Genomic DNA, 144,179 nt, shown 5'->3' on the forward strand with positions numbered 1-144,179 from the left:
AATTTCATCTACTACAAAATTTCATATAAACCCCCAGCATATATCCAAGTAATTTAACCAATACGAAATAGTAGGTGCTACATACTCAATATACACTATATAACTAATTATATGGTATATTAATGTCATACACATTATTCATATACTATATCTTATATTTCATTATAAAAATTATCTGAAACCTAAAAAACGAGCTTAAAAGATAACTGAAAATTTGGAACCGATTAAATAAAAATTGCTTTTTAAACTAACCGAAAGAAAGATTTTTTTTTTTGTTTTTTTATAATTTGGCATAAAAGGACATTGTAAGTACTCCATATTTGATATTATAAATTGAAGTATTAAAAAAAAAACAAGTAGCTTATTTCTCATATGCTTCGCTTATTTTGGTAAATAATTTATCCACTAAATACTTACAACAAAAAAAAATGAAATTTTGATTAGATAAATTTAAGCTTATTTTTTTCGAAACAGAGCCTAAATATGAGATTTTTAATTTCATGATCTCTTGACCTTTATAATATCAAATTAATTTCTTTTTGATAGTTTTTTTTACCCATGTTTACTCACTTTTGAACCTATTGTTAGGAGTTAATCTCATGTTCCATTTTTAATTTTATAAACTTGAATAATAAAATAAATCGGTATTTGTTCAGAATAAATATTAGCAATGAGACTTTGTAACACAAAGTACGTATATATCATAATCATGAGAAAGAGAATAAATAAGCAATTGGTTCAAAATAAATAGCATTTCATATAAGAAAATTGTTAACTCTACAATAAAAAAAAAAACTTGATCAAAAGAAAAATCTATCACAATTGTCCAATTATATCTCTTTTGTCTTGGATGCAGCGAATATAAAGAAAGTTTCAGATTCAAACTGAATTTTAAATCATGTCAACCATGGGACATGGGTAAATAAATATCAGAAATATTTGAAAACTATAGAATAAGCGAGAATATAACATTTATATGGAACGAACTATTTTAAGATCTACACAAGTTGATCTATGGCTTTGAAAATTTTTACTTGTGACAACTAAGGGCGTGTAATTTTTCTAACTAATAATATAGGTATGAGAAAGCCTACATTCGTCCTGTCCCCTCGCCTGTATGACATCCTTGCTTTTAGGAGTCGTTTTTTTTTTCCTATTATTCGAGACTTGGTAGAGTATTTTAGTCCCGTTAGACTTTAGGAGCAAAATTCATTATCTTTTAGGAATTTCACACTAAATGTACATCATCCTCTTCCCAATGATCCTATGTATTGTTTTTGCAGAGTCGTCAATACATTAGGTTGACATCATTTCTGACATATTAATGGTCAAAGTTATAAACGATGTTTTACCCTTGAGAAGTAATGAGAAAGATGTTTATTAAGAAGTGAAGGGAGTATAGATGATGAATTTTTTAACAGTGCTCATAATGGTATGTTCTACCAAGTGTGGTATGTCGGTTATGTTGTTGAGGAACATCAACTCCGTAAGAGGACTATCTAAAGAGAAATTGTCTTATTATCAATCGCCTTGGAAAATCCGAAATAGAAAGGAAGATAATTACGGGTTCCAAAGTTGGCAAAAGGTACTGAACCGAGCATAAGAATGACTTCCTCGGATACAAAGATTCCTTTCGTTCTTAAGCAGAGACAATATACATTGAGGTTATGCTTCGCTAGACAATAAACAAGAGTCAGGGACAATCACTTAATCATGTTGGAATTTATGTGCTGAAACCAGTTTTTAGTAATGACCACCTTTACGTAGAAGCGTCAAGAGCAAAGTCATCCAAGGGATTAAGGTTCTCATCGTGATAGAGACCAAATGTATCAAGGCCAAACGAAAGACATTATTTACAAAGAAATTTTCACAAATTTATCAAATTATGTATCGTATTATATATTTTGCATGAAGCTTTTAAGGACAAGTAATCTTAATTGTAAATAGTCAAAGACTATTTCTATTAAAAATCAATGACGCGTGAGATTATAAGAATAATAACTCTACAATCCAATTATATCTGTGAATGTTATACAACTGATATAGTCAATACCAAATGCCAACATTTTTGTTGCGTTTTTGTGAGGGGAACTGATGATTAATCTCTCCTCATCTAAATCAACTCCCGAATTTTTGTTTGCTTTCATTTCCAGCATGGTTTGACTTTTTATTAAATTTAATAGTTTTGTATTACCAGACCATGGTAACTTAAATAAACGTTTCAGCGTTGCCATAAAATACTAACTTTGTAACTCAACGATTTTAAATGATGTCATAAAACTAATAAATGATGTTGTCCCGTGCATTCTATACAATAGAATCACATATATTTTTGATTGTTATTTAGAGACTAATCAGTTTGGATTTGATGTTGCGAGAAGTTTATAAGGAGCAAATACTCTTAATTATAAATATATATAATCAAGGTAAAATTATGTTTAAGAGATCTAACATTTTCTTTGAACACACTATATATAATTATGATAATTGTTGTTTTACGTAACAACATTCAGTTTTACGTAGTTGTTGTAGGTTAAATAATTTACAAGACTCATAAAGGTCTGTCTCCGTTATTAAGGATTCATTTTGGTGAGCTGCACCATATTTACAAAGAAAGCGTTTTTTATTGAATTAAAAACCAATTTGTGTTTGCAACAATGAAAAAGCAAAGTACATATTATAAATAAATCACTTGATGTTATAAGTACTATTAAATGTCAAATTTTTACAGTAAAAGCACTAATAATTCTTCAATTGTTAAGGAGCCAACCCATCACCAACGGATCTTTGAGGAGCAAATCAAGGCAACAATTCTTTATTGCCTAGTTTACATATTTTCTAGCTGTTGAGATTTATATTTACCATATTTGCTCATGTCTTTTCTCTTATAAATAGCAATTAGATCATTGTAATCAACACAAGTTTTCATAATCAATCAATATCAATTCATATTATTACCATATTCTATATGAAATATCAATATCAAAGTTTATTATGGTATCAGTAGATTAGTTTTTCTTTATCATATCTTTCCTCTGCATTTTTTTTTATTTTTCAAAACACCATCATCATGCCTGGCAACGAAATTCTCAATCCTCCGGATTCAAACACATCGAACGCACCACACTTCACGTATGTTCAAGTTGAAAATCCAGGAGCCAACATCACTCAAACCATTTTCAATGGCAACAACTATGACGAATGGTCCCGGGATTTTCATCTCGCTTTGGTAGCAAAAGGCAAGGAGGGTTTTGTTGATGTCACAGTCACGAAACCCACGACTGGTAATATCGATTCCTGGCGGTCACAAAATGCTCTTGTGACGGCCTGGATTTTTAATTCCATCGATTATTCTTTACGAAACTCTATATCTCGTCGTCCCGATGCTAAACAGGTATGGCTTGATATTCGTTCTAGATTTTTTCAAAATAACGATGCTCGTATTTTTCGTCTTCAAGCCGATCTTATGGCTTGTCGACAACAATCAAACGAATCTATAATGAATTATTATGGCCGCCTTGTTAAGCTTTGGGATGATTTACAGGAAGCCGACCCTTTGGCTTCGTGTCCTTGTAATCCGTGCACCTGCACGTGGGTCTCGATTATTGATGAGCGTAGGGAGAGACAAAGGGTTCGGGAATTTCTTATGGGATTAGATGATAAGTATGATAATGCTCGTTCCCAACTCCTTGCTATCTCCCCTTTACCCAATCTTAATATTATTTACAATTGCTTGTTGCAAGAAGAAAGCATGAGAGCGTTTAACACCAAAATCACTGCACAGCCCGAGACAATGGCATATGCTGCTCGGGTTCAGTCACATCACCGCAAACAAGGGGAGGGCGTGACACCAAAGGACCACGACAACCTGACCCCAATGACCCTAGACCATGGTGTATTGCATGCCTTCGTCACGGCCATCTTTATACTAGTTGCTTTCGCTATACCGGAAAGTGGCCTGATTATTGGGGCGATAGGCCAAGAGATCGTATATACATCAACGAAAAGATATGACATGAATTGTAGTGCCCGATGTTGAGGGGCGTGCCAGGTATGAGCAGCTAAAGAAGGGTGGTGCCGGCTCTTCCTCAAATCAGAGTAGCGGGCAGAGCAGCGGGCCTCGTATTAACATGATTGCAGGTACATCAGATGACAGTTGAACTTCAGGAAAGCTTGACGATCTTAATAGCCTATCTCCTAGTGCACTGAAAGATGTTCACATGCTACTTCAATCACGCAAGAGCAGCGGCTCCATAGAACATTTGAATGGTAATTCTATTTTTAATTTTACTTGGATAATTGATACCGGTGCAACCCATCATATGTCGGGTTGTCGAAATTGTTTCATCAATTTACATACTATCCCACCTTTGTCCATGGGATTACTTAATGGCGATCTTACTATCGCTTCTCATATGGGTGATGTTCCTTTATCTTCCTCCTTAATTTTACGCAATGTATATTATGCGGATAAATTGAATTGTAATCTTATTTCCATCTCACAATTATTAGCTGATGAATCCATTATAATTCAATTTTCTCATAATATATGTTTAATACAGGACCGTTCCTCGAGGATGACGATTGGAGCCGGTGAGCAAGTGAATGGCTTATATTACCTATCTGGTGTCCGTCATGAAACTCCTCGTATCCATACCATAAGCACATCGCAGCAACATGAGATTTGGCATAGGAGGTTGGGGCATCCCTCTTCTTCCGTTTTGAAATTTCTACCTTTTAACAATAATTGTGCTAAAACAATTTTTTCTAGCACTACATGTGATATTTGTTTAACAGCAAAACAAACCCGTTCCTCTTTTAATTTAAGTTTGAATAATGCGGACAATATTTTCGATTTAATACATTGTGACCTATGGGGTTCTTACGCTACTAATGCTTCTTGTGGCTCTCAATATTTTTTAACTATTGATGCGTGCCATTTATATGATGTTTTACATCTCTTTTTACACGCATTTCAGAGCTCAATTGTGCCATATATGCCCATATTTCTCTATTTTCCTCTACTTTCGTGCTTTTATACTTTATTGCAGAAATGTGGAGAATTTAGCGGGAAATCAAGCCAAATCTGTTCCCGAGTAATCTGCATTGCAAATGACGTAAAGGAACTGCTTAAGGAACAAGCTTGGTGCGCGATCCAAGGGCTAAAGGACAAGTCCACGAGTTAAAAGAAGTCAAGCAAAATAGCTTTTAGTCGACCGACCAGCTTATTCAATCGATCGACCAAGGCTCGGTTAAGCTACTGTTTGCTGACATTCAGTCGATCGACCAGCCTCTTCAGTCGATCGACCAGATTTCGATTCCAGACGAGATTTAGAAAGCCCGTGAAGTTTTAGGTTTTGGAATAGGTTGTTGCGTTAGTTCCTATATAACGTAACAGCAGCATATCGGAATTATCATCAGAGAATACATTAAGTTTCAGATCACAATAGTTTTAGATTATTTTCCGAGTAATTAGGGTTTGATATATCGACTTTTGCATTGGAATTTCTGCTCTTTCGTTCTTAATCTTTTCTCTTGAATTTCGGTATCTCTTCTGCCCTAGTATTCAGTTTATTATTTATTGCTTTTATTATTAGTATAGAATTGATAGTTAGCATTCCCAAGCCAATTATCGCTTCATCGTTGTTGTTATTTATCTTAAGTATGAATTCCGTAATAGTCATAAGTTTTATTGTTGTTTTTACCTTCGCCATGAGTAGCTAAATAGCTTGTGCTAGGATGTAGGCGATTTATGGCTAGGCGGCAATAGGTTAGACACGGACTGAACCCGCGTGTCAGTCGATCGACTGACATAGTTGGTCGATCGACTGACCTTGTAAGGTTACCCTCGTTTTAATTGCTTTTAAACTTGTATTTAACGAATCGAATGCATGCGACCAGTTAGATACCTCTTTTGTGACTGACCCATTAGACCGAAAGGTAGGGTAGGTTGCTTGACCGTCAATTAATTCGACTAAACCGTGCTAAGATCGAAAGATAGGTATAGTTTAGGCCATTAGTCGCTTTTCAGAACGAAAGTTAGTATTAGTGACATTAGGGACCTTTAGCGAGATCGAGAGATGCTAATTGTTAGGAGTGGACCGAGAGGACCTCTTATTTCCCGCCTTACTTGTGTTTATTTAGCATCGACCTAGTTTGATGCCGCCGAAAGCCGTAATGACCCGAATATCCTAGTACCTTTCTTTTATCTGTTTAAATCGTATTTTTAGTTTATTATCTTTGTTTGCTTTAGACTTAGACCAACTCAATTCAACCCCCATAATAGTTACCTTAGACTGATCATAGAACAACTAGAATTTACAACTGCCTCCTTGTGGATCGACCCTGTTACCACTAGCCTAGGTTAGTCTTAATAGGAGTTTATAAATTTTATCTTTGGTACTCACAACGACGGGTATCAAATTTTGGCGCCGTTGCCGGGGAGGCAATAGTCCTAATTTTAGTTGGTTTTATTTTTAGTCTTTCTTAGTTTAAGGGACTTCTGTTCCTTAAACTTTTCTTATATTCCTTGTGTAGTTTCTTCTTATGCGCAGGTCACAGGGTGGAGAATTATTACCATTTGACTCTGAGATAGAGAAATCTTTGCGCGGGTTGAGACGAGCACGAAGGATATTGTCGACAGAGGAAGAGCTGAGTACTCTGTCAAGCTATCTCGAGCACGATCTGTTTGAAGAAGACCAACAGTCTTCACCCACCTCTTCGGCTGAAACAGTTACCTCTCCAGAAATCTCAGTCATGGCCGAGGAAGCAAGTATAGCTAGTTTTTCGGAGCCAACAGCCGCCGACTTGTACAAAGGGTTCGAATTACCAGGAGAAGCCAGGAAATTCGAACCAAAGCCTGCCTTCATTACTATGGTCGAGAGAAACCAGTTTGGGGAGCCGCAAATGAAGATGCTAAACACATGGAGACTTTCATTGACATCTGCAGCGCTATTCCCCCTCCAATTTGGCGTGACCCAGGATCAAATCAAGGAGACCATGTTCATCTTTTCCCTTCGTGATGCCGCAAGGGAGTGGTATAGGGATTTGGACAAGACCGTTCGGAGATCACCGATTGGAATACACCGGCATTGGCGTTCTACAAGAAGTACTTCTCGCTTCAAGGACGATCGCCATTAGAGCTCAAATTACGGGCTTTAAACAAGGGCCGGATGAGAATTTCCACGAGGCGTGGGTCCGATTCAAGAAGTTGGTGCGGACCATACCGCATCATGGGATTGCAAAGTGGAGTCTCAGGCAATCATTTCTACAATGGGTTGTACGACGATCGAGGGCCATTTTGGATCTTTGCGCCCAATGGAAGATTTGCTGAAAATTTAGGAGCAACCAAGGGGTGGAAGATCATTGATGATCTCGCTACCCACAAGGCCGAGTATGGGAATTCGAGAGGGAACCAGAGGAGAGCTGCTGAATCTTCCTCTGTTGCTCCACTTGAGGCTCTTACTGCAAGATTTGACAAGTATGAGCTAGGAGGAGCATCTAAAGGTGGGATATACCAGGTCAATGCTGTGTCAGACGGTCCCTTCGTCTGTGAAAGATGTGGAGTTGAGGGCCATGTCTCAAAGAATTGCCCTAGTCCCTTTGAATCCTGTGCTGCCTTTCAACACTATAGGCAGAACAACTCCTACTACGAGCCACCACATCCGAACTTGAGTTGGAGGAGCCAGAATGTCCAAAACCCAACTCAACCTCCGCCACAGCAGCAGCCGTATGTTCCGCCTCATCAAAAGCAACAGCAGTACCAGAAGCCTCCTTATGTGCCGCAAAGAAAGAACAATCACAAAATTTCGAGTTTTCCGAGCTCAAGAATCTCGCTAAAGGAGTCCCAAGCAAGAGAAGCCGGGATGAAGCTATTAGAGAGCCAAATCGCTCAATTGGCTAGTAAGAATAACACTCGAGCTCCCGGGCACTTACCCACTCAACCCGAACAAAAGGAGACCCTAAATGCCATCACATTGCGGAGCGGGTCCACCCTTGACGGTCCTGCTTTGATTGAGCATGCTGTTGGGAAAGATGAGCCAGAAACAAGCAAAGAGAAAGCTTCAACGAACAAATCAAAGAAAAAGGAGTCTGCCAGGAATTTCATCGATCGATCGATATCCCTAGTCGATCGATCGAAACACGGGTTCCGTGGAGCTTCGAATCGTGCAAACCATCCCGATCGATCGAGGGGGTGGTCGATCGACCACTATCATCGCTGATATTGAAGAGTCTCGTCCTTTAATGCCAAATAATTTGCGAGACCACTTGTTTCGGGTACCACGATCCGAAGGTTTTAAAGCGGAACCGAGTCTTTGATGGGTCGATCCGCTACGAAGTTCGACCCAATGACGGTTAATGGGTCTCATTTGAGACGGTCCGAGGAGGGGTCCAGCTTCAACAAAGAGAAGGTGACGGACTTTCACCAAAGTCCAGGACGCGGCGCGCGCATTAGAGGAGAGGGCTAAGGTGCTCCTTACGGCCCCATATCCGGAGAGACTCGTGCCAACCAAGGAACGGGTATCCTTCAAGTAAATTTGAGAAAGTTATTCGTAGCTTAAATGTTCGGGTACCCTTTCTTGAGTTAGTTAACCAAGTGCCGGCGTACACTAAGTTTATGAAACAGATTATTGTCAAAGAAAAAATCACTTGAACAAGTTCATACTGTTGCATTAACTAAAGAGTCTTGCTCTTACTTGTCTCACACTGCGCCCCATAAGTTAGAAGACCCGGCGCTTTTTCCGTCCTTGTAGCATAGGTACCTTTTCTATCGAAAAGGCTTTATGTGATCTAGGAGCTAGCATAAGTGTCATGCCCTTAAGCCTAGCTAGGAAGCTTAAACTGACCAGGTTTGCGATTGCGAGATGACATTCAGATGGTCGACCGATCCGCGGTCGAGCCCATAGGAGTCCTAGAGGACATACCCGTCCAAATAGGGAAGTTTTTCTTCCCGGTTGACTTTGTTGTCCTTGACATGCCTGAGGATGACCATATACCCATCATTTTGGGTAGACCATTTCGCACACCGCCGGTGCGGTCATCGACGTCGGTAAAGGTACCTTGACTTTCAAAGTGGGAAAGCACTCCCTGTTTTTGCCCCCGGTAGGCTAAGAAAAAGGATCCCATGTGGCTGTCACCGTAACACGGTTTCGAAAAGAAATCGTACTTTGTGCTTCCCGAATCGATCGTTCCTATTACTACTATTCAGTATTAACCCCTCCGCCCCAGATTGGGAGCGAAAAGGAGGAAGAATTTGTTGTTTTAGATAATGCAGGAGCTGGTTTGGGAAGGAAGAGCGCCGGATGCTCAGTGCGACAAAACCCATCATTCAAAGAGGAGGTCTTGGATGCCTAAGTTATGGGACTGACGAGGAAGTGGAAGATGAGCCCGTCAAGGTGAAATGGGCAGATTTGGAGTCCGACGATTCCGAGGAAGTCCTTGATTGGGGAGATGACGAAGCTGATCAGCTGATTTCCCCGACCGTTGAAGCTAAGAAGGGTGCAACTGATAATATGAGCACCATTGAGGCTACCTCTAGTAGCCAGAAGCCGACGAAGTGGGCCATACCATGGTCCTTTTTGATCAACTATTAGTTGATCAATTTTCGTTATAAACTTCATTTTACTGCTTTCGAACTACTTTTTTTTTTATTGCTTTTGTGCGCGCGAAAACATCGCTTTTATTTCGTTTGATTAGGATTTTAAGTACTTTAGACTTTGCTTTGGGTTTTGCGCAATTTTGGGCGCGTACTATTGTGTTTTTTGCAGGTATTTAGAGCTTATTAGCTCAAATCATTGAGCAACTACGAAGAAATAAAACACTGCAGCAGAGTTTTCAGTCTATCGACTGGTATCCTTGGTCGATCGATCGGGTTGCATGGGTTACAGAGCCTTCGTTCACGACCATCCGGTCGATCGACCGTCCCCTTTAGGTCGATCGATCGCGCCGGGCCGATACATTCTTTCACGACCTCTCCCCTGCTGTGTTTGGTCGATATGCGGACTTAAGGGAGTTTTCTACTCCACTTTATTTTCCGTCGAATTGTCTATTTCTTCTTTTGTCTCATTTATGCACAATTTTTACGTTCCAAAATTGCTTTCTTCCGTCTTATGCGTGGTTTTGATTATTTTTCGTGCACTCTTGTTTAGCATCACTGCTGGCCTGAAACCTCCTAGCTCACGCAGTTTGGGAGGTTTCCTTTGTGCGCTTAAAGTCTTGTGAGTTCCCAAGTCTTTACTTTACGTCTTTGTTCTTATTTCCCTTTTTCTCGCAAACTCCCGTTTTCCATTTTTCTTCATTACATGATTTTGCACAATGGGGACATTGTGCGATTTGGTTTGGGGAAGGGTTTTGCGTCGCATATCATTTGCTTGCATTCACGTTTACATTCTGTTTTGCATTGTTCATTTCACATATATACAAAAATCAAAAAAAAAAAATTGAATAATTTCAAAAAAATTCCATAAAATGCACGTTTATTTTAGCATATAGGTCGAGTCGGAACGGTAGTATTTCTATGATGATTTAGCATTTGCATCTGTTTTGCCTGAGCCTTGCTTGACTTACATGTTATTAGTAGAATCGTTAGTGCATATCTACGAGTTTTCGTTAAATTATTTTTTCGAGCCTGAGACTTGACTTTAATAATTGGCAAGCTACATCATATATTCTGAGTTTTTAGAGCTTATAACTGGTGACATTCATGACCAGTTCATCTAGGAATGTGAGTAGTACTCCTTATGAGACATGTTTCCTTAATTTGCATAATTATGAATTTGATCTACTTAATACCTGTATGCATTCGGTTTGTGGTTAGTTGACACATGTGGTAGAGGTCCCCTTTTCTCATTTTACCCATAAGCTCCACATCTGCCAAAAATACCCCTTTTTGTCCTATTTACTACATACTACACATAGCCTGCCTTTGTCAAGCTAGTAGCTTAGTTTTTGGGATTGTTACGCGTTTTTGGTAGCAGTTGCTCATGTTTGAGATATTGTTGGGAAGATGAAAAGATGGAAAGAAAAGAAAGAAAGAAAAGAAAAAAAAAGAAATGAAAATGAAAATAAGAAAAAAAAAAAAAAAGAAGAGTTTCTGTACTGTTCAACGCAGTCGATCGACTGCTCATTCAGGTCGATCGACTGACGTGCGTGAAATAAGAAAAAGAAAGAGAAAAATCAATTCGCATACTTTATCCTGTATCTTTTGGCGATTTTTGCTCCCATGTTTCATTTATTTCTTATGGGGAGTTTTATTGATTTGATAGTTTGGAGATTGTGAGTTCTGTGCTCGTTATAGCACCGTTTCGTTCGATATTGAGCAAGAAGTTGGATGTTGTTACTTTGGTTCCGTTTTGGTACTAGCTTGATCACCTGTACCTCCACTTTACCATAAAATGTTTTGCCTCTTCTTACCCATACCTCACATTTCCATAATTATACCTCGGCATGTGTCAATGGTCATCTGTTTGGTTGGGATGCGTATGTACGGTCATAGAGGTCGTCTTCATAATTTATTGCTGGCATGTCTTCATAGGTCGTAGTTAGGTGAGAGTCACTACAAAATTAATTCTTTCTATCTTACAAATATATCACCCGTGCTTAATTGAGTGATTTGAGCGACCCGCGAGAGTCCAATTTGATAAGTCTCTATAGTCAACAGTTAATAGATTTTTGACGACTTTGTAATTCGTTTGCATGATTCACATTACTAGTTGATTGTTGGTTGTGCATTAAATTGGTTCAGGCCCTACGCTTTGCGTTTCGCTCGAGTTTGAACTCGTTCCATTAGGTCATTAGATCGAGTCTAGTTCTTGCTTGGGGACAAGCAAGGTTTGGTTTGGGGAGATTTGATGCGTGCCATTTATATGATGTTTTACATCTCTTTTTACACGCATTTCAGAGCTCAATTGTGCCATATATGCCCATATTTCTCTATTTTCCTCTACTTTCGTGCTTTTATACTTTATTGCATAAATGTGGAGAATTTAGCGGGAAATCAAGCCAAATCTGTTCCCGAGTAATCTGCATTGCAAATGACGTAAAGGAACCGCTTAAGGAACAAGCTTGGTGCGCGATCCAAGGGCTAAAGGACAAATCCACGAGTTAAAAGAAGTCAAAGCCAGCTTAGCTTAGCCGATCAACCGACCAGCTTATTCATGATCGATCGACCAAGGCTCGGTTTCTTAAGCTACTGTTTGTCGACATTCGATCGATCGACCACCTCTTCATCGATCGACCGATTTCGATTCCAGACGAGATTTAGAAAGCCCGTGAAGTTTTAGGTTTTGGAATAGGTTGTTGCGTTAGTTCCTATATAACGTAACAGCAGCAATATCGGAATTATCATCAGAGAATACATTAAGTTTCAGATCACAATAGTTTTAGATTATTTTCCGAGTAATTAGGGTTTGATATATCGACTTTTGCATTGGAATTTCTGCTCTTTCGTTCTTAATCTTTTCTCTTGAATTTCGGTATCTCTTCCGCCTAGTATTCAGTTTATTATTTATTGCTTTTATTATTAGTATAGAATTGATAGTTAGCATTCCCAAGCCAATTATCGCTTCATCGTTGTTGTTATTTATCTTAAGTATGAATTCCGTAATAGTCATAAGTTTTATTGTTGTTTTTACCTTCGCCATGAGTAGCTAAATAGCTTGTGCTAGGATGTAGGCGATTTATGGCTAGGCGGCAATAGGTTAGACACGGATGAACCAGCGTGTCGTCGATCGATCGACATAGTTGGTCGATCGATCGACCTTGTAAGGTTACCCTCGTTTTAATTGCTTTTAAACTTGTATTTAACGAATCGAATGCATGCGACCAGTTAGATACCTCTTTTGTGACTGACCCATTAGACCGAAAGGTAGGGTAGGTTGCTTGACCGTCAATTAATTCGACTAAACTGTGCTAAGATCGAAAGATAGGTATAGTTTAGGCCATTAGTCGCCAGACGAAAGTTAGTATTAGTGACATTAGGGACCTTTAGCGAGATCGAGAGATGCTAATTGTTAGGAGTGGACCGAGAGGACCTCTTATTTCCCGCCTTACTTGTGTTTATTTCAGACCGACCTAGTTTCTTTGCCGCCGAAGTCGTAATGACCCGAATATCCTAGTACCTTTCTTTTATCTGTTTAAATCGTATTTTTAGTTTATTATCTTTGTTTGCTTTAGACTTAGACCAACTCAATTCAACCCCCATAATAGTTACCTTAGACTGATCATAGAACAACTAGAATTTACAACTGCCTCCTTGTGGATCGACCCTGTTACCACTAGCCTAGGTTAGTCTTAATAGGAGTTTATAAATTTTATCTTTGGTACTCACAACGACGGGTATCAACTATCGTAGACGATTTTTCACGCTCTACTTGGGTTTTTCTTTTAAAAAGGAAAAGTGATACTCAACAAACTCTCTTACATTTCTTTTCCATGATTGAACGACAATTTAATAAGAAAATTAAAATTTTACAAAGTGATAACGGTATCGAATTTACAAACTTAGCAACATTTTTCTTTGAAAACGGAATTATTTTTCAAACTTCTCAAGTCGACACTCCACAACAAAATGGTCGAGTTGAACGAAAACACCGTCATATTCTTAATGTGGCGCGTGCTCTTTTATTTCAAGCTTCATTACCAATTTCTTTTTGGGGAGAATGCATTTTAACCGTTGTCTATCTCATTAATAGAACTCCCACCATCAAACATAAAGGAAAAACCCCTTACGAAATGTTATATAAGAAACCACCACCCATGACCCATTTACGCGTTTTGGGGTGCCTATGTTATGCACGTAACATTAATCGATCCAAGGACAAATTCGCACCCCGTAGTACCAAATGTATTTTCATAGGTTACCCATTTGGCAAAAAGGGTTGGAGGGTATACGATATAGAAGCTCAAACATATTTTTCTTCAAGAGACGTCTTTATCGAACATACTTTTCCATATTCAACAAATCCCATTTCAAAAACAATACCCTCCATCGAAACCATACCCGACACTCCCCTTGATGATGCAATTTCCGTCCTCTGTACTCCATCGCCCTCCTCTTCTACCCCGGACACCTCTCCTGATCAGCCACCCACAATCCCTGCCACACCGGTTACACCCTCGTCCTCACCAACTCTCGAACCAACTGAAACCACTATCCATACCACGCCCGCCACACACCTTCCTCCTACGTCCGACACCCCACCAAACAGCAATGACTCTACTCCACAACCAAACAACGACCCACCTCCACAACCAAACATGGGCAAAGGACAACGACCTAAATTTCCCAACTCCCGTCTCAATGACTATGACCTGCCACCTCGACATCCATCCACTCACATGCTCACGGCTCCGTCATCACCCGAGACAAGGTATCCTCTATCTCATTTTATTTCTTATGACAAATTTTCTACTAAACATAAATGTTTCCTAGCGGCCGTGACTAAAAATCACGAGCCTAGCACATTTCGTGAAGCTATGCAGGTTACTCAATGGCGGGATGCTATGAAAGTTGAAGTCGATGCACTTGAACGAAATCGAACCTGGACACTCGAAGATCTCCCACCAAACAAGAAAGCAATTGGCTCCAAATGGGTATATCGAATTAAATATCATGCAGACGGCTCCATCGAGCGCTACAAAGCTCGACTTGTCGTTATGGGTAATCGTCAAGTTGAAGGGGTTGATTTTAATGAGACTTTTGCCCCCACCGCAAAAATGGTCACGGTTCGAACCTTACTCGCCATCGCTGCTGCCAAAGGGTGGACTCTTCACCAAATGGATGTTCACAACGCATTCCTCCATGGCGATCTCGACGAAGAGGTATACATGAAACCTCCTCCCGGTTTTTCTGATGACACCAAAGGCAAAGTATGTCGTCTTCGAAAGTCTTTATATGGTCTTAAACAAGCTCCCCGTTGTTGGTATGCCAAACTTGCTTCCGCTCTTAAAAACTATGGTTTTACCCAATGCCCATACGACCATTCCCTTTTTTCTATTAATAAATCCGACAATGAACTTCACGTACTCGTATATGTTGACGATTTGGTCATTTGTGGTAACAATACTACTACAATTGAAAATTTCAAGACCTATTTAAGCAAGTGTTTTCATATGAAGGATTTAGGAATTTTAAAGTATTTTTTGGGGTTAGAAATTGCTAGAAGCAAAGACGGTATTTTTCTTTCTCAACGAAAATACACCCTAGACATACTCGACGAAACAGGCCTGCTTGGGTCTAAACCAGCCCCGATCCCAATGGAACCTAACCATCGCCTTAGCCTATCCACTTCTCCGCTCCTTATTGACCCACAACCATATCGAAGACTAGTGGGTCGTCTTGTTTACCTCCTTACAACCCCTCCCGAACTAACATACGATGTCCATATTTTAGCCCAATTCATGCAAAGTCCACGTACCGATCATTGGAATGCCGCTCTTCAAGTAGTCCGTTACCTAAAGAATAAACCAGGGCAAGGTCTCTTATACTCAACCGACAACATCTTGACCCTTAATGGATATTGTGATGCGGACTACGCAAGCTGTCCGCTAAGTCGACGTTCCCTATCCGCATACGTAATGTTCCTTGGTAATGCCCCTATCACATGGAAAACTAAGAAACAAACAACTGTCTCCAAGTCATCAGCCGAGTCGGAATACCGCGCCATTTCCTACGCCGTTTCAGAGCTAAAATGGCTAAAGGGACTTCTCTTATTCTTGAAAATATATCATGATCAACCAATCGACTTATTATGTGACAATCAATCTGCCCTCTACATTGCTCAAAACCCGGTCTTTCACGAGAGAACGAAGCATATTGAAATTGATTGCCATTTTATTCGAGACGAGATTCTCAAAGGAACTATCAAACCCAGCTATGTTCACACCAAAGAACAATTGGCCGATATCTTTACTAAAGCTCTTGGTAGAATTCCGTTCACCGAGTTACTCTCTAAGTTGGGCGTTTCGAGTCTTCACGTGCCAACTTGAGGGGGGATGTTAAGGAGCCAACCCATCACCAACGGATCTTTGAGGAGCAAATCAAGGCAACAATTCTTTATTGCCTAGTTTACATATTTTCTAGCTGTTGAGATTTATATTTACCATATTTGCTCATGTCTTTTCTCTTATAAATAGCAATTAGATCATTGTAATCAATACAAGTTTTCATAATCAATCAATATCAATTCATATTATTACCATATTCTATATGAAATATCAATATCAAAGTTTATTATCAATCAACTATACCAACCATGAATTTTTTTTTCATCAATAATTCAACATAGTTAGACTTTTTTTGTTAACTTAAGAATATATATTTTTACAGATAATTCTAATAGGAGCCCCGTGCATCACACGGGCTTTCCAACTAGTTTAATAATATGAATAGACAACTCAAAAGCAACCAACAAGGCAACAAGGCTAACAACAATAAAGGACAATCAAGTATACACGACTTTCGGACAAATATTAAGCCAACACAATTCATTGTTTGTTTACCAGATAAGGTTATCGTTTGTAAGAAATACACAAATTCTCATTTGTGAGATGTGACGGACAAAATCCGTCACTTTAAAAGAGACGTGAGACAAAAGGGCAAGTGGGGGAGGGCGGGTGGGGAAGGGTTGTGAGATGTCTCTTTGAAGAGACCGTCACAACTCACAACTCACAAACAAGACTCTTTGTAAGAAATAATCAAACGAAATAATGGGGAGTTAAATAGTAGCAAGGGGTCTTAGCCAAGATACTAAATTGCAAGAAGTCACTAATTAAGGAGCGAGCAATGAAGTCACTAATTTTGCTACCTAAAATTTCGTTTCTGACTATGCCCACGTTACGACTGAGACCACTCTACGAGCTATTAAGGAGCGAGCAATGAAGTTGCTAATTAAAACTGACTTGCACCAATATTTACAGAATTGGTAGCCCACCAAAACAGTGGAGGAATCATGGACATAATCTACTAGAAACATTGTAAAAATTAAAGGAATTGGATGAATAATTTATGTCTGCCAAGTGCAATAATTTTAACATCTGTTTTAATGAACGAGGGAAGGGGTGCATATGAGTTTATGACATTCGAGTTTCGACGCAATAATCAGATCATTTACATGGGTGATTAGTCCAAGTACTAAGATTGGGAGCTGTAACATTACACAAGTGAAGATTACACCATCATCGAATGCTGCAGTGAAGTTCAAAGGGATACTGTTAAAATAACAAACTAAGGCCCAATTTCTTGGACTGAAATTGTTCGAATTGAACTGAATTTAATGGAGCTAAATTGGGCTTAACTTAATGTAACTGAACTAATCTGATCTGATAATAATAGTAATAGTAGTAGTGGTGATAGTAGTGGTGGTAGTAATAGTAGCAGCAGCCGCAGCAACAACAACAACAACAATAATAAAAGATTATAATAATAATAGGGTTTTAGGCATAGGATAATAAACCAAAAATAGAAAGTATTAAATGATATTTTCATGGGAAATTGTGATATCTCATCACTTTTAATTTTCTTCACAAAAAATATATTTAATACTTTCCTATTTTAGCTTCTAGAAAAACCGATAATAATAATAAGGCTAAATTGATAACTTATACCTACTATAACATCATTTTTTAAACTTTATACCTAAGATAACTTTTTTTCAAAACTTATACCTAAATTCATAATTTTTTTTATACTTAAATACCAAATTGTAACTCCGGCAAGAAAAATGACCATATTAGCAAAATTCAATTTTTAATTATAAAATATGTTGTTATCTTCCCAAATTGCCCCTACCCATCTTTAACCAATACTGGTTCAAACCCAACACCAACATTATCAATTTATCACCGCTAAACGCCATCAACACAATACACCACCACCACCATTACCCAACCAGTACCGACTCCACCTAAAACCACCACCAACACGGCCTAACTTGCACTATCACCACCTAACTACACCACCACCGACATCCGTTTACACCATCACCAACACAACATGATCTGAGTCCACCGCTCAATACTAACGCAGTAACGCCATCACAAGCAATGCCTAAAACAACCACCACAAGCACCGCCCAACACTTCCAAATCTGACCGACCATTTACAATCCCACTACGAAACCCATCAGCATACGCCTCAATTGGATTGGTGGAGAGGGATAAGACACAATGGCGGCACCGACGTGCGAGCATATGTTCTGGTGGCTGTGTTGCACCATGGTAATTGATGCGTTCAGGGTCGTGCGTGGAGATGCGTATGAGATTGGTATTTGGTCGAGAAGTGGTTGTTAGAGGCGGCTGAGTAAGTGGCGACGCAGAACCGCAAATGGGGATCGATTCTAGATTGGGGCCGAGGGGCAGGGGAAAGGCGTCCATGACGGTGTGGCAGGGAGGTCATCGACAAGGGTTCCTATGTGGTGGTGGGTGTTATGGTGGGTGGTGGTGGTGGTGGTGGTGGTGGTTGTTGTTGTGAGTTTGATGGTTTCATTTGGTGGGATGTTGTTGGTTTTGAAGGGTGGAGAATGGGTTGTGTTAAAGGGCAAGGGTATAACGGTCACTTTGTTATTTTTTTAGCCGGAAATGCAACTTGGTATTAAGTATAAAAGAAATTATGAATTTAGGTATAAGTTTTGAAAAAACGTTATCTTAGGTTTAAAGTTTAAAAAATGATGTTATAGTAGGTATAAGTTATCAATTACGTTCAGTCAAACGTTTTTAACCAGATAAATTGACCGGCTATATCTAATGGCTATGAGTTCATAAAGTAATGATTTTTTCGTTTCAAATTGATTGTCTTTACGAGATCTTTATTTTGAAAAAAAAAAAAAAAGTGTCATTTTCGAGTTCGTGACCAAGAATTATAGACAATCAAAGATTTTTAACTCAAAAGAAGGGGTACCCCATACAATATGAAAAAACATAAGGGGTATCATGTAGAATATCCCAAAATATAATACGAGTAATAAGTTAATAAATATATATACTAAATATAAATCACAAATTCTCATTGAAGACATGACATATCCGTCACAAGCTGAAGACGGATACCATTTTATCTCACAATGTACCCACTTTTTCTCTCTCTGCAACACTATTCATGTGGTCCCCTTTCTCCACTAACCCATTTTGTTACCATTTTATCTCACAAAATATCCGTCACAAATGGTAACCCGTCACAAGGGAGACCAATTGAATATAAATAGGGTTATTTAATATAAATACTCTGAACTATGAGTGGTCTTCTCAAAATACCAATTTTAACTCAAAATAAACCTAACTTTTGTATATCCTCTCTCAAAATAGAATCAGATGACGACTACTTGTTTAATAGGTCATTGTTATCTTTATCCTTTTTTTTTTTTTAAGTTATCTTTATTCTTTTAAATAATAAAATACTATGTGAATACTTGAGATAAAATCAAGTAGAACCCAACCTCACAAAGTCACAATATAGCCCCCACCGCACATAATCCCACCCATCACCACCACCTACCTCCTCGTTTTCCGACCATCGAAGGTCAGCCCTAATTCCGAATTCCATCAGGCGCGAAGATACGAACTGAACTTAAAACTTAATAGAGCTGAATCAAACTGAACTAGCTGAACTGAATTTATAAGAATTAAAATTAAATTCAAAGGAACATGGCCTAAACCTTATCAAACGCACCAACAAGAATTCCACCATCTAAATCTAAATATCCATGACTCGATTACACCCTTTGAAGGACATCATTTAAGCATCGAAACCAAGAGAAAAAACAGCACTCAAGGATTGAAAATCCAACGGATAGAACCTACATACAACTGTACAAGTAGTAAAATACCCCAACTGATCCAGCAAAACCACTTTCTTCAAATTTGCATTGAAATTCCTAGTCCGTCACCTTATCACCTCTGAGGGACCTTCTTAGGCTTCTTTGAATGTGAGTGTGACTGATAAGAACTCTGATAGCCTTTTTCTTCATATTTTGGTGTGTGGAGGTGAAGGGTTGCTTTAGGACCTAGTTTTACAAGGCGCCAAGTACACCGAAGCAGTGAAGGCATGTGATGACGTGATGTAAGACAAAGGTGCCTGCCTCATAGACACGATCCACACACTGTTTCTGCAACCATTCTTATATTCAACATAGATTTTGTGCAACAACAGCTTTTTTGGGTCTTAAATAGAACTAACATCCTACGGAGAAAAAGTTAGGGATAATTTTACAAGAAAAATTATCATTGATTGAGAGTACAAGAAAAATAAATATGAAAATTGCATAAGGTAAAGGGTTGGGACTTGGGAGTTCACAGAAATTTTACACACTTTTAAGAAATGCAATCTAGATCTCTAGAGCTTCATTGAGAAAGATCAATTGTTCTCTTGTTCCATTCCATTCCATTCCATAATGAACTCTATCGTACATACGATTTACATTGATTGAGATCATTTATCATTGCCAATAAATAACTTACCGTATATAACATTCTAAAACGGATTGATAAAATAGAAGTTCAGCAAGATAAAATAAAAAGTTAGGAATACGTAACTTATTCGTGTATAACATTCTACAGTTACAAAGGATTACATATAATAACTACCAGTAGAATGACCAAAATAGAAAGAACATCAGAGTATAAAATAGATCAACACTGTTAAAAATAAACTAACACGGTTAAAACAGTGGTACATCATAATAAAAATAGCTGAAAATATGAAATTATGGAAGGTTGTTCATTCATGGGTTATATCCTGTTTGTCACCCGACAACCTTCAATCATGCCACTTTGAGCAGACCTACGGCTCGTCTCAATGGATAATATCCGTAAGGTCGAGTTAATTTTCTTTCTTTCTTTTATGTAAGTATACAATGAATAATAGAAAGTCAAAATAATTGGCTCATTTTGCAGATTTTAACATTGATAAACAACTCTTCCTGTCAACATACTATGTTTTATTTTAACACAAGTCTGCCATTATTCAGATTTTCATCATCCTTTTATGACATTTCTGTGACGCTACAACACTTCATTTTAGACCAAAAACTTCACAATTTTTCATAAAACAGTCAGAGTCCGAAACTTGGATACACGCCCATGTCAGACTTTTGAACTGAGTCTAAGTAACATATAGTCTCCAATTTCAGTATCAGAAAAGTTGAATCAATTTTTAAAGTCAAAACAAAAACGTAGAAAAAACTGTTACACGCCTATTATAAATACTTTCGACTGCATTGTTACCTCGTACAAATTGACGATTGTACAGTGCACAAGCATCTACAAGTTGAGAATTACAGGACTCTTAGTTTAGTTATCTCGGAGCATCTCTATGCAACTCTGTAGATCTCAAGTTATGTTCATCCTGTTGTTAGACACAGATAACCCAAGTGAGACTTTTTAACATTACTATTCGTCAACAATTAAACAACAGCTGGTAAAGTTACCTCTAGGCTGTAAGAAAAGCTAGTTGAAGACCGAAACTCCATATGTCCCTAAAATTAATTAAACTGTAATTGAGTGATTCAATATTGTGAAAGACAAAAAAATGGCTCTCTCTATGATCAGCTTATAATTCAAACCCTACCAGCCCATGGACACTCTGTTGAGCTTCAAAAAAACCTTCATGGTTTTGTCCCATAGAATTCAACTGTCCCTATCACAGCACGAACAAGTAAAGAATTTGAAGATAAAAAATTCAGTACATTAAATGATGCCATTCACCATGACATGGACATACCAGACTTTGCATGCTTTCATCATCAACATAGTAACTTTCATGTGGTGGCTCCATTAAATTTAGCTGTACCTGCAATTTCATTAGTCCAAATTACCCGCAGACGCTTTAACATCTCACTTGGTATGCACAAGTCAAAGATTAGAAGCACCATACCAGTCCTTGAGCATTTTGTTGAGAGCCATAGTAATTATTAAGAGAGATGCCCTCAGAACCAAGACTGTCCTACAAACACCCGTAAGAAAAATAAAAAATAAGTTTATTTCAAAAGAACAATCCCCTTTTATTACAGTAAAACAAAATTTAAAAAATGCAGCAAATTTTTCTCATGATGACTACGTTAGGTTAACCTATACAATACTATATCAATGCTATGTAAATGTGAAGGATATGGGGCAGACCATTCGATGCAAATTGTCATGCTCTGCATCAACCAGAAACATATCTTTTTCTGAAGATACCTGCAAAATAAGACTAGTTATAACTATGCTGCATTAGGATTCCACTATCTCATATAAGAGTAAACACTAACTCTCCACATACCCTTCTCTTTTTTACTGCATTCTTTTTTTTACTTCTTCTGGTGGACATATTTTCGTGGTATCCTTCAACATAAGGAGCACCAAGAGCATCATTTCCAACTTCAATGGCACTTTTATTTGTGTTGTTGATACATATACAGTTTTTTAGTGCATCCACCAGAGCACGTAGAGCAATGTTGTGACTTTCTTGTGTGAGAGATCCTTCCTCACTCAATTGAATGGCTTGCTTAGACAAGGCTACATACTGTTGCGCCCTAGTTCGTAGTTGCTCAGTCCCTTCTACCATTATTTGCCCAGCTTTTGCATCTTTTGTCCACCTTCTCAGTATGTACTGAGCTGGTATGCTGGAGATCCCACAAATTTGGAGAACAAGCATTGCATGCCTACACAAAAAACCTTTGTACTCAAATGAACGACATAAACAAGATACTTGGGACTTCTCTTCATCCCATGCTACGAAAAAAGTTTCATCCTTTTCACAGTCTTCCACTCGATATGTAGTGGAATTTTCATCCTCCAATTCCTTCTTAGGATGGCATCCGACTACACCTAGAACTTCAATCTGAAATCTTTTAAATATTGCATGGGTGTACATGGTTGACATTTGTTTCTCCCACGGTGAAGGAGACTTTAATGCAGGTTGCTTGTGCCATGTGTCAAAATCTGCTATAGCCTCCTCTTCATACCTATTCTGTAGAATCAAACCATATTGTTTCACAAACTCTTTCAAAGTAAGCTTCCTTTGTATATATTTATCAAAGAAAGAATTAACACTTTCGGCTTGATGTAAAGATGACATTCCGGCCAAGAATGTATCACCAATATATAGAGGAACCCACTTCTTACGATCTTCATACAATGACCTAAACCATTCATCTTCCTGAAGATCAAATCTACCAACCATCTTCCACCATCTTAATTCAAATTGTTCGTCTGTCCATGACTTGAATATGCACTTGTTTAATTTTGCAACAAAATTTTCATGACGCTTAATGATGTGCGGAAGATTTCTAGGAATTTTCTCAAGAACATTACAAAGATGATAACAATGGCGTGTATTAGGGAACACTTCCTCGATGGCAGACTTTACAGAAGGATGCTGATCGGTAAGAATTACACTGGGAGCATTCCCTCCCATAGCTCGGAGCCATGTCTTCATTATCCAGACAAATGTTGAGGTCAAGTCATCTGAAACTAAGGCACATCCTAACAACATTGCCTGGAGATGATGATTCACTCCAACAAACAGAACAAGTGGCAACTTCTCATTGGTCCTTACATATGAGGTATCAAGAGAGACAGCATCACTGAAACTGATATAATCACTCCTACTTTTAGCATCAACCCAGAAGAAACGTCTAAGATACTGTTTATCATCCAAATCCATTGCATAGAAGAATTTTGGATTCTCTTTCTTTACGCACATAAAGTAATCGAGTAAAAACTGAGCATCCCCTTCATCTAAAACCAAGCGATTTCCCTTATCCAGCTGAGAAGCAAACATGTCCCTAGACGATCCTAGATTCTGAAAGGCAACAGACTGTCTTGACATATCCACATACATCTTTTTAGTTCGTTCACTAACAGCATGCAAGATATCAATGTTATTTTTTTCAACAAGTTTTACGTTTCCATGAACACGAAAATAATAAGCTAGAGCTGGTAAAAGCTCATGGTTATGTTCCTTGATAAATTCATGAATAACCCATTTTCCATACTTGTTTCTCTTGACGTGCATGCTAGCCTTGCAGTCTATTTTCTTAACACTTGACCGTCGGCTGGTAGCATCTGATTCTGGGGTGACCCCGTATCTGGAACAAGCAAACTTCGCATCTATGAAGTCTTTTGATTTCTTTGAACGCCGGCTGTTTTTAATGGAAGTCGTAAATCCCATAGATTTGGCATACTCTTGGTAGTACTTGTATGCCACCTCATGAGACTCAAACTGAAGGTCACTGTCTGGGCCAAGGTCAATGTCACCTTCAAGTAAAAGATTGTTTGTTGCTGAGCTAAGAGTTCCTACTTCTTGATCATGTACCTCATTTACAAGATCAACTGTATTCTCGTCATCATCTTCACCCTGATGAACATCTTCTTCTTGATCAACCACACAGCTAGAAATACTAGGGTGACCATCCATAGATAAGAAGTCCATCGATTGATAAACTCCTAAACAATGTTCCTCTACAAGAAAGTTTTAAATTTGGTGCACAAGGCCACTGTTATTCAGTATGATGATAACAATCAATATAAAAGGTTTCAACAAGAGTCCAAAATGGATGGGAAAAAGGTACAACACCTAACTGCGACAAAGCAACAAGAGATGTATACACAAACTTGAAAAAGACTATTAAGCTCGAGCAATCTTGCAAATACACATGAGCACAAATACCAATGCACGCAAGCATAATATTAGAAAAAAAAAAAAAAAACTCCGACACATTCTTTAACTCTTTAACATTCACAAACTAATACGAAGTACTAAATACCAAAACTAGACCCAGACTCGTGGTATACTGCAAACATTTCACACTTCATTAACTTAAACATACCACACTTCACTTATATATTACTCGTTTAGAACCCACTTATCAGCACACTTAACAAGTTAAGCTCAATCTTAACAACCATATATTACACCTTCCTCTAAGTCTAATTATCTTACCCCCACCATCGCCATCTTCAAACATCTCAACATCCATAGCATCCTCATACATATCATCAGCAGCACCCTCCTCTTCCCCATGGTAAAGGCCACTAGAAATGAACACCTATCCCCTTGTTACTCGCGGTTCAAAGGGTCGGACATGGGTGCTCACCCAAGAGTCCCGCTCGGCTATTTTATAAAATATTGTCAAGTTTTTGGTCTAAAATAAAGTGTCTGAGTGTCATACTAATGTCCAAGGGTCAAGTATCGAACACGGGTTGAGCTCATGTGAAGTGTCGAACTAGCATAGCCTATCCCTATACGGACAAAAGTCGTAAACAATTCAGCAATTTCTTAGCACCAGGCTCAAAATATTTCCTCCCTAAATTCTACTCACATATTCTTTATGCTTAAGACAGCTGTTGAGTATTACAATCATTCACCGCAAATCTGCCAAAATATGGGGTCATTAGGTGAAATTGTAAAACTGGGTTGCTCATAGCCAAAAAGGTATCACTTTACTCAAAATCACGCCTCCAAAACTACCAAAAACCAACTTCTAATGTACCATCCAAATCAACAATTCAAAGAGCAAGCAACATACTCAAAAGTCAAGGTCATACCCGATGAAACATCGGACAGACAAATCAACTCCTACTGGCCTACTAAATATACCCAACTCTAAACCAACTACATAGATCAAGCACAATCCTCAATTCCACATCATAACTTGCAAAACGGAAAAGGGGCATGGGCATAACAAGTCCAGCATTACTAACCATACTCTAAAAAATGATCATGGCTGCACAATTGCGACATGATCCTGAATTAATATAATACCAAAACCCTTACTAATTAATCCCCCAATGGAGGTTCCATAGCCAGATAGTCACCATCAAGAACTCGTGTCAATCATTTGTTTACTTTTATATTCTTTGTGAGGGGGTACTTTAATCAAAGGTAATTGAGACGGGGTTTCGACGGAGAATAGCTGTATAAGCCAGTTATACCAATATTTGACTCGTAATACCCCGATTACATAACATTCATATAGGAGGTGTATTATTTATATGATCACAATTCAAGTGTCAAGTGAAAGTAATTAATTTAGGCTACAAAACATAAACGTGATCCAAGAATAAATTTGCAAAAATGTGAAAATGGAAGCAGAGAAACAAAAGAACCTTGGTACAAGTGAGGCGGTTGAGACCGTCTTGCTCCGGTGGGAGGTAGAGGAAGACAGGAGAGGAAGGCAATTTACCGAGTTAGACACATACTTTGGTAGCTTGACAAAAATCTGCAACTTTAGGCCATTAGCAATGAACGATGTTCAAATTTTACTCGTAAACTAGTTTAGATCCCGCACAATAAATGCGCGGTATTTATAAAGTTTTTATTTTGTATTACTTAATAATTCTAAATTAAAACCTCATTAATTTTTAATATTTCACGTTATTATATTTTGATATGGAAAAAAAAAGTTGAACCGTAAAATTATTCAAGAAAATTGAGTAAAATTGAACTATAAAATAATTGTGGTATCTCATTAATTGTTCATTTTTCTCGTTATTATATTTTGCTTCGAGCAAAAAAAAACTGAAAATTAATCCAAGAGAATTGAGTAATGTGTTGAATTATATTTTTTAAAAAAGTATTTTATACCACAAGCTGGTGATTCCAATTTTATAAATTATCTCAATTTTTTTTTTTTGTCATGAAAGTAATCAAAACAATTTATAATTTTGTTAATACAAAGTATGAGTCAAATCATTCTTAAATAATAGCATCAATAAAAGATTTAGTAGTTTATAAATTTATATTATTTATATTTTAATTAAAATATTATAGTTTAGTGTTTAGTGAAGATTATATAATTTGATAAAAAGATTAATTTTAATGATATACATTATAATTATTAATTTCTTTATTTGGTGAAAACAATTAAATAAATAACTTCCTTATTTAAAAAAATGTTTTTTGGAGGGAAAATTTATAAATTCACCTATTCATTTAGTAAATAGGGGATAATTAAGTCTCTGAATTTTAATATTTTTTTGAGTAACTTTTATAAATCACTTTTCTAAAAATAATGAAATTTTTTTAATAATTTACTCGCATAAAATATTCTCACCTAAAATATTACAACCATTTTCACATTCCGGTGTCATATTCCGTCAAAATTCAAATTTTCTGTTTTAAAGCCTAAATTTATGACGAAATTGTCCTTCTTTATGTTTTTATATATATATTCCATCATGTTGTTCTTGCTATTCGATTACATCTTTGGCGTTCAACATCAACACTTGTGATTCTTCCCTCACTTGCCCACCATCCTCCATATCTTACTTCCATGCTTTAACATCACCCCAATTACTCAAAAACCCTAAACCCCTAATTCAATTTTAGGGTTTCTTTAACCTCCAAAATTCAAATTTTGTTACTGGTTCCATAAAATTAAGAGTAATGGTGGTACGATGATGGAGACGACGATTCCATTGCTACGATACAGATAACGATACTCAAGAGCAAGCTGCTGGAAGTAAAAAGAATGTGTTGGTTTTTAACTTGGCGGCGGTACTTTTGATGTCTCTTTGGTTGCTATTGATAAGGTGGTGAATATTTCGACACGATTTAAAAAGTTGAATTTGGATTTGTTCGAGAGTTGTATTGATTTGATCAATTAAAAAACCTAGAAAATTAGCCAAATAAACCCCTCAATTTTTCTAGGTTAAGAACAATTTTATTTTGGTGAAATCTGGGTTAAGAACAATGTTGATGGTAATTGATGATGTCGAGTGGCAAAAAATTAGCGACTCGGAGTTGTCGTGCGTCGTGGCTATGGTGTTTTCACCTGGGTTGCTGCGAATTGGTGGTGCAGATGACGGAGAGACGAGTTGTTGGTGGTGAATGGCTGACTCGGTTTCGATTCTGAGTTCGCAATTAAAGATGGAGATGGTGGTTGTCCAGAACATGTCTTACAAATGGGGAAGAAGATGAATTTATAGGGGCAAAACGGTCATAAAAAAAGATTTTCCACCTGAAAGTGCAAATGGGTGCAATATTTTACCTGAGAACATTTTATAGGAGTAAATCATTAAAAAGTTTTCATAAGAGAGTGATTTTAAAAAAAGTGGTTTATAAAAGGGAGTAATTGTTAATTTAGTCTTTTTTTTTAATATACAAGCCGGTTTCTGGATTCGAGTCCGGTAGGATAATAGGGCGCTAAAGATGTCCGCTTGTCCCCCATGAGTAGCAACGCGGTTCTCTAAATTGTCTAAAACTTTTAGAATTTTTTTTGAAATATTTTCAAGTTTGTTAAATCTTCTCAAATTAATCCGGAGGTTAATTGTCTTTACATAATTTCACGTTTTCGAAACTCTTCTCAGTTCATAGACTTGTCTAATCTTTGAGTTTTATATTAAAGTTTTTGACTTTTGTTTTGTATAAAGTTTTTGAACACATTTACTTAAACAGTAAACTAAAAAAATATACTATTGCTCAAAAAATATATTATTGCTCAAAAAAATCAAGGGAATAGGGGCAAGAAATTTGAGTTATGCAGGGAGGATTGTCTTGATTAATTCTGTGTTTAATACTTTACACAACTACTGGTGCTCTATTTTCCTGTTATCAAAACGTGTCATTAAAAGAATTGAAGCCCTCTATAGGAACTTCTTGTGGAATGGTGCAGCTGAGTATCAGAGGGCTCCTCTGGTTGCTTGGGACAATGTCTGCTGTAGTAAAAAGGAGGGTGGATTAGGTATAAAGAATGTTGGGGTGTGGAATATTACAACTGGGAAACTGGTAAATTGGATTTATATAAAGGCGGATCGCTTGCGGGTGCTTTGGGTTGATCATATCTATATGAAAGGTGCAAACTGGAATTCTTATCAACCTCCTCCAGATTCTAACTGGAACTGGAGGAACATATGCAAAATTAGAGGTATATTGGCAAATGGCTTTCAGGGTAACCAATGGCTGGCTGATGCTAGAGGATACTCTGATCTATTAGCTCTGGGTACCTAAAGGACTCACACCCACCTGTCCATTGGTACAAGGATGTGTGGGACATTTGGGTTTTGCCTAAGTATAGTGTGATTGGTTGGTTAATTCAAAGGAAAGCTCTGAATACTACATCTAAATTGTTCCAGTTGGGAATTAGTGATACAGATAGATGTGTGATGTGTGAAATGGGAGAAGAAACTCATGCTCATGTCTTCTCAGATTATGTGTATAACTCTCTGGTGATAACCAGTGTAGAGCAATGGCTGCAGATGAGATTAGATGCTATTTATGGAAGCTACACTAAGGTGAGAAGGAAAGTTTGGAGAGTGGCAAGGCTCTCCTGCTAGTATGTGTTGTGGACTGAAAGAAACAAATGCAGGGTAGATATGAAGATTCGAAGGCCAGAATTACTTGTGCTCGAGGTTCAAAAACTGTTGCAGGGTAGGATTAGGCAAAAGCTAATTCTTCTTGTCCAGCAGGTTGATAAAGAATGGTTAAGTAGCCTTAGTATTCATGTAGATTGATCTTAGGATTGATCATTTGTTTTTGGCTTTTAATATGGTGAACACAAAATGATGTATTATTGTTTGATTAATAAAAGCTCACATTTTACCAAAAAAAAACATATATACTTGTAAATTCAAGTGTGTTCAGAAAAAATGCATGTATGCTCAATAACTAAGGGCGTGTTTGGTTCGTGCGTGGGTATGAGTTTGGAATCAGGAATCATACCTGGGTGGTATGAGTTTGGAACTTTATTCCTCATATCCTGTGTTTGTTTCAATTTTGGGTGGAACGGGGTTGAACTTCATCAAAGTTAAAAAAATCTAAAATACAACATTAAAAATAATTAATTTTGATATTGAAAAATCATGAAAATGAAGATTTGATCAAATAAATGTAAAAAAAATTCATTTAAAATCTTCCATATAAGTTTTTTTCATGGTTTTTGGTTTTATTATTTGATACCCATGGGTATCAATCTCATACCCACCTCCCCCCATTGGGTATGAGAAACTCATACCTCATGGGTTTGAGATATGGGCTATGAAACCCCTATTTTTGCCAAACAAACACCTAGTATGGGTTTGACCCATTCCAAACTCATACCTCATACCTTTATGAATTGAAACAAACACCCCTTAAAAGGGTCTAAGGTAATAAATCAGATGCGTAATCCTTTTTTCCTTCTCAAATGCTTCCATAAATATAAAAAATAAAATTTTATTAAGCTAGGGAGGGCATAAATTCACGGGGCATATGTACTGACCCACGGGAATTACAGCCCATCTGCCTAAAAAGCATCCGCAAAAGCTAAAAGACCATGATAAAATACAATTCATGAAAAGTCAAAAGCCTGGAAACCGAAGCCATTTTTACTCTTTCGTATTCTTCAACAAAGCACTCAAAGACCATAGAAATATAAACCAAGTTTGCTCTTTATTTTTCAACAAAGCAATGCATGTGTCGACGTGACGATGTCTTTGCCAGCGTTGAAGCACTCCATTTGAAGACATGGCCTTATGTGGTTTGACTGATTATAAAATGAGATTTGATAGCAAGGGATAAAGATATAAAGTAAGACACAACTACCGTATCCATGAGTAGAACCATCGTTGTCTCCATCAAGGTTCTTTGATATCAGAACGTCTTCATCATGTGATAATATGGCGATGTTGTGATTGAAGTACAATCAGTTGATTCGACATCAAGGTTCGTTGAGTGTGATGAAGCTCGGTTCTATTTAATCATTGCCGCACTTGCCAGTGAAAAAGATGAACATCATCTTTTACGCCAAATAGCGGCGGGAACAGTAGAGATAAAATTTGGGTATTACAAATTTTTCATATTTTCACGATCGTCTACCTTCTGGTGGTCGTTAGTGTAACACCCCAGTTATTGAGAGTAAGGTTGTCCCACATCGGGGAATTGAGGAGGTTGTGATATGTTTATAAGGGATTTCACCCACCACTTAGTAACAAGACCTTGTGCTTTTGGGCTTAAGTGAGGACAAGTAATGGGCCCAAAAGTACATATCCCATCTTATTGGGGTTGTGTTACGACCGTGGTGGGTCAGGTTGTTACAAATGGTATCAGAGCGACCCTGCGACCGTGTGATGAACCCGTGGTCGGGAACGAGGACGTTGTGTTCTTTAAGTGAGGGAGATTGTAACACCCCAGTTATTGAGAGTAAGGTTGTCCCACATCGGGGAATTGAGGAGGTTGTGATATGTTTATAAGGGATTCCACCCACCACTTAGTAACAAGGCCTTGTGCTTTTGGGCTTAAGTGAGGACAAGTAATGGGCCCAAAAGTACATATCCCATCTTATTGGGGTTGTGTTACGACCGTGGTGGGTCGGGTTGTTATAGTTAGAGCGGTGGCCAAGGTTGGCATTAACAATGTCATTGAAATCAGAGATTGATTTCCGAAATTATTATTAATTTATTATTAAATTACTGCATTTTTATTTTATTTTAAGAGTGAACGAAGGAGCTGAAAATGAACTCAATGAGGGAGAGTGGGAGACGGGGGTGCAATATGGTTGAGGAGAGAGAAAAGTAATGACATAACTCCTACCGCTATACTATTTTATTATGATTTTTTACCTTTTTTTACTGGAGGGGCTTTTTAGGCAGGTGGGTTCTAATTCTCGTGGGTTAGTACATATTCCTCGTGAATTTATGCCCTCCCGGGGATAAATCTTTCACTCGTTGAGAAGTGAAACCTCGTGTTACGACGGTAAGGACGATTGCTTCCATTAATGACCAGAAAGACACCAGTCTGGAGAAAGATCAATCCTAACCTTATCTTCTTTCTTATCTTCTTTGTGCTCTTCTTTAGGTTATAAAGGATTACTTGGTGACTTGAAACAAGTGAGGGAGAGCTGTCCGACTTGATTACTATAATATGTTTTATTTTATTAAAATCATTATCATTATTGCTTTGAAATTTGAAAATACAACTGATAAAAGTGGTTTGAGGGAAATGCTTTACCATGTACATTATCGGAATTACTTTTTCACATACGGACTTTACCCTTTCACGTATATTTTTTCATTAACTGATAAGGCTAAAGTCGTATCACCTAAATCAAAGTAATCTTATCTCAGTACTAACAAAATAACTAGTGGCAAGAAAGGTATTGAATCCACAAGGAGGCGGTAATATTCAGTTCATTAATATTTAAAGTGTCTTAAAGTAACAATTTATTGGGGGTTTTGTTTGTTTATTGTCTAACAACTAATAGCAAGTGAATTAAAAGATGATTAACAATAATATTAAAGAGTCTATGATTCCGGTTCACTAGGTCAATTATATGAGGTGTATCTCAATCAATTGTTAGGTCAATCAAACTATCTAAGGTCACAAGATTGATTAATTCTATTATGTCCTTTAGATTAAGTCTAACATGCAATCACTAATATTAAACACAATCTATCTGATTATCGCAGTCTATATTAATTCTAACCCTGTCAGTGAAAGCATTAATTCGCTACACTAATTATAGACTTAGGCCTTAAATCATATAATTAGAAGAAGAACAATAATCAAACGATAGTTTAAACGATATTACTAACAATCAATTAATAATCCCCTTTTCTAATCAACCTAGATTCCCTTCATCCTAGATGAATGATTTAGCTACTCATAGTGAATTGAATCTCAACAATAAAGATGTATGAAAACATGATTGAAGACATAAAACAATATAATGAATTAAAAGCATAAACTTGAACAATAAATTATGAAGAACGATTAATACCTTAATGATTAATGAGGAAAGATTAAAGATCCAAAGTATGAAAGCTTAGAGTATTTCAGCCGTACGAAAAAGTAATAAAAGCGTAAAAACATAAACCCTACGAATTTAGAATATATATTACAAACAAGACGTGTTTTAGGAAAATACGGAAATAAACTCATCAGAGAGGATCCTCGATCGAGCCTCAACATACTCGATCGAGGACCGGTTGCTCGATCGAGCCCTCCATTGCTCGATCGAGGAAGCAGGTCTTCAGCTTGATTTCGTCTTTAACTTTTCTTCTTATCTTCAAGTTGTTGAAATACGTGTCCTCAACAATAGTGCGATCACATGATTTAATATCACAATTAAATCTCATATTAAGAATACGTAAGGGATGATTCATTATATAGTCAACTGATCAACATTAATCGGTAACGATTGGCTTGCTAGAGTTTGACGTTACTGTCGTGGGACGGTGGTGGTCAATTGATCCCTTAAGGTCACACCTAAAGGATGATGCCCTTATGAGTAAAGTTGATTAATTGTATGACGATACAAGTTAATCAATTCCTTAAAATTGAACAATTCAATTGTGAGAGAGAAAATTGATATCTTATTGTAATGAGATTAAATAAGATTTATTTTAGTAATAAAAATGCTTTATTACTGAAATTGTTTATTGTTTGAGAAACAATAGAGATAAGAATGAATGGTTATTTATAATTACAAGATGTTGTGAATTATAATTAAATGACCCATTTTATTTATGTGATCAAGTATCACTTATCAATTTGTTGTATGTAATTTAATTAATTTATAAAATGATATTTATATGATAAATATGCATTAAATTAATTAATAACATGTAACATACTACATGTGACATATTGTGTGACAAGTGACAAATTGACAAAATAAAATGGTAGTCTATTTTATTCGATGGACCGAAATGGAGGGAGTATTAGTGGGTTATGATTGTTTTATTTTATTTGATAAAATAGCATGATGATGCCTACCTACAACTAGCCTTATACCTACTCTTACACATCTTACACAACCTACTATCTTGTGAAGAGAAAAAGCATAAAGGGAGATGCAATCCTTGGCATTTGATGCATGCTCCAACCGTGCTCCCTCCTCTTATTAAGAGAATATTGTTCTCTTATCATTATTCTTACACATTACATGCAAAAGCCTTATGCATTATTCTCTCTACTCTTTAATCTTTCTCTAAAAATATGAGAAGATTCAATCTAAATTGTTCATAAAGATTACTAATATTATTAGTGTAATATATGAGTATTAGTAATCAATTTTAAGGTAGACTACTAAACAAATATCTAGCACATATTATTTAGTAGTGATAAGGGTTAAATCTTGGGTGCAATCAAGAGGAGAATCTCTACTTTGGGATTGTTGGAGGATCATCCAATATATTAAGCTCAAGAACAAATAAGGAAGGTGACCTTATTTGTGCCCAATATTTCGAACCTATATACAATGTAAGGGACATTGTTTTTCCTCATAAATCTCTTATTTTGTTATGCATGCACTAGATCTAAAGAACAAATAATTAAGAAGTTAATTGGTTCACTATTAGAGGAGTCTAATAAGAGGTAAATTAACCTAACACAAGTCTCCTCGTTTCTCGTGCCATGGCCCGTGTATTCCGCTATGCCATATCCGCAATGCTCATCTTTACTTGATTCACCTCTTAATGCGTCATTTCTGCATCAAAACATAAAGTAGCGGCAATATCGACATTTCACTAATAAAGGCATATAAATGATATAATAGGCACAGAAATGGTATCAAAACAACATGAAAGGAGTTATAAAAGTGTATATAAAAGTGATACATCAAACTCCCCCAAACCAAACCTTTGCTTGTCCCTAAGCAAAGCAATCACACCATACAAAAGACAAAGATACAAATGGTGAATGAAAACTCAGAGCAAATGTCAAAGCACATACAAATCCCAAGCTATCCATATCTATAACAAAGTAATGACCAAAAATTGTGCCAATAAAACAAATTCAAAGGCACGGATAATAGAATAACGCAGCTCAACTCAAGATGTGACATGATACCGAGACTCAGCCAAATACTTTTCAATCTTGTTAGACAAATTAGTTGGATTCTCGCGGGTTCACTCATGCACTCATAAGGGGTGAGATATATGTAAGATAAAAAGAATTAAGACACTCACTCAACTTATGAAACATGCATGCAATCTAATGTGATAGAAATTTCTCCAACTAGTACGCATTCACAATAAAGACAATAGGGTGGCAAATGGGCAAGGGTATAGAAGTGGTTTGTGCCGAAACACGTATGGATATGTGAGGCTAAGACGGTAGTCGCAACGCTAAACCAATAACCAATTCTAATAAAAAAAAATATAATCATCCCAACTAGAGAAATCATCTCAACTTTGACAACATATGAGAGAATATGAAGGACTCTCCAAAAATGCATTAGACTATAGTAAATACCACTTATGATCTCCTAACAAAACTGAATGAGGCAATTCCTTTTTTTTTTTTCTCTTCTCTTTTTTTCGGAATTTTCGTTTTTTTTTTCTTTGCTTCATAATTCTCTTCTTTTTCCAACATAGGAGATCAACACAATTGCTAACAAAATTAAAGCTACAACCCACATGACATAAAAGTCCCAATCCTAACCAAAGTAGCTAAAATAACATGAGACTCAAGCAACTGCGACTATCCCGAAAAGGTAGGCAAATTCTAGATTATAGTTATGAAATAGGATATGAAATGGCTACAAGGTTCAAACGGGCTAACAAAACAAGGTAATGTATGGCTTATTTGAACGGTAAGAACCGCCTTTCCTCATGAAATAAGATATGAATGCGCAAAAAGCTAAGAAATGTACATGGATAACTTAAGTGGGATTCAAATGCAAAGACAAAGCAAATTATCATCATTGCTAAACAATTCACCAAGACTCGACCTAAAATAAATAAAAACATGTTTTTGTATTTTATAAATGTTTTAATTTTTATGGATTTTTTTGATTTTAAACACACAACATAAATAAAACACACAACGGAAAGTAAATCACACAACATAAATAAATACTCTCCTCATACCTAAATGTCACAGTGTCCTCATTGTGACGCCTACAACATAACAATCACACAAAAATCCAGCAACCTAAAAGACACTACTAACAAAGGAAAGAGGGAAACAAGAAATACAATAAAATAAATACAAGGAAAGACAGTACCAGCTGTGTAGCAAAAGCTCCCCCAAACCAGCTGGAAAGTGAGGGATGTAGTGACCAGCTGTCACTACTGCGCTCTGCCATCATCATCATCATTGCCACCATGGATGGCCTAATCAAACCCATCAATCTCCGCGAACATAACATCCAACTCAGGATCAGGAGCACGGCCACCACGACCTCTAGCACGGTTACCTCATCGATCACGGCCTCTAGCACGACCACCTCTAGGAACAACTACTGCAGCAGAAGAAGAAGCTGCAAACTGGCCAAATGGCCCTCTCTGAGAAAGAGGGACACCAACATCCTCAGGAAACACACTGGTAGGCTGGTGAGGCCGAATATGAGTGTAGAATGGTCGACCCAGAGCACCATAATCCCTACTAAACTGCCCATACTGCGCAGGAGTAACACTATAAAGATGAAAAACACGACTGTCATCACCAGGTGTAATGTAAAAGCTCGGAGTGGTACCTGTATACTGACCTTCTCCAGAAAGAGTGATAGCATCCATCCGCTCCCATAACCGCCTCTGTGTCAAGGCGGTGTTATTCCCCTCGTGAACCCTCACTTCCTTCTCAACAGCTGGATCGAAATGGTAACCATAGTGGGAAGTAGAGGCAACAGAAGAAGCAGAAGGCTGAGGCTGGTAAGAACCAGGTAAGTGGGTAGGAGGTCTACGACGCTGTCTACGGCGCCCTCCAGTGGTAGCTGTAGTGCTAGAACCAGGTAGAGTGACCAAGAGCTCATCCGGAATTAAATAGGTAATGGGTGCAGGTCTCTCCTCAGACTCATTCTCTTCTAGAGGTGAGATAGCTGGCAATTGAGGGTTAGGCAATAACATGTAAAAGTGATCCCTCACCTTCCAGTAAATCAAATTTCTAAATCAAATTCTTGCAATAATAAAATCCATCTAATAAGTCGTGGTTTAGCTTCTTGTTTAGTTAAAAGATACTTTAGTGCCGAATAGTCAGTATGAACAATAACTTTATAACTAACAAGATAAGCTCTAAATTTGTCTAAAGCATAGACAACTGCAAGAAGCTCCTTCTTCGTAGTAGCATAGTTGATCTGCGCATCATCAAGAGTCTTACTTGCATAGTAAATAGCATGCAACACCTTATCTTTTCTTTGCCCCAAAACAGCTCCAACTGCATAGTCACTAACATCACACATAATCTCAAAAGGTAGGCTCCAATCCGGAGATCGGATTATAGGAGCTGAGATAAGAGCTTGTTTAATCCTGTCAAAAGACTTAACAAACTCATCAGTAAACACAAAAGGTGTATCTTTATGAAGCAGTTGGGTTAGAGGTTGAGCAATTTTTGAAAAATCCTTAATAAAGCGATGATAGAACCCTGCATGACCAAGAAAACTACGTACACTCTTAACATTAACCGGGTACGGGAGTTGCTCAATTACCTCAACCTTAGCTTTATCCACTTGGATACCTTTACCTTTTACCAAATGACCAAGTACCACCCCTTCAGTAACCATGAAGTGGCACTTCTCCCAGTTGAGCATAAGATGGCTCTCCTCACAGCGCTGCAGAACCTTAGTCAAGTTTCTCAAACAAACATCAAAGTCAGTACCATAAACACTGAAATCATCCATAAAGACTTCCATAATAGACTCTATGTAATCAGAAAATATGGCCATCATACAACGCTGAAAAGTAGCTGGGGCATTACATAAACCAAAAGGCATCCTCCTATAAGCAAATACACCATATGGACATGTGAAAGTAGTCTTTTCCTGATCGTCAGGATGAATGGGTATCTGAAAGAAACCGGAGTAGTCATCTAGGTATCAGAAATAACTATGACATGCTAGTCTCTCTAACATCTGATCAATATAAGGAAGTGGGAAGTGGTCTTTCTTAGTAGCTGTGTTCAACTTTCTATAATCAATACACATCCTCCAACCTGTAACAAGTCTAGTAGCAATTAATTCATTCTTATCATTCTCTACTACTGTAGTACCTCCCTTCTTAGGTACAACTTGGACAGGACTGACCCACTTAGAATCAGATATAGAGAAAATAATGCCAGCATCAAATAATTTTTGTACCTCTTTCCTTACCATCTCCTGCATTGGAGGATTTAGTCGTCTCTGACCCTGTGCACTAGGCTTGTGGCCTTCTTCCAAGTGAATACGATACATATAAAAGTCAGGACTAATACCTTGTAAATCATCAACGCTATACCCAATGACCTTTTTATGAGTTTTCAAAACAGTCAACAAGGCAGAAAGTTGGCCTTCAGTTAGGCTAGCATTGACAATTACTGGGTTCATTTTACAGTCATCCAAAAACTCATACTTAAGATGAGAGAGAAGGGGTTTAAGTTCAAGTTTCTTTACCTCGGTAACCTTAGATGGGCTACCTAAGTTGTATACCTTTTGCTGTGGGCATTCCTCTCCAGTTAGCAACTTCTCAATCTCATCAACTTCTTGACTCCATGAACCCGTCTCAGCAGCTGAATCAGAAACAAGGGCAATCTCCAGAGGATCCCTGTTTAAACACATAGCAAGACACTCATTAATAGTAAAATCAACTATATCAATACTATGACAAGTTTCTTCTATCATGGGATGTTTCAAAGATTTTTCTAAGTTGAAAACAAAAGTATCACCCCCCACAGCTAAAGTCAGTCTCCCTCTCCTAACATCTATAACCGCCCCGGCTGTGTGAAGGAATGGTCTACCCAAGATGATAGGAATTTGGTTGTCTTCCTGCCATATCTAAGACAACAAAATCAACGAGAATGAAGAATTTCCCAACTCAAACGGGAACATCCTCCAAGACACCCAATGGGTGCTTAATAGATCGATCAACCATCTGCAAAGTCATATTAGTAACAGTCATTTGACCCATATTTAATTTCTTACAAAAGGAATAAGGCATGACACTAACGCTAGCTTCTAAATCACAAAGAGCTTTACTAATAGCAAGATGACCGATATGACAAGGAATAGAAAAACTCCCTGGATCCTTAAGCTTAGGTGGTGAATTAGCTTGCAACACGGCGCTGCACTTTTGAGTAAAGGCAACGGTCTCCACTTCATCAAAGGACCTCTTCCTTGTCAATATTTCTTTCATAAACTTCGCATAAGCCGGCACTTGAGTGATCAACTCAGTAAAAGGAACACTTACCTGCAATTTCTTCACTACCTCCATAAACCTTCCAAACTGCTTGTCCAGCTTAGACTTTTGTTGACGATGCAGAAAAGGTAGTACAATAGTAATCGGCTCGGCTTCCTTTGCTTTAGAATCCATTTTTGAAACACCTTCATCGGCCAGTGAGGTGCCTCGATCGAGCCTTGATGTCACTCGATCGAGCACTAAAGTTCCTCGATCGAGCCTGATGCTACTCGATCGAGGAACCTTGGCAGATCCGTCTTTTTTGCTTTTCTCGCTTTTATTCTCATCTCGTGTTTCAGTTTCGTCAACTTATTTTTCATCGTCACTTAGCTCCAAATTACCCAATCCCTTAGGATGCATATAGGGTATCTCATCTTCATTAGTGGGCAATTCTTCTTCATTAATTGGCAATTTCGGATTTTGATATGTGGTACCGCTCTTCAATTGAATGACATTAGCTTGCTCATGAGCTTGCTTACCTTGGGGAGGAAGATTTCCGGGCTATTTTGAAGAATTATGAACCGCCATCTGAGCTACTTGGGTATCCAACATCTTATTATGGGCAATCAGCTCAGAAGTTTGAGCCGTCTGCTTTTGTTGCATTGACAAAATTTGTTGCAAGAGATTTCTCAACTCTGCCATCTCATTATTTGGAGCTTGTTGAGAAGTTTGTTGAGGAGGTTGTTAATATTGATTATTAAACTGCTGACCTCCTTGATTTTGCCTTTGGTATCCTCCTTGTGGTTGATTACCACGGTTTTGAGGAATAGTATATAAATTTTTCTGTGGTTGCTGCGGCTGTGGATTTTGCACATTCTGACTAGACCATTGAAGGAAAGGATGCTCCTTCGTTCTTTCATTGAAAAATTAGATAAAGGTGTACCTTGCCTGAAAGACTGATAGGCATTAACCTGCTCCAATGTGCTCAAACACTCAGCTGCATTATGACCATCTAAACCACATCTAGCACAAGACTCCTCCTGTTGACTCATAGCATGGACTACCTCCTTATTACCCAAAGATTGGGTAGTCTTAATCTCAACGATTTGGGCAGAAAGAGCCTCTAACTGCGCCGCAATACCGCTATCTCTACCATTCCCACGTGTACTTACCCTAGGAATTCCATACTTAGCAGTATGGGTAGAAATTTGATCAATCAACTTCCACGCGCCATCAGAAGTAGTGTTGTCCTGAAACCTCCCATTAGCTGAAGAATCTAGCAAAGCACGATGATCATCATACAATCCATTATAAAATAGGTTGCAAAGAAACCACTTTTCAAAACCATGATGGGGAACCGAACGCACTAATCTTTTAAAGCGAACCCATGCTTCATTCAAATCTTCAGTAGCTGTTTGTTTGAAGCTGGTAATCTGATTTCTCAATGCATTAGTCTTCTGTGGTGGAAAGTACCTCTTGTAGAAAGCAAGAGCTAGAGTATTCCAGTCAGTAACTCCTTGATCCTCCATATCCAAATCTCGCAGCCACTTCACAGCACCATCTTTTAGAGAAAAAGGAAAGAGCACCTGCTTCACATGTTCTTGTGTTACCCCAGCAGTTAAAGGGAGGAACAACAATAAGTGACGAATTTCTCTATATGTTTAGCAGAGTCTTCATTATCTAACTCTCCAAATTAGTTTCGTTCCACCAAATTGATGTAAGATGGACGAATTTCAAAAGATCCATCATCTGTGGTAGGGAGCTTGAATCTTTTCGGGATGGAAGTCAAATTAGCGGTTCGGAATGACTTGCTAAAGTAGGCATGATGGTAATCTTAGGAACTGGAATATCAAGATCAGAAGTAGTGTCCTCTTCAAAGAACTGATTTTCTGAAGTAGTACAATGCTCCGTCTGGACGTCAAGTATACTCAAGACTTCTACTTGACCCACTTCTTTCTGAAACTTTCGTCTGTAGCGAAAAGTCTTCTCTGACTTGGGATCTATTGGAAGAATTTCGGACCTAGTTGACCTGCGCATACACGAAACTAACAAGAAAAGTGTGAGAACGGTCTCAAGGAACTGGGTTCCCTGAGACAAAAAGACAAAATAAACAAAAACAAACAAGAAAATTGTTGCCTCCCCGGCAAAGGCGCCAAATTTGATAAGGCTAAAGTCGTATCACCTAAATCAAAGTAATCCTACCTCAGTACTAACAAAATAGCTAGTGGCAAGAAAGGTATCGAATCCACAAGGAGGCGGTAATATTCAGTTCATTAATATTTAAAGTGTCTTAAAGTAACAATTTATTGGGGGTTTTGTTTGTTTATTGTCTAACAACTAATAGCAAGTGAATTAAAAGATGATTAACAATAATATTAAAGAGTCTAGGATTTCGGTTCACTAGGTCAATTATATGAGGTGTATCTCAATCAATTGTTAGGTCAATCAAACTATCTAAGGTCACAAGATTGATTAATTCTATTATGTCCTTTAGATTAAGTCTAACATACAATCGCTAATATTAAACACAATATGTCTGATTATCGCAGCCTATATTAATTCTAACCCTGTCGGTGAAAGCATTAATTCGCTACACTAATTATAGACTCAGGCCTTAAATCATATAATTACAAGAAGAACAATAATCAAATGATAGTTTAAACGATATTACTAACAATCAATTGATAATCCCCTTTTCTAATCAACCTAGATCCCCTTCATCCTAGATGAATGATTTAGCAACTCATAGTGAATTGAATCTCAACAATAAAAAATGTATGAAAACATGATTGAAGACATAAAACAATAATAATGAATTAAAAGCATAAACTTGAACAATAAATTATGAATAACGATTAATACCTTAATGATTAATGAGGAAAGATTAAAGATCCAAAGTATGAAAGCTTAGAGTATTTCAGCCATACGAAAAAGTAATAAAAGCGTAAAAACATAAACCCTACGAGTTTAGAATATATATTACAAACAAGACATATTTTAGGAAAATACGGAAATAAACTCATCAGAGAGGATCCTCGATCGAGCCTCAACATACTCGATCGAGGACCAGTTGCTCGATCGAGCCCTCCATTACTCGATCGAGGAACCAGGTCTTCAGCTTGATTTCGTCTTTAACTTTTTTTCTTATCTTCAAGTCTCCTCGTTTCTCGTGCCATGCCCCGTGTATTCCGCTATGCCGTATCCGCAATGCTCATCTTTACTTGATTCACCTCATAAGCACTATTATCGAAATTTCACTAATAAAGGCATATAAATGATATAATAGGCACAGAAAACGGTATCAAAACAACATGAAAGGAGTTATAAAAGTGATACATCATTCACACTTGCACATACATTTTTCCCTAAAATTGAGCCCAATTACTTTAAAAACTTGAACAATCGATTATAATTTTCCAATTAGTGACGTAAGTTTATTGTTTAGCAATTATTAATATGTGTTGTTGGAATTATTAAGGTTTTAATTAGTGAAATTAGTGAAATTAGTTTTGTTCTTCATCAATTATTCTTTTTTTTTTGGGTTATTGTAGTGGGGCGCTAGAGGGTGGTGCGACTGAGGATGGTGGTGCGTGAGGATGGTGTGACTGAGGACGGTGGTGTGTGAGGGTGGTGCGACTGGGGACGCCTAAAGTGGGTGACGCGTTTGGTTGGTGCGACTTGGGACAACTGGAGTGAGTGTGCGTTTGGGAGTGGTGTTGGTCAGGTGGTCTGTTGATAGGGTGGTGCTCGTCAGTTGGTGGTCCGAAGAAGAGGGAAGGGGAGTTTGAGGAGGGGAGTGCGGTAGAGGGGAATTGGTGGAACGAGCATGGTTGTCGGAGGCGCTGTGGGTGGTGCACGGAGGTGCGTCAGTCGAAAAATGGTTTGACTGGAGCAACAGGTGGTGAATGGAGGTGGTGTGGGTGGTGAACGAAAGTGGATGGAGGTGGTGTGGGTGGTGAACAGTGATGAAGGAGGGAGAGAAAAATTTATTGGGTGATGGAATGAAAAAAGTGACAATGTTAAAGTTGTAAAATGCGTATGTGAAAAAGTACGACCCTATTATATGAAAATTCACTAAAGACTAAAGAGGCAAGAGGTTCAAGTCCTCAAATTCATTGGAACTTCAACCTCTAAATGTGACCCGTAATTGACTCGACCCGAACCACAACCAGGAATTACTTGATTAAACATAAATCAAATTGACTCAAAATAATTTGAGAATTAATATGGTTAATCTAAAATCACACTTAATATCATTCACGTTAAAATAAAGAATCATACCTAATTTATAAAAAAAATAAGAGTAAATTATCAATTACACCCCCACTTAATCCACTTTTTTACAATTACTCTCACACCAATTTTTTTTTTTTTCCGGAAAATTCACGTGGTACCCTCGAACTTTGTCATTTTGTACGTGGCATCCAACTTTTTAAGTTTGTGCACATGATATCCTTGAGATTTGATTTTCAAGCACAACATGCCTTTTTTATCGTTCTTAAAATTTTTATGAACATAAATCATAGATCAGAAATCGGAATTGACTAATTTTTTTTTCCAGATTGATTATGAAGAGTCTATCGATCCAAAATACTCAAGGGGGGGGGGGGGGGGGTGAATTGAGGATTAAAAACTTTAACTTACTTTTTCGATTGCACGTGTATAATTAATTATTTAAAGTTTATTGATTAAACTTTAACTAATCAATTAATTAACGAATTAAAACAATGCAAATAAACGAAAGAGAAAGAGAGACACACGGATTTTTGAAGTGGTTCAGTTTCACAAATCGAAACCTACGTCCACTATTCTCGTTTAATAAATTTAGTACCTTTCTACGGATTACAAATTTACTAACCCAACTCGTACAACTAACCCTAGTTGTAACTCAAATGAGTATCGCTAAATACTCGAATGACTAACTTACACTAATAAGAAAGCACTAATGATTCTTCTAAAAGTTCACGTTAATGAACGAGTAAGAAATCAATTAAGCACTATTATCTTATAACGATAACAAAAGAATGAATGCACAAGTGAATAAGACGCACGACCTTTCAAAATAACAAAACAGTTTTTGCTTATGAAACACGGTTTTTTGCTTTCAAAATAAATTCAAATTATGCTCAAAGGTCTTACTTTCAAATGTAGCAAAGAGTAGAGTATTTATAGCAAAGGAGAAAGCAAGGCACACGGTTTCCACGAAACCCTAGAGGCCGAAACTGTAACACTACGGATTTTTATAAGCTAAGTACTCGACCGAGTAGAGCCTACTCGGCCGAGTAGTGTCAAGAGGGTAGTTTGTTTGGGTTCTGCCGAGGAATACTCGGCCGAGTATGGTGAATACTCGACCGAGTAGAGGATACTCGGCCGAGTATACACTTTACTCGACCGAGTATCCGGCCTGACGGGTATTATTTCCGCGATTTTGGTTAAAATGATTAGAGGATATATATCATCGTTCATCAGTTTCTAAAATCATTTCTCCCCAAAAACATAAACTACGTTCATTACCCTCTAATCATCTTCATCAATTCCAAGTCAAAGGTTTTCGATTGTGGGTTCTAGCATCTCATCCCGTGTCAATCGCCGTAGTAAGTGTCTTATACTTGTTCATCTATTGTCATTCTTATAAGTTATCAAACCCTAATTTGGTTAATTTGGGGGTTTAGGGTTTTGGTCATCATATGTCGTTGATTGTTGATTATCGTTGTTGTAGGTGATGATGTGTTACTAGTTGTGCATTTGTATGATTGATTGCAGCGTAGCGGATTGCAAAAAGGTAGGGTTTCCCTACTCAGTTACTGTTAATTGATTTAAGACCGTGCTTGTGTTGTAATTGTTGTTATCTGTTGATCATCGGAGTATGGGTGTTGTGATGACGGTGGTGATGTGGTTGTGTTGTGACGGTTGTGGTGTTGTGACATTTGTGATCTTTGTGGTGTTGTGTGATTGTGGTGGAGTCACTTGCGGGAGTGGCTTCACACCCTAGTTCGCCCTCCGTGGAACCCGTCACGGGAGGGGATGTGCACATTAAGGGACGGGGATTGTTAGTCGCTCGTTGATGAGCTGGACTTGGTGGGGATGGGTGCGGTCACCCACTGGCGGAGTGGATTACCTGTTGCGATGGGTAATCTGGTAGGGCTACACACTTTGGTGTGTAGTCGGTTACTATGGAGGATGATCAGTCGGTTACATTGTTTGTTGTCTTACATTGATTGAATGGTACTGACCCCGTTGTTGTTGTTTTGTAAAACTGCGGTGATCCATTCGGGGATGGTGAGCAGACTTGACAGGTATTGCATTTGGTGAGCTTGGGCGGTCATGGGGAAGTCGTCATCACCAGTTGTAGTGTCACAGTCACGAGTCTTAGCGATGATTTTGTAGTTGTCCTCAGTTGTATTCACTTTACTGGTTTTGGTTTGGATTTGGATGGTTGTAAACATTAATACTTTGCAGTACTTCTAATAAATGTGTTTAGGACGGACGCTTTTGGTATATACTAACCTCGGGCAACCGAGATGGTAACAGCCTTTCATGCTTGGGTAGTCCTGGTAAGGTACCTTGGTATGAGGGGGCGTTACAAAGTGGTATCAGAGCCGACGATTCCGGCACCTGAAACAAATGAACCCAATGAACTTAGGGAGTCTAAATAAAATGAACCCGGGGAGAGTTGTTTGGAGCTACCGCAAAGACTTGGGAGACGTCCCGAAGTCGCACTATGGCCCTCACAATCTCAAGCCGGTCACCAGGGGGAATTTGTTGTGCGTCTTTTTGATGCGTGTGTGTGGTATATGGAACTTGAATGGTTGAATCATGTGAAAGGAAGTGAGATGTGTGGAAACATGTGTAAGACATGGTGAAACTTGTTGAAACGGATTTGGTATGAAATATGTTGGCATGTTAAGTGTTTATTATGTGGCTTTCAAAAGGGTAGTGGAACATGCGTACATAATCATGATGATGTTAATGTTTGGTTGTGGTAGTAACATGTGATTAAGGTCATGCGTCTATGCATATGAATGTCGTGTTTAATTTCCATGTGGATATGATAAAAGTTCACCCATGTACTGGTTTTTAGAATTATTGGATCGTTATTGTTTGTTTTATGCATGTTTAAGTTGTTTTGTTAAGAAATTTTGATTTGTATACAAACCGATTTTGGAAGGGTTGTCTTAAAACTGTCATAAGTCGAGTTCTGGAAATGATATTGCTGTGATTCCAAGTTGAGGTGATAACTTGTCCTCTTACGATTCTAACGATAGGTCACACGCTCAAAATGACCAAGTAACGAGTGAGATATGACTGTTTTACGAAAACTGGACGGTCTTGAGAATCTGGCTGATACTCGACCGAGTAGTCCCTACTCGGCCGAGTATCTTTTATACTCGACCGAGTATTCCATATTCGGCCGAGTAATCTCTCCGTGATAATACTTGTTTAGCGTGCCTGGAGTCGTGAACTCGGCCGAGTAGTCTCATACTCGACCGAGTAAGGTCTACTCGGCCGAGTATTCCCAATACTCGACCGAGTAATCCTTCTGCGACAATTGAGTTTGCTTCTGGAGTCGAAAACTCGACCGAGTACCTTGTACTCGACCTAGTATGTTATGTACTCGACCGAGTACCTCATTGGGCGGCCACTTTGAGTCGATGGCTATGTTCTTACTTTTGTTTTAAGTCGGTGGCTATGTTCTTACTTTTGTTGTGAGTCGGTGGCTATGTTTTTACATAGTTTTGAGTCGTAGGGTATATACACATGTATGTTTTGAGTCTTAACACATTCTTTTATATGTGAGACGGTCTTGATACGTAAGTTACCGGAAGTTATGACATGGAGAATGACGGCTTATGAGGGACATGTGTTGGGTAAGGAAGACATGTGAGAGATAGTGGGAAAAAAAAAAAAGGAAGAATGTGAGCTAATTGAGGCAAAGAGCATGTTTTGTGAGATATGATGAGTGATATAGTCGTGTGTTGAGTAATATAAAAGTAAGTATATATGAGCAAGGGTGATGTGGGTGTAAAGAAACGTGAGAAAGAAAAGATTGAGATGAGGGATATGAATAGTGATATAGTGGTATGTGTAAGGATTTATGGAGGGAGACGGTTAGGATTGTGTTGGTTAAGGATATATGTGGGAAAAGGCCGTTATAGAGGGATGAAAACAAATGGTGTATAGTGAGATCGAGTTATGTCGCGATGGGTAGATAGTGGTCGAATTTGGGAATTGGTGTTATCTAGAGGTGAAACTAGCATGTGATTTCCTTGGGCAATTAATGGTATAAAATGAATTTTGATTTCTAGAGATGTAAAAAGGGAGATGCAATTGTTTGAACAAATAAACGTTGATTCTATGGATGGATTGGTGACAAGGGTGAGTGATAGCATAATAAGAGAATATTTATGGTAAGAAAGAGTTAGATGATATCGATATAAAATAATGAGATGTGAGTTTTGGAGCAATGAGAAGGTAACCGGAGCATTAAAGAGTTAGGTAAGAGGTAATAAGGAGTTGAGTGGTTAATTGCTTTTGTCGAGTGTAAAAAGAAAAGAATGAGGGGAGTAAAACTAAGAAAAATGTTCACCGGAGTTATGTGATATAAAGTAAGGAATCGTCGAGATGTATGATACTATCATGAGGATTTGAGTTAATGGTTATATAGGAGTTTTAGAACAACATGATTAGTCAGGAGTTTCGAGGAATTAAGTAAAGTAAAAGTCGGGTAGAGAATTTGCACGATATGAAATCTTGGTGGTGAGTCGGGTAATAATACAATTAAGAATACTATTGGGAAGAACGTTAAGGTAATTTTGTTGATGGATTTGATGTTCGTTATTAGGGATATTAACCAAAGTTAGGAAAGAAATCGTGAGGTTTAGAGATGAGTGTAAGAGGTTGATGTCCGGACAATGGTAGTGTTATCGTTTGTGACTAGTGGTTAAGGGTAATGGTATATTAGAAAAGTAGCAATTCTAAAGAGGTTGATTTTGTAGAGACCAGGTTGATATGTATGGTTGTGAGAGAGCATAAGATGTGGTTATATGAGGCAGTTGTTAGTAGTTGAGTATTAATGGTATGGTTACATTTGGCAGGGGGTGATGGGTATGCGAATGGGAGAATGTGTTATGAGGGGCATACAAGTTAAACTCAAGCGATAGGTAACCTTTATCGGGGGATAACTTACGTGATCAGGATTGACTAGTTGGATGTGATTACGGGTCTATGATATGTGTAAATGTTTGTGTGAGGTTCTGACCTCACAAGAAGTGGTATGGTGTGATAATTATAAAGTTGTTATATGAATGTTTTGTAATTTATGTTGGGTACGGTATACTAATGAAATGAGGTTCAAAAGGTAATAATTTGATTGATCTGGCATGGATAGTTAAAATTGTATGTGTATTAATGATACATGTTTATTCCGTGGAATGGTAAGGATGATGTTCATGAGATTCTTGCCAGTTCATTCCGTATAATATGTTGTGTTATAATCTAGTAAAACGGTTTTGAATGAGTTTTCTTGTTCGAAATGTCATACTGAGTCAGTGTTTATGGGAATTATATGTGATTGTGATGTTGATCGATGTGGTTGTTGTGCCTTGAGTGGTGATCCGTGCATGGTACTTCATGTTGTGATGCGGGCATTTTCGCACTGCGGTGCGGCTGATGGTGGCGGTGTTGCGATGCCGTCACCGGTTGTGGTGGAGTAGGCGGGATGATTATGATTCGAGTTTCGACAGTACATACCAGTTATACATAGATTGTTGTTTTGTTTGATGTTGCTCCCTGAGTTTGATTTGTGTAGATAGACAGTTGTCTTGTTTATTGATGTTTTCTTTACCAGGTTAAGTTTGGGAATGAGGGTAGAGTATGATATGAAATAGAGTTGTATAAGTTTTCGTTGTTGTCATGGTAATCTGTTGATGGGACACGGTGGTGAGAGGTTGTTACAGTAATTTTGATCTTGTTCTAGATAAGGCTTTAGTAGACATGGTAATGGCAAGTGATTCGTAAAACATGTGTGATAATGACCTGAAAGATGCAGGTGGTTCATAATCCTTTGTGGAGATAGTGAGTGTAGGGTGTTGGGGAATTAGTGTCATGTTAAGTTATGTATGAGTTTTGCGGTAATGAAGGAAAGAACTTGAGGATCTAGTGTGAGTGTACGTAACGAGTGTGGATCGTGAGTTATGCTTTTGGGAGATAGGTGCTTTACATAAAGAGGTATGTTGTTTTGCAGTAATAATGGAGAGTTAGTATGGTGATTTTGCTACGAGTTTTATGGTATAGGTCAGGTGGTGTGCCGAATGAGTTGAGGTATGAGAAATGTTTAAGTAAGAGAGCCTTGGATATATACATGACGAGTGTTTAGATTATAGGTGGTTATCTTTGACATGCGGTGGTGATGAGGATAATGAGACGATATAGCTAGGATTTAGTATTAGTGAGTTACGAGGACGTAACATTTATCTTAAGAGGAGTAGGATGCGATAAAAGAGATTTTGATGGTTGTGCATATGGTAGTATAATTGGAAGTAGAGGGTTGGTGTAGCATAAAGGACGGATATTTGTTTTGATTGATTTTATTAAAGGTCATGACCGTGCTTGTAGTAGTTCGATGTTTAGGAATGGGAGAATATTTCAATAGTGTTGTGATTGGATGAGGATGTTATGAGTGTAAGTAAACTTCGAGGACGAAGTTCCTTTTAAGGGTGGTAGAATGTAACATTCCGTTTCGATGGTTGATCTTGTTTTGTAGATTGTCTTGGTATTGAGGTGCTAGTGAGCTTTATAGTAGTGAGACAGAGTTGGCAACACTTATATTATGGTTATTAATTCGGTAATGTTATGGAGTCAGTATTGGGAGCCTATGCTATAGTTGAGACGATATCGTGAGCCATGTTGTGGAATGAAGAGTAGTTTGTGAGTTAGTGTTAGGTGTCCATGTTTTATAGGTTGGGTTCGAACTTCGGGGACAAAGTTCTTTTTAAGGGGGGAAGATTGTAACACTACGGATTTTTATAAGCTAAGTACTCGACCGAGTAGAGCCTACTCGGCCGAGTAGTGTCAAGAGGGTAGTTTGTTTGGGTTCTGCCGAGGAATACTCGGCCGAGTATGGTGAATACTCGACCGAGTAGAGGATACTCGGCCGAGTATACACTTTATTCGACCGAGTATCCGGCCTGACGGGTATTATTTCCGCGATTTTGGTTAAAATGATTAGAGGATATATATCATCGTTCATCAGTTTCTAAAATCATTTCTCCCCAAAAACATAAACTACGTTCATTACCCTCTAATCATCTTCATCAATTCCAAGTCAAAGGTTGTCGATTGTGGGTTCTAGCATCTCATCCCGTGTCAATCGCCGTAGTAAGTGTCTTATACTTGTTCATCTATTGTCATTCTTATAAGTTATCAAACCCTAATTTGGTTAATTTGGGGGTTTAGGGTTTTGGTCATCATATGTCGTTGATTGTTGATTATCGTTGTTGTAGGTGATGATGTGTTACTAGTTGTGCATTTGTATGATTGATTGCAGCGTAGCGGATTGCAAAAAGGTAGGGTTTCCCTACTCAGTTACTGTTAATTGATTTAAGACTGTGCTTGTGTTGTAATTGTTGTTATCTGTTGATCATCGGAGTATGGGTGTTGTGATGACGGTGGTGATGTGGTTGTGTTGTGACGGTTGTGGTGTTGTGACAGCTGTGATGCTGTGGTGTTGTGTGATTGTGGTGGAGTCACTTGCGGGAGTGGCTTCACACCCTAGTTCGCCCTCCGTGGAACCCGTCACGGGAGGGGATGTGCACATTAAGGGACAGGGATTGTTAGTCGCTCGTTGATGAGCTGGACTTGGTGGGGATGGGCTGCGGTCACCCACTGGCGGAGTGGATTACCTGTTGCGATGGGTAATCTGGTAGGGCTACACACTTTGGTGTGTAGTCGGTTACTATGGAGGATGATCAGTCGGTTACATTGTTTGTTGTCTTACATTGATTGAATGGTACTGACCCCGTTGTTGTTGTTTTGTAAAACCTGCGGTGATCCATTCGGGGATGGTGAGCAGACTTGACAGGTATTGCATTTGGTGAGCTTGGGCGGTCATGGGGAAGTCGTCATCACCAGTTGTAGTGTCACAGTCACGAGTCTTAGCGATGATTTTGTAGTTGTCCTCAGTTGTATTCACTTTACTGGTTTTGGTTTGGATTTGGATGGTTGTAAACATTAATACTTTACAGTACTTCTAATAAATGTGTTTAGGACGGACGCTTTTGGTATATACTAACCTCGGGCAACCGAGATGGTAACAGCCTTTCATGCTTGGGTAGTCCTGGTAAGGTACCTTGGTATGAGGGGGCGTTACAGAAACAACAGATATGTAAACAAATCATATCTTTGTTATTTCTTTCCTTAAAATCTTAGGAGATAATAGAGAATATTCAAAAGATAATTTTATCAATTATTCTCCTATTATCTTTTCCTTAAATCTTAAGATATGATAAAATTTTCCATAACAAAAATATTCTTATCAATATAACCATATCAAGTTAAATATAAAAGATATGTTAAGATAATTCTAGAGAATAAAATCTTAACAATAACAACTTTTATTCTTGGCTTAGACGAAACTAACACGGCTCAATGCCTTGTTTTTCGTGAAAACCCTAGCTTGATATTAGGTTAGATTTAGGGTTTAAGAGTATGCTATATTAGAAACCCTAATTAGCAATATGACTCAACTCATAAGTTGACCCAACATAATTACTAATTATAAGATTAAAATAAAATCACACTCAATATGAATATGGGATTCCTCATTAAATAAATACTATTTGCTAAAACATTTAAAAGAGACAAAAATATTTTTCAAAAACAGTTTGAAAACTTCTTAAGTCGTGCGTTATATAAGCTTAGCATTTCAATGTTATAGTAGAAGAGCTATAACATTGAGCTCTTTCATAAGTAGTGTTATAGCTGTGAAGCTATAACTTTACTAACATAAGAAATCCATTCTTATGTTACCATTACGAGATAATCACTTACGCTATTCTAATCTTCTTAGGAGATCTTCGAGTGTAGGCTACTTCGTTATTCGAGCTTGATCAATCTTCAATTGAGCTTCATCTTCTCACGAATGCTTGAATAATTCTTCCATTATCTTGATCCGTAATTGAGGGCTTGATCACAATAAGTTCTTGTATACTTTCATCACAATCCTTTAAGCTTTGCAAATAATAAGTCTAATCTGAAGAGACTAAACGAACAATTACGCGCAACGAGTATATATAATATAAAGTACTCTTGACATCATCAAAACATAAACATATACTCTATATGGTTCAACAGATTATCTTTTCGAGATTTATAAATTGATAAAACTAAAATTGTCATTTGGAAATTTAAGATCGAAGATATGGTTGATTTGAGATTTCATTAAAAAAAACCCTGTAAAATGTCAGTCGACAATTTTTTTTATCTCAAAATCGTAGATTACGACGAGATAATCATTTTAGAAAAAAAATTGGCCTATTCTGAATTCCGGTCTAAGAGTTATCTCCAATTGAGTTTTTTTTTATAGCGACAAAAATAGTATGTTGTGCATGAAAATTAAACATGGAGGGTATTATGTATACAAACTTAAAAAGTTGGGTAGCACGTGCAAAATGGCAAAGTTCGAAGGTACCACGTGAATTTTCCGTTTTTTTTAATTTACGCCTAAATTAATTGCTCAGGTTATTTTTTGCACCCAAAATCCGTTTCAGGCCATATTTCCGTCAAAATTCAATTTTTTTTCCGTTGTGTCATTAATTTTATGACGATTTTGCCCCTTCTTCCTCCTATTATTTAGCATACTTCTCAGCTTGTTTCATTCTCCTCATTCATTCTCTTCTATATTTTTCTCCCTCATCTTCCCCAATTTGGTTTGAAGACCCCCTCATCCTCAAGGTAAGTCTATCCCCAAATTTAACCTAGTTTAGTGCAAAGCAATTATAATCGCATAAATGGAAAACCAAGAAATTAGGTTAACAATCAATTTGAAAACATTACAATTTAATTTGACAACATTAGCAATCACCAATTCGAAAATATAAACTACAAACAAATTCGAAAAAATAGATACAAGGAAAACTTACATAAATTACTAGTGGATAGATGGGGATGGTTGATCAATCTTTCAAATAAGGAAGCTCAATAATTCAGGCTAGGATTATGACGAAATTTTGGGGAATTTTTAGGAAAATATTTGGGGGAAATCCCCCTACTACTAAGAGAATAAAAATTCTCTTAGTTTTCCCTCCAAAAAGCATCTAGCTAAATAAGGTAATAAATACAATTTTCTTTCATTACATTATCATCTTTTCAATAAATATATTCTTATAAATAAACTGTATTTTTAAAATAAATTCATAATTATGATTTTTTCATTAAAATAAAATAAAATTGATATTAAACTATAAAGTATAAGTTGCTAAATTTTTCAATAATGCAATAATTATTACTGTAGAGAATAACTTGACACATGCTTACTATTAGCTTCGTGACAGAAAAACATTCACTAAAAAAAATTCACAACTTAAATAATTTTTTTTATTAGTTTTCAATTTTAATTTTTTTGTTTCATATCAAAATACAATGGAGTGAATTGATAAATATTAATGAGGTCCAAATTTAAAAAGTATAAATCCTCCTATATACTAAGATAATACAACTTTTCTAAAGTTTTTTTCTTGAAAGTGCTCAAACTTATATATGGAAACAAATTAGATTTTCATTTATTAAACTAATTTTCCATTTAAAATAACTATACATAAAAATTGTATCTTCTATTATTAACTTCGTGACGAAAAAAAAAATTTTAAAAAAAATTTGATGTATTTAAAATATTTTCATAAAAAACACAATTTATGTAATTATTCAATTCTTTTGATTAATTTTAATATTAGTTATTTTTTATAAAAATTCGTGAGATATAAATGAAAAATCTATAAGTAATACACTAAAAATTAAAAGGCCTATATTTACCGCGCATTTGCGCGGGATCTACACTAGTATTAGGTTTAATAGGGGAAATAAAAGAGTAAATGAAGAGTCATCCAAAACTCACTTTATAAACATGGGGGCAAAATTGTCAATTTATGCATTTTTTTCACCTAAAAATGGGGTTGAGTGCAAAATATAATCAGAACAATTAATTTGGGGGTAAATTAATTTTTTTTTATGACGTGAGAGTAATTGTAAAAAAGTGGATTAAGTGAGGGTCTAATTGATAATTTACTCCAAAAATAATGATCCAAAATGCATGTCTTTTCTCTTGCTTATTTACCCGAATGTAACCCGACCCAGACCACCCAGTTTATCTCACATATTTATATTTATCGAGTCTAGTGATGAACTCAATCAAAATGACCCGTTCCATGTTCCACTTCAAAAATGATCCGTTTCATATTCAAAATACCCGTATACATAAACCTTCCACTGAAAACCTAAACCTCATAACCTCCTTCTTCTTTCTCACCTCCCTTCCCCTAAACCCTAAAACCCTAACCACCACCGCAAATTCCATCACCATGAGAACCCTAGATGAGCAAGAAACCACCGCAGTCTTCGAAAAACTCTTCAAATTCATCGGCAACAACCTCAAAAACCTAATCGACAACCCTTCCTACGAAGGTCCCGACTCCGATCCATCCAACCCGACCCGTTACTGTTTCCGTCTTCAGAAGAACCGTCTCTACTATGTCTCCGAATCGCTCGTCAAGCGCGCCACCAACGTCTCCCGTGACAAGCTCGTTTACCTGGGTACTCAAGTTGGTAAATTCACTCACCACGGTAATTTCCATCTCACCGTACATTCTCTACCTTTACTTGCCCCACACGCCAAGCATAAGGTCTGGCTTAAACCCACCTCCGAGATGTCGTTTTTGTATGGGAATCCGGTTTTGAAGGCTCACCTTGGAAGGATTACTGAGGATATTAATGCTGGTGATGGGGTTGTTGTTTATTCCATGTCGGATATACCGTTGGGGTTTGGTGTTGCTAGTAAGAGTACTAAGGATGTTAGGAAATCCGACCCGAATGTGCTTGTTGTTATTCATCAGGCTGATATTGGTGAGTACCTTCGTGCTGAGGATGAGCTTTGAGGTTATAACGGGTTCGCTTTGTTCTTCGCATTTTTCTAATTTCGCGGTATTATTGATGTGTATGCGCTCCTGCTGTTATGTTGGATACATTATAATACAATGTTAAGTTTTTCGGTTTAGTTCTTAGTATATGTCATTGTTATTCTTATGCTGTGTTTATGCGAATTTCAAGTTTGAAATGTTATTCTGGCGAGTATCTTTGTTCTTTGATTGTGTTTCAGCGAGATTATTTTTCTTCTGCTGCTTTATTGTAAATTTTTGGGCGGATGTACGGGTTCAGCGGAATTATCTCTGTGGGATTTAATGATGTTGTATCGGATCAAGTTAGGTTTCTGAGTTAAATGTGGAATTGGTTTCATTTCCTTTTCATTTTCGTTTAAGAGTTGATCTTTTTAGGGGTGTAAAATTCCCAAAATGAATGGTATTTTGGAGATTGCCTTGTTGATGCTAGATTGCTAGGTATAGCATCAAATTTACCGACTATGCTAACAGTTGGTGTTAGCAACCTCATTCTGATCTTGATATCAAAGCTTATTCAAACTTTGTTTAGTTGACACAGTTTCGAGATCCTAGTATCCATTGAGAAACATGAATTTTTGACATGGTGGTTTACTTGTATTATGAAGGTTCTATATATATATAGTTCAGAGTTCAGAAGTGTCGTGTGTTGAAAGTTGATACTCGTGTCTCTTGCTTCTGTGTTTGAATTGTTGGAATGTATTAATGATCTCAATGGTTGAGTTTTGAAAGATGGAGTTAATGGTTTTTGCTTGAGAAATTCAAGGCGGTGAGTGTATATATCTGTCAATTATTTCAATTGGTGATATAGTGAAGCATTTGAGGATGGAAGATGTGTAATTGTTTTTTTTTTTTTTCAGGGACATATATCTCTGTTTCCGTCGAAATATGGAATAAAATTGGACTGTTATTATATCTAGTTCTAATGATTGAATTTATTATTGTTTTGGTCATTGTTTGTGAAGTTTTGGATGGAATTTATGGGTGTAGAGGCATTAGTATCGGTGGGATTGAAAAACTTTGAATCTGATCAAGCATGGTAGCTGAGTAAATTACTGAAATCAATTTTTAAACTTTTAAAGAAATCATTACTTGTCTCTGTATTTGAGCTTCTAAAGTTTCAATTCTGTTTGAGAAATTGATTTTTCCAAGGATGTTGTTTCTTTGATTTATGTTGCTTAGAGTTTTATCATATGGTTGCAAGTTATGTGTGTGACTTTTGTTGTTAGGTCTGATGATTTGATAGTTGTGGTTAAACTTTTCTCGTGAGTCGTTAATTGCCTTGCAGTGTCAAACATGATTGATCACTTGGGTGTGCAATCAAGTATTAAAGTTATCAAACAATAAACATTCAAATATATTACTTGCGTGTGCCATCAGGTTATCAAATTTGCAATTCCACATTTCAGATTTCACTAATTCTGAATTCGGAAATATCAAAGATTTTTCAGGTTGAAGTTTGTTATTGTTTAGATTCCTACTTCTTTATCTTGGAACATTGGGGAAGTTTTGATTTTTATTTTTTATCCACTTCAAAAAGTTGCTTTGGGGTTCAAAGTTTCAGTGTTAAGTTTGGTAGGTTTAATAGAGGCGCAAGAGAATGGGGTTTGAGGTTTTATTTAGAAGTTTGGGTTGGAGCTTGGAGGTGATGTTGATAGTTGATAATAAGCACCAAAAGTTGCAGGGTTGAAGGTGGTTGTGCAATGATCAAGGAAATTGCTGCAGTATGTGTATATATATCTGTCAAGTAGCTCGTAGATTGTTAAGATGTAGATTGTAGGCTAGCTTGGGGTTTGTGATAGTGTTTCCTGCATTGTTTAAAATGCTATATGACTATATGAGCCTCCTTTTGTTTCTGTGAGTATGTTTCCTACTTTGTCCTCATGTGATTATACGAACCTCCTCCAGCTTGTATTTCTATATAAATGCTATTGAAATAGATGCTAGATGAGATAGTTCATACTTCTTACTGATTGCGTCTAATTGCCTGTTTGATGATGCGAAGGGAGTCATAAGGGTAGTATTGGTGGAAACGGGTTGGAACACATCAACTATTGGTCATGTATTTACTGCCAAGGCCTTAACTGATTGAACAATTATTTGTCAACTGAGCTAAGTTGACAGATACACTTTCATATACTAGGTATTTCACACTTGTTCATGGCTCCATGGTTTTGTCATGTTGAAACCAAACCATGGACAATGTCAGGGTTAGCTTTATGTAGTGGGTGTGGTTTCATAATCATAGTGTCCATTGAGAAGCATGGAATCTGAATTTGGCGGTTCAGTTGTATTGTGAAGGAATCTATGTACAGTTCAAACTTTGGTGGTTCTTGAACGGTTATAGCTTTGTTTTAGTGGTTGAGTTTTGGAAGTTGAACCTCGGGTTTCAGTTGTGAATTTTATGGTTTTGAAAGCGATGCTGTGAGTGTGAGTATCTGTCAGTTGCTTCGTATGGTGATATAAGGACATCTCTGAAGCTGTAAGGACGAGGATACGCTTTTGGGCTAGTTTTGCGAGTGTTTAAACTGTTTTCTGAAAACTGTCTTTTGAAAATTTTTAGAAGCACTTTATTTATTATCATTTCCCATATTTTGTGCCCGTAGTACTTTTTCCTTGCTTTTCTTCACACTTTTTAATCTGTTTAAACTGTCTTTTGAAAACTTTTGCACATTGTATTTTTTCTCTTTACTTCCACGGTTCTTTATTTAACTATCTCTTTACTTTTTTTTTCTTCATACTGGTGAGCTTTCTTAAAATTCTACATTAGTCAAGTGAGACCTCTGTTCTCCAGTTGCGTCTCATTGCCGGCTTGATCTCTGTGCGCGCTTCCTGCTTTGTATGAGCTTCTATTTCAATACAAATGATATCGAAATAGAAGCTACATGAGATAGTTCATACTGGTTGACGACTTCTTGAAATTCCGCTCTAGTAAGTAGGATGTCAGTTCTCTAGTTGCGGTTTCCATAGCATGTCATGTTTGGTGTACGCTCTCTTTTTCTTTTTCTCCACTTGAAAGGGTGTCAGAAAGATAGAAATGGGTAGTATTGGTAATGTGTCCACGGCCAAGTAGTGCCGATGACCTACCTTACTGATTGAATGGTTAAGCTAGTTGACCCTTACAGTGCAAGCTCATACAGTCATACGTATACTTTTGCAAAATGGCTGATCCGGCGAAAAATACGCTCTTTCTTGACTATGTTTAAGTCTATACTAGTTTATGAACTCGTACAAAAAGTACTATTAAGAGTAATAACGTATTTTTTGGATTTAGTAAATTACTAAACTTTAGAAAATTTTTCTTTGTCTACCCATATATTTTTTATATGTTTATATTGCTTAATCTTATTTGAAATACTTTTTTTTTTCTCGACTTTTCAACTCTTGAGAGGTGAACTCTAAAAAGTGGAAATAAAATTGTAGACATAACCTGAGTATTTATGCAATATACATTTAATTTTACTCATTTTTGTACGCGGTTTTTTTTTTGTTATTACCCCTCTTGTTTGTTCTTCTATCAATTCTCTACCTTTTCTCTCATTTTATCTCCCACCCACCATCACTTGGACGCCTATTTAAAAGTAGCATTCACTATCACTTACTAACTACCTCGAGACCCAACAACACACCTTCCAGTGCAGTGGTGACCACACCCAACACCTCTGACCACGACGTCCCTCTCAAGCCCTATCTTAGCAACTCCCCACAACTAACCACCTGCAATCCATATCCTACGCCCTCCAACTACCTTACTTCCTCTTGCCTCCATCATCTCTTATGCGCCCCCACCGTACCTCCTGTATAACCACCATCCCTGCCACCCCATGTGTAACGTCTAACCCTTATCGTAGTCTTATGCAACTCCCCAACCCATCATCACCAACCCATTGCATTAATAGGAGATTGAACAATAAAATTAAAATTTATAAGAGTATATTTTTTTGCTAACAACTTATTTACTCATTAACTTTCAATGTGACAACGTTATGCATGTAGTTAGAAAATTTTTAAAGTCACTCCAATTAGTATCTAAATTGATTGTTTGACAATTCTATATTATGTATTACTCATGATCTGATATACAAATATATCACGGAACTACTTGAAATTTTTTAACTAAATTATATTTATTTATATTTCTTATCTAAAACCCAATATCAAAATAAAGTAAGATTATTTCAAGGTAATGAAATATTATCTGCCGCTCCTTTCATTAAATGGCGCACTTTAATTTAGAGAAAGAATCAAAATTTAAGATTAGTAGCAAACTTACATGTTATAGTAGTTTATGAGTTGCGATTTTAATAAAATAATTTATTAAGAATTTTTATTTTTATAAATTTATTAATATAAGCACGATATTTAATGAATAAGTATATTATTAGAATATGATTTAATTTTAAAATATATGTTTTTCACCTGAAAAATGTAAAATAAAAGATGTCATAAATTTTCTTTTGACTCGTATTCTGACGTTGACTCGACTCGAGACCCATATGACCCGACTCGTGTGACTCATTCCACCCGACCTGTTTGACTGGTCTACGTGAAAGTGTGGACATGGGCCACCCGCACGTTGGTCTCGAGGCGGCGAACTTCTCCCACGGAACCTTGGGTTTGCCAAAGCACGCAATGGGCCGTTACCGATTTGTGAGGCATTGAAACCGGTGAAAGGTTGAATAAGCCTGCATTTGTGGAGTCGCCACCAATTTATTGTGGAAATATTGGAAACCGTTCGAATGTCAAGACACAAAGTAATGACATAGACACCATGAACTCGTTACCCTTAGCATTCTATGTCTAGAATGACTCTCGAATATGCCAATGGACACGGATGTCCAGAGATACCTGGAGTAAGGGGTGAGGGTACGTATTAGGAAGCTCTTTAATCGAACACCTAATCCCGCCCGCCTCAATAGCGGCCTCTACTAATGATTAGGGAAATTGTTCATATTTGATATGTTGTCGATTGTAATGCATGCAATGCAACATCCAATGTTTTAGTCCTAGCATGTGAGATTAGACTATGTCGGTGAACAAGTGTTTTAGCAAACAAATTGGGTCGAAGTAGATGTTAGATTAAATTACATGTGAAAACCAAGTAAATAAATCATACATAAGAAAATAATGAATTAAAATAATTAAAATTACAAACTTTACAAAGATTATTTGATCTACGACAAAAGCGCGCTCAAAAACGGGATTTCGAAGAAGGAAATAAAAGAAAATAAAATTAGAAAATAAAATATGAAAATACGTCAGATTAGAGGTGATAATACGAATAATAGTTAATTTAAACCGTAATTAGAAGCTACGTCAAAGCGAGAAAGAGTTCAGGGATAGAAGCCAACCCAGAACAGGCGCAACATCTACTGCATCCCTTGGAAGAGGCGCTGCAGTCCCTTGGAAGAGGCGCAACACTTCTTGCGTCTGTTCTTGAGTTGGATTCTGGTTGTGAAGTCAGAATCGCGGATTGTTATCGTTCATTGGTAATTTAAGATCGATTATTGATGTATGACTCAAGTTGAAGTATTTTAATTGATTATATGCGTCTGGAACCGTCATAAAACGAATAAAAAACGAGAATTTATAGCGGTTTACATGATTACGGTGAACTCGTGTCGGAAATACAAAAAGAACGAACTATGAACTTGAAAACGGAATTAAATTTGATAAACTAAAATCAAATAAAGAAAAGGATGTACAAAAGACGAATTCCAGAGAATCGATATGAGAAAATCGAACCTCTAAAATCCGGGTTTGAATAGATGACGAAAACCCGCAAATATTGAATTATAAGGGATTCATGTCGAATTATGCATTATAATTAAAAAGGAATTATAAAAACATGATTTATGTACTACATGAACAAAAGGAACGAAAGAATAAGAGAAAAACAGAAAATTGCAGAAGGTCGATGAAGAAGAAGAAGAGCAGGAGCAGCGGCAGCCTCAGGAAGAGATGCATCAGATGTTGCGACTCTTCGAAGAGGCGCAACTGCTGCATCGTTTCTTCTCGACGTCAGACCTCTGTTGTTTTATGAAACTGGTTTTAAAAGATTGATTTTAAGACGGGTTTTGAACGTGCTTTTGATATAGACCTTACATTAGATGATACAAAATAAAAGTACAGTAAATAAATAGGTTTTTACACCCTCAGACTTACATGTTTGACGAAACGAGATTGACTAAAGTTATCGTTTAGTGATTGCTCGACTCGAATATGCATGGAAATGCCCTTGTTAAAGGATTTAAAAGATTGATTGATCAAGTTGATTAAGCGGAGTTGGTCAAATTGGCCGGTCTATGCAACACGACTGGGACTCAGAATGATCTGAGCTTACATGGTCGATTGATCAAGCACGTAGGCGTCGAAAGCAATAGCGTAGCCTAGAATGCAAAGAGAGAGAAAGAAGAGGCGGAACACTCGCGTGCCAAATATGGAGGCCGAAGGCCTCTATTTATACTAAACACGCGAAGGAGTTTAGGAATGACACGGATACGAAAACAAATCACGGAAATATTCTGGAAAGCATGGAAAGAGGGCTGGGGAAGAGGCGCATTAGCCACTGCGAACCTGGAAGAGGCGCAGCACCTGTTGCGTCATTTCCACAGAGGTTTCCTCCTCAGCAAGAAAGATTTCCGCGTTTTTTTATGGAATTTCGGTAGATATAGGCTTCCTTATTCCGTGAAACACAATATACGGAAGATATTTTCTTAAAAATATTGAATAAATTAGGAATAAATATCCATAGAATTCTAGAACATTCTGGAACATTCCGACTTGGCATTTAAACGGTTTTTCTAAAAATGAAGCGGTTTTTTGATCCAGACTCCAAATGAACTCTAATTATTGTCAAAACGGCCGTATCGCCGCGCAGATGACGACCATGAGGTTGACTCGAGTGTTTGAACTATCACTTGTCGATGAACTTACGAACTGTCATAAAATCGTTCCGCGTATCAAACATGCGGCCCAATCATCACTGAGTGGTTGGAGGGAGGTGCGTAAATGAGGTATCTAGAGAGCCTTCACTTTGACTGAGGCTTGGACAAGGCGAAAGTCAAAGTATAGCCATCAGGTCAATCGAAGATTACAACCTGACGACTATGGCGACGCGAGGCGGCTCAAGGGGTCTGAACCAAGGACCTGTCGCCGGGAACATTTTAGAGTCTGTCGACTATCGGGGAGGGTCGTTTAAAGTCCATTAGACTACGTAAGGAAGCTCGACAGCCATTAGAAGAAACCATACCTGAGGAAAATAAAGGTCCGACACGCCCTTTGCATTACTGGGGGAAATAAAGGTCCGACACGCCCTTTGCATCGCTGAGAAAAATAAAGGTCCGACACCCCCTTTGCATTGCTGAGAAAAATAAAGGTCCGACACGCCCTTTGCATCGTTGAGGAGAATAAAGGTCCGACACGCCCTTTGCATCGTTGAGAGAAATAAAATCCGCTCGGGTTGTCGCAAACGAAATTCTGATAGAGAAGAGGAACTCACGAACTGTATTTCACGATCATGAACTCTCGCTGGGAAACAAAATGTCGTGGTTGTCTGTAGTCTGTTGAGGAGAAAATACCGATTCGGACGAAGAGAACACCCAAAAAGGAGCCATATGTAGGGGAAGAGGTGCATGAAGCCTGGGCCTACAAATAACGAATCTTATAACGAAGTTCAACGAATTTAGAGGAAGCTTGTTGAGGAAAAGGCGCAGCAAGTGCTGCGTCCTTTCCCGAGCTCGTCCCGTCTGGGTAAAAACCCGACTTAAGTCGTGTTTTGTTTTTCATTTCAAAACACAAATATTTCGTTTCTTCATCAAAACCCAACCAAATTCCGTCAAAAACTTGATCGAAGCTCGCCATAAACCATGACTAATCAAGGTATGTGTCTTGTACTTGCTTTAATTTGCATTTGAGCTTGATTTTTGGGTCGAAAATTAGGGTTTTTATACTCATTTATGTCGAAAATTTGGAGTTTTCGTCCCAAATGAATTTGCCTCATGAAATCGACATTAGAAATGAGCAATTGGCCATGTTAGGAACGCAACCATATATCCCTTTCGAATTTTCGTCCAGTATTAAGGATTTGAGGGCGAAATGTGATGGTCTCTATGCTAAATCGTAAAACCCTTCGAAAATGGCCCTATACTAGCCCCTTATTTATGAAACTTGGTGTTCTGGAACCCTTGAGTAGTGGGTAAACTTCATACATGGAAAAATAGGACGAAGTGGAAATAAACATGGGCTTCGTCCCGTTATAATAAATCGGGACCAGTTTCTTAAACTAAATTTTCACAATATTTTTTAAGTAACAAATAATAATTATTTTATTTTATGCATTAAAATTATTAATAATATATAGTAGAAATATTTGGGATATTACACTCGACCTCACACATTTTAAAAGATTGAGACTTAGCCTTACCAAATAGTAGGAACTCATGAATCCTAATTTCATATAGGTACAATACGGTATTGAAACATTATACCGGGGTGCTTTCAATTGACGTTGGATAAGTGGGGTAATAAATAGTTATTACACTTCGAAAATTTGGTTGATCTCAACGAAGGTATTTGCGACCATAGCCGCAATAGGTTCGTGCTAAAGATGAACTTAACGTAAATTCATCGACCGAGAGTTCTAACTGTAGAATCGGTTAAGAGGGTTAACCCACCAAGATTATATTAGCAAGAGGTGTAGAGGGCCCGTAGGCTGACATCCAAGATTTAATATGAATTTTTGGGTCTCAGAATCGTTTATATAATTGGATGAGGGTCATTGTATAAATGCTACAACATGCTACAATGCTTTAGATATAACGATGAATGTTTAATTTTCCCAGTACTTCGTTGTTTTTTAATGTTGCTCTATTTCATTACTCCTACTCATATGCGAAATCATTCGATTGTAACACGAGTCTCCGCTAAACTACTATTGCTAACGACAAAGAATCTCTTTCTAAAAAGAACCAAATCATAGGTTGTGGACTAGCTCCATAGAAATCGTTCTACTACATAGAACTCCATAGGAGTTGTCCTATGTCATATAAGATTAGCATCTTAAATTCGTAACATACCTATGTATGATTTCTTGTGAAGAAATATGACTAGAGGTAATGATTAGTCAAAATATGTTTTGATAATATTCTTCTATGCATCCATGATTCAAAAGTCTTATTGCTCAACCTAAACACTTGTCATCAAGCACTTAAGTTGTTAAGAGCATGGCAATGTTAAATTGGTAAATTAATTTGTTAGAAATTTTGATTAACCAAATAACACAATAGAGTTCATCTTTGTGAAGGATTAACTAGGAATTTAAATGAAGATAAGTCTTCATCAAGTAAAAATTCTTGAAGTCCGTGGGAGCAATAAAAGGTAAGTATCTATTTTAATTGTTAAGGATAGAACTAGGCTAGAAAGAGAAGGTGTTGGACACTAAAATAGATACAAACCCCAATAAGTAAAGATCAAGGAAGTTGGTCGTGTGACTCCAACATATTCCTTCTTGAATATCTATGACATTGACATTACATTGTTGCCAAATACCACATCATGAGTATTTGATACAAATTTATAGATTTCATCATATTTGGCATTATCATGTGATGACTAGCAAGAATAAGTTCAAAATTTGCATGAATGGAACTAGGGTAGTTGCCATTTCATCCATGAACATATGAATGTTGTAGTGTACTCATTTTAGTTTTGTATTTAGAAATGTACCTCAATAATTGCTATGATGTATAATATGTCTAAATAAGAATATAATTTGAGTTTTGCACAAAAGGTAAAGGGTTTTACCATTATGCAATTAAAACAAGCGTTGAACTCTTACATATCACGATTAAGTTTATGGTGAGACCATACAAATCAAGGTAATTATATTTAAACAAAAAAATGTCATATATATATAACTCAAGTTGGTGACTCCAATCATTTCTCAATTCTTGATTGAAAATCGCATTTAGAAACTAGTTTTGACAAGTGTCCCAAACCATTTGATTGAGAATCTTTGGTGTATGCGAATATTGTATTCAAAGCAAGACAATTCATGATTTTTCCTTGAAAAAGATTATGAATAGAGCAAGATATTCGCCCTAATTACACTTTGAAGTGTATGGTCGAATACAATTTCAATCTGAGAAGGTTATTACTTCTTCATCTCTTTTACCAACGACTTAGGTAGATACTTGATATCCACTTAATGAGGTAAGAAAAGAAATTCTTTGAATAAGTTCAATGAATGTTAAAAAGTATCAAAACCTACAGATTATAAAACCAAAGTATTAGTACTTAGTTAAAATGGGGAACAATGAAGTGATGACTTTTATCTGCACCAAAATGAGTTGATATAGTATCACAAGTTCACTTACATTACGATATGATTGAATCTTTACATTATAGTTGGAGGTAGTTTCTGTTATAAAATTTGTCTGGCATTTAAATTTTCCACTAAAATAAAACATGGTTAAAGCAATCATCTACATTTTATATGAGATATGGTTAGGCATGGTACCCAAATTGTAGCTAGTTTCGATAGTAAACATGTGCTCTCTCTTCCTATGGTTATGAAATCATCTCTCTTCCTACGTGATCACGAGAACAAAGGGTTTGTGACTCGTGATGCTGTCTATTAAAGAAATGAGGAGTATTTCTTAAAGACAAAGTGGGAGAAAATGTTCAAGAGCCACAAACTGAGGATAAGACGTAGGAAGATGTTCCTTCTTGGTCAAAATCAGTGAATATTTCTTCGAAATCTAAGTGGACAGGAGTCATGTTATTTTTGAAATTAACAAACCTGTAACTTATTAAGTTGCTTTATCTAGTTTCAACTCCGCAAAAGTCCAAAATGAGCATAAACATGAAAATGTTTATTTAGCTTGGTTGGTTGGTGGCATAGGGTTTTGCACGCAACAACAACGCTTCATTGTATTCGGATATGATTCGATATAGTTGGATTTTAAAATCATCTTGCATGAGTTTTATAAATCGCAACTATCCTAAGGTAGGATGCGAACTTAAGAAGAAATCTTAAGTAGATGTCAAAGAGTTGAATTTTATGAGTCATGTGATAAATCCTTCTCGAGTAGTTATATTTATACATGAGGTTTAGTGGCAGTAAGGTGGTGTTATTAGTCTGATATGTGAATGACATATTGATCACCATGGATGATGAAAGACTTAAGAGAGGAATGATACATCTCTATAGTATCAAGGCCTATAAAGATAGATCTAAGAGGATATTAGCGTTTAATGAATACTCTTATGTTGATAAAATTCTAGACATGTTCAAAGGTCATGAACATGTAGAAATTGAATCCACTTGCTTCCGCTGCGGGATTAATTCATTACGCTAAGATGTGTCACCGTTCTTAATTTTCTTATACTTGGGTATGACGAAAATTTACAAATCGAATCTTTGAGAGAAGTCGCTATATAGCCACATAGTTCATTAGTTAGTACTCAGGAAGTACTAAAGATATGAAGCTAAGCATTTAGAATTGAGATGGATTTATGTGCAAGGAGTTACACAAAAATCATATTCTAAATTCATTAGGATGGTTAGAGAACTATCTTGGCTATATTATTTAAGGAGGATATATGCTAGAAACGTCCTAGGCAATTAAACAATGAGATATACACAACGGAAATTGAGTACAATTGCAATAATGAGATATGCAAGAAGGAAGGGATCATATTAGGATTCGGTTTTATGAATTGGGGAACTATGGTAGTTCGCCGAAGGTCCTATCCCTACACACTGTGAGGACATTGGGAGTTATTCAAAGGCAAGAGAGCCTATGTCCAGATTGGATCTTGACACGTACTCAAAGAAGTTCTTATAATACAAGATTATACACAAAATGGGAAATACTATATAGTAAGGTTAGGGAAAGTGTAAATTGTTGCTAAAACTTGCTAACCAAGGCCTTTCCAGAGGCTAAGCATGATAAGTCATGCCATTTCAATTGAGTTGAGATGTATAGTTGTATACAATATTAAGTATGGGTTATAGATTATGTAGTAATTGATATGGTATCAATTTTACATATGTGATAATACATTCATCGTTTGAGTTTTATTAAAAACTCTTTTATTACTTTGTTATATCCAAATAGGTTATAAGGACAACGTTGAACCCTATTAAAGTCAACTGGATTAACATAGTATTGGCCCCTAGTTTCTTATATGAGGTGACGTCTCGAAGTGACTAGAGTGTGATGCGATTGATGGCAAGTTCAAGTGCCATAGAGTCATAAGAGATGACTAGTCGATAACATAGGCAGACTGTATGAGACACTCTGTCGGCAGTGACCGCTTATAGAGTTCTGGTAATTTTTTTTATAAAGCCTGGTCATGGAGAGAGCTACTATAGTATTCTTTTGAGTCAATTTTTTGACTAAAGACTATTCGCCCAAGTCAGCACAGTTTCTGATTGACTTTGATTTTTGCCCCAAGCCATTCTGTAAAAAGGGGTGAGTGTGCATCTTTTGGGTCATGATTAACTGTGGGTGTACGAAGGGAATAGTGCGATAGGAATTGTCCATCCCCTTGTCAGGGTTATCTGAAATCTCAGGTCCACTCGAAGAGTAGTGAACTGAAAATGCGTGGCCACCTTCGGAAGGTATCTACGGTAGATAATTCCGGTCAAACAGTTACTCTCCAGATCGAGGAAACCACTCAAGATATGATCAAATGCAAGTACGACATGCAAGACACCTTGCATTGAGTGGGAGATGATGTAATATGACAAGAGAATTTGTGACGCACACTTATCTCAGACAAGTGGGAGATTGTTGGAGTAAGTGTCCTTAACAATATTGCGATCACATGATTAAAACATCATAGTTAAATCTCATAATAATAATAATACGTAAGGGATGATTCAATTATATAGTTAACGTATCAACATTAATCGGTAATGATTGGCTAACTAGAGTTTGACATTACTGTCGTTTGACGATGGTAATCAGTTGATCCCTTAAGGTCACACCTATAGGACGTTTCCCAAACTGAAAAGTTAATTAATCGTATATTGATACGGATTAATTAAATCCTTAAATTGAACAAATTTATTTATAAGTGAAAATTATATATCTCTTGTAATGTGCTTAAATAAGATTCAATTTAGTAATTAATTTGTTATATTACTAAAATTGATAAAAGTTTAGGAAACATTTGGTTAGTTATAATTACAAAATATTGTAGATTATATTAACTAGATTTAATGTGATCCATTTCATATACATGTAATTGTGAATTACTTGTTAATTTGTTAAATGTAATTTACTTAATATATAACTAGTATAGATCCCGCGCCAATGCGCGGTTTTTTAGATAGGAATATTAAAGAAAAGGATAATACGAAGTAGTAACTACTAACAATTATAAAACCTGATATTGTAAAATTTATTATTATTAATGTTTTGTATTAAATCAGTGGAAAAGGGAAAATTCAGTAGAATCCCGTTGTAGATATAATATAATGAAAGCTTAATTACAGATATCATATAAAGAAAGCCCAATTATAGCGAAATTCATTTAGGCGGAAAAATTTGGAGATTTCTTATTCTTTTAGTATAAGGGGGATGATATTTAATTTGTTAAATATGCTTTATTATGCCTAATGACATGTTACATGTCACATATCACAACATGTTACATATGACAAATTACAAAAGATAATATGGAGTCCATTTTAAGTCATGTGCACAGGTTTTAGTGGGTTATTTTAGAGTGTTGATAGTTGTTGTTTTTAATGAAAAAGAAACACTATAATTACCTAATGATGCTAGATCCCTACCTATGGTTTTTGAGAAAGCAAAAAGAAAAAGACCACTCACCCTTACCCATGAAGAAAACCGGTTGTCCTGTGCTAAAAGGAGAAGAGGTTCTCATTTTTACATTATTCTTATTCCAATCTTCATGCTTATCTCTCTCTTTTTCTCCCTACATAAAATTGTTTTGTGCATAAAACTTGTTCAATAATTCTAATAATGCAATCATATTACTAGAGTAGTAATAATAATAATATTAGAATTAATATTTAAGGTTACTAATACATATTATCTAGTTAGTAATTATATTAGTGTTTGGGTTAGTCTTGGGTGCAACTAAGAGGAGTGTCTCTATAGTTGAGACTTGAAGATCATGGAGGATCGTACCCAATGTATTGATCTCAAGAACAAGTGAAGGTGGTAGACCTTACTTGTGCCAAAAATTCGGTACATTTACAATGTAAGGAAATTCGATTTTCTTCCTTATTTCATTATTTTGTTATGCATGCACTAGATCCACATAAATATAAATTATGGGTAATTTATAAATTGAATTAGACGAGTCTAATAGGGGTATATGAACCTAACACTTAATTGTTGGATTTGTGGTGGATTGATTATATTGGTGAGGTGCGTCCTCGGCTGAGTGGAGTCACTTGTGGGAGTGGCTTCACGCCATTGATTAGCCCCTTGTGGAACCCGCCACAAGAGGAGATGTGCATATTAGGGAACATGGGTTGTTGCTCGTTGCGATGAGTGGGGCTTAGGTGGGCAAGGCTGCGGCCCCCCACTGGTGGTGTGGATTATCTGTCGCGGCAGTAATCTGGCAGGACTACACACTTAAGTGTGTAGTCAGTTATGAGACATGATTGGGAATGGAGAATGATTGTGGAATTGTTGTCATTGATATTCTTGTATTTTGCTTATCTTAATTATACAATAAAATGACCCCGTTGTTCTTTTGTAAAACTATGGTGATCCATTTGGGGATGGTGAGCAGATTGTGACAGGTAATGGTTGTCTTTAGCTACGGGGACGAGATGGGATATCATCACTTCAAGTCTAGCTTCCTATGTTACAAGTAGTTGTTTGGCTTTCATTTGTATTGAGATTTCATATACACTTTCTTTTGGTTTTTCTTTGAGACAATGTAATTGTTTAAACTTTATACCTCAATAAATGTTTCGAAATGGTTACTTTTGATATACTAACCTCGGGCAACCGAGATGGTAACAACTTCTCATGCTAGGGTGGTCCTTGGTAAGGCACCTTCATATGTGGGGGTTGTACCCTGGCTAAGGTAGCATTTGTGAGATATATGTTGTTTGCATCATTGTTGTTGGACGAAGCTGAATATGGGGCTATTGTCCGAGGTAGAAAATGGCTCATGTTACACTCAATCTGACACGAGTTAACGACTAAACGCATAAATCATAAGGGTGGAAAAACATCTCGGACTTAAAGAGATGAAGGCGACCATATGTGGCGACTCGGTACTGACTCAATTGACGGTGCGACGGTGTTGACTTTGACCGGGTTCAACATGATGGGGTGATGTCGTTGAACTGGTCTCGGTGGTGAGATGACTCATAAGTAAAGACCTATAAGTATGTTTGCTTTAACTCGGTAGACACGAGGCTGAATCAGAGTGGTGGACTGAAATTTTCAAAAATAGGAATTTTCAAAAACACATTTCTTGTTTTATAGACGGTTTTCGAAAATACAAATCTTCAAAAACTGGCTAGTTAGGATTGAAAAGGTCGTCTTACGTTTGTTTTCAAAAGATGGCTTGATATAGAGTTCTGATGGCTTTAAAAACGGTGCGTTATTTCCGAAGACGGGTTTTCGAAATTCAAAAGGTGAAAGTTTTGAAATAGAGGTTTGAAAAGTTTGAAATTGTTGTGGTCTCGAAAACGGTGCGTTGTTTTCGGGATTTGAAAAGGCTATTATGTCGGCGCAAATGTCCATTAAGTCGGCGCAAATGTGCTTTTGAAACGTTTTAAAAAAAACGGGTTTTGAAATCGTTATTACGATGGTGTAAAAGGTGTTTTTGCAAATGGTTGTGAAAAAACGTGTTTTGAAATCGTCGTTACGACGGCATAAACGGTGTTTTTGCAAATGGTTATGAAAAACCGTGTTTTGAAATCGTTATTACGACGGCAAAAATATGTTTTGCGAAAGCTTGTGAAAAACCGAATTTTGAAATCGTCGTTATGACGGCGTAAAAGGTGTTTTTGCAAATGTTTGTGAAAAACCGTGTTATGAAAGCGACATTACAACGGCATAAAAGGTTGTTTTTTGCAACGGGTCGACAAAAGAACGAGGTTGTAATGGCCATTATAACAACGCCAAAAGTGCTTTTTGCAAATTTTAGAAATGACAAGGAAGGACTTATGATCACATAGCACATAAGCACTCACAGTTCATTATATTATGCATAATGCTGACATGGGTTTTGGCTTAAAAAGGGTGGTTACACACCAAGCAATGAATTCCCGATTTTTGAGAGGGATGCCAATCCAAACCAAATGTGTAAGCTAGGTGCTCTAGCCTCGTTCACGTAGGAAGTGAATTCTCTTTGACGAAATAAAAATGTGTGACATCAATGGTATGCTTGACGCAGTTGGGATTCGAAACACGGGGATGAGAAAACTCACGCCGACGAGACGAGCCGATTGGTCGATAAAGATTCAGGTTGTGGGCCCAGACAACGAACCTGACTTATGACCATAATATCAAATGATATTCTTCAATCAAGACCTCGTTCGATTTTTACCATCTAGGGATCAAAAAGACACAAGTGTCCTAGGTTTTCACAGTGGAGTCCCCAATCTATGGACATGGACCACCCGCGCGCCAATCTGTGGCCGTACGACGGTCCGAGAGCCACATTCGGGGAAGTAGGAATGCTCTCGACCAGATCGCTTTAGATCGGTCGGTTTCGTCTTAATGAAGGTCTTGAAACGATGCAGAGATGTCCGGAGTTGCCACCAAGAAATTATGGGATGCCTAGAAACCGTTCGAATCCACATTATACCTCGGTCAAATGAAGAACAAAGCAGGGCTTAATATAGGTATTAAAGATAAGGACTCGTCCCTCTTTTCGCATCCTATCGCTACAATGACTCTCGTACGCCCTGGATAAGGCCATGCATTATCCAAAGGTTCTGAGTAAGAAGTAAGGGTACGTATTGGAAAGCTCTTTAATCGAACACCTAATCCCGCCAGCTGTAGCAGCCTCTACTGATCAATCTTGGTAGGTTAAGTGCAAAAGTTGATAAAACGGGTTCCATGTATGAATGCGCATCCACAAATTTAAACCTAATATGTGAGATTTGCTATGTTGGTTGTTTATCCAAGTATCAAGTATTTGATGTCGAGTTGATTTAAATGTTGATTTGCATGCAAAGATGGAAATTAAACATCCATTTACCGAGTTAGATTTATGGTGCTTAACACTCCATTTGTTTGAAAAAGTGTGTTTAAAATGTGAAATGTAAAATATAAACTCATCAATCTGATCCGTCATGTATTCGGGTTAACCGAAATCAAGATCGTCCTAGACAAGTGCTGGAATGAACCAGAAGCTGTGCCAGGAAGCCATTTAAGGCGCGAGCCTATTGGCGATATAATGGGGCTTCACCTTATTTTGCAACAGGCGAAAAATAGAAGGGTATTGGGGCGCGTGTCAAACGGGAGTCCAAGTGAACCTTTTGGACTTGAAAAAGGTTTGTTAAAACCATTTTAAAAGGTCGTTTAAAATCTCTTTTGCTGAAAAGGTCTTTAAGACCACTTTTGTGTTAAAGTGTAGAATATGACTCAGAATATTCATCATTATGTTGATGATACTCGTTGTCGGGTTTAAATTTGCAAGCTCGACATGAATAGTTTTGTAAATAAATATATAAAATGTATTTGCTCAACTGTTTCATCACCGTGCTCGAATTAAATCGACATGCATATATGTTAGTCAGGGATGATCCATGATATGGTTAAGACTCTCATGAATTTGAAAATAAAGATAAAAAATGCATGATATGAACTAATTATGTTAAGTTCATTGCTTTGTAATTAGTCGATATTTATCATCGTACTCGGGATTAAATCGACATGATAAATATATGAACCAAGGATGGTTATGAATATGACTAAAATGCTTGCGAATATAAATAAATGAAAAAATAAAGAAGTAGGAGATGAAAACGTTTAAGTATCCGTAAATTGGTTATTAACCAACAATATCATCGTTACACGGGATAAAACCGTCATGGTATAAATAACCAAGGATGATTTCGATAATGGTCAAAAATGCTTATCATAAAAATGATTTGAAATGGTAAAAATCGTTTTAAGAAACGAAAGAAAAAGAAATAAAACATAAAGAATGATGAACTCAAACACGTTGAGTTCTGACAAGAAAAGCCATGCCATATGAGGGGCGAGCCCCTAGGCGAGGCAATAGGCCTCTGTCCCAGGCCAAAACTCGGTTTTGGCTCGATGTTTCCAAGTTTTGAATCGTGTTATGCATGTTTTATGATGTAGAAGTCATGAAAACGGTAAAACATGAAATAAGAGGATTAATTATACCCTCATACTTACATGCTCGGTTGCTTGCCGAGAAATAGACAAAGTGTAAAACTTGTGAGTCAGAAAGCTCGGTTTGAAAAACCGTTTTGTAAATATGGAGTGTTGCTTTGCTTTAGTGTGGGTTTAGTTGGTCTAAATGGTAATTCAAGTGTTTTTAATGCAAGATGACGGTACCAAAAAATGTGTAAGGCTCGTGTTTTCTATCGGTAGGTCAAAAACACGCGTCGGTTTTTGACTTTAGAGTCGAGGTCAAGAATTTTAAGGGAGAAAGAAGGGGCGAACTCTCGCGTGCTTTGCAAATGGGGTGCTTGAGAGGTGTTTATAGAGGAATGTGCGATGTTGTGCATTTTGGGCGACGTGGCCATACTGGCCACCCATTGAGGCGCGAGTATGTGGGCGACAAAAGGGGTTGTCTTGTCCTTTTTGCAAATTTGGAATTTGTGTTTTGTTCTATCCTAGGTTCTTTTAGGATCTGTTTTGTGCTTGATTATGTTTGATTAGCCATTTAATCTTGTGTTTGGGTGTTATTTAGGCTGGGTATTTTGTGTTTGACTCGGGTTTGGTTTTGTGTTGAGTCGGAATTTGAATTTTGAGTCGGTTTTTGGTCCGGTGTCAGTTTTGACTCTAATTAGTGTCATTGTGACCCGTCGTCGTGCTTAAAACACTCCGGTTTTTTTTTGAAATATTTTTAATATGTTTCTCATTTTCGAAAATGTTTTTTGAGCTTTCCGACACGCAGTTATACAAACCGTCGATCAAACGTAGCGATTTCCGAAGCACGTTGTAGTCTGATAATCATCGGGTGTTTGTTGGGGATTCCACAGATACCGGGTATCTATACTTTCTTGTGACACTTGTGCTGGTATTGGCCACACTTATGACATGTGCCCATGTTTTCCACAAGATGACCAATACCCACAAAAGTGTTTTGCTTTACAAGTCAACAATCAAGATACTCGTACCAACGCTAAAAAACCTTCTACCGTGCTTTCCCGAACCATGATCCATGACTTTCATATGAGGGTTAACCTTTGGACCCCAGATACAAAGCTGCACAATACCTACCTCTACCTAAGCTCCATCCTTCAAGATCGTACAACCAAAATCGAGGCCAAAACTCCAATTTTCGAAGATTTTCACAATAAGGCAATCAATCTAATGTACCACCCCATCAAAGGGACCAAAGAAACAAAAACTGAAATCCACAAAACAACCAATCCTTCCAACCACAACAAAATTTCTACCCTCCCCAACAACCCCAAAATCAATCTAATGACGACATCTTATAACATATTCATGGAGTCTATTGAAATATTTATAAAACAGTTCATGCTCATATTGGGGAAATATTTATTAGCCATCTATCTATCAAGTAAACTAATACAAAACTAACTAAAACTCTGTACACTAATACACAAAAATTAACTATTGTCTTCCCCGGCAACGACGCCAAAATTGACGGGCTGAAGTCGTATGCCTCAAATTAACAATTTATATCATTTAAATCCAAATACTAAACAGTAGTAAAGTGGAAATAAGGGCCGAACCCAAGGGAATCAGATTAACAATTTATGCAAATTATAATGTAGAAAAAACCGATCTCTAATGTAATTAAAGATCGTAGTAATACAAGGGGGGGGGGGGGGATTTGAGTTGATTTTTTAATAAACTAAGATTAATAGCTAACGCAAATTGAGTAATAAAAGTAATGACTTTTGGTGTATCAAATGATTTAAAAGGGTCTTAGAGCCAATATCCACACTCAATAACAATTGATCACTGTAAGACGGATTCAATTACTAATATTGATTACTCTATCGTGAATGACAAACTCCAATTCTCCTTACAAATAGTTAATTAAAACGAATCTCATTCTTAATCAACCCTAACTGATAAACAAGCTTAACAATCCAATTCAAGGTTTAATTAAATAGTAGCAATATAATTTAGAGAATTCGATAGAGAATAAATAGCGCATACAATCCAGTTGCATTTTAGATATTTATGTGAATCGCTTCTAAGTACTAATATCAACGTACGTTCAATATTAATTCCTAGTTGTTACTATTGTAAAGTCAATCAATAAATCCTATTCAATCAACAATACTAACAATAGAATGAAAAAATCGACTACTAGTTGCGTACCTAGCAATTATCAATCAACATTCATATACTTAATAGCTAAGCAATTCATAATAATCAAGAAGAGAAATTAAACCATTCAAAGTCACAACCGAATTTAGAGTGCTTCAATCGCTTGAATCCAAGATAAAAGATTAGTTACACATAGTCTTGATGAAAATAACAATAGGGTTTTTTCTCTCAAAGTTGCGTAAGTCTTTTCTAAAACTAAAATACTAAGTTATATAGTAATTAGGTAAAATAACTAGATTAGGAAATAAAGTACTACTACTAATAATAATAATCGGAACAAACCGAGTAAAATAAATAAACAAACACGAGTCCAACGATGCTTAATTACGCGACCAAAGCACAAACAAGTGTCAAATGTAGGTCGCGCTTCGGTCGCGCTTCAGTTGAATGCAGGTCGCGCCTCAGTTGAATACAGGTCGCGAAAACGCTGTTGCCGCGTCTCAGTCTGTCCTATGCGTGCACGATTAGTGCACCATAAGCGCACACGTCTCAGGTATCTTCATAGGTATCCGGGCCCATATTTCCTCGGACTTGGACTTCGTTTTTGACATACAAAACCGACCCACAAGATCTTCTTCATCGTTTCCAAGCTTAATTCTCAATATTTGGATCCTAGTTCCGCCAAGGTTACAACTTCAAGTATTGTACCATTATAATTCATTAAGGACCACCTTTATCACTTGAACTTCACTAATTCGACCCTCTTAATACATACTAAAACCGTCTCATCATAGACATTCCGTTAAAAGTGGAGAATTTCTATATACGGCGAATATCGTGGTATTAGATATTACGGAAGATGAACAAACCCCTATTATCCTTGGGAGACCCTTCATGGCAACCGGAGGAGTTATAATTGATGTGAAAAATGGGAAACTCGCCTTCAATGTGGGAGGAAATGTAGTTAAGTTCTCTTTTACAAGAGCTACGTCTAAGCCGATGTTTGAAAGTGCTTATTCGATAGATATTTTGGAAGATGTGATTGAAGACACAAGGGATAAATGCTTGGGAGAAAAGCAAGAAGAGGATTCTGAAGGTCTACCTCCGCCTTTAAATGGGATTGGGGGTAAGAACCCTCCCAGGGTAGAACTTAAAAATTTACCCCTCCCTTGAATTTGTTTATCTTGATGATGAAAAGGCCTAACTCGTGATTATCAATGCTAGCTGGAGCATATAATTTGCAAACTTATGACTAATTGAGTGGATTAATATCAAGAGAAATATAGGCAATAAAAGTCTGTAACTTTCAACAAAAAATAGTGACCATAAAGGAAGAAAGAGTTGTTTTTGGTGACAATTTTCTGGTTTTATATGAACGAGATAAAATGCAGCAAAATGTAAAGATAGTAACAGGCTTAAACATCCACAAAGGCAAGCTTAACACGTCTTCTTAAGCACGCCACAAGGTCAAGATTAAGGGACTCCACGGAGGTAGTAACAATCCACGAAGGAAAGATGGGTTTTTGCACAAAAGCAAAGTGTTTTTCTTTAATCAACTTTTCCTTATTACAATAGAGGATGGCTCTTTATATAGAGCATTTCAAATTTAAACAAACAATACCCTAAGAGATTTAAAATAACCATCCAACCAATCATTTTCAACTACTCTGATCCAATGGTTGATTTATCATATAGTAAGAGGACAAAATACATTAAGGGAAGGATGTACTACTACTTGGACAAGAAGAAGTTGTGCTATTATCTTGTTTTCGTTGCTCAATGATGTTCTAGCAGTAGAAACCCGTAAAGAGGAGACAATAGGAAGATAATGAGAAGCTTCATTTTCGTTGGACCACTTCATATTTTCAACATTTTTATTACTTCATTTTTTGTCTAAAAGGCCTCCTTCTATTGCTTCATGGAGCTCACATGCTTGGGACTAAATTAGGTTCAATTCTCATCCTTGGGCCTTCAGGTTAAGGCATGTCAAATAGATATGAATGCCCTTATTGCACATAGATACTAAATAGGCCCTTACATTACATTCTTGGAATTAGAGTCGTCTTACAGGCCTCATAACTCTATGATCTCTTGAAACTAGCATGCCTAACCTATACCATTTCAAAGTTACGCATGTTAGTTTTCACCTCAAACAAGAATAACTCAAAGTAGTGACCTAGAACTCTAGATATTGAGCTTGGAGTGATAGTAAGTTACGGCTGGTCTCTGCTGTACATTTTAGAATGCAGTGACAACTTTCAGATGGCATAACTTTCGATTCAAGATGCACCACGAGGTGACCCATATACAAAATCTAAGCTAAATGAGTTAGATACACTCTTCAACAAGAATTACCCCAAGATGTTTCCTGGTTTGGGAGAAATGGTCCTTTTAGTACTTACAAGTCAGAACTGTTGCGACTGAAATATGAAATCGGCCAGTATATGAAGGCTTTATGGGCAACATCCATCGCTGAAACTTAACCATTCCAAGTCTATGAGAAAGCTGACATCCTCAAGATTTTGTACATATAAAGAACATAATTTTTGGCCAAGTAAAACTCAAGATATGGAGCAAACAAAATGACCATAATTTTGAAATCATAACAAAAATGTTATGTTTTGATGTTCTTTGATTGGGTAATTTCTTTCTTGGATGGTCATTAGCATTTTCCCTTTATTAGATAACAAAAACGACATGCCCATATTTCAACTCCTGTTGCACTAGCCTAACGGTAGAACAAAAGGAAAAGCTTTTAAGTGTCCTTAAAACAAATATAAAGGCACTTGGGTATAGCATTGATGATCTTAAGGGTATCGATCCTATAGTCTGTATACATCGTATCATACTAGAAGATGGATACACCCCCTCCGCTCAACCTCAAAGATGAATGAACCAAAAGTTGATGGAGGTGGTGCGTAAGGAAATTGACAAATTGCTTGAGGCTCCAATCATTTACTCCATCTCGGGAAGTGAATAGGTGAGCCTGGTTCAAATCCTTCCTAAAAAGGGTGGTATGATCATGGTAGAGAATGAGAAAGGTGAACTCATATCCAGCTGCACGGTCAGGGGATAGAAAATGTGCATCATTTACCGGAAATTAAATTCCCCTTCAATAAGGATCTCTTTTATTTGCCTTTTATTTACCAAATACTCGAGAGGTTGGCAAACCATGAGTATTTTTGTTACCTTGACGGTTTTTCCGTGTTTTTCCAAACTCCCTTCCACCCGTATGACCAATCAAAAACTACTTTTACTTGTCCTTATGGCGTCTTCGCATACCTGGCCTTTGCAACGCTCCCGAGACATTTCAAAGAGCGATGATGTCTATTGTTTCGTCTTATATTGAGAAGTCCATGGAAATATTCATGGATTACTTTAGTGTCCATGGGACCTTCTTTGATGATTGTTTGAAGAACGCCTCCCAAGTGCTCCAAACTTGCATTCAATACAACCTTGTGTTGAATTGGGAAAAGTGACACTTTAAGGTGCAAGAGGGAGTGGTTCTTGGTCATGTAATTTCTAAAAAGGGATTGAAGTGGACAAAGCAAAATTTAAGGTGATTGAGAAACTTCCCCCGCCCACCAATCTCAAGGGTGTGAGGATTTTCTTGGGACATGCGGGCTTCTATCGAAGGCTTATCAAAGATTTTATAAAAATTACCGAACCCCTCACCTCACTTATTGGAAAGGACACACCCTTTGTATTTGATGTTTGTTGTCTTGATAGTTTTCGTTGTAACACCCTCATCTACCAAAGTGCCTTACTAAGGCCTACCTTAGCAAATGAAAGTACTACCATCTCGGTTGCTCAAGGTAAAGTATATCAAATAGACCATAAAAAAACGTTTAATTAAAGTAAGTAAATGTTTAGTCGATTACAAGCCAAAATACCAAAATCTAAAACTGAAATACAACTCCAATAAAAAGTGATCATCTAATGTTAACACGACAGCGGAAGCTAGCTAGACACGGCGATATTCCCATCCATCTTGCGAGAAGCTCAACCAACCAAAACTTGCTAGACATCTGCTCACCATCCCCCAATGGATCCTCGCAGGTTTTGAAACTTAAAAAAAGGGTCAGTCAACTGCACAATAAAAGATGAACTACAACAACAACAATAAACCATCCAATTCAGTCCTACACCAATACCATCCCTAACCTCCAAGTACATCATCTGAACCATAGCCCAAATCATCCAGGCTACGCATCGCAATAGGTACCTACACCGCCAATGGGAGACCGCATCCTTGCCACCTAAACCTCTCTTATCGCAACGAGCACACCCAGATCATTAATGTCCACATCCCCCTTGTGACGGAAGCCACAAGAGGTGAAGATAGGGGTGAAGACCATCTCCATACAACGGCTCCATAATCAATACCAATAATGCTAATAACACCAAATCACCACAATACTATTGTAGATACCCCTTGTGGGTATATGCACCTTCCAAAAACCACCCGATGATGATCGGACTATAACGTGTTTTTGATATGCGTGCGTGGATTGGCTATACATGAGACGGTTTAATGCATTACTCGAATATGAAAAATGATTTCAAAAATGGTTTTCTAACTTCATTTGCATTAAAACAACACTTTTTAGAGTTAAAACCGTCTTCGGACCCAAAACCGACTCGACAACCAGCAGCCCGAGCCAATCTGAGTCAATCCGAGTCTCGAATGTCGAAAATAATAATGGCATGAATGTCTTTATCATGCCATTTGTATTAAAATGACACTAATTAGAGTCAAAAACGACACCGGGCCAAAAACCGACTCAAAATTCAAATCCCGACTCAACACGGGTCAAACCCGAGTCAAGAACACAAAATGCCTACCCAAATAACACCCAAGATCAAGCTTACATGGCTAAGCAATCACCTAAGACCATAAATCAAAACCAACAAAACATTGGTTAGAACAAATGGAAAATCAAAATTTCCAAAAAGGACACTACACCCCATTGAGGCACTAGGTGGCTCGCGCCTCTTTAGGCGTTCTCCTTAGCCTCCAAGCAAACTCAACCGACCTACCACCCCACATTTCTCTATAAATACCCGCCATCACCACCATAATACTTAAGCGAGTGTCCTCCCCCTCACATCTCCCCTAAATGTCTATACTCGACTTCTTAAGTCAACAAAATCGACACGTGTTTTCGACCTACCGATTGAAAACACAGGCCTTACACATTTGGTACCGTCGCCGTGCATTAGACCAACTCATTTGACCTACTCAACGCTAATCAATATGTTTTTCAACAACATATTTTCAACACATTTTCAAAACAAAATCCTTTTTTAAGGCACTCATTTAAACTTCTTTGATCGTGAGTAGTCGCATACGATAAAACCCTCTCTAAAGTCGTCTACCTCACAAACATCAATACATGTAAGTTTGAGGGTGTAAACAACTCACTTATTTCATGTCTTTGCTGTTTTTTAGAGTTTATGAGCATGAACAATGCATAACACGATCCAAAAATAGGAGAAATGAGCCAAAACCAGATTTTGGGCTGAGACAGGGGCTACTTGCGTAGCAGGGGAGCTCGCGCCTATATGCCCTCTCAGGCCTTAATTCAGCCGTGTTTTTGTTCATCTTTCCGCTACATTTTCCTTTTATTTTCTTTTACGGCTATTACCGTTTTAATTCATTTTTATGATAAAACATATTTTGACCATTAAAAAAATCATCCTTGGCTCTTTATACCATGACGGTTTATTCTGTGACCCGATGATATTATTGGTTAATTACAAATTAAAGGGTATTATAACACTCTTTTCTTTTATTTACCATTTTTCTCATTTATTTACACTTGCAAACATATTAGTCATAATTCATAATCATCATTGGTTCCTTATACGATGCCGGTTTAATCCGAGTACGATGACAAACTTGACTAATTACAACGAAATGAACTTAACATATTAGTTCATATCAAACATTTTACATTTTTATTTATAAACTATACTTTTCAAACTTAAAAATCCGACAACGAATATTACTAAGATAATAGTAATTATTCTGAGTCATGCAACTCATTTAATCACAAAAGTAGTTTTAAACAACCTTTTTGACAACCAGGAGACGTCCCTTGGGTCGTCGTCTGACTCGCGCCCCAAGAGGCTATCTTTTTTCATATTTTAAAAACTTGGGCAGAACCCTTTCCCTCGCCAATAGGCTCGCGCCCTAATGGGGCTGCCTGGCACTACTTCCGCTTCCTTTTTAGCACTTGTCTAAGACGATCCTGATTATGGTTAACCCGAATACGTGACGGATCAGATTGACGAGTTTGCATTTTATACTTTATATTTTAAACACACTTTTTCAAATAAATGGATCATGTTAAATATCATAACCCGAATTTGGTAAATGGATGTTTAATTTCCATTTCACATACAAATCAATCTAAAACCAACTTTGACACCAATTTCTTGGTACATGCATAAACAACCGACTTAGAAAATTCTCACATGTTAGATTAAGCTTTTGGATGCGTATTCATGCATTTAAACCGTTTTATCAACTCTTGCACTTAAACAACCACGATCGATCAGTAGAGGCCGCTAACGCGGGCGAGATTGGGTGTTAGTTTAAAGAGCTTCCCAATATGTACCCTCACCCCTTACTCAGAATCTTTGGATAGTGGATGATCTTATCCAGGGCGTACGATAGTCATTCTAGCGATAAGATGCTAAAGGGGGACGAGTCATTATCTTTAGTACATATGGCAAGCACCGCTTTTTGCCTTGATTGACCTAGGTATAAAGTGGATTTTGAACGGGTTCCAGGCATCCCATAATTGCTTGGTGGCGACTCCGAACATCTCTGCATCATTTCGGGACCTTGACCGAGATAAAGCCGACCGATCTGAAGCGATCCGGTCGAAAGTATTTTTATGCCGCGGAGCGTCACTTTCAAAAGACCGCTGCATGTCCTCAGATTGGCTTGGCATGCATGTGGCCCATGTCCACATATTGGCGACTTCGCCGGGGAAAAGACGGACACTTGTGTCTTTGTGATACCTAGATGGTGAGAGTCGAACGAGGTCTTGGTTGAAATGCATTAATTGATATTACCATCATAAGTCGGGTTCCTTGTCCGGGCCCACAACCTAACCTTTATCGACCAATTAGCTGGTCCCGTCGGCGTGAGTTTTCTCATCCCCGCGTTACGAATCCCGATTGAGTCAAGCATACCTGTAATACTCCGTATTTATGAGTCTTTGGGTACTCTATCGAGTAGGCCTTACTCTGTCGAGTAAGGGTAAGTTGCGTTTTAGAAAAGTTTCTGACCTGTTGGGTACTCGATCGAGTAGCTAGGATACTCGATCGAGTAAGGGGGTACTCGATCGAGTACCTCGGGTACTCGATCGAGTAGCCGGTTTACGGGGGGTTTTTCTCGGGTTTTGTTACTTATGCGATTAAGATATATAATCTTTCCGTCATCATTCTAAACACTTTTACAAAAACCTAATTTACTGTTAAAGAGAGAAAGCAAGTTCATTCATCTTCTTAATCGCATTGTTAGCAAATCCCGGAGTTTGGAAGGTCAGTTCTCGTCGTTGGTTATACCGTTGAGTCCCTTGCGTCGAGGGTAAGATCTATGTACCCTTTTTATTGTATTTCCTTCGATTTGGTTAAACCCTAATTTAGAGATTGGGGGTTTTATGTGTAGTATGTGATGTGGTAGTCTCTATGTGTTGTATGATAGGAGGAGGGTTCATAGAAGAGGCTTTTTGATTCAGCAGTAGAGACCGTCTGATTGTGTACTTACCAGGTAGGATTTCCTACTAAGTATTAGTCCCATAATGGGATATTGGTGATGTGCTGTATTTGGTTGTTTGATATAATGATTGTACTGCGTTTGTGGTTGTGATTGCTGTTGATGGTTCTCGAGATGCGTTCTCGGCTGAGTGGGGTCACTTGCGGGAGTGACTTCACGCCCTAGTTTCGCCCTTCGTGGAACCCGCCACGGAAGGGGATGTGCACATTAATGGACAGGGTTATCGCTCACTATGTGGAGCGGGGATTTGGTGGGTACGGCTGCGGTCCCCATCGCGGCGGTGGGTGGTCCAAAGTGGACGATCGGTGATTGAGATGATTGGAATTGGTTGGTTGTGTGTGTGTGAGTTAAGGTCATCTGTTTATCTTATTGTTGATATATGTATTGAATTGTGTGATTAGTCGACCTGTTTAAATGTTTTAAAACTGTGGTGATCCATTCGGGGGTGGTGAGCAGTTATTGAGCAGGTATGATATGACGCGTATGGGGTAGCTGGGATGAGTCATCACGTGGCAGTTAGAATCTTCCGCTGTGTCAGACGATGTCTAGTAGCTTTGATAGTTTTAGCAGTAGACCGTCTGAGAACCTTGTAATTCCTTTTATTAGTTTTGGTTTTGAGCATGTAATCACTTAAACTATAATTACTTTAAAAGTACGTTTCTTTATTGTTTTATGATATTCATTGCCTCGGGCAACCGAGATGGTAGTATCCTTATACCTGAGTGGTCCTGGTAAGGCACTTGGAGTATGGGGGTGTTACAAATGGTATCAGAGCGACGATTTTGGAACCTGTAACAAATGAACATAATGAACATAGGGAGTCTAATAAAATGAACCTGGTGTATGTGTAATGGGAGCCCCAGCTGATGCTAGGTTTTGGGTGAGTAGGCGCCCTCATTTCAAAATCTTGGCCCCATGATACTTAAGCCAGTCACATGGTATGGGAACGTGGAGTCCGTGTGTATATGTGCGACGTGTATGTTAATTGTGTTGTATATGGTTTGTCGAAAGCATGTTGCATGATAGTTGGTTTACATGTTGGTTGGAATCGTTGGAAAGGTATATGAGAATGATGAATGATATGGTAGGAAAAGAAAGAAGTTCGTATATGATGATGTGTGATGAATAATGATGTTGCAGGACGAATGATTTATAATGAGACAATCCTAATAACACGTGGTTAGGGGGTGTGATAAGATTTGTTTTCGAAGTTTTGTTTGCGTAAAGCTATATATTAAGTTCGTATAATTGTCTACTATCGTATCATATGCGCTTGTTAGATGAAGTATGTGATTGAACTAGATGAATTGATTGGAAAAGATGAAGTGGCAATTTCGTAAGGATATGAATTTCTTGGTTATGAAAGTGTTTATGTAATGAAGTGGATTTGTAATGTTGTTGTATTAGCAACATGGAAATAGGATTTTTAGTGTATGGGTGTGGTTTGTGTTATGAAAAGTTAGGAAAATTTAAAACATGCGAGTAATACATGATTGAAAGTTGAATGTTATATGAGCATGATAGATGGTAATGTTTGGCTTTTGGTAAGTAGTAACATGAAGAATAGAGGTTCAATGATATGTGTTTTATATAACGAATTGGATGAAAAGCATGATGGTTGTTTATAACGTGGCACTTGATAACATGAAGTAGATTATTTTGTTGATTGTATGAGGAGTCGCGCAGATTTGAATGCGTAGTTGTAATCATAATGTTGAAATAATAATGAATGCATAGTACGTTAGGGTATGTGAGATAACATTCGGGTAGTATTCACGAGTCTGCATGACGCGATCGAGTGGGTTTGATTCGATCGAGTGGGTATTTGTCGTTATTTTGACCAGAATCGTGTTTTTGGGCACTCGATCGAGTACCTCGGGCACTCGATCGAGTATGGGGTCACTCGATCGAGTAGCCGGGCTACTCGGTCGAGTAAATCGAAGATCGGAAGGTCTGTTTGGGTTGAGTCGGGGCACTCGATCGAGCATGTTGGGCACTCGATCGAGTAGCCTCAACTCGATCAGTAGGTTCAGTACTCGATCGAGTGGGGTCTGTCGCAGTCATATGCGTGTTTGGTCATATGTTTATCTTTTGACATTCGTTGCATATTATGTTTAATTCAAAGGTGTTGTATTACTTCTTTATGCATTGTTTTACGTATGTGTTGGTCCTGAAGCGTAAGTTACCCAATCTTATGATGTAAAGAGTGGCGCTATGATGAGTATGAGTTCGGTGGGGAGGACATGAGTCATATGTGATTATGATAGATGGTGGAAAAAGAAAAGGAAGATTGGTATAGTTTATTGAGGCATGGCGCACGTTTTGCGAGACGGGATGAGTGATATGATTGTGTGCTGGGTAATGTAAAAGTAAGTGAATATGGGCAAGGGATGATGTGAGTATAATGAACGTGAAAATGAAAAGATTGAAAGTAAGAATGTGGATAGTGGTAGCTTGAGATGTGTAAAGAGTTATGGAGGGAAATGGTTAGGAGTCGTGTGGGTTATGGATTTATGTAGTGAAAGTTCGTTTAAAGGGATTGAGAAGAGTAATATATAGTAAACTTTGTGGAGACATGTCGCGAGGTGTATTTGTAGACAGTGAGTGAGTTTGGGAGGTTTGGTTTATTAAAAGATGAAACTACTGTGTGATTTCCTTGGGTAATTAACGGTATTAAATGAATTCTGATTTCTAGAGATGTAAAAAGGGAGATGCAATTGTTTGAACATTAAACGTTGGTTCTATGGATAGATTAGTGGCAAGTATGAGTGATAGCATAATAAGAGAAGATCCATGGTAAGAAAGAGTGAGATTATGTCGGTAGAAAATAATGGAATTCGAGTTTTGGAGCAACGAAGGGGTAACCGGATTTCTAAAGAGTTAGCTAGAAGGAATAAGGAGTTGAACTATTAATTGGTATTATTAAGTGTAAAGAGAAAAGAAGGATAAAAGTAAGCTGAGGAAAATGTTCACCGGAGCTATGTGATATAAAGGTAAGGAATCATCGAAATGTGTGATAGTATCACGAGGATGTTAGCTAAAGGTTATATAGGAGTTTCAGGACAACATGATTGATAATGAGTTTCGAGGAATTAAGGGAGTAAGAAGTTGGTGGAATATTGGCACGATACGAGATATTTGGTGGAGAGTTGGATGACAATACAAATAAGATAGCATTGGGAATAATGTTGAGGTAATTTTGTGGATGGGTTTGATGTTCGTTATTTGCAATGTTAACCAAAAATAGGAGAAAAACCATGTTATTTTGATATGAGTGTAAGAGATTTGATATACGAGCAGTGGTAGCATTGTGGTGTTATCACTAGTGGTTAAGAGTGATGGTATATTAGAAAGGTAGCAATTCTAAAGAGGTTGATTTGGTAGGGACCTGATTGTTGTGTATGATTGTGAGAGGGTATAAGATGTGGTTAGATGAGGCGGATGCTATTAGTTGAATAGTGAAGGTATGGTTATATTTGGCAGGAAGTGATGGTTGTGCGAATGGGGGAATAGGTTATGAGGGGCATATGAGTTAAACTCGGGCGGCAGGTAACCTTTTTCGAGTGGTAACTTACGTGGTCAGGATTGACTAGTTGGTTGTGATTACGGGTCTATGATATGTGTAAATGTTTGTGTGAGGTTCTGACCTCACAAGAAGTGGTATGGTGTGATAATTATAAAGTTGTTTTATGAATGTTCTGTAATATATATATGTTGGACACGGTAATCTAATTGAATGATATCCAAAAAAGTAATAATTTGATTGATTTGACATGGCTAGTTATAATTTTATGTGTATTGATAACACATGTGTATTCCGTGAAATGGTAGAGATGATGTTCATGAGATACTTATCTGTCTATCCATATAATATGTTGCGTGGTGATTTAATAAAGTGGATTTGAGTATGCTGAGTCAGTATTTATGGGAATTGTATGCAGTTGTGATGTCTATCGGTGTGGTTGTGGTGCCTCGGGTGGTGATCCGGGCATAGTACATAGTGCTGTGATGCGGGTATTTTCGCACTACGGTGTGGTGTTGGTGGCGGTGTTGTGATGCCGTCACCGGTTGTGGTGGAGTAGGCGGGATGATTATGATTCGAGTTTCGAAAGTACATACCAGTTATACATAGATTGTTGTTTTGTTTGATGTTGCTCCCTGCGAGTTTCAGTTTGTGCAGATAGACAGTTGTCTTGTTTATTGATGTTTTCTTTACCAGGTTAAGTTGGGAATGTGGTAGAGTATGATATGAAATAGAGTTGTCTATGTTTTCGTTGTTGTCATGGGATAGTGATATTCTGTTAATGGGACACGGTTATGAGAGGTTGTTACAGTAATTTTGATCTTGTTTTCAGATGAGACATCGGTAGACATGGTAATAGAAAATGATTCGTGGAACATGTGTGGTAATGATCTGAAAGCGGCAGGTAGTTCATAATCTTTTGTTGAGATAGTGGGTGTAGGGTGTTGGGGGAATTAGTGTCATGTTAAGTTGTGTATGAGTTTCGCGGTAATGAAAGAAAGAACTTGAGGATCTAGTGTGCGTGTACGTAACGAGTGCGGATCGTGAGTTATGCTTCTGGGAGATAAGTGCCTTACATAGAGAGGTATGTTGTTTGGCAGTAATAATGAAGAGTGGGTATGGTGATTTGCTATGAGTTTATGGTATAGGTTAGGTGCTATGCCGAATGAGTTGAGGAATGGGAAATGTTTATGTATGGGAGCCTTGGATATAAGAATGGTGAGTGTTTGGTTTATAGACGGTTATCTTTGACATGTGGTGGTACAGAGGGTAATGAGATATAGATATGGTTTGGTATTAGTGAGTTACGAGGACGTAACATTTGTCTTAAGAGGAGTAGGATGCGATAAAACAGATTTTGATGGTTGTACATATGGTAATATATTCGGAAGTTGAGTCTTGATGTAGAATAAAAGATCGATTCGTGTTGTGGGTGATTTTATTAAAAGGTCATGACCGTGCTTGTAGTAGCGTGATGTTTAGGAGTGTGACGATATTTCACTAGTGTTGACAGTTGGATGATGAGGTTACAAGTGTGAGTAAACTTCGAGGACGAAGTTCATTTTTAAGGGTAGTAGAATGTAACATTCCGTTTGATGTCTATGAGTGTCTTGGTATTGGATTTGATAGTTGATGATATTATGGAGCTAGCAGCATTAGAGGATGGTAGTTGGTTATGTATGGAGTTGGTGTCGTGAGAGATATATATGTGGTAGATACGATATAGTGAGTCATGTTGTGGAAGTAAACATAGTTGGTGGAGTGGGTGTTAAGAGTTCATGTTCTATGTTCGGTCGAGTTCTTGAGTCCTTAGCTAAGTTGTTGTGTCTTGGTCGAGTCAGTATGGTTGTTTTTATGTATGGGTTGAACTTCGGGGACGAAGTTCTTTTTAAGGAGGGAAGACTGTAATACTCCGTATTTATGAGTCTTTGGGTACTCTATCGAGTAGGCCTTACTCTGTCGAGTAAGGGTAAGTTGCGTTTTAGAAAAGTTTCTGACCTGTTGGGTACTCGATCGAGTAGCTAGGATACTCGATCGAGTAAGGGGTACTCGATCGAGTACCTTGGGTACTCGATCGAGTAGCTAGGTTTCTGGGGGTTTTTCTCGGGTTTTGTTACTTATGCGATTAAGATATATAATCTTTCCGTCATCATTCTAAACACTTTTACAAAAACCTAATTTACTGTTAAAGAGAGAAAGCAAGTTCATTCATCTTCTTAATCGCATTGTTAGCAAATCCCGGAGTTTGGAAGGTCAGTTCTCGTCGTTGGTTATACCGTTGAGTCCCTTGCGTCGAGGGTAAGATCTATGTACCCTTTTTATTGTATTTCCTTCGATTTGGTTAAACCCTAATTTAGAGATTGGGGGTTTTATGTGTAGTATGTGATGTGGTAGTCTCTATATGTTGTATGATAGGAGGAGGGTTCATAGAAGAGGCTTTTGATTCAAAGTAGAGAGACCGTCTGATTGTGTACTTACCAGGTAGGATTTCCTACTCAGTATTAGTCCCATAATGGGATATTGGTGATGTGCTGTATTTGGTTGTTTGATATAATGATTGTACTGCGTTTGTGGTTGTGATTGCTGTTGATGGTTCTCGAGATGCGTTCTCGGCTGAGTGGGGTCACTTGCGGGAGTGACTTCACGCCCTAGTTTCGCCCTTCGTGGAACCCGCCACGGAAGGGGATGTGCACATTAATGGACAGGGTTATCGCTCACTATGTGGAGCGGGGATTTGGTGGGTACGGCTGCGGTCCCCCCATGGCAGGGTGGTCCGGTGGACGGTCGATGATTGAGATGATTGGAATTGGTTGGTTGTGTGTGTGTGACAGTTAAGCTGTCTGTTTATCTTATTGTTGATATATGTATTGAATTGTGTGATTAGTACTGACCCCGTTTAAATGTTTTAAAAACTGTGGTGATCCATTCGGGGGTGGTGAACAGTTATTGAGCAGGTATGATATGACGCGTATGGGGTAGCTGGGATGAGTCATCACGTGGCAGTTAGAATCTTCCGCTGTGTCAGACGATGTCTAGTAGCTTTGATAGTTTTAGCAGTAGACCGTCTGAGAACCTTATAATTCCTTTTATTAGTTTTGGTTTTGAGCATGTAATCACTTAAACTATAATTACTTTAAAAGTACATTTCTTTATTGTTTTATGATATTCATTGCCTCGGGCAACCGAGATGGTAGTATCCTTATACCTGAGTGGTCCTGGTAAGGCACTTGGAGTATGGGGGTGTTACAATACCATTGACGTTACACATTTCTGTTTCCTCAAAGAACTTTCATTTCCTTTGATCATGAGGCTAAGGCACCCTCCTTACACATTTTGTTTGGATTGGTATCCCTCTCGAAAATCGAGGTTTTTGATCGCTTGGTGTGTAACCCACCCTTTTAAGCCAAAACCCATGTCAGCATTATGCATAATATAATGAAACTGCGAGTACTTATGTGTTATGTGATCATAAGTCCTTCTGTAATACCCCGTTCTTTAGTAAATGTGATGTTAATAATTTATGTACTTTTAAATAATTAATTACAACAATTATAATTAATAAATCAAAATAAGACGAGAAGTATAGTAAAATAAAATAATAAATGAGTCGGGAAAGAAGATGGGTCGAGTAAATTGGAAGTGTAAATGGGCCAAGCTTGTGTAGTAGTTGTATAGCCCATGGAGAATAACAATCATAATAGTAATCGTATTTCATATAATAAAATAATAAATAATGGAATAACGAGTCGATATGGCAATTGGATAATAATAATATATCACTTGGAAAGGGTTTAAGGAGACTATGAGAGCTGTATTTGTGCCTGAACATATTAGGAGTAAGATGAGAGCTGAATTTGATTCTTTTAGGATGACTGATGAGATGATAGTAGAGACTTACTATAACAGGTTTATGGAATTGTCAGAATATGTAGCTGATTTGAATTTTAGTGATGAGATGTTGGCACTCAGGTTTGAGAAAGGGTTAACAACCACTATTAAGAAGAGGCTTGCAGCTGGTCAGCCAAGTACCATGGATGATGTTTACCAGAGAGTTGGTCATGCGGAGAGGATTGCAGATATGTTAAAGGAGGAGAAGAAGGAGAAGGAAGGGAAGAAGGAAAAGGGAGAGAAAAGAAAGACTGAAGCTGTGGGTGATGAGGGAAGTAAAAAGACATATGGTGGATTTGGGTATGGTGGGAGTGTGGGAGCTGTTCGTGGAGGTGGTAACTCGATGTTTCAGGCATGCTACTCTTGTGGCAAATACGGACACAAAGCAAGGGAATGCAGATCGACGGCAAAGTCTAGTAATGGAAGGGGAAGCTATAGCAATGAGAATCGTGATGGAGGTTACTATACTCCTATGTCAGGTTATGGGAGCAATCAAAAGTCAGGAGGTTGGAGTAACCAGAGAAGCTATGACAATAGACAAGGCAATAGAGGTGACCAGAGTAGTGGTGGAAAGGCATTTGGAATAGCTAGTACGGTACAAGGGAATGGGGAGAAGGGTAACTAGTATTTGTTGAGAGACTTAGAGTTTTATCATTTAAAAAGTATTTAAGTTGTTGGTAGTTTTAATTAAGTAGTAGTAGTTCCGAAACTTCGGGACGAAGTTTATTTTTAGGAGGGTAGAATGTGATACTATATTTATTTTGATTTACTAAACTTTGCTTATGTGATTTTATACGGATTTTATCAATATTTTATATAGTATACATGTGCGATTGTCCTTATAAAGTAAGTGTGTGATGATAGCATTTTTGTTGAAGTGTATGGAGTTAATGTTTTGGGTAGTCTGGGTGAACTTCGAGGACGAAGTTCTTTTTAAGGAGGGAAGACTGTAATACCCCGTTCTTTAGTAAATGTGATGTTAATAATTTATGTACTTTTAAATAATTAATTACAACAATTATAATTAATAAATCAAAATAAGACGAGAAGTATAGTAAAATAAAATAATAAATGAGTCGGGAAAGAAGATGGGTCGAGTAAATTGGAAGTGTAAATGGGCCAAGCTTGTGTAGTAGTTGTATAGCCCATGGAGAATAACAATAATAATAGTAATCATATTTCATATAATAAAATAATAAATAATGGAATAACGAGTCGATATGGCAATTGGATAATAATAATATATGATAATTCATATAATAATAATAAACAATAGTTATGTAATAATAATAATAATAATAATAATAATAATAATAATAATAATAATAATAATAATAATAATAATAATAATAATAATAATAATAATAATAATAATAATAATAATAATAATAATAATAATAATAATAATAATAATACATATTGTTAATTAGTAAGTTTCCTAATAAGACTACCTTCTACTAGTATAAAAGCAAAGATAGACCTGCCATATAGTTTTATTCATATAATTGCACAAGTAGGGAGATCTGTAGAAGAAAGAGGAAGAGAATAAAGCTTTATTATCGTCTCAAGGTAAGACCGTCTTATTATATAATATATTGATTTTTGTAACAATTATAACACACCCTAGATACCCGTATGAATTGCGTTGACCATGACCTCGACCCAAGACCACCGTAGCTGACCCCGGACTTATTTTGATCACCGTTGACCGGTTGGGGTTAGGGTTTTATAGGGTGATTGTTGTGGTTGCGGTTTCGGTGGCAACCGTGGGTTATACACGGGTTTAGACCTTGCCTCGCTTGTTTTAAGACCAAACCTGGGTTGGGGTTGGTCCGTGGTGGTGCGTCGACCTCGGTGGGTAGTCAGGGGCTGTCAAAGCTGGTGGTTTGCGTAGTGGTGGTCGGAATTTCGAAGGGTGGGTGTTCCTTGCGGGTTGCGGGTTTTGTTGTTATTGTTGAACCGCGTGTAGGATGGGAGTTGCAAGACCACCGTGCCTCGAATAGACTAAACCTGGGTTGGGGGTTGTCGTGGGTGTTAGGCCTAGTGTTTTAGGCGGTGGTTGGTGGCAGTTTGGCCGATTTTCTCGAATAGTTGACGGGTTTTCGCGAAAACAGGGGAGGTGTGATTGTTGTTGGTGTCGTGAGTGTTGATGTTTAGGGTGGTGTTGTTAGGACGTGAGATGGTGGTCGTGTGGTGGTTGCAGGGGTGTGTGTGTCGGGTGGAAGTGGTGCTGGCCAGGGTGGGGCCACCGTGGCTTGGTGGTCCACGGTGGAGGCGGAGCAAGGAGGGGCTGCCGTGAAGGGTTGTTAGGCGGATGTTGTGGCTTAATGTGCGTAGTGTATGGGTTTTTGTTTGTGCATGGTTTCTTGTACGATAAGTTTATAAATTAGTTTTAGTTATAGTTCGGGATTTAAGTTGGGTTTAAAACGGGTTTTTAAATTAATAATTACGTAATAATCTATAAGAGAACATAATTGACATAATTAATTTATAATTGATTGAATTATTTAAATAAAGTAAATAATTAGTAATTATAATTATTATTTGTCTAGGTGACGGAGCTGTGAGAAGCTGTGTTAGTTGAATTTTTATTTACTCGGCTTTGCGCGTTATTGGAATTTGCTGACGAGGTAGGATAACTACTCAACTCGTTTTCTTTTGTGGGATTGAATGGATGCATAAATTATTATTTTTGGATTATTGTGGTTGTTTATTATTGGATTGAACTATTCGTATTGGCATACTATTTTATCGGTTATCCTCAGTCTTGGACTGAGACGACGTTTGTGTTTATATTGCGGGATATGAGATTGTTATGAGATTATCCTCAGTCTCGGACTGGGACGACGATGAGTTATGAGATATCCTCAGTCTCAGACTGGGACGACATTTGTGTTTATCCCCGGGCCAGGAGTTGGCGGGACGACGGTGTGGTGGAGCCTCGGTCAAGGACCGGGACGACTAGTGTGGTTATGATGGGAATTGGTAGTGGTATTTATTCCACGTGTTTTCATCTGTTAGTTTGTATATTTAATGTTGTGTGATTATCCTACTCAACCTCGTGGTTGACAGTGTATTCGTGAACACGTGTATGAACCATAATGGGAGCAGATTTTGATGTGTACTAAAGATTAGCTAACTTGGGAGCATTGGGACGTGAGCTCGACTTGGACCATAGTTGCTGTCTAGATCACTTAGTGACTTATACAATTTTATTTAAGTAATTTCCGCTGCGTAATATATTGTAATGTTAAGGTTTAAATTTAATCGGTTGGCAATGTAATAAAACCATTATTTCAGTTAAAGTTAATAAAGTACTTTGGTTTGTTTTAATTTGTATCATTTACCTCGGGCAACCGAGATGGTAACAGTCCTATTTATTGGGAATGTCTTGCTAAAGGCTCCTAAATAAATGGGGGTGTTACACCTTCCGTGTCATTTCAAACTTTCAAAATACCCATTTTTCGCGCCGTTATAATGGCCGTTTCAAACCTCGTCTTTTGCCGACCGTTACAAAAACAAACCTTTTTTACGCCGTCATAATGACGATTTTCAAACTTGGTTTTTACAACCGTTTCAAAGCACCTTTTTATGCCGTTATAATGGCCATTTCAAAACCCGGTTTTAATAACCCTTTCAAATGCCCCTTTTCATGCCGTTGTAATGACGATTTCAAACCTTGGTTTTCACAAACCATTTCAAAATACCCTTTTACGTCGTCATAATGGCCATTTCAAACCTCGGTCGGTCGCCGACAGTTTTATTCTCAAAGCGCCCTTTTTTGCCGTCATAATGACGAATTCTACCCTCGAATTTTCAAAATTCAAAATCAATTTTCAAACAAAAACGTTTTTCAAACGTCGAAGATTTCAACCCGTGCAACTTTCCAAATTTCAAATCTCGTTTTCGAAATCAAATTTGCTTTTCTAAGCCATCGTAATGACAATTTCATTTCTCACAATTTTCGATTTGCATACCGTCTTTCAAAGGTTAATAAGGTTTTCTAACCGGTCGTAATGACGAATTCAATCTTCATAATTTCCAATTTCAAATCACTGAAAACAATTTAAACTGTTCCCAAATTTCCAATCAAAACTTAATCATTTGAAAACAAATTTAACCGTTTTCAATTTTCAATTCAAAATCAAAATTTTGAAAACAAATTTAACCGTTTTCAAATTTCAAATCCAATTTCAAACCATTTGAAAACAAATTTAACCGTTTTCAAATTTCAATTCAAAGTCAAATCTTTGAAAACAAATTTTAAAGGTTTTCAAATTTCAAATCCAATTTCAAATCTTTGAAAACAAATTTAACCATTTTAAAATTTCAATTCAAAATCAAATCTTTGAAAATAAATTTAACCATTTTCAAATTTCAAATCCAATTTTATTCATTTGAAAACAAATTTAACCGTTTTCAAATTTCAATTCAAAATCAAATCTTTGAAAATCAATTTAACCGTTTTCAGATTTCAAATCAAAAATCAAATCTTTGAAAACAAACTTAACCGTTTTAAAATTTTCAACCCAATTTTAAATTCTTTGAAACAAATTTAACCGTTTTCCTGGCCATTGTGATGACGATTCCAAATTCTTCAATTCTCGATTTTCAAATCCGTGATTCGGAATTTCAAAAATCGTCATCGGAAACAACACATTGTTTTAAGAGCCCCACTCTTCTAAAGATCCCCACTCTTCGAAAGCCATCCATAGAACGACAAATGAATCTTTTGAAAATTCCTATTTTCGAAAATTTCAGTCCACCTTTCTGATTCAGCCTCGAGTCGATTAAAGTCCAGTCGATTTCAAGTCAATTCGTCTAGATAACGTCAAGTCTCCACCGAAGTTAGTACCTAACTTCTGGTCTACATCGTGTCGCCTAATTGTCGAGACATCTCCAATGGCTTTAGCAGAGTTAAAACCTATCGCGTATTAAACCCGCACTTCCCCTACATTACGGGTCAAAGGTTAAGTTTGTGAAATGTGTTGTCCAACGGCGTCACGCCAGCAACAAACTTCCAAATCTCGTCATAAGTCGTCTGTCTAGGCATCACAATGCCAAAATCGACACTCGAGTCTAAATTCAACATCTTGCACCCAGAGTTCAAAGACAAGAGGTCATTCACGATCTTTAATGAACTAATAACCTAGTCACATCGTCGCGTCTATAACAAAACTGCCTTTTGTACATATGTGTCGTACTTGCCTTTGTTTGTGAAATCCCTTTCCAAGACAGGTTGTAACGCCTATCATTATATCAAATATGAATCCCTTGGGTGCCATCAATCGCCAACCAGGAACTCAAGAAACTGATCATCCTGCATCCGACATGACTTCTGCTGAAACCAACAATGTGGTCCTTCGACTCCTAACTACCGTGGAAAACTTCAGCACTCGTCTCTCCCAAGTTAAGGATAAAATGATAACCGGGAAATTTCCCTCTTCTGATATTAAGCAAAGGGTTAAGCACCTTAAAAATCTACTAGCCAACGACAAAACCAACCCTACCTGGAAGGCTACCAAAACCATAGAAGCCAAATCCTTGGGTGCTCCACCAACCAAAACCAAGCGACCTCATAGGTCCTTCCCTGATTCGGGTATGCCTTATGCCACAGCCTTGGAAAGGCTAATCTCCAAAGGAAAGCTCAAACTTATTGGTCCAACTCCAGACCCTCTACCAAACAAGCGAGGACGTAGATGGGACGGAAAACTGTTTTGTCAATATCACCAAAGTCGCGGACATGACACTGAAATGTATCTCCCCCTAAAATATGTCATCAATGATATGAATGAAAAGGGAGAATTACCACAACCTCCCTCGGCAAACGACCAAAAAAACCCACCAGAAAACCCTATTGGACACAGCGAGGAATCTTCCCTGGATTGCTCTCACCTAATCTCTCCTAACCCTGAGAAAATTCATGCAATTGATGAGGATGGCATACAAAGCGCTATAATGATGCTCCCCGTCTCCATCAACAACGTATTTGTAACGCCCCGTAAACAACAGGAGTACAAAATGATATGTTTTATTAATAGCAGCGAAAATTACAGAGCGTTACCGCCGTATTTCCCCATACAGAGAAATACAAGGCTTAAATTATTCTTTAGTACAACCAAATAATTAGTAACAAGTCTTATTGCTAAGATTATATTATTATGATACATTATTCTTATTCTATTTTCTTGCGTCAACCTCACTCATGCCCTTCCCTGTTTCCTGTACCTGAAAAAGATTAATAAAATAAAGGGTCAACCAACCACAGGTTGAGTATATTTCCCATAACCTTCAACTCAAATTAATATTATTCGGGTCATTATTATTGAACAAGGCCACATTACGGAGCCGAGACTCCCTTAGACTATGCCCTCCTCCGTGTACATAGGATAACAATCTTTTCCTCTTTTTCTCTTTTTCTCTTTTTCTCTTTTTCTTTTTCTCTTTTTTCTTTGTTTATTCGGATATAACGGGGCGGAGCCAATTGCCGAGTCCCCTGCCGAGCCCAATTCAAAGCTCACGTCCATGTACACGGGATAAAATAATAATGTGGTCTGGTCCGTTTCAATAATAATATCCCCGGATGCTACATTGGCCAAATGTACATCTTAGCGATGGTATTTTAACATTAACATTATCATGTGAGCATTATAACGTTAATTATTAACACAAAAAGTACCACAGTCATATCTCACGTAAACCACATTACGTAAATTATACAAGTGTAACATAAATTTATCACATAAACAATCATTCACGTACATTATAATATTAGTTAAGTAATTATGACGATAACTTACTTACTCATTACATTAACTTAAGATGAAAGGGTAGGAAATATACCTTTTACAATTGTTCAAGTACCCCGAATACTAGTCTTTATGCTCTAACTAGCTAGTTGGTTATTTTTGTTGTGTGTGCATGCATTTTCAGAGGGCTTTATGTCCTTTTATAATGAAATTAAGTCGGTGGAAATAGTGCCCTACCTTCCTACCTATGCCTTACGTGTGTTTTACCCTAGCCAAGTAAAACCTATGTACCATTCTACATTTGTACGTGGAAAGCATTCCAACCATGCACATATGTTATGTTGTTTCCCAAATTTGGACATGTGACGCAAAAGAACATATAATATGTTGTATTCTTTGTAAAATATCTAGATATTTTATCATACGGGTTATTTTCTTTGAGATAGGTTTAGTAAAAATTTCACGAGTAAAATTATTATTGAATTGGATTTCAACCGAACTATTTTATTCTTATTTTAGTGTCTGACCTGTACTAGACTATCATGTCTTTTAAATTTTATTGGGTCAATATCTTCTTCCAGGTGGGATCCATTTCATTTTGTGCTCTCTCAACTCCACATTGATAAAATTTCTTTCCCTTTTCAGCGAATAATTTACTTAAATCTATTAAATAATATAATTTTATTCGGGATATCACATTCTACCCCCCTTAAAATAAGTTTCGTCCTCGAAACTTGGAGTATTACCTTATTGGAACAGATAAGGACATTGGCTTCGCATTTTTTGTTTTGTTTCCCAAGTTGCTTCTGTGTCATCGTGATATGACCACAAAACATTTACTAGTGGAATAACCTTGTTTTGAAGAGCCTTTTCTTTGTGATCTAAAATTTGAATCGGTTTTTATTCGTAGGTTAGGTCATCCCTAACTCGCACTGGAGGTAAATTAATGACGTGACTCGGGTCGGGGTCATACTTTCTTAGGAGTGACACATGAAAAACGTCATGGATTCTAGAAATTGCTATTGGAAGGGATAATATATAGGCAACATTTCCAACTTGCTCCACTATCTCAAATGGTCCTATATATCTTGGGCTCAATTTTCTCTGTTTCCCGAATCTAATAACCCCCTTTGAAGGTGATACCTTGAGGAAAACTGAATCACCTACCTTGAATTCCACTTGTCGTCTCTTAGGGTCAGTATAACTCTTTTGACGACTCTGAGCAGTTCTCATTTTCCCTTGTATGAATTTTATCTTATCTGTGGTCTCTTGAATTATATCTGGTCCAATGATCCTCGACTTATCAATATCACTCCGACATATTGGAGATCTACATTTTCTCTGATACAAAGCCTCAAAAGGTGCCATTCCAATGCTAGCATGGTAACTATTATTGTATGAGAACTCTATCAAGGGCAAATGTTGTTCCTAAGACCCCTGAAATTCTAGGGCACATGCCCTCAACAAATCCTCTAGGGTTTGAATTGTTCTCTCTGTCTGTCCATTGATCTGTGGATGAAAAGTCATACCAAAGTTCAAATGACTTCCTAGGGCATTTTGAAAACTTTTCCAAAATTTTGCTAAAACGTTTGTGTCATGATCCAACACAATTGTTTTGGGAACTCCGTGTAATCTAACAATTTCTTTTATGTATTTCTTTGCCAACTGTTCTGAGTTCCACGTGGTTTTTGTTGCTAAAAAGTGTGCACTCTTGGTTAATCGGTCTAAAATTACCCATATCTCATTCATTCCCTGGGCCGTCGGAGGTAATCCTGTCACAAAATCCATTGCTATTGACTCCCATTTCCATGTGGGAACATCTAAAGGCTGCAAAAGTTCTCCTGGCCTTTGATGTTCGATTTTTACTTGTTGACAGGTTAGACATTTTGGATAAATTCTGGAATCTCCATTTCATATTATTCCACCAAAACATTTTGCGGAGGTCCTTGTACATTTTGTTACCCCCTGGATGAATCGAATATCGTGTGCAGTGAGCTTCCTCTAAAATCTTTTTCTTAAGGGTTTCATTATTAGGTACACACAACCGATATTGAAACCAAAGTGACCCGTCATTTTGGATGATGAACCCATGGAATTTCCCTATCTTAACGTTCCTCCGAATCCTTTCTAATTGGGGGTCAATCTTTTGGGCCTCGTTTATTTCCTCGTTAAGGCTGGTCTCACTTCTAAGGCTCTTAGCTGCCAGACACAAACCTCGGCATCCGTTTCGGCACATAGATTTTTATTGTCTTCTTGGATGATGATTTGCTCACCCATAAGCGAGTTAACAGTACGACGTTTACGGCTACGTGCATCCGCAACCACGTTTGCTTTAGCTGGGTGGTATTGGATGCCTATTTCATAATCCTTGAGAAACTCAAGCCATTTAAGTTGTCTCATGTTAATCTCCTTTTTGGGTGAATAAGTATTTCAAGCTCTTGTGATCTGTGTAGATACGACACGAAACTCCATAAAGATAGTGTCTCCAAATGTTTAGTGCAAAGACCACAGGGCTAACTCCAAATCATGGGTAGGGTAGTTTTGTTCGTAAGGTTTTAGCTGTCTAGATGCATAAGCAATCACCTTCCCATTTTGCATTAACACGCAACCCAATCCTTGTTTTGAAGCATCGCTGAAAATTTCAAACCCGTCTGTGCCATTTGGAAGGGTAAGAACAGGTGCCGAGGTAAGTCATCTCTTAAGTTCACTAAATGCTTTTTCACATTTCTGACTCCACTCAAACTTGGTACTCATCTTTATAAGGTTTGTGAGTGGCTGGGCAATCTTTGAAAAATCCTCCACAAGGTGGCGATAATACCCTGCTAATCCCAAGAAGCTATGTACTTCCGTCACGTGTTTGGGTTTAGGCCAATTTATAATTGCCTAAACCTTTTGGGGATCCACTTGCACAACTTTCTCTGAGATAACGTGCCCTAAGAAAACAACTTTGTTTAACCAAAACTCGCATTTCTTCAACTTAGCATATAACTTATTCTCCCTCAACGTCTCCAAGACTATTCTCAGGTGTTTACCATGCTCCTCTTTGGTTTTGGAATAGACAAGGATGTCATCAATGAAAATAACCACAAATTTGTCCAAGTATGGCCTAAAGACTTTATTCATAAGATCCATGAAGACCGCAGGGGCATTGGTAAGACCAAAGGGCATAACTACTGATGCGTGTCATTTATATGATGTTTTACATCCCTTTTTACACGCATTTCAGAGCTCATTTGTGTAGTTTAAGCTACCATTTCCCCTATTTCCGTCTACTTTCGTGTTTTTGTATATTATTGCAGAAATGTGAAGAATTCAGCGGAAATCAAGCTAAATCCGTCCCCGAGTATCCTGCATTTCATTTGACGTGAAGTATTCACTTAAGGAACGAGTTTGGTGCGCATTTCAAGGCCCAAAAGACAAATCCACGAGAAGTTAGAAGTCAAGTGTCAGCTACATCAGTCGATCGACCACTGCCTTCAGTCGATCGACCAACCCACGGGTTCCGTAGCCTCTTGTTCAAAGATAGACCGATCGATCGATCATTCCCGATCGATCGACCAAACCGATACTTCAGACGTGAATTAAAAGATCGAGGAACTTGAAGCCCATTTTATCTAGGTTTTGGAAATAAGAGCTACGTTGTATTCTATATAACGTAAGCTAGGTATTCAGAATATGTATCAAATTTTTATTGAAGTTTAGCATACAGTTCTATAGGAAATAATTAGGGTTCCGAATATTGTTTCGTATACAAGTTACTTTTTGCATTCGTTTTCTGGATTCGATTCCTGCAACTCTTCCTTTCGGTATTCTCTTATTCTTGTTTCAGCTCATCCTTATTATCGTTGATAGTATAGAAATTGCTAGTTAGTTTCCCGAGGCCATAATTATCGTTTTATGATAATCTTTTATTCCGTTAATTCAAGCATGAAATCAGTAGTTTTAATCCTTAATATTATTGTTGTTTCCACTATAGTCATGAGTAGCTAATTTATTCGTGCTAGGATGTAGGGGATCTGTAGGATTAGGCGGCGTAGAATAGTAGACTGAAATCGCGTGTCAGTCGATCGACCGCCATACCTGGTCAATCGACTGGCCACGTGAGGTTTTCCCTTCGTTTTAATTGATTTAATTTCTATATTTGACGAATCGAGTGCACACGACTAGTTGAATGTTTAGGATATGACTGACCCATTAGATCGAAAGATAGGGAAGGTTGATTGACCACCAATTAAAATGACTAAACTATGCTGAGATCGAAAGATAGGTAAAGTTTAGGTTGTTAGTCACTTTTCAGGACGAAAGTCAGTATTAGTGATATTAGGGTCTTGTAGCGAGATCGAAAGATTCTACTTGTTAAGAGTGGACCGAGAGGACCTCTTGTTTTCCCGCCTCATGTGTTTGATTTAGACCTACTTAGTATGCTGCCGCCGAATCTATAGGTGAACCGACCATCCCAGTACCTTTCTTTTATCTGTTTTATCCGTTTATTTAGTTTTTTGTCTTTTATTGCCTATTTGCTATAGACCAAATCAACTCAACCCCCACATTCGTTACCTTAGACTAGAATTAGACAATTATTAATTACATTCGCCTCCCTGTGGTTCGACCCTGTTACCACTAGCTTCTGTTAGTCTTAATAGGAAATATAAATATTATTTTTGGTACTCACTATGACGGGTATCAAATTTTGGCGCCGTTGCCGGGGAGGCAATTGTTCTAATTTTTAGTTGTTTTATTTTAGTCTGTTTCTTAGTTAAAGGGACATTCGTTCCTTAAACTATTCTCATATTCTTCTTGTAGTTTCATCTTATGCGCAGGTCACAGGGTGGTGAACTACTACCGATCAATCCTGAGATTGAAAAGACCCTACGTGAGTTGAGGCGATCATCTAGGATATTGCCGACAGAGGAAGAGCTGAGTACTCTGTCTAGTTACTACGAGAACGCTCTATTTGAGGAGGATCCACATTCATCTCCAGTTTCTAATTCATCGGCTGAGACAGTCGCTTCTCCAGACTTTCTAGAAATGGCTGAAGAAGCAACTATTGCCAGTCACTCTGAGCCGACAGCTGCGAATCTCTATAAGGGATTTGCTTTACCAGGGACGGACCGGAAATTCGAGCCGAAGCCGTCCTATATCAACTTGGTTGAGAGAAACCAGTTTGGGGGAGCTGCGAATGAAGATGCAGCTAAGCATATGGAGACATTTATTGATTATTGCTGTTCCATACCCCCACCAACCGGTGTGACCCAGGACCAGGTGAAGGAGACCATGTTTATATTCTCTCTTTGTGATGCTGCAAGGGAGTGGTATAGAGACCTGGATCGAGCTGCCAGTGGGATAACTGATTGGAATTCGTTGGCCTTGGCGTTTTACAAGAAGTATTTTTCTGCCTCGAAGACCAATGCCATTAGAGCTCAGATCACGAGCTTTAAACAGGGCCCTGGTGAGAACTTTCATGAAGCATGGGTCCGTTTCAAGAAGTTGGTGCGAACCATTCCGCACCATGGATCCGAAAAGTGGAGTCTATGCAATCAATTCTATAATGGGCTGTATGACGATCAGAGGGCTATCTTGGATGCTGCGGCCAGTGGCCGATTCCAGGAGAATATGGGAGAGACTAAGGGGTGGAAGATCATTGATGACTTAGCCACCCATAAAGCTGAGTATGGGAATTCCCGGGGGAATCAAAGGAGAAGTGCTGAATCTCCTTCTATGGCTGCACTTGAAGCTCTCACAGCTAGATTTGACAAGTACGAGTTGGGAGGAGCTTCGAAAGGAGGTATTTACCATGTAAATCTTTGTGTCGACGGTCCTTTAAATGTCTCGTAAAAGATGTGGAGCCGAGGGACATGTTTCAGAAAATTGTCCCAGTCCCTTTGAGTCTTGTGTTGCCTTTCAACATTATAGGTAGACAAACACTTACTATGAGCCGAACGTCCACCCAAACTTGAGGTGGAGTAGCCAAAATGTCTTAAATCCTACTCAAGCCCCACAGCAGCAGCAGCATCAAACTTATGTGCCCCCTCATAAGCAACAACAGTTTCAAAAACCTCCCTATGTGCCGCAGCAGCAACAATCCCAAAATTCCGACTTTGCTGAGTTAAAGAATATGTTGCAAAAGGAGTCCCAAGCTAGAGAGGCCGGGATGAAACTACTAGAGAGCCAAATTGCTCAATTGGCTAGCAAGAGTACAACTCGAGCTCCGGGACACTTACCGACTTAGACGGACCAAAAAGAGACCCTTAATGCCATCACTTTGAGGAGTGGGTCTACCCTTGAGGGGCCCGTCATGGTCGAGGACCCTGCTGCAAAAGATGAGGCGAAACCGAGTCAAAGGAAAGCTGGAACGAACAGTGGAAAGAAAAAGGCGTCTACCAGGTATATCAGTCGATCGACTGATACACCCGGTCGATCGACTGAAGCGCGCAAGGAAACAACTTCTGGAACTGTAGAACTCAGTCGATCGACTGAGCAACATGGTCGATCGACTGAGGATGCTGCTGATAGTGAACCTTTTCGTCCTCCGATGCCCGATAACTTGAGGGATCACTTGTTTCGGGGTACGACTGCCCCAAAAATATTGATGTCAGACCCGACTGCTGATGGGTCCATTCCGGTTCCGAAGTACGACCCTATGTCAATTAATGGTTCACATTTGAGACGGTCTGAAGAAGGGTCAAGCTACAACAAGGAGAAGGTTGTGGACTTTCAGCCTAAGTCCACCGATGCCGGCATGAGAGATTTAGAGGAGAGGGCTAAGTTGCTTCTTACAGTCCCTTATCCAGAGAGATTAGTGCCGACAAAGAAACATGTATCTTTCAATAAATTTGAAAATGTTGTTCGTAGTCTAAACGTACAAGTACCTTTCCTAGAATTAGTTAATCAAGTGCCTGCTTACATGAAATTTATGAAGCAATTACTGTCTAAAAAGAAGTCACTTGAAACTGTGCATACTGTCGCACTAACTGAGGAGACATGCTCTTATTTGTCCCATACTGCACCCCTTAAGCTAGAAGACCCGGGTAGTTTTTCAGTCCCGTGTAATATTGGCACCTTTCCTATTGAAAAAGCCTTATGTGACCTAGGAGCCAGTATTAGTGTAATGCCCTTGAGTCTTGCTAGGAAGTTAAAGTTGAATAGGTTTGCAGTCACAGACATGACAGTACAGATGGCTGATCGCTCTGCGGTCCAGCCAATAGGAGTCTTAGAGGACATCCCCGTGTAAATAGGGAAGTTTTTCTTCCCTGTTGACTTCGTTGTGCTTGATATGCCCGAAGATGCACACATACCTATCATACTAGGTAGACCATTTCTGCACACTGCTGGTGCAGTTATTGACGTCGGTTCGGGTACTTTGACCTTTAAGGTAGGGAAGCATTCCATTGTCTTTGCCCATACAGCTAGGAAGAAAGACCCCATGTGGCCTGTCACTTGCAATACGGTTTCTGAAAAGAAATCCTATTTTATACTTCCTGATATGCCTGTCTCTATTCCTACTCCTGTTGTGACACCTCCGCCCCAGACTGGGAGCAAAGTGGAGGACGATTCTACTGTTTTAGATATTGCAGGAGCTGGTTTGGGGAAGGAAGAGCCATATGTTGCTCCAGCCGTGAAGGAGCCGATAGTTCAAAGAGGCGGTCTAGGATGCCTTAGCTATGGGACTGATGAGGAGCCAGATGATGAGCCAGTCAAAGCAACGGAGTCCGACCTGGATTCTGACGAGTCCGAAGAGGTCATTGAGTGGGAAGATATCCGACATGTTGATCCATTGAGTTCTGCGGATGTTGAAGCTAAGAAGGGTGCCGCTGAGAAGATGAGCACCGTTGAGGCTACCTCTTGTAGCCAGAACCCAGTCAAGTGGGCCATTCCGTGGCCATTCTTGATCAACTATTAGTTGATTGAGGCTTCTTCAAAAACATTTACATTTTATTGCTTTTGAACCTTTTTAGTGCTTTTGTGTGCGCGAGACTTCGCATTTAATTATTTTGCTTAGGATTTTTAAGCACTTTAGACTTTACTTTGGATTTTGCGCAATTTTGGGCGCGTATTATTGTGCACTTGCAGGTTTTTGGACCTCATTAGCTCAAGTTATTGAGCGAATACGAAGAAATCAGAAGTTACAACAGTATTTTCAGTCGATCGACTGGTCTGTATGGTCGATCGACTGGCTGCACAGTTCCAGGAGCTTCTGTTCCTGTTCACTCTGGTCGATCGACTGGGCTATGTGGTCGATTGACCGCCCTGCACTGCTGTACCTGTTCACGACCTCTCCCCTGCTGTGTTTGGTCGATTTGCGGAATTGAGGGAGTTTTCTACTCCACTTTATTTTCCGTCATCTATCTGATTTCTTCCATTTTCTTAATTTTGCACATAATTACCGCTTCGTTATTGTTTTCTAGGTTTTATGCGTGGTTTTTGTTTGTCTTTCAGGTACTTATTGGTAGCACTGCTGGCTACTGAAACCTCCTAGCTCACGCTGGTTTGGGGAGGTTTCTTTTTTTTGCGCTTAAAGTCTTGTGAGTTCCCGAGTTTTACTTCATGTCATATTTATTTATTTTCTCGCAAATTTCCGTTTCTCTTTTCTTTCATTACATGATTTTGCACAATGGGGACATTGTGCGATTTGGTTTGGGGAAGGGTTTTGCGTTGCACTTCATTTGTTTGCATTCACGTTTATATTTTGTCTTGCATTGTTGTTTACTTTCTCATATATACAAAAATTTCAAAAAAATTGAAAAATTTCAAAAATTCAAAAAAAAATTGCACGTTTATTTTAGCATATAGGTTGAGTCGGAATGGTAGTATTTCAATGATGACATTGCATTTGCATCTGTTTTTGCCTAAGCCGTGCTAATTGACATGTTATTAGTAGAATCATATATGCATAGTCTACGAGTTTTCGTTAATTTAATTGCTGGACTTGAGACTTGACTTTGATCTTTGGCAAACTACATCATATTTCTAAGATTTAGAGCCTATAACTGGTGACATTCATGACCAGTTTATCTAGGAATGTGAGTAGTACTCCTTATGAGACATGTTACATCAATATGCATAAATATGAACTTAATCTGCTTAATACCTGTATGCATTCGGTCTGTGGTTTGTTGACACATGTGGTAGAGGTTTCCCTTTTCTCATTATGCCCATAAACTCCACACTGCCAAAAATAGCCTTTTTGTCCCGTTACTACATCCTACACTTAGCCTGCCTTTGTCAAGCTAGTAGTTTTTGTTCTTGGGATTGTTACTTTGTTTTTGGTAGCATATGCTCATTTTTGAGACGATGATTGGGAAGATGAAAAAGGAATGAAGGAAAGAAAGAAAAAAATAGAAAAGAAAAAGAAAGAAAATGATTCGAAAAAAGAAAAAAAGAGAAACGCATGTGTACTGTAGAGGACGGTCGATCGACTGGACTCATTGGTCGATCGACTGAAGCCCGAGAAGAAAAAGAATCAATTCGCATAAGTCAAGTCTTTATTTTATGGCGATTTTTGCTCCCATGTTGCATTAGTATCTTATGGGGAGTTGGTTGATTCTTATGGAGATTGCGAGATTTGTGCTTGATAATTAGCACCCGTTTTATTGTTGATTTTGAGCAAGAAGTTGGATGTTGCCATATGGTTCCGTTTTGGTACTAGCTTGATCACCTGTACCTCCACTTTCCCATAATTGTTTGCCTCTTCTTACCCATACCTCACATATCCATATATACCTCGGCATGTGTCATGGTCGTTTGTTGGTTGGAATGCATATGTACGGTCATAGAGATTACTTTCATATTATATTGCAGGCATGTTTTCATAGGTCGTAGTTAGGTGAGTGTCACTAACAAAATCACTTCCTTCTATCTTTACATTATTCACCTGTGCTTATTTGAGTGATTTGAGCGACCCGTGAGAGTCCAAATTGATAAGTCTCTGTAGTTGACGGTTCAGCAGTTCTTAACGACCTTATAACTCGTTTGCATGATTCATACGCTAATTGATTGTTGGTTATTGCATTAAAATGGTTTAGGCTATTCAGTTTGCAATTCACTCTGAGATTGAACTCGTTCCATTAGGTCATTAGATCGAGTCTAGTTCTTGCTTGGGGACAAGCAAGGGTTTGGTTTGGGGAATTTTGATGCGTGTCATTTATATGATGTTTTACATCGCTTTTTACACGCATTTCAGAGCTCATTTGTGTAGTTTAAGCTACCATTTTCCCTATTTCCGTCTACTTTCGTGTTTTTGTACATTATTGCAGAAATGTGAAGAATTCAGCGGAAATCAAGCTAAATCTGTCCCCGAGTATCCTGCATTTCATTTGACGTGAAGTATTCACTTAAGGAACGAGTTTGGTGCGCATTTCAAGGCCCAAAAGACAAATCCACGAGAAGTTAGAAGTCAAGTGTCAGCTACTTCAGTCGATCGACCACCGCCTTCAGTCGATCGACTAACCCACGGGTTCCAGTAGCTACTGTTCAGCATAGACCAGTCGATCGACCATTCCCAGCAGTCGATCGACCAAACCGATACTTCAGACGTGAATTAAAAGATCGAGGAACTTGAAGCCCATTGTATCTAGGTTTTGGAAATAAGAGCTACGTTGTATTCTATATAACGTAAGCTAGGTATTCAGAATATGTATCGAATTTTTATTGAAGTTTAGCATACAATTCTTTAGGAAATAATTAGGGTTCCGAATATTGTTTCGTATACAAGTTACTTTTTGCATTCGTTTTCTGGATTCGATTCCTGCAACTCTTCCTTTCGGTATTCTCTTATTCTTGTTTCAGCTCATCCTTATTATCGTTGATAGTATAGAAATTGCTAGTTAGTTTCCCGAAGTCATAATTATCGTTTTATGCTAATCTTTTATTCCGTTAATTCAAGCATGAAATCAGTAGTTTTAATCCTTAATATTATTGTTGTTTCCACTATAGTCATGAGTAGCTAATTTATTCGTGCTAGGATGTAGGGGATCTGTAGGATTAGGCGGCGTAGAATAGTAGACTGAAATCGCGTGTCAGTCGATCGACCGCCATACCTGGTCGCTCGACTGGCCACGTGAGGTTTTCCCTTCGTTTTAATTGAATTAATTTCTATATTTGACGAATCGAGTGCACACGACTAGTTGAATGTTTAGGATATGACTGACCCATTAGATCGAAAGATAGGGAAGGTTGATTGACCACCAATTAAAATGACTAAACTATGCTGAGATCGAAAGATAGGTAAAGTTTAGGTTGTTAGTCACTTTTCAGGACAAAAGTCAGTATTAGTGATATTAGGGACTTGTAGCGAGATCGAAAGATGCTACTTGTTAAGAGTGGACCGAGAGGACCTCTTGTTTTCCTGCCTCATGTGTTTGATTTAGACCTACTTAGTATGCTGCCGCCGAATCTATAGGTGAACCGACCATCCTAGTACCTTTCTTTTATCTGTTTTATCCGTTTATTTAGTTTTTTGTCTTTTATTGCCTATTTGCTATAGACCAAATCAACTCAACCCCCACATTCGTTACCTTAGACTAGAATTAGACAATTATTAATTACATTCGCCTCCCTGTGGTTCGACCCTGTTACCACTAGCTTTTGTTAGTCTTAATAGGAAATATAAATATTATTTTTGGTACTCACAACGACGGGTATCAACTACAAACTCATAATGCCCATATCGATCCCTAAAGGTTGTTTTTGGAATATCTTCGAGTTTTATCCTCAATTGGTGGTATCCTGATCGTAGGTCAATGTTGGAGAATACGGTCGAGCCTTGCAATTGGTCAAACAAGTCATCTATTCGGGGTAAAGGATACTTATTTTTAATGGTTACTTTATTAAGCTCACGATAATCTATTCACAATCTCAAACTTCCATCCTTCTTTTTCACAAAGAGTACGGGTGTACCCCATGGTGAAGAACATGGCCTAATGTACCTTTTCTCTAATAGTTCATCAAGTTGATCTTTGAGCTTCTTCAGCTCCGCAGGAGCCATCCTATAAGGTGCCTTAGAGATAGGTCCTACATCGGGTACTAATTCAATGGTAAAATCCACCTCACGATGTGGAGGCATCCCTGGTATTTCTTCTGGAAATATGTCTGCAAACTCTCTAACTACAAGTATGTTATATACATAGGGTTCAGACTCTTCAATTTGGTGAACTTCACAGAGGAATCCTTAACAACCTTGTCGTAGTAACTTTAAGGTTTTAACAAGGGTTACGATCCTATTAACTTCGTTGTTTTTTACCCCTTGAAAAATTATTTTTTCCCGATTTGGTTTTAAGATAGTTACTATTCTCTTATGACAGTCTATAAGAACATGATTTGCAATAAGCCAATCCATCCCTAGAATGATATCAAAATCATGTAGGTCAAGATGGACAAGATCAACTAAGAAAGAGTTTTCTTCTATGGTTATGGTACAATCCTTGTATATAACTGAACACGGGATTGTTTCTCCGGTGGGTAATCCAATCAGGAGTTCTATATCCGGGTTACTGGGCACTAATTTCAATTTCTTACTTACCGAATGTGATATAAAAGAATGAGTTGCTCTGGTATCAAACAGTACACTAACCGAAGTAGAGTTAAATAGAATGTTACCCGTGACAACATCATTGGAATGTTCTGCCTCTTGTGCATTCATCACGTACACTCGACCAGGCACAGGGCCTTGCCTCTGTACCATGTTCCCTTGTGACCTTGGGGGGTTGTTGTTGTTATTAGTGTTGGTGCCAACTCCAGGCGGCTTGCTCCTTGCTATTGGGCAATTAACCCTTTGATCAGGGCTCCCACACTCAAAGCATCGCATGATAGGGTACCTATATTGGTTTGTGTTGTGATTAGTTAATCCACATTTCGCACATCAGGGCATTTGGTTTCTTCCCTAAAACATGTTTGAGGGAAACCTTCCTCCTACCAAGTTAGGCTGCTTATTCTGATAACTTTGACCTAAGGCACCGCCTCCCTCAAACTTTCTTTTTGGTTTGGGTTGTTCACCCTCATGCTCCTTCATTATCCTTTCTGCATTGGTAGCCTTGTCATACATTTCTCGGTAGTGCAAACAGGTATGGGTTGACAACTTGTCACGAAGACTCCAATTAAGCCCTCTTTCAAAATGATTCATTCTTAATTCCTCAGTCGCCACCATGTGCGGTGCGAATCGAGATAATTCCATGAATTTCGCTGTATATTCCATAACAGACATTGACCCCTATCTTAAACTATTAAATTCCTTTTCCTTCTGTCGCCTAAGAGACACGGGGTAAAATTTTGACCTCATGAGTTCCTTAAACTTGGCCCATCCAAAACCTTCTTCATTTTTCTTTTCCTTGACTGTTTCCTACGAAAGGTCAGCTTGGCCGACCAGGTAGTAAACAGTAAACCCGACCTACCATTTGCCAGGGCAGTTTACAGCCTCAAAAAGTTTGTCCATACCCCTTACCCAATCCTCAAAGACCACATGGTCAATTTTTCCGTCGTAAGTCCTTGGCTTATAGCTAGCCATTTTCCTAAAATATTTCATACCCTTATCTTCCCCATTATATTTGTTCCCTAATTAAAACATCATAAATCTAATACTCAATATTCCATTAATCCATAATTATTATTTAGTAATCCACATTAATTATATTTAATACACCGCTAATCCCACAATATACCTTCACTCATGTCTACTATTCGATCTATATATCTATGAAATAAATAATGTAATCACTTGCTATCATGATCTTATCATTTTATCATTTTAATCACAAGTAACTTATAAAAAAAAGTGCATTCACTAATCTAATATTTTTTTTGAAGCAAAACTTTATAATCCAAATTTCACCATCACCAGCATATTACTTAATTACTATATATCAACAACCAACAACTTCCAAATTTCAATCTCCAAAATCACAGTCATTCTCAAAACACAAATTAAAACATGAATTATTTTTACCCTTTTTCTTCTACCTCTAAGTAACCCAATGTGAATCTCATTAGCATAATCTAAACGACTTAAGTACAATTCTATTAGTCATAATCCCTTCAAAAATATCATCCAAGTCCTCAACCCACAATATTTTCAAAACTCTAACAAGACTTTGTGATGCTCACTAATAACCTCCAAAGACATTAATCCAACATTCTCCATAACTGAAATAATTATTCACTTCAACATTTACAAGCCCCTAAAACTTTATATCTTCAAACCTCAAAATATTTTTGTTTTCCTAACATCCTCAATATATAGGAGTGAAACCGCAATATTTCTGATCCAGACTTTAAAATTCTTCCTCCTTGTGTCTACCATATCAATGCCTCTAAAATTCGAACTCCATTATGACTTACATTGAATTCATCCTACTCATTCCTTTTTGTTTTCTCTCTTTTCTTATATGCCTCCAACGGTAATCTTGCCCAATCAAATAAAAATTCGCATGATTCACATCTTTTCTATACTCCTAACTCTTGCCTCCCATTCCTACACAATGTTAGGCACAACATTCTTTTTCCACAATAAATACGACAACCCCTTTCTTTTCTTTTACCAGTCAGGATTTCAAAAATCATGATAACCACTTAACTTAGTTTATCTATATTCTACATATATCACACCTTCTTAGTTAATATAAACTACAAAAACCATCATCTTCTCGAACTCGTTCGGACATAATACTTCACCATTCCTTTATTGAAAAACATCGACATTTCCTACGCCGCTGTCGTTAAGTGAATCTAGTGCACTCTACTTTGGACTATATCCATTAATGTTGGGTACTAAAATAAATTTATTATACCTCTATAATATTGTATTTTTTATGATCTAGGAGTCTAAATGGCTAAAGTATAGTATCTCTATTTCACTCTGCATTTATGGAATTAGACTCTGTTTCTCACGCTAACCTCTAATGTCTCTAACCTTGTGACATGACAGTAAGACTGAGCCTAGTAGTTCTTTATGCTTTTTTTTCTTATGTAAGTTATGATCTTAAAAGTGTGCACATATATAGAATGATATGTCCCCAAGGATCGTATTAAATAGTGAACTAGCGATAGACACTAAAAGGACACATAAACAATATCATTAATTTAAATAAGGTAATCACATAAGTTAATAAGCAAATAACCAAGATAAAATCCTATAAACTACCCATGATTCTTAGAACGTCTACCCATCTCTCGGTCAATTTTTTTTTGTCCATATAATTTATTTAATAATTTTTTTTTCATTCTTTAACCTGACTCTGATGCCACTTTTGTAACGCCCCGTAAACAACGGGAGTACAGAATGGTATGTTTTATTAATAGCAGCGGAATTATACAGCGCTACCGCCGTATTTCCCCATACAGAGAAATACAAGGCTTACATTATTCTTTAGTACAACCAAATAACTAGTAACAAGTCTTATTGATAAGATTATATTATAATGATACATTATTCTTATTCTATTTTCTTACGTCAACCTCACTCATGCCCTTCCCTGTTTCCTGTACCTGAAAAAGATTAATAAAATAAAGGGTCAACCAACCACAGGTTGAATATATTTCTCATAACCTCCAACTCAATTTAATATAATTCGGGTCATTATTATTGAACAAGGCCACATTACGGAGCCGAGACTCCCTTAGGCTATGCCCTCCCCCGTGTACACAGGATAACAATCTTTTCCTCTTTTTCTCTTTTTTTCTTTTTCTTTTTCTCTTTTCTCTTTCTTTTTATCCGGATATAACGGGGTGAAGCCAATTGCCGAGCCCCCTACCGAGCCCATTTTAGAGCTCACGTCCATGTATACGGGATAAAATAATAATATGGTCCGGACCCTTTCAATAATAATGTCCCCGGATGATACATTAGCCAAATGTACATCTTAGCGATGGTATTCTAACATTAACATTATCATGTGAGCATTATAACATCCATTATTAACACAAACAGTACCACAGTCATGTCTCACGTAAAACACATTACGTAAATTATACAAGTGTAACATAACTTTATCACATAAACAATCATTCACGTACATTATAATATTAGTTAAGTAATTATGACGATAACTTACTTACTCATTACATTAACTTAAGATGAAAGGGTAGGAAATATACCTTTTACAATTGTTCAACTACTTCGAGTACTCGTCCTTATGCGCTAACTAGTTAGTTGGTTATTTTTGTTGTGTGTGCATGCATTTTTAGAGGGCTTTACGTCCTTTTATAGTGAAATTAAGTCGGTGGCAATAGTGCCCTACCTTCCTACCTATGCCTTACGTGTGTTTTACCTTAGCCAAGTAAAACCTATGTACCATTCTACATTTGTAGTTTTGTACGTGGAAAGTATTACAACCATGCACATATGTTATATTGTTTTTCCAAATTTGGACATGTGACACAAAAGATCATATAATATGTTGTATTCTTTGTAAAATATCTAGATATTTATCATACGGATTATTTTCTTTAAGATAGGTCTAGTAAAAATTTCACGAGTAAAATTATTATTGAATGGGATTTAAACCGAACTATTTTATTCTTATTCTAGGGTCTGACCTATACTAGACTATCATGTCTTTTAAATTTTATTGGGTCAATATCTTCCTCCAGGTGGGATCCATTTCATTTTGTGTACTCTCTGGACTCCACACTGATAAAATTTCTTTCCCTTTTCAGCGAATAATTTACTTAAATCTATTAAATAATATAATTTTATTCGGGATATCACATTATTCTCAAAGCTGCAAGTTGCTATCGATGACTTGAACACTCGAGTAGCTAATTTGGAGAAAAGGTTGGATAATACCGAAAATGAACATGGCTATCAAGGAGAAGATCAACCTTTGGTTCACCAACCAACAACTGTTGAAAATGACGAGTCATCTAATGGTTCGCACACCCATGAACTCACCAACAAAGAACATGAAACTGCCTCGCCAAATACCCTTTCAAAATACCAAGCAACTTCCCAAATACTTCTCATTGACAACAACCAAATCTTTTTTCCGCTCTGGGTTGACAAAAAACAAAACTCACAAAAACATCCCAAAAAACGCCAATGTTGGAACCATGGGAAAACATCAAAGGGTATTTACAGATATGGGAATAGCATACAACGCCGCTCTGGACATACTTGCTTCAGAAGAAATGCTGCAGCCCATTGGTCCGACTTTGGACAAACCTGAACACAAAGGAACCCGTTTCTGGAACGAAAATGCTTAATGCAAATACCATCAAGGCAAGGGCCATGACACCGAAACCTGTTTCAAACTCAAACATGCCATTCAAGGTATGATCGAGGCTGGTAAAATCATAGTTGCACCTCTCAGTCAAGACAATCCTCCTGAATGCCTCAATTCAAACAGCAAGGTTGAACGTTCTCAAAGGACATTCACCAACCTCAACACAACCTATGCCGCAGCTCTTCAAAAGCTTGTGACTGAAGGGAAGCTAAGACCAATCGGGCCCACTCCATACTCGCTTGAATGCAGGAAAAACCGTTTTTCAGGAGGGCAGTGCCTATTGCCAATATCATCAAGGAAAAGGTCATCATACTGAAACATGCTTCAAACTGAAACATGTTATTCAAGATATGATCGACAACCATCATCTGATAGCTTCATCCCTATGCCAACCAAGTGATGAAGACAACCCTAATGGACATATCTTTTGCAAGGAGATGAAAGCCTCATGGACTGTTGTCTTCATATCGTCCCAAACAACGAGACTGAAGTGCTAAAGCGGGTCAATGCTCAAGACCAAACATTCAAGCCGCTGGATGCTGCGAAGGAGACCTTCAAGGAGGAAAGTGATGATTAGGAGTCTGTATCTACGATTGAGTCCGAGTCTTAGGCTTTCTCATATCTATCCTAGTGTCTGTCCTTTTATTCCTAAGTGACAAACTGGGGCTGTGCCCATGAGTCACATGTATTCATCGAGTCTGTGCTAACATCTTATTTATCTAAATAAAAGCACTATTTCAAACTATCATATATTCTCCCCTTTACCATTTCCCGTTGATAACGAGAATTGATTTGAGAATTGATTTAAAACAAACAACATGTTCCAATTCAATGTGAGTACACTCAACTGACGTTTCCATACTAAGTAAGCAAAGAACCCGAAACTCTGTGTCCATCTCTTTACCTATTCTATGTCTGGCAATAGAAACCTTTCATTAGCACCCAATTTAGAACGAGCTTTTATCAAATGAATTGTACGACGAATCTAGATAACAAATCAGAACATCTCCTTGTTCATGACCAAGGACGGAAGGCAAACCTATTCCCCAGAAAAACATCCCATCATCAATAATCGACCTCTTACCGCCAGGTACATCCCCGCTTGCATCTTCACCACCCTCCAGCAAAGGACGGGAAAGTTCGAATAGATCAAAGACGCCCAATCTCCAAACACAAGGCCAAAACAAATGCCAAAGCCAAAGCCAAGGCTAAAGCCAAAACAAAAAATGAAATAGCAAAATTCAAATTCGTTATTATCCCACAATTTCAAATGACGGAATTAAAAACCGTCACTTTTCAATAAAATGGAATAGCGAATCCAAAATTCGTTATTTGCTCACAATTCCAAACGACGGAATTAAAAACCGTCCTTTTTCAAACAAAAAATAAAATAGCGAAATTCAAATTCGCTATTTTCCCACAATTTCAAATGACGGAATTAAAAATCGTCACTTTTCAAGAAAATGAAATAACAGAATGCAAAATACGTTATTTTCCCATAATTCCAAACGTGGAATTAAAAACCGTCCTTTTTCAAACAAAATAAATGAAATAGCGAAATTCAAATTCGTTATTTTCCCACAATTTCAAATGACGGAATTAAAAACCGTCACTTTTCAAAAAATGAAATAACGGAATTCAAAATTCGTTATTTTCCCACAATTTCAAATGACGGAATTAAAAACCGTCACTTTTTAAGAAAATAAAATAACGAAATTCCAAATTCGTTATTTTCTCACAATTTCGAATGACGGAATTAAAAATCGTCACTTTTCAAGAAAAGAAAATAGCGAAATTCAAATTCGTTATTTCAAATGACGGAATTAAAAACCGTCACTTTTCAAAAATTGAAATAACAGAATTCCAAACTCGTTATTTTCCCACAATTTCAAATGACGGAATTAAAAACCGTCATTGTTCAAGAAAATGAAATAACGGAATTCAAATTCGTTATCTTCACAAAGATTCAAACGACGGAATTAAAAACCGTCACTTTTCAAATCCCGGACCAATGACTCCAAAGCCCAGGACCAATAAGTCCAAAACACCAAGTCCAGGACCAACAAGTCCAAAGCTCAGGACCAATAGGCCCAACACACAAAATCCCGGACGAATGAGTCCAAAACACCAAGTACAGGACCAATAAGTCCAAAGCCCAGGACCAACGAGTCCAACACACAAAACCTTAGACCAGTAAGTCCAAAACACCAAGTCCAGGACCAACAAGTCTAAAGCCCAGGACCAATAAGTCCAACACACCAAATCCCGGACCGGTAAACGCAAAACACCAAACACCAAACACCAAAACTTCAACCAACACTGCTTCACCCCAAAGTCCTTCTAGAGACTGCTACAGGGAGACCTATCTAGGCTTTTGAGGATTCCCCCTCAATCTCGTAATATCACACCTTAAACTTTAAGGTCCTGACATGGGATTTTTATACCAAATTATTTACCAACCATTTCGTTCTTAGGCGACATCAAGCCTGAGACCCCATTACACACCACGTTACAAGTCGTGACCCATCGGCCTAAACACCACAAAATAGAAACCTCAGATTTTTATCTGGCAAACAAACCTACTATTATTAGGCTCCACATTCCATAATGTCGAAGCCATGTTCACCCTGACCCAGATACGGAGTCTTCAAAAATATTGGTCCCTGGAACGGGACATGCCCATTTTATTCTTTGAGTCCACTTTTTAGTGTACTCACATAACAAGAAACATTTTTCAAACTATACCTCTTCGATTCATGATCAAGAAGGATTTCTCTCCAATCAACTTTCGAGTCACCGAACAGAATTTACCGTCGTGGCCCTAAGCTCCAGATTTTTATCTGTCAAACAAACATATCATTACCCAGCTCCACATTCCATAATGTCGAAGCCATTTTCACCCTAGCCCAAATATGGAGTCCTCGAATGCTTTGCTACCGAGAAAGGGACATACCTAGTCTACCCTTAGGGTCCACTTTTTAGTGTGCTCACATGATAAGGAACATTTTCACAAATTACACCTCTTCGATTCATGTCAAGGAGGGATTCTCTCAAATAAATTTTCGAGTCACCAAACGGCATTTACCGTCGTGACCCTCACACTTCAATGTCCTAACAGTTAGCTTAGACACACACACTCAGAACTATAATCTGGTTTGATTTCACTTTATGTGAATAGGTAGGCAGTCCTTCAAGGATACAACCATACATTTCAAAGTCAATTATCAACACAACTCAGAACTACGATCTGGTATGATTTCACACCACGTGAATACGTAGGCAGTCCTTCAAGAACACAACCATACACCTCAAAATGAATTATCAACACAAACTCAGAACTACGATCTGGTTTGATTTCACACCACGTGAATACGTAGGCAGTCCTTGAAGGACACAACCATACATCTCAAAGTTAATTATCGCACACAGCAAGAACTACGATTTGGTTTGATTTCGCAAACACGCGAATACGTAGGCAGTCACCCAACAAGGACACAATCGCACACCCCTTTCACAACATTTCCAATTTTCAATCCTCAATAACCAGCGAAGAACTATGATCTGGTTTGATTTCACAAACACGCGAATACGTAGGCAGTCCCCCAACAAGGACGGAACCACATACCCCATTCAATCTCAACCATCAACATCAATCCTCAAAAGCAGCCCACCCAGCGGCAAAAATCAATCTTATACCTATTTACTGGGGGCTTCTTCCTTAAGACGTCGCCCACTCCTCCTTTTGCCAAATTCCTATCTTTTCACTTGGGTAGCTTCTCTTTCGAGACGCCACCCGTATTTTATCCTCAAGCATCTTTTGAGTCTCAATTACAGTCCAAAATAAAACCGCCTTTAGCCTAGGCTTGGTTCAGATGATGACAAGGTCTTGGTTCCGCTCTCCGAATCACCGTGCCTTAGGGAAGGAACTTGAATGGCGTGCTAATTGCTCACATGCTTATGTGCTTACGTGCTTATATGCTTGCATGTTACGTGCTTGTCTATGCGACTTCGGATTTGTGTGGTCACTAACCATGTAGATAATCTTGAGAAGAAAAACACACTCCAACTGAGCACTGGGTTCTTCCCAACAAATGCCGACCCGTTAAGTCTAAGGGCTTTAACCGCATCAAATACATTATATATATTACTTCCCAATGAGCGGCAACTCATATCCCCGGTGAGTCCTAGGAAGTTTTTAACTTCCGAGCGAGTGCCGATTTTCAAATGGAAGTCACATAAGTCTTTCAAAGATCCTCATAATATCATTCATGATCCCGATGCAGCGCTCTCTCTAAATGATTTTCCAGAGAGCCTTGCTTAGATGATTTATCCCCACGGGGTTCATTTAGGACCCCCAGCAAGTTGGAGTTCATTGCTCACTAGCCGAACCTATCAACGTCAACCTGGTTTGAAGTCATTACAAAAAAATATCTAGAAATAATCCCAATGCTTCAGGCTATTTCCCGGAGTTGATCATTCGACCATCGATGGCTGGCAAGCCTCAAGACGCTCCTTCAACATGGCTGGCGAGCCTCAGAACGCACTTTCAACATGGCTGGCGAGCCTCAAAACGCACCTTCAACATAGCTGGCGAGCCTCAAAACGCACCTTCAACACGGCTGGCAAGCCTTTGTGCGTAAACAAGAAACAATTCAAAGACATATCCCGAAGATGCCTCAGGTATGACTCCTTCTTATGACTGGCGAGGCTTTATACGTAGTCTAATGGACTTTAAACAACCCAAATCGGAAGTCTACAGACTCTAAACTATTCTCGACGGCAAGGCCATGACTCGAATCCCTGAGTCGCCTTGACGTCGTTCTTCCAGACGGCAGGTCCTTGGCTCAAACCCTTTTAAGTCACCTCGACATCGCAATGGTTTTCAAGTTGTAATCTTCGATTGACCTAGAGACCATACTTTGACTTTCGCCCCGTCCAAGCCTCAGTCAAAGTTGAAGCTCTGTAGATACCCAGTATCTGCACCTTCCAAAAACCACCCGATAATGATCGGACTATAACGTGTTTCTTATATGCGTGCGTAGATTGGCTATACTTGAGACGGTTTAATGCATTACTCGGATTTGAAAAATAATTTCAAAAATGGTTTTCTAACTTCATTTGCATTAAAACAACACTATTTAGAGTCAAAACGGTATTCGGACCCAAAACCGACTCGAAAACCCGCAACCCGAGTCAATCTAAGTCAACCCGAGTCAACCTGAGTCTCGAATAGCGAAAATAATTCCATGAATGTCTTTATCATGCCATTTCCATTAAATGACACTAATTAGAGTCAAAACCTAATTAGAGTCAAAACCGACACCAGGCCAAAAAAATGACTCAAAATTCAAATCCCGACTGAACAGGGGTCAAACCCGAGTCAAGAACATAAAATACCTACCCCAAATAACACCCAAGATCAAGCTTACACGGCTAAGCAATCACCTAAGACCATAAATCACAACCAACAAAACATTGGTTAGAACAAATAGAAAATCCAAATTTCCGAAAAGGATAGTTCACCACATTGAGGCACTAGGTGGCTCGCGCCTCTTTAGGCGTTCGCCTTAGCCTCCAAGCAAACTCAACCGACCTACCACCCCACATTTCTCTATAAATACCCACCATCACAAACCATAATACTTACGCGAGTGTCCGCCCCCTCACATCTCCCTTAAACTTCTATACTCGACTTCTTAAGTCAAAAAATCGACACGTGTTTTCGACCTACCGATCGAAAACACAAGCCTCACACATTTTGTTTAGTACCGTCGCCGTGCATTCGACCGATCCATTCGATCAACTCAACATTAATCAATATGTTTTTCAACAACATCTTTTTAACACATTTTCAAAACAAAATCCTTTTTCAAGGCACTCTTTTAATCTTTTTTGATCGTGAGTAGTCGCATACGAGAAAACCGTCTCTAAATTCGTCTACCTCACAAACATCAATACACGTAAGTTTGAGGGTGTAAACAACTCACTTATTTCATGTCTTTGCTGTTTTTATGAGTTTATATGCATGAACAATGTATAACACGATCCAAAAATAGGAGAAATGTGCCAAAATCGAATTTTTGCATGAGACAGGGGCTACTTACGTAGCAGGGGACCTCGTGCCTATATGCCCTCTTAGGCCTTAATCCAGTCGTGTTTGTGTTCATCTTTCCGCTTCATTTTCCTTTTATTTTCTTTTACGGCTGTTACCGTTTTAATTCATTTTTATGATAAATATATTTTGACCAATACAAAAATCCTCCTTGGTTCTTTATACCATGACGGTTTATTCCGTGACCCGATGATATTATTGGTTAACAACAAATTAAAGGGTATTATAACACTCTTTTATTTTATTTACCATTTTTCTCATTTATTTACACTTGCAAACATATATGTCATAATTCATTATCATCCTTGGTTTCTTATACGATGTCCGTTTAATTCGAGTATGATGACAAACTTGACTAATTACAAAGAAATGAACTTAACATATTAGTTCATATCAAACATTTTACATTTTTATTTATAAACTATATTTTTCAAACTTACAAATCCGACAACAAATATTAATAAGATAATGGTAATTTTTCCGAGCCATGCAAATCATTTAATCACAAAAGTGGTTTTAAACAACCTTTTTGACAACCAGGAGACGCCCCTTGGGTCGTCTCTGACTCGTGCCTCAAGAGGCTGTCTGTTTTCATTTTTTAGAAACCTAGGCAGAGCCCTTTCCCTCGTCAATAGGCTCGCACCCTAATGGGGCTGCCTGGCACTGCTTCTGCTTCCTTTTTAGCACTTGTCTAGGACGATCCCGATTACGGTTAACCCGAATGCGTGATGGATCACATTGACGAGTTTGAATTTTATACTTTATCTTTTAAACACACTTTTTCAAATAAATGGATCGTGTTAAACATCATAACCCGAATTTGGTAAATAGATGTTTAATTTCCGTTTCATGTGGAAATCAATCTAAATCCAACTTTGACACCAATTTCTTGGTACATGCATAAACAACCGACTTAGGAAATTCTCACATGTTAGGTTAAGCTTTTGGAGGTGTTCATGCATTTAAACTGTTTTATCAACTCTTGCACTTAAACAACCACGATCGATCAGCAGAGGCCGCTAACGCGGGCGGGATTGGGTGTTCGATTAAAGAGCTTCTCAATACGTACCCTCACCCCTTACTCAGAACATTTGGATGGTGGATGGCCTTATCTAGGATGTACGAGAGTCATTCTAGCGATAGGATGCTAAAGGGGGACGAGTCCTTATCTTTAGTACCTATGGCAAGCACCAATTTTGCCTTGATTGACCTAGGTAGAAATTGGATTTCAAACGCGTTCCAGGCATCCCATAATTGCTTGGTGGCGACTCCGAACATCTCTGCATCATTTCAAGACCTTGATCGAGACGAAATCGACCGATCTAAAGCGATCCGGTCAAAAGCATCACTACTACAAATCCAGGCAACCACAACAGCCCTTTAACAACGCTTATTCACGGAAATCACCAAAGACGTTGTAGAATGGATTGCGCGAAATTTTACTAAGCTTAATTACAACGGTTATGTGTTGTTAACCGTTGTTATTGGTTTTAACAACGGGTCAAACTTGTGTAGGGTAATATCCGTATAAAACCCTTAAATTATAGGACTATAACGTAAATTTAATATGCGATTTATGGTCATAAACGAAAAACAACAAAGAAACGATAAAGCATTAGAAATAACCTCGGGTCCTTTGAGATGTGGCCTAAGAACAGAAATCAAAGTAGATTTCCTCCTAATCGATACACCCAAGACCGTCTGAGACTATGCCCTTGTGCTAGAAATGTATTCTCTAATTGCCTTGCAATATTGAGAGAATTTGTTGTGAGTTTCTTTAGATGTGAGATCTAGGTTTTGAGAGAAAATTGCTCTTCAAAACCCTAGTTTGTTTGCAAATGAATATGCTTAGGTTACAAAAGAGAGAGAGCCTCTCTTTTGTTCTTTTTGGTTCGGCCAAACCGAGTGAGAGGAGAAGAAATGGGCTTTCATTTCCTCTTCATTTTTAACTCGTGGTCCGACTCCAAATTACTAAATGTGTATGACGCGGTCTTATTATAAATTGTCATCGGTTATCGGTATTTTAAAACATCGTCTAGTAACAAGGATTAGCCGATATATTAATACATGTCCGACAAAGACAATATTGTATAATTAATTCAATATACATTAATTAAATATAACCGTTTATATTTAATTTACGAATTAATCATTTAATTCGCCTTAGCCAATTTTATTTAATCCGTATTAAATAAAATATCTCAACATCACGTTTGACTAATTATTAGTCAATAACTCGGACTAATCGCTTAGTCAATTTTGGCATCAACATGATGTATTTTCATACCGTCACATCTCTCAAACGTATCCTATAGGTGTGACTTTTAGGGACCAGTTGATCACCGCCATCTGTATGACAATAACGTCAAACTTATCTAGCAAGCCAACCGTTATTGATAAACGTGGACCAACTGATAATAATACAAAAGTATACCCTTTGATCCTTTTAGAGATTTAAATGTTATTGCACTACTTGTAGAGGACACCAGCCCCAACAAGCTCCCCCTTGTCCGTACAAGTGTATGTGTAATAACGTTATCCGCACTAACTGGAGGACACAGCTCCAACAAACTCCCACTTGTCCGTACAAGTGTATGTGCGATAACCGATTCTCATATTCATTTAAAATTTCTCCCACTCAATGTAAAAGAATTTGCAGATCCGGATCCGCAAAGGTCGTATCTTACAATCGATCTGTATCAAGAGTGGTTTCCTCGACTAGAGAGTAACTTAACTGATAAAACGAATTCGTATTCGAGCATGGCCATGCATTTCGATTCTGACTCCTCGAGTGGCCCCGAGAAATATCGAGTACACGATAAAGGCTGAATATTTCCTTCAACTCGACTCCTTCCGATCTAAGCACAAAGCATGAAATGACAGAGAAAAAATCTACTTGGCCCCTGTTACGGATGACCGTGAGAAAGAAACCAAAGTCACCCAAAATCTGCCTTAGTCTCAAGAGACAGTCGATAGTTAAAAGAATCGACTCTTAGGATCACCATGGAGGTCCTATCCACGACCTGGCACCAAATGTTATAAAACATTTAGGACTCCACGTCGATGTCACAATTGTGTCCTACGAGATATCCGTATAAATCGCCTCTGTGATTGGTCAGTCAACCTTTTGACTTATGGCTCGTTGAACCCACCATCAACCAACGTCACAAAATAATTGCCAGAGTTATCAGCTCGCGTGGGCAATTAAGGACCAACAATATAATGTTGTTCAGTTCACTTTGTGGTGTTCAAAAATGTCGTACAAATCCACATGAAAAACAAAATATATAAATATCAAAACGATGATGTCGTATAGAGTACATAAGGGAATGAATCTAATCCATAAAAGAGTACTAAAACTCAGGAACACGTTTAATTCCCATGGAATTAACATGCCCTTCATGCTTATCTTGTCGTAATGGTTTAGTGAGAGGATCTGCTATATTATCATCTGTAGCAATCTTTTCTATCACTACTTCCTTTTGCTCCACGTAATCTCGGATTAGATGAGCTTTCCGTTGTACATGTCTAGACTTGTTTCTAGACTTTGGCTCCTTAGCTTGGGAGATGGCACCTCTATTGTCGCAATAGATGGTGATCAGGTCATTCGAACTAGGCACTACAGATAGTCCTTGTAAGAATTGACGCATCCATATCGCTTCCTTTGCAGCCTTCGACGCGGCATAGTACTCGGACTCGTCGTAGAATCTCTTTGTAACACTTTGTTTGGAACTCTTCCACTGATGCAGCGCCATTAAGAGTAAAAACGAATCCGGATCGAGATTTCGAGTCATCTCGATCCGTTTGGAAGCTAGCATCTGCAGAATCGGTTGCGCATAGCTTTTGTTCGCCTCCATAAGTCAATGCCCAAGCTTTAGTCCTCCGTAGGTACTTAAGAATGTTCTTGACAGCCATCCAATGTGATTCACCTGGATGCTGTTGGAATCGACTTGTCATACTCAATGCATATGCCACGTCCGGACGTGTGCATATCATGGCATACATGATTGATCCTATAGCCGAGGCATAAGGAATCCGTGTCATGCGCTCTTTTTCTTCCGGTGTCTCGGTGCACGAGACTTGCTCAAATGCACCTGGAGCCATAGGAAGAAACCCTTTTGGAGTTAGTCATGCTGAATCTCTCTAGGATCTTGTCTATGTAAGACTCCTGACTGAGAGATAACATCCGACGTGATCTATCTCGATAGATACGGATGCCCAAAATTCTTTGTGCCTCACCCAGATCTTTCATCTGGAAATGGTTCTTCAACCATACTTTTACCGAAGGTAAGAGAGGTATGTCATTCCCAATCAGGAGTATGTCATCGACATACAATATTAGGAAGACAATCTTGCTCCCACTCGACTTGATATATAGACATGGTTCCTCGACCGATCGAGTAAATCCATTTTCTTTTATCACTTGGTCGAAACGATGATTCCAACTCCTAGAAGCTTGCTTAAGTCCATAAATGGAACGCTTAAGCTTGCATACTTTCTTAGGATGTTCAGGATCAATGAAACCTTCGGGTTGTACCATGTACAACTCTTCCTCCAAAAAACCGTTTAAGAAGGCGGTTTTCATATCCATCTGCCAAATTTCATAGTCATGAAAAGCGGCGATTGCTAAGATAATCCGAATAGAACGCAGCATGACTACGGGTGCAAAAATTTCATCGTAGTGCAAACCTGGCACTTGGGTGAAACCTTTAGCAACTAGTCGTGCTTTATAGATATCTTGTTGACCTTCCACAGAATGCTTTATCTTGTAAAGCCATTTGCATTGAAGGGGACGAACCTTAGCAGGTAAGTCAACAAGATCCCATATGTTGTTCTCATACATGGAGTCCATCTCGGATTGCATGGCCTCAAGCCATAGCTTTGAGTCAGAACTAGTCATGGCACCTTTATAGGTTGCGGTTTCACTACTCGTTAAGAGTAGAATGTCATCTATGTCATGTTCCTCGACCATACCAATGTATCTGTCCGGAGGAATAGAGACTCTTCCCGACCTCCTGGGTTCCTCAGGAATATTCACCGCAGCCGGGATTGAAGGAATTGGTTCCTCCAATGGTTGCTCGGTATTTGGTTCTGGAATCTCCGACAGGTCGAAGGTTCTATCACTCTTTGCATTCTCGAGAAATTCCTTCTCTAAGAATGTCGCACTAGCCGCAACAAAAACACGTTGTTCGGTTGGCGAATAGAAGTAATGACCAAGTGTTCCTTTAGGATAACCTATAAAGTATGTCTTGACCGATCGCGGGCCGAGCTTATCCTCGTGTCTCCACTTGACATAAGCCTCGCAGCCCCCGTATAAAGGACAAGTTAGGGATCGTTCCCTTCCATAGTTCATATGGAGTCTTGTCCATGACTTTAGACGGACTTGGTTAAGTATTAGAGCGGTGACAGAAGAGCATAACCCCACAATGAGTCAGGCAACATGGTGTGACTCATCATGGATCGAACCATATCAAGTAGTGTTCAATTTCTCCGTTCGGACACACCATTCAACTGAGGTGTTCCAGGTGGAGTTAACTGTAAGGCAATCCCACAGTCTTTAAGGTGTTGATCAAACTCGTGAGAAAGATACTCGCCACAACGATCTGAGCGCAGTGTTTTAATCTTTCTTCCCAAATGAGGTTCTGACCCTATTCTCGGTATTCCTTGAATTTCTCAAAGGATTCACTTTTGTGCTTCATTAAGTAGACATAGCCATATCTACTTAAATCGTCCGTGAAAGTAAAGAAATACCTATAGCCTTCTCGTGCGGTGATTGACATAGGCCCACACACATCCGTATGTATGAGTCCTAATAGGTCAGCAGCGCGCATTCCAACACCTTTGAAGGAAATTCGAGTCATCTTACCGATGAGACATGATTCACACGTGCCAAATGATTGAAAATCAAAGGCCGAGATAGCTCCATTCTTTATGAGCTGTTTTACGCGTTTCTCATTAATGTGTCCCATACGGCAGTGCCATAGATACGTTTGATCTTTGTCACCAACCTTTAACTTTTTATTCATTACGTGTAATATTTCGGTGGTTTGATCTAAAACATAAATTCCGTTCATGGAGACTGCCTTGCCATAAATCATATCGTGTAATGAGAAAATGCAAGAATTATTCTCTATTACAAATGAAAAACCAAGTTTGTCAAGTGCGTAAACCGAAATAATGTTTTTAGAAAGACGGGTACATAATAGCGAGTTATATAAAGATAACTCAAATCCGCTAGGAAGTGGATCACATATGTTCCCCTTGAGACGACATGACCACTCGTGCTCCATTCCCAACACGCAGTCCACCTCACCCTTTACGAGGGGTTCGATGTTTCGGAGCCCCTGCACATGATTACACAGATGAGAACCACAACCAGTATCTAGTACCCAAGTTCCGTAACTTGCGTGGTTAATCTCAATCATATGAATAAAAGTAGAAGAGGAAGAAAACATACCAACAGGTTTAACAGGACCTGCTTTTATGTCCTCATGGTAAACAGGACATGTGCGCCTCCAATGCCCAGTCTTGTGGCAGTGATGGCATTCCATGTTTTCGGTTTTGCTCTTTGTCGCGCCTGATGAGTTACTTGCCTCACCAGGCCCACTCTTGCCTGACCCTGACTTTTTGAACTTCGGTTTACCTCCGCTAGGGTCCGCTCGAGCTTTGCCCTTACCCTTGCCCTTGTTTGACACAACGAGAACATCCTGTTTCAGGCTCCCACTAAACTTCATGTCATTCTCGGTCTGTACGAGAAGGGAGTGCAGTTCATGGGGACTTTTCTTCAAATCATTCATATAGTAATTCGCTCTAAAGAGCGCAAAACCATCGTGGAGTGAATGAAGCATGCGGTCAATCACGATGTTCTCGCTAATTTTACAATCAAGCGCCTCCAGTCTCTCGACATTCTCAATCATGCTGAGAATGTGTGGGCTAACCGGTTGGCCCTTCTGGAGTCTCGCATCAAAGAAGCGAGTGGTATGCTCATAGGTCACGATTCTCGGTGCTTTCGAGAATTCCTTGGTGAGCGTGGTGAAAATCTTGTTTGCACCTTGGGCTATGAAGCGTTTCTGCAAATTGGATTCCAATGCAAAAATGAGTACGTTTTTAATCGCACCCGCTTCCATGACGAAGTCGCTATACGTGGAGACCTCGTTAACTCGAGCTGTGGGGCGTGGTGCTGGCAGGAGGGGCTCAGTCAGATACTTGAGCTTCCGTCGGCGCAGTGGCGCATTCCGTAATGCCGCCTCCCATTCCGCGAAGTTTGATCCATCATTCTTCAGTCTAGTAGACTGATTCATCTGATTCATGAAAATCCGAAGCCAGGACTCACGGTCCAATGTGGCACTTGGCATTGGGTCATCGAGGATGTCAGCCATTATGTTATTAGCAGTTTAAAAATTGTGATCTACGCTGAAAAAGAAAGAAAAACAAAAACGAAATAAGCAACTCATCGAGGTGATTTAAGTCTATTTAAAATTCATTTTAATCGTGTAGGCTCATTGCACTTGCATAATTGATCTCCCTCAAGAATAATACAAGTGATCCCAAGACTCAATTTCCGTAAATTGATAAGCCAACTGTTTAGCTAGTTCTTCCGTAAGAACTCTTGGTCGATAGATTTCCGTAAATCCTATCTATAGTCCACCATAATCACAGGATCGTACGAGTGACCATAGTGTTGAGATAAAATAAGTCAATCAGTTCCAACTTACCCGACGTAGAAGGGGTCATATTATGCCTACCGACGAAGAAGGGATTCATTGGAGTTTGACCTATAAAGACTATTCTCAATTTTTGGTTATACGAGGAAGATCCCATCAACTTAGTTTCAATTCATTTTAAGTGAACGAATAACTAGCATTACGTGAATGAATTAACTTAGGTGATGGCTTAAAATGATCGTGTGACATAAGAATGTCAAAGAAAACTAACGCGTGACCTCTATATGAGTTAGTTTTCATGCAATTATTAGGTGGTTTGGTTTTAGGCGGAAAATGATGCAATCTATCGTTACGATAAAATAAATAAAAGAATGCAATACGTAAATAAAAAATTCCTAGTGTGGCCTATCCTAGTAAAAAGAACATAATACAACTTTGGAATCCACCGTTGGACCCGAGAAGCTTGTCTTGATGTTCCAACTTTGTCCATGCAGCGGGAGTGAGCATCCGATCTCCATCTTTGGTCTTCTCAAAATTACAATTAAAATTTACAAAAATAAACCTATTTACATTCTAAATAAAAACTGTAATTACAAGGGAAAAATCAAAATGGAGATACGAGATCTCAAAATACAACCAAGACCGTGTTCCATCATTACGGTAACACGTTCTACTAAGGCCACACTAAGTTACAACCGTTTGTAAAATTAAATAAATACGTAATGTAAGCATCCAAAACATTCAAAATAACGATAAATAAAATGCATCAACTAAAATAAAATTTATTAGTGACATAATTCCGTAATTATGTTAAATTTATCCAAACCACCTTTAATGATTAAAATTATGTGACAAAACCGCTTTAATCAACTTAATTTTAATCCGTGATAATCCGTTACTTTAAATCGTTTTAAAATAACTAAATGGTACGTGAGTGAACCGTTTCACTATCAACCGAATGCATAAAATCCGTATTATGCATAAAACATGGCCGAAAAACAAAGCAAATTTTTTTTTTTTTCTTCACGGCTGAACGTGAACAGTACCAAAAAATTTTTTTTTTTTATAACTGCTGCTGATTGCCGAGAGCAACAAAAGAACAAAAAAATTTCTCGGCTCAAAAACGTGAGCATCAATTAACAAAACAAAACGATTTGTTAAAACCCAATTGCAATTTAATCTAATCCGTATAGAATTGAAACTACAATTGATACATGTTTAACATATTGCAATAATGATCGATTAAAATTACAATATGCAAAGAATAAAAAGAAAACAAAAGATCGTCTGATCCAGCAAGAAAAACGTGTGGCACGCATTTCTAGGCAAAAAAAACAGAAAACAGGCCGAGAAAGGCCGCACGGTTTTCCAAAAAAAATTGGCCGAGACAAAAAAATATTGTGCCGCACGAAATTTTATGCAAACAATTTATCGATTCAAATTCGTTTGATGAAAAACACATAGAAAAATTTACGTGGCCTCGCTCTGATACCACTTGTAGGGTAATATCCGTATAAAACCCTTAAATTATAGGACTATAACGTAAATTTAATATGCGACTTATGGTCATAAACGAAAAACAACAAAGAAACGATAAAGCATTAGAAATAACCTCGGGTCCTTTGAGATGTGGCCTAAGAACAGAAATCAAAGTAGATTTCCTCCTAATCGATACACCCAAGACCGTCTAAGACTATGCCCTTGTGCTAGAAATGTATTCTCTAATTGTCTTGCAATATTGAGAGAATTTGTTGTGAGTTTCTTTAGATGTGAGATCTAGGTTTTGAGAGAAAATTGCTCTTCAAAACCCTAGTTTGTTTGCAAATGAATATGCTTAGGTTACAAAAGAGAGAGAGCCTCTCTTTTGTTCTTTTTGGTTCGGCCAAACCGAGTGAGAGGAGAAGAAATGGGCTTTCATTTCCTCTTCATTTTTAACTCGTGGTCCGACTCCAAATTACTAAATGTGTATGACGCGGTCTTATTATAAATTGTCATCGGTTATCGGTATTTTAAAACATCGTCTAGTAACAAGGATTAGCCGATATATTAATACATGTCCGACAAAGACAATATTGTATAATTAATTCAATATACATTAATTAAATATAACCGTTTATATTTAATTTACGAATTAACTGTTTAATTCGCCTTAGCCAATTTTATTTAATCCGTATTAAATAAAATATCTCAACATCACGTTTGACTAATTATTAGTCAATAACTCGGACTAACTGCTTAGTCAATTTTGGCATCAACATGACTGTATTTTCATACCGTCACATCTCTCAAACGTATCCTATAGGTGTGACTTTTAGGGACCAGTTTGTAGGGAAATATCCGTAAACTTCCCTTAATTTTAAGGATTATAACGTAAATATAACATGCGATTTATGGTCATAAACGAAATACAATAGAAAACGATAAAGATTAAGAATCAACCTCGGGTCCTTTGATGTGCGGCGTAAAGAACAGAAATCAACAGAGATTTCCTCCTAATCGTTGCACCCAAGACCGTCTGAGACTATGCCCTTGTGCTAGAAATGCTCTCTAATTGACTTGCAATATCGAGAGAGCTATTGTGAGGTTATTCGATGTGAGATCTAGAAATTTCAGAGAAGAATGCTCTGAAACCCTAATGATTTTGTCAAAATGATTGATCAGGTTAAAAAGGAGGAGAGGCTCTCCTTTTGTTCCTCCATTCGGCCAACCGTGAGCCCTTATGGGGAAGTGGGCTTCCACTTCCTCTTAATTTTAACTCGTGGTCCGGCTCGAAAATTGCTTAATGTATATGGCGCGGTTTTTATTATAAATCGTCATCGGTTATCGGCTATTAAAATATCAACTAATAACACGGGTTAGTTGAAATATTAATACATGTCCGACAAAAACTATATTGTATAATTAATTCAATATACATCAATTAAATATGATCGTTTATATTTAATTTACGAATTAACTGCTTAATTCGCCTTAGCTCATTTTATTTAATCCGTATTAAATAAAATATCTCAACATCGCGTTTTGACTAATTACTAGTCAATAACTCCGACTAACTGGTTAGTCAAATTTGGCATCAACATGACTGTATTTTCATACTGTCACATCTCTCAAACGTATCCTATAGGTGTGACTTTTAGGGACCAGTTGATCACCGCCATCCGTATGACAATAACGTCAAACTTATCTAGCAAGCCAACCGTTATTGATAAACGTGGATCAACTGATAATAATACCAAAAGTATGCCCTTTGATCCTTTTAGAGATTTATAAGTCCTTGCACTAATCGAAGGACACCAGCCCCAACAAGCTCTCACTTGTCCGTACAAGTGTACGTGCAATGACGTTATCCGCACTAACTGGAGGACACAGCTCCAACAAACTCCCACTTGTCCGTACAAGTGTATGTGCGATAACCGATTCTCATATTCATTTAAAATTTCTCCCACTCAATGTAAAACAATTTGCAGATCCGGATCCGCAAAGGTCGTATTTTACAATCGATCTGGATCAAGAGTGGTTTCCCCGACTAGAGAGTAACTTAACTGATAAAACGAATCCGTATCCGAGCATGGCCATGCATTTCGATTCTGACTCCTCGAGTGGCCCCGAGAAATATCGAGTGCACGATAAAGGCTGAATATTTCTTTCAACTCGACTCCTTCCGATCTAAAAAAAAGATGAAATGACCGGAAAAAATCTACTTGGCCCCCTGTTACGGATGACCGTGAGAAAGAAACCAAAGTCACCCAAAATCTGCCTTAGTCTCAAGAGACAGTCGATAGTTAAAAGAATCGACTCTTAGGATCACCATGGAGGTCCTATCCACGACCTGGCACCAAATGTTATAAAACATTTAGGACTCCACGTCGATGTCACAATTGTGTCCTACGAGATATCCGTATAACTCGCCTCTGTGATTGGTCAGTCAACCGTTTGACTTATGGCTTGTTGAACCCACACTACAACAAATCATCACTTGCGCCACGAATTATGCCACGGGAACTCATAATTCGTGGCTAAATTTTGCTTAGCCACAGGAAAAACTTATTCATTATTTTGGAGAACAATTTATGCCACGGGATAACTTTTCCCGTGGCAAAAAGTCACTTCCGCCACGAATTAGGCTACACCTGTGACAAAAAATCATTTTAGCCACGGCCTATGTCACACCCATGGCGAAATTTTATTTAGTCACGAATTGTTCCGTGGCAAATATTTTTTTAGCCACGAACAAACAAACACCCGTGGCGAGTATCTTTTCCGACTTAAATCTGAATGAAATTTAATCAAATATAATAATATGAAATACATTTGAATATAAAAATTTAGAAACACTTTGATTAATTTAATTAATATTTTTTATTGTTTTATTTACTTTAATAATAAATTTTAAAATTTTATAAACTTATATGCAAGCAAAGAAAAGTTTATCGTCTAATTTTTTGATTTTTTACAGATCACATTTATGTTTTGTAGGTTTTTCAAAATATTGATAATTTAAAAAAATTGATTTAATATATACTCTGTTTATTAAAGTCGTGAATTTCTTTTATTTTTTTAAATTAAACTTTATAATCTTGAATAACAATCTTAAATGATCGCATCACATTTAAAGATATAGCATATCAAATTGAATAAAAAAGTTATTTACCATCTATCTTTGAAAATCCAAAATTAATATATTGTTAAACTATTTCATTCAAAATTTTATTTCCAACTTTATCTATAGGATATTTATAGAAAAATTTGAATTTGATATAAAATTTATGGAAATTTCCCATGGTACCCTCGAACTTTGCCAGATTACGCATGGTACCCCTTATTTTAAGTTTCTACATATGTTGCCCTTATGTTTACCTTTTTCATTCCCAGAATACTCTTTGGGGAAATTTCGTCGTAACGTCGTTACTTCTATAAGTAATTTGATGAGTAATTGTGTATGTTATGTTGTTATTGTTATATTATTTAGGTACTAAATGTTAGTTTATTAGACAAAATAAGGATTTAGGTATTATTAGATGATGAATTGATAGTGTATTAGATAACAAAAAAAGGCGTCACAAGGCATATGAGTAGCGGCGTTATGATGGAAGTTGTCAAAGGGTATTCTAAGACTGAAAAACGTAAATACAGGGGTAACATATGTAAAAACTTTAAAAAAAGGGTACCATATGTAATCTGTCAAAATTCGAGGGTACTGTGAAAAATTTACGTAAAATTTAACTTGCTGAGAAAAAAATTGGAAATTTTTTTTTCATTGAAAATGAGCGCATCACACGGAAAAATTTACAAATTATAATAATTTAAAGTCACATGTGCAAATAATGTGAAAATTTTAAGAAAAGAAACGATAAATCATAACAAAGAGAAATCAGTTTAGGAAAATAAGCGATTCTTTTGTACAATAATCTTTTTCGTGGTTTTTGGGTAAAAAAGTGATTATTTTTTGGTTAATAGTGATCATTTTGGGGAAAAAAGATCTTTAATTATAAAAAGCGGTCATTATTTTACCAAAAAATGGTCTCATTTTTCATATCGCAGGTACAACGGTTATACAATAGAATTTGCGAAGAAAAATATACGAAAAAATGAGTACATGAGAAATGAAAATAAGTAAGTCGATAAACAAAAGAAATAAAAAAATGTTAGGAAAACACAATTAATTTTACTTTTTGGAGAAACTGGTTTACTGACTTGGGCAAAAAAAATGATGTCAAAATCATTAATCAGGAGGTTAATGTCGAAAAGTTAATTGTTTCGGCCAAAATATTTTTTTCCCGCAAAAATTGTAAAACATGTAACATTTATGTAATTAAATAGTACTAAAGGTAAGATTTGAAAGAAAAAAAATAAACTTAAAAGGATTCAAAGTGCTAATTATATCAACAAAGGTAACATTCAATTTCGGTGGCACATCAAAATAACTCTACGGTTAAGCGTGCTCTGGTGAGAGTAGTGTTGGGATGGGTGACCTCCTGGGAAGCCTCTCCGATGCTGACAAATCCATGACTCGTGAAACGAAATAACGTTCAAATGAATCAAGTTAACTAGCGAAACAATTACCTAGATTGTCACGGTTCCGTATATGATAAAATACCCATTGTGAAAAATAAATAAATTATTTTACGTTTTATTTATTTAATTTTCATATATATTGTTTGCCACGGGAATTATTTTTTCGCCACGGGAAATTTCTTTGGCCACGGGATTTATTAGCCACGAGAGAATCCGTGGCCAAAAATTCAATAATAGCCACGTTCTTGTTTTTCCCGTGGCTATCCCTTTGCCACGGCCACTTGCGCCACGGAAGGTATTCCCGTGGCAAAATGATTTAGCCACGGAAATTTAGTACTTGCGCCACGAATTTAGCCGTGGCCCAAGTGCTCATTTGTAGTAGTGCCACCATCAACCAACGTCACAAAATAATTGCCAGAGTTATCAGCTCATGTGGGCAATTAAGGACCAAAAATATAATGTTTGTTCAGTTCACTTTGTGGTGTTCAAAATTATCGTACAAATTCCACATGAAAAACAAAATATATAAATATCAAAACGATGATGTCGTATAGAGTACAAAAGAGAATGAAACTAATCCACAAAAAGAGTACTACAACTCAGGAACACGTTTAATTCCCATGGAATTAACATGCCCTTCATGCTTATCTTGTCGTAATGGTTTAGTGAGAGGATCTGCTATATTATCATCTGTAGCAATCTTTTCTATCACTACTTCCTTTTGCTCCACATAATCTCGGATTAGATGAGCTTTCCGTTGTACATGTCTAGATTTGTTGCTAGACTTGGGCTCCTTAGCCTGGAAGATGGCACCTTTATTGTCACAATAGATGGTGATCGGGTCATTCGAACTAGGCACTACAGATAGTCCATGTAAGAATTGACGCATCCATATCGCTTCCTTTGTAGCTTCAGACGCGGCATAGTACTCGGACTCAGTCGTAGAATCTGCTGTAACAGTTTGTTTGGAACTCTTCCGGTGATGCAGCGCCATTAAGAGTAAAAACGAATCATCGAGATTTCGAGTCATCACGATCCGTTTGGAAGCTAGCATCTCGAAACCGGTTGGCATAGCTTTTGTTCGCCTCCATAAGTCAATGCCCAATCTTTAGTCCTCCGTAGGTACTTAAGAATGTTCTTGACAGCCATCCAATGTGAATCACCCGGATCTTTGTTGGAATCGACTTGTCATACTCAATGCATATGCCACGCCGGGCGTGTGCATATCATGGCATACATGATTGATCCTATAGCCGAAGCATAAGGAATCCTTGTCATGCGCTCTTTCTCTTCCGGTGTCTCCGGTGCCTCAGACTTGCTCAAATGCACCCCTGGAGCCATAGGAAGAAACCCCTTTGGAGTTAGTCATCTTTGAATCTCTCTAGGACTTTGTCTATGTAAGACTCGACCGAGAGATAACATCCGACGTGATCTATCTCGATAGATACGGATGCCCAAAATTCTTTGTGCCTCACCGGATCTTTCATCCGGAAATGGTTCTTCAACCATATTTTCACCGAAGTTAAGAGAGGTATGTCATTCCCAATCAGGAGTATGTCATCGACATACAATATTAGGAAGACAATCTTGCTCCCACTCGACTTGATATAAAGACATGGTTCCTCGACCGATCGAGTAAATCCATTTTCTTTAATCAGTTGGTCGAAGCGATGATTCCAACTCCGAGATGCTTGCTTAAGTCCATAAATGGAACGCTTAAACTTGCACACTTTCTTAGGATGTTCTGGATCGATGAAATCTTCGGGTTGTACCATGTACAATTCTTCCTCCAAAAAGTCGTTTAAGAAGGCGGTTTTCACGTCCATTTGCCAAATTTCATAGTCATGAAAAGCGGCAATCGCTAAGATAATCCGAATGGAACGCAGCATGACTACGGGTGCAAAAATCTCATCGTAGTGCAAACCTGGCACTTGGGTGAAACCTTTAGCAACTAGTCGTGCTTTATAGATATCTTGTTGACCTTCCACAGAATGCTTTATCTTGTAAAGCCATTTGCATTGAAGGGGACGAACCTTAGCAGGTAAGTCAACAAGATCCCATACGTTGTTCTCATACATAGAGTCCATCTCGGATTGCATGGCCTCAAGCCATAGCTTTGAGTCAGAACTAGTCATGGCACCTTTATAGGTTGCGGGTTCACTACTCGTTAAGAGTAGAATGTCGTCTATGTCATGTTCCTCGACCATACCAATGTATCTGTCCGGAGGAATAGAGACTCTTCCCGACCTCCTAGGTTCCTCAGGAATATTAACCGCAGCCGGGATTGAAGGAACTGGTTCCTCCAATGGTTGCTCGGTATTTGGTTCTGGAATCTCCGACAGGTCGAAGGTTCTATCACTCTTTGCATTCTCGAGAAATTCCTTCTCTAAGAATGTCACACTAGCCGCAACAAAGACACGTTGTTCGGTTGGCGAATAAAAGTAATGACCAAGTGTTCCCTTAGGATAACCTATAAAGTATGTCTTGACCGATCGCGGGCCGAGCTTATCCTCGTGTCTCCACTTGATATAAGCCTCGCAGCCCCAAACCCGTATAAAGGACAAGTTAGGGACCGTTCCCTTCCATAGTTCATATGGAGTCTTGTCAACAGCTTTAGACGGACTCCGGTTAAGTATTAGAGCAGCTGACAGAAGAGCATAACCCCATAATGAATCAGGTAATACCGTGTGACTCATCATGGATCGAACCATATCAAGAAGTGTTCGATTTCTCCGTTCGGACACACCATTCAACCGAGGTGTTCAGGTGGAGTTAAGCGTAAGGCAATCCCACAGTCTTTAAGGTGTTGATCAAACTCGTGAGAAAGATACTCGCCACCACGATCTGAACGTAGTGTTTTAATCTTTCTACCCAGTAGGTTCTGTACCCTATTCTGGTATTCTTTGAATTTCTCAAAGGATTCACTTTTGTGCTTCATTAAATAGACATAGCCATATCTACTTAAATCATCCGTGAAAGTGATGAAATACCTATAGCCTTCTCGTGCGGTGATTGACATAGGTCCACATACATCCGTGTGTATGAGTCCTAATAGGTCAGCAGCGCGCATTCCAACACCTTTGAAGGAAATACAAGTCATCTTACCGATGAGACATGATTCACACGTGCCAAATGATTGAAAATCAAAGGCCGAGATAGCTCCATTCTTTATGAGCTGTTTTACGCGTTTCTCATTAATGTGTCCCATACGGCAGTGCCATAGATATGTTTGATCTTTGTCACCAACCTTTAACCTTTTATTCATTACGTGTAATATTTCGGTGGTCTGATCTAAAACATAAATTCCATTAATGGAGACTGCCTTGCCATAAATCATATCGTGTAATGAGAAAATGCAAGTATTATTTTCTATTACAAATGAAAAACCAAGTTTATCAAGTGCAGAAACTGAAATAATGTTCTTAGAAAGACTGGGTACATAATAGCAGTTATATAAAAATAACTCAAATCCGCTAGGAAGCTGGATCACATATGTTCCCCATGAGACGGCAGCCACTCATGCTCCATTCCCGACACGCAGGTCCACCTCACCCTTTACGAGGGGTTCGATGTTTCTGAGCCCCTGCACATGATTACACAGATGAGAACCACAACCAGTATCTAGTACCCAAGTTCCGTAACTTGCGTGGTTAATCTCAATCATATGAATAAAAGTAGAAGAGGAAGAAAACATACCAACAGGTTTAACGCGACCTGCCTTTATGTCCTCATGGTATACGGGACATGTACGCCTCCAATGCCCAGTCTTGTGGCAATGGTGACACTCCATGTTACCATCCTTGCTCTTTGTCGCGCCTGATGAGTTGCTCGACTCACCAGGCCCACTCTTACCTGAACCCGACTTCTTAAACTTCGCCTTACCTACTGCTAGGTCTGCCTTAGCTTTGCCCTTACCCTTGCCCTTGTTTGACACAACGAGAACATCTTGTTTCATGCTCCCACTGAACTTCATGTCCTTCTCGGTCTGTACGAGAAGGGAGTGCAGTTCATGGGGACTTTTCTTCAAATCATTCATATAGTAATTCGCTCTAAAGAGCGCAAAACCATCGTGGAGTGAATGAAGCATGCGGTCAATCACAATGTTCTCGCTGATTTTACAATCAAGCGTCTCCAGCTTCTCGACATTCTCAATCATGCTGAGAATGTGTGGGCTAACTGGTTGGCCCTTCTGGAGTCTCGCATCAAAGAAGCGAGTGGTATGCTCATAGGTCACGATTCTCGGTGCTTTCGAGAATTCCTTAGTGAGCGTGGTGAAAATCTTGTTTGCACCATGGGCTATGAAGCGTTTATGCAAATTGGGTTCCATTGCAAAAATGAGTACGTTTTTAATCGCACCCGCTTCCATACAGAAATCGTTAAACTTGGCGATCTCATTAGCTCTAGCCGTGGGACTTGGGTTTGGCGGGATGGGCTCTATTAGATATTTGAGCTTCCGTCGGCAGCGGCGCAGCATTCCGTAATGCCGCCTCCCGGTCCGCGAAGTTTGATCCATCATTCTTGATCGAGTAGACCGATTCATCCGATTCATGAAGATCCGAAGCCAGGACTCACGGTCCAATGTGGCACTTGGCATTGGGTCGTTAGTAGGACCTTGACCATTTCGTTATAGCAGTTTAATTGATCGTGTTCTACACTGAAAAAGGAAGAAAAACAAAAACGAAATAAGCAACTCATCGAGGTGATTTAAGTCTATTTAAAATTTATTTTAACGTGTAGACTCATTGCACTTGCATAATTGATCTCTCTCAAGAATAATACAAGTGATCCCAAGATTCAATTTCTGCAAATTGATAAGCCAACTGTTTAGCTAATTCTTCCGTAAGAACTCTTGGTCGATAGATTTCTGTAAATCCTATCTATAGTCCACCATAATCACAGGATCGTACGAGTGACCATAGTGTTGAGATAAAATAGGTCAATCGGTTCCAACTTACCCGACGTAGAAGGGGTCATATTATGCCTACCGACGAAGAAGGGACTCATTGGAGTTTGACCTATAAAGACCATTCTCAATTTTGGTTTATACGAGGAAGATCCCATCAACTTAGTTTTAATTCATTTTAAGTGAACGAATAACTAGCATTACGTGAATGAATTAACTTAGGTGATGGCTTAAAATCGTGTGACATATGAATGTCATAGAAAACTAACGCGTGACCTCTATATGAGTCAGTTTTCATGCAATTATTAGGTGGTTTGGTTTTAGGCGGAATATGATGCATATTATCGTTACGAAAAATAAATAAAAGAATGCAATACGTAAATAAAATTCCTAGTGTGGCCTATCCTAGTAAAAAGAACATAATACAACTTTGGAATCCACCGTTGGACCCGAAAAGCTTGTCTTGATGTTCCATCTTTGTACATGCAGCGGGAGTGAGCATCCGGTTCTCCATCTTTGGTCTTCTCAAAAATTACAATTTAAAATTTTACAAATATAAACCTATTTACATTCTAAATACAAAAAACTGTAATTACAAGTGAAAAATCCAAAACGGAGATACGAGATCTCAAAATACAACCAAGACCGTGTTCCATCATTACGGTAACACGTTCTACTAAGGCCACACTAAGTTACAACCGATTGTAAAATAAATAAATACGTAATAAAAGCATTCAAAAACATTCAAAATTAACGATAAATAAAATGCATCAACTAAAACAAATTTATTCGTGACATAATTCTGTAATTATGTTAAATTTATCCAAACCACCTTTTAACGATTAAAATTTATGTGATAAAACCGCTTCTATCAGTTTAATTTTAATCTATTACAATCCGTTACTTTAAATACACTTTAAAATAACTATATGGTACGTGGGTGAACCGTTTCACTATTAAGCGAGTGTACAACATCCGTATGATGTACATATTATGGCCAAAAGAGAATTTGAAACAAAAAGAGTAAAATTCAAAGCTGCCAAAACAAAATCCCTCGATCCAGGGACAAAAGTTCTCGATCGAGGAACAAAAGGGCTCGATCGACTGAACTGCTAGTCGATCGAGAGGTATGCCAAACAGTAAGTACTCGATCGACAGAACTAGAGGTCGATCGAGGACTTTAGTCAGCAAAACTGTTCGATCGAGTACGAGGACCTCTCGATCGAACAGTGGGGTTTAAAAGGTGGTCGATCGAGTTAAGCAAGTACTCGATCGAGCAAAAACAAGACAGAAAACCTCTCGATCGAGTAGGAACATGCTCGATCGAGAACAAAAATTTCTGAAAACTCAAAACCCTCGTGAAAACAGTTTGTCAAGACAAAATCAATTGCAATTTTGATCAAAACCGTGTAAAAGTAAATCAACAAATTGCAAAACATGAACATATTGCTATAATGATCGTGTAAAATAACAATATGCACAGACAAAACGTTTCAGCCGTGTATAGACATGACACGGTATACAAAACAAAACCAACCGTGTAAACATGGCACGGTTTACAAGGAAAAACGCAATGTACCGAGAGAAAAAAATTCTGCCGTGAGAAAAATGCTGCTGCCACACGGTTTTATGACAAAAACAAAATCGTTTCAAATCGATTTATGAAAAATCACAATGAAAATTTACGTGGCCTCGCTCTGATACCACTTGTAGGGAAATATCCGTAAAATTCCCTTAATTTTAAGGATTATAACGTAAATATAACATGCGATTTATGGTCATAAACGAAATACAATAGAAAACGATAAAGATTAAGAATCAACCTAGGGTCCTTTGATGTGCGGCGTAAAGAACAGAAATCAACAGAGATTTCCTCCTAATCGTTGCACCCAAGACCGTCTGAGATTATGCCCTTGTGCTAGAAATGCTCTCTAATTGACTTGCAATATCGAGAGAGCTATTGTGAGGTTATTCGATGTGAGATCTAGAAATTTCAGAGAAGAATGCTCTGAAACCCTAATGTTTTTGTCAAAATGATTGATCAGGTTAGAAAGGAGGAGAGGCTCTCCTTTTGTTGCTCCATTCGGCCAACCGTGAGCCCTCATGGGGAAGTGGGCTTCCACTTCCTCTTAATTTTAACTCGTGGTCCGGCTCGAAAATTGCTAAATGTATATGGCGCGGTTTTTATTATAAATCGTCATCGGTTATCGGCTATTAAAATATCAACTAATAACACGGGTTAGTTGAAATATTAATACATGTCCGACAAAAACGATATTGTATAATTAATTCAATATACATCAATTAAATATGATCGTTTATATTTAATTTACGAATTAACTGCTTAATTCGCCTTAGCTCATTTTATTTAATCCGTATTAAATAAAATATCTCAACATCGCGTTTTGACTAATTACTAGTCAATAACTCCGACTAACTGGTCAGTCAAATTTGGCATCAACATGACTGTATTTTCATACTGTCACATCTCTCAAACGTATCCTATAGGTGTGACTTTTAGGGACCAGTTGATCACCGCCATCCGTATGACAATAACGTCAAACTTATCTAGCAAGCCAACCGTTATTGATAAACGTGGATCAACTGATAATAATACCAAAAGTATGCCCTTTGATCCTTTTAGAGATTTGTAAGTCCTTGCACTAACTGTAAAGGACACCAGCCCCAACAAGCTCCCACTTGTCCGTACAAGTGTACGTGCAATGACGTTATCCGCACTAACTGGAGGACACAGCTCCAACACAGTTGATCACCGCCATCTGTATGACAATAACGTCAAACTTATCTAGCAAGCCAACCGTTATTGATAAACGTGGACCAACTGATAATAATACAAAAGTATACCCTTTGATCCTTTTAGAGATTTAAATGTTATTGCACTACTTGTAGAGGACACCAGCCCCAACAAGCTCCCACTTGTCCGTACAAGTGTATGTGTAATAACGTTATCCGCACTAACTGGAGGACACAACTCCAACAATTTTCACAACCGTTGTTAATATAAAAACTAATAACAACAGTTTACTCTGTAATACATTATAACCGTTGTTAATAATTTGGCGCAAAATTAGTGAAAAGTAATTACAACGGTTATATTAGAACCCGTTGTTAATACTTTTTAACAACGGTTGCCAGAGGAACCGTTGTTAATATATTATCTAATGACAACGGGTTTATGTGTAATAAACATTGTCAATACTTTCAAGCAAATACCACAATATATACCACACAAACACAGATCAGCTACAGCCACAAACACAAACACACAACCACACTCTTTTTCATCGTCTCTTTCTCATCGTCTCTTTCTCATCGTCGATTTATTATCTCCGTCACTGTTGTTGTCATCGTCTCTTTCTTTCTCTAATTATCAGGTATATATCTATCGCTTTATGGTTTTAGGTTTTGTCATCTCCGTCATTATTGTTCTTTCTCTAATTATTTTATTTGCATGTGTTTTTCTCCGTCATTGTTCTTTCTCTAATTATTCGCTTAGTTTTTTTGCGTTTATTAGTAAAACAAATTAAATAAAATAAAACAAAGAAGATGATGGAGAGGATAGTAAAACAAATCCACATTTAACATACATAAACTTAATTAATTGATATATATACATAAACTTAATGCATTGCTAAAAATACATTTCTTAGATGTTCATATAGGGATGCATTCTCTTCTATGAGAATCATCCTCTCCTCCTTTGCTATTTGGAGGTTTCGTTCCGCAGATGCAATATCTTCATATAGCTGCATTATCCGCGGCTCTAACAAGCCATTTTTTTTGGCATCATTGAGTGCGATCCGAGCTTCCTCAAGGAAGAGCCTGTACTTCCTCTCGATTTCCTGCAAGCGGCGTAAGAAACTTTTGTTGTACTCGGTCATAATGAATGTTAAACTAATGGTATCATTCATTATTGAAGGAAGTTTGGAGTTTATTAGGTTTTAAAGATTTAGGGTTTGGAGTTTAGGGTGGAGATAGTGATATAATGGATTGGTTATTGAGATAGTGGAATGAATTTATAATTAGTATATGTGTCGTTTGAGTTGTTTTTTAATTAATATGTTTATGGTTTGATGCTTAAATTAATACGAATTGAAGTATATTTTTGTTTAGGAAGTTGTGCCATATCCCTGCTTCAAATCTTATTACCCTTCACATTTCATATATTGTGTCCTTTCATGCAGGGATTTTGGCAATAATAATGCATCTAGTAATATATAATTAATTGATGCAGGAGGGATTTTGGCAGTAATGCTTTGTATTTTTATTTATTTTTTATTTTTTTTAAAAACAATAACAACGGTTATTTAAAAAAAAACCGTTGTCTTTAGTTATAACAACGGTTTTTTCTATTGTAACCGTTGTTATAACTTCCCCACCAAAAATTAGTCACACTTTCCACAACGGTTATTTAAAAAAACCCGTTGTCTTTAGTTATAACAACGGTTTTTTCTATGTTAACCGTTGTTGTAACTTTCCCACCAAAAATTAGTCACACTTTCCACAACGAATGACTCGTAACGACAACGGTTTTTAACCGTTGTTAATAGTTTTCACAACGGGTTTCTTAAAAAACCAACCGTTGTTAAAACCTTTAACAACGGATGCTTTAACAACGTCCTCTTTTTTATATAACAACGGTCTTTAACCGTTGTTATACCCTATATCTGTAGTAGTGCATTTTTACGCCGCCGAGCG

The 144,179-nt window shown here is 37.9% G+C and overlaps 3 protein-coding genes and 2 non-coding genes across 10 annotated transcripts; 3 read left to right on the forward strand and 2 right to left on the reverse strand.

Moving 5' to 3' along the window:
• The first annotated feature begins 2,917 nt into the window (after window positions 1–2,917).
• On the forward strand, window positions 2,918–4,888 carry LOC141621944 (uncharacterized). The gene is made up of 2 exons (XM_074438056.1): window positions 2,918–4,269; window positions 4,563–4,888. The coding sequence occupies exon 1, from the start codon at window positions 3,071–3,073 to the stop codon at window positions 4,037–4,039; it is 969 nt and encodes a 322-aa protein (XP_074294157.1). The 5' UTR covers window positions 2,918–3,070; the 3' UTR covers window positions 4,040–4,269; window positions 4,563–4,888.
• A 14,690-nt stretch (window positions 4,889–19,578) lies between these two features.
• On the reverse strand, window positions 19,579–26,226 carry LOC141617425 (protein FAR-RED IMPAIRED RESPONSE 1). 6 transcript variants are annotated; one of them, XR_012531111.1, is made up of 9 exons: window positions 26,083–26,226; window positions 22,253–24,435; window positions 22,111–22,170; window positions 21,866–21,934; window positions 21,713–21,781; window positions 21,560–21,628; window positions 21,420–21,467; window positions 21,217–21,337; window positions 19,579–20,173 (listed from the first exon to the last, which is right to left on the reverse strand). XR_012531111.1 is itself a non-coding variant. In XM_074434625.1 (8 exons), exons 2-8 carry the CDS (start codon window positions 24,404–24,406, stop codon window positions 21,287–21,289), a joined length of 2,520 nt encoding a protein of 839 aa, XP_074290726.1. In that variant the 5' UTR covers window positions 24,407–24,435; window positions 26,083–26,219; the 3' UTR covers window positions 21,030–21,286. The 6 variants fall into 6 exon arrangements, 1 of the variants encoding a protein (XP_074290726.1); XR_012531114.1 differs by having other exon boundaries at window positions 21,420–21,482; XR_012531110.1 differs by having other exon boundaries at window positions 19,579–20,099; window positions 26,083–26,219.
• A 14,094-nt stretch (window positions 26,227–40,320) lies between these two features.
• On the forward strand, window positions 40,321–40,427 carry LOC141625355 (small nucleolar RNA R71). The gene has a single exon (XR_012535141.1). It is a non-coding gene; the product is annotated as a small nucleolar RNA R71 (small nucleolar RNA).
• Window positions 40,428–54,406: 13,979 nt separating this feature from the next.
• LOC141617426 (uncharacterized) lies at window positions 54,407–55,329 on the forward strand. The gene has a single exon (XM_074434627.1). The coding sequence runs from the start codon at window positions 54,552–54,554 to the stop codon at window positions 55,122–55,124; it is 573 nt and encodes a 190-aa protein (XP_074290728.1). The 5' UTR covers window positions 54,407–54,551; the 3' UTR covers window positions 55,125–55,329.
• Window positions 55,330–102,965: 47,636 nt separating this feature from the next.
• On the reverse strand, window positions 102,966–103,072 carry LOC141625339 (small nucleolar RNA R71). The gene has a single exon (XR_012535125.1). It is a non-coding gene; the product is annotated as a small nucleolar RNA R71 (small nucleolar RNA).
• Window positions 103,073–144,179: the final 41,107 nt, after the last annotated feature.

The sequence above is a fragment of the Silene latifolia genome, chromosome X (genome assembly GCF_048544455.1).
Source record: "Silene latifolia isolate original U9 population chromosome X, ASM4854445v1, whole genome shotgun sequence".
In the NCBI taxonomy this organism is placed as follows: domain Eukaryota; kingdom Viridiplantae; phylum Streptophyta; class Magnoliopsida; order Caryophyllales; family Caryophyllaceae; genus Silene; species Silene latifolia.

What these genes read in the sequence shown, in the direction of transcription:
- LOC141621944 (XM_074438056.1), top strand. Translation starts at nt 3,071, where the DNA reads ATGCCTGGCAACGAAATTCTCAATCCTCCGGATTCAAACACATCGAAC.
- LOC141617425 (XM_074434625.1), bottom strand. Translation starts at nt 24,406, where the DNA reads ATGGACTTCTTATCTATGGATGGTCACCCTAGTATTTCTAGCTGTGTG. An exon ending in AACAAAATGCTCAAGGACTG is followed by an intron (nt 21,782 to 21,865) that starts GTATGGTGCTTC and finishes ATGAAATTGCAG; the next exon opens with GTACAGCTAAATTTAATGGA. An exon ending in ATGAAAGCATGCAAAGTCTG is followed by an intron (nt 21,629 to 21,712) that starts GTATGTCCATGT and finishes GTGCTGTGATAG; the next exon opens with GGACAGTTGAATTCTATGGG.
- LOC141617426 (XM_074434627.1), top strand. Translation starts at nt 54,552, where the DNA reads ATGAGAACCCTAGATGAGCAAGAAACCACCGCAGTCTTCGAAAAACTC.